Source organism: Anomaloglossus baeobatrachus, chromosome 9, assembly GCF_048569485.1.
Source record: "Anomaloglossus baeobatrachus isolate aAnoBae1 chromosome 9, aAnoBae1.hap1, whole genome shotgun sequence".
Lineage (NCBI taxonomy): Eukaryota > Metazoa > Chordata > Amphibia > Anura > Aromobatidae > Anomaloglossus > Anomaloglossus baeobatrachus.
The window spans coordinates 82,798,783-82,942,961 of record NC_134361.1 but is presented as its reverse complement, the minus strand read 5'-3'; the positions used below and the strand labels follow the sequence as shown (position 1 = coordinate 82,942,961).

General features: G+C 49.2%; 2 protein-coding genes across 2 annotated transcripts; one reads left to right on the top strand and one right to left on the bottom strand.

The window, feature by feature from the left end:
- Positions 1 to 44,653: 44,653 nt before the first annotated feature.
- Positions 44,654 to 78,009, bottom strand: LOC142251232 (protein EOLA1-like). Its single transcript, XM_075323844.1, has 2 exons — positions 77,587 to 78,009; positions 44,654 to 49,677 (listed from the first exon to the last, which is right to left on the bottom strand). The coding sequence occupies exons 1-2, from the start codon at positions 77,831 to 77,833 to the stop codon at positions 49,466 to 49,468; spliced, it is 459 nt and encodes a 152-aa protein (XP_075179959.1). The 5' UTR covers positions 77,834 to 78,009; the 3' UTR covers positions 44,654 to 49,465.
- A 9,914-nt stretch (positions 78,010 to 87,923) lies between these two features.
- On the top strand, positions 87,924 to 139,311 carry NKAP (NFKB activating protein). The gene is made up of 9 exons (XM_075322685.1): positions 87,924 to 88,259; positions 90,151 to 90,231; positions 91,713 to 91,783; positions 91,883 to 91,993; positions 99,606 to 99,654; positions 100,046 to 100,161; positions 130,762 to 130,840; positions 137,552 to 137,701; positions 138,882 to 139,311. Exons 1-9 carry the CDS (start codon positions 87,976 to 87,978, stop codon positions 139,054 to 139,056), a joined length of 1,116 nt encoding a protein of 371 aa, XP_075178800.1. The 5' UTR covers positions 87,924 to 87,975; the 3' UTR covers positions 139,057 to 139,311.
- Positions 139,312 to 144,179: the final 4,868 nt, after the last annotated feature.

The following is a 144,179-nucleotide window of genomic DNA, read 5'->3' as shown; positions in this document are numbered from 1 at the left end:
AACCTGCAACAAGCAGCCAGGAATCATACATCACTGGAATCAGGGTCTCTGCCCCTGCATAATGCTGCAGCAAAAAGTCTGATGCCAGATTCCCTTAAAAGGGCGTCTCTCACCAAAATGAAAATTAACCGCTTCAGGACCGCCGACAATAGATAAGATAGTCCGCTTCTGCTGGGCTTTGTGCAGATCCAACGTTTATCTACGGTCTGCAGTCAGGAGGGGATCGCGCCCCCTGCATGCCGCCATCACCGGGTTTCCAGTGCAGAACTGTATTTGATCTGATTGGATCAGGTCCTGGTGATGTTAACCCTTTGCGATCATCTATCTGCGGTGATCAATAGTGATCACGGCACATAGAGGTTTCAGAGGTACAGAGAGCGGCTTCTCTTACGGGACATACTAAAAAGAATGATGAAAAGGAATAAATAAAAAGAATGAAGATAACTTATTAGGTGTATATTATGTAGATGTATAAAAGGTTTCTTGGGCAAGTTAGACATGGAATGATCATGAAATATCTGTAGATAATAGGAGAATGAATGCATATGGCATATAACCAGGTGTATATTATGTTACCTGAGCATTATAGGTGTGGAATGATCAGGAAATATATGTAGATAATAGGAGAATGAATGCATATGGCATATAACCAGGTGTATATTACGTTACCTGAGCATTATAGGTGTGGAATGATTATTAAATATCTGTAGATAATAGGAGAATGAATGCATATGGCATATAACCAGGGGTATATTATGTTACCTGAGCATTATAGGTGTGGAATGATTATTAAATATCTGTAGATAATAGGAGAATGAGCGCATATGGCATATAACCAGGTGTATATTATGTTACCTGAGCATTATAGGTGTGGAATGATTATGAAATATCTGTAGATAATAGGAGAATGAACGCATATGGCATATAACCAGGTGTATATTATGTTACCTGAGCATTATAGGTGTGGAATGATTATTAAATATCTGTAGATAATAGGAGAATGAGCGCATATGGCATATAACCAGGTGTATATTATGTTACCTGAGCATTATAGGTGTGTAATGATTATGAAATATCTGTAGATAATAGGAGAATGAATGCATATGGCATATAACCAGGTGTATATTATGTTACCTGAGCATTATAGGTGTGGAATGATCATGAAATATCTGTAGATAATAGGAGAATGAATGCATATGGCATATAACCAGGGGTATATTATGTTACCTGAGCATTATAGGTGTGGAATGATCAGGAAATATCTGTAGATAATAGGAGAATGAATGCATATGGCATAAAACCAGGGGTATATTATGTTACCTGAGCATTATAGGTGTGGAATGATTATTAAATATCTGTAGATAATAGGAGAATGAGCGCATATGGCATATAACCAGGTGTATATTATGTTACCTGAGCATTATAGGTGTGGAATGATTATGAAATATCTGTAGATAATAGGAGAATGAACGCATATGGCATATAACCAGGTGTATATTATGTTACCTGAGCATTATAGGTGTGGAATGATTATTAAATATCTGTAGATAATAGGAGAATGAATGCATATGGCATATAACCAGGGGTATATTATGTTACCTGAGCATTATAGGTGTGTAATGATTATGAAATATCTGTAGATAATAGGAGAATGAATGCATATGGCATATAACCAGGTGTATATTATGTTACCTGAGCATTATAGGTGTGGAATGATCATGAAATATCTGTAGATAATAGGAGAATGAATGCATATGGCATATAACCAGGTGTATATTATGTTACCTGAGCATTATAGGTGTGGAATGATCATGAAATATCTGTAGATAATAAGAGAATGAATGCATATGCCATATAACCAGGTGTATATTATGTTACCTGAGCATTATAGGTGTGGAATGATTATGAAATATCTGTAGATAATAGGAGAATGAATGCATATGGCATATAACCAGGTGTATATTATGTTACCTGAGCATTATAGGTGTGGAATGATCATGAAATATATGTAGATAATAGGAGAATGAACGCATATGGCATATAACCAGGTGTATATTGTTACCTGAGCATTATAGGTGTGGAATGATTATGAAATATATGTAGATAATAGGAGAATGAAGGCATATGGCATATAACCAGGTGTATATTATGTTACCTGAGCATTATAGGTGTGGAATGATTATGAAATATATGTAGATAATAGGAAAATGAATGCATATGGCATATAACCAGGGGTATATTATGTTACCTGAGCATTATAGGTGTGGAATGATTATGAAATATCTGTAGATAATACGAAAATGAATGCATATGGCATATAACCAGGTGTATATTATGTTACCTGAGCATTATAGGTGTGGAATGATTATGAAATATCTGTAGATAATAGGAAAATGAATGCATCTGGCATATAACCAGGGGTATTTTACGTTACCTGAGCATTATAGGTGTGGAATGATCATGAAATACCTATAGATAATAGGAGAATGAACGCATATGCCATATAACCAGGTGTATATTACGTTACCTGAGCATTATATGTGTGGAATGATTATGAAATATCTGTAGATAATAGGAGAATTAATGCATATGGCATATAACCAGGTGTATATTATCTTACCTGAGCATAATAGGTGTGGAATGATCATGAAATATCTGTAGATAATAGGAGAATGAATGCATATGCCATATAACCAGGTGTATATTATGTTACCTGAGCATTATAGGTGTGGAATGAACATGAAATATCTGTAGATAATAGGAGAATGAATGCATATGCCATATAACCAGGGGTATATTACGTTACCTGAGCATTATAGGTGTGGAATGATCATGATTCATGATCATTCCACACCTATAATGCTCAGGTAATGTAATATACCCCTGGTTATATGCCATATGCATTCATTCTCCTATTATCTACAGATATTTCCTGATCATTCCACACCTATAATGCTCAGGTAACATAATATACACCTGGTTATATGGCATATGCATTCATTCTCCTATTATCTACAGATATTTCATGATCATTCCACACCTATAATGCTCAGGTAACATAATATACACCTGGTTATATGCCATATGTGTTCATTCTCCTATTATCTACAGATATTTCCTGATCATTCCACACCTATAATGCTCAGGTAACATAATATACACCTGGTTATATGCCATATGTGTTCATTCTCCTATTATCTACAGATATTTCATAATCATTCCACACCTATAATGCTCAGGTAACATAATATACACCTGGTTATATGCCATATGCATTCATTCTCCTATTATCTACAGATATTTCATAATCATTCCACACCTATAATGCTCAGGAAACATAATATACACCTGGTTATATGCCATATGTGTTCATTCTCCTATTATCTACAGATATTTCATGATCATTCCACACCTATAATGCTCAGGTAACATAATATACCCCTGGTTATATGCCATATGCATTCATTCTCCTATTATCTACATATATTTCATGATCATTCCACACCTATAATGCTCAGGTAACATAATATACACCTGGTTATATGCCATATGCATTCATTCTCCTATTATCTACAGATATTTCCTGATCATTCTACACCTATAATGCTCAGGTAACGTAATATACACCTGGTTATATGCCATATGCATTCATTCTATTATCTACATATATTTCATGATCATTCCACACCTATAATGCTCAGGTAACATAATATACACCTGGTTATATGCCATATGCATTCATTCTCCTATTATCTACAGATATTTCCTGATCATTCCACACCTATAATGCTCAGGTAACATAATATACACCTGGTTATATGCCATATGCATTCATTCTCCTATTATCTACATATATTTCATGATCATTTCACACCTATAATGCTCAGGTAACATAATATACACCTGGTTATATGCCATATGCATTCATTCTCCTATTATCTACAGATATTTCCTGATCATTCCACACCTATAATGCTCAGGTAACATAATATACACCTGGTTATATGCCACATGCATTCATTCTCCTATTATCTACAGATATTTCATGATCATTCCACACCTATAATGCTCAGGTAACGTAATATACACCTGGTTATATGCCATATGCATTCATTCTCCTATTATCTACAGATATTTCCTGATCATTCCACACCTATAATGCTCAGGTAACATAATATACACCTGGTTATATGCCACATGCATTCATTCTCCTATTATCTACAGATATTTCCTGATCATTCCACACCTATAATGCTCAGGTAACATAATATACACCTGGTTATATGCCATATGTGTTCATTCTCCTATTATCTACAGATATTTCATAATCATTCCACACATATAATGCTCAGGTAACATAATATACACCTGGTTATATGCCATATGCATGCATTCTCCTATTATCTACAGATATTTCATAATCATTCCACACCTATAATGCTCAGGAAACATAATATACACCTGGTTATATGCCATATGCATTCATTCTCCTATTATCTACAGATATTTCATGATCATTCCACACCTATAATGCTCAGGTAACATAATATACACCTGGTTATATGCCATATGTGTTCATTCTCCTATTATCTACAGATATTTCATGATCATTCCACACCTATAATGCTCAGGTAACATAATATACCCCTGGTTATATGCCATATGCATTCATTTTCCTATTATCTACATATATTTCATGATCATTCCACACCTATAATGCTCAGGTAACATAATATACACCTGGTTATATGGCATATGCATTCATTCTCCTATTATCTACAGATATTTCCTGATCATTCCACACCTATAATGCTCAGGTAACATAATATACACCTGGTTATATGCCATATGCATTCATTCTCCTATTATCTACAGATATTTCCTGATCATTCCTCACCTATAATGCTCAGGTAACATAATATACCCCTGGTTATATGCCATATGCATTCATTCTCCTATTATCTACATATATTTCATGATCATTCCACACCTATAATGCTCAGGTAACATAATATACACCTGGTTATATGCCATATGCATTCATTCTCCTATTATCTACATATATTTCATGATCATTCCACACCTATAATGCTCAGGTAACGTAATATACCCCTGGTTATATGCCATATGCATTCATTCTCCTATTATCTACATATATTTCATGATCATTCCACACCTATAATGCTCAGGTAACATAATATACCCCTGGTTATATGCCATATGCATTCATTCTCCTATTATCTACATATATTTCATGATCATTCCACACCTATAATGCTCAGGTAACGTAATATACACCTGGTTATATGCCATATGCATTCATTCTCCTATTATCTACAGATATTTCCTGATCATTCCACACCTATAATGCTCAGGTAACATAATATACACCTGGTTATATGCCACATGCATTCATTCTCCTATTATCTACAGATATTTCCTGATCATTCCACACCTATAATGCTCAGGTAACATAATATACACCTGGTTATATGCCATATGTGTTCATTCTCCTATTATCTACAGATATTTCATAATCATTCCACACCTATAATGCTCAGGTAACATAATATACACCTGGTTATATGCCATATGCATGCATTCTCCTATTATCTACAGATATTTCATAATCATTCGACACCTATAATGCTCAGGAAACATAATATACACCTGGTTATATGCCATATGCATTCATTCTCCTATTATCTACAGATATTTCATGATCATTCCACACCTATAATGCTCAGGTAACATAATATACACCTGGTTATATGCCATATGTGTTCATTCTCCTATTATCTACAGATATTTCATGATCATTCCACACCTATAATGCTCAGGTAACATAATATACCCCTGGTTATATGCCATATGCATTCATTCTCCAATTATCTACATATATTTCATGATCATTCCACACCTATAATGCTCAGGTAACATAATATACACCTGGTTATATGGCATATGCATTCATTCTCCTATTATCTACAGATATTTCCTGATCATTCCTCACCTATAATGCTCAGGTAACATAATATACCCCTGGTTATATGCCATATGCATTCATTCTCCTATTATCTACATATATTTCATGATCATTCCACATCTATAATGCTCAGGTAACATAATATACACCTGGTTATATGCCATATGCATTCATTCTCCTATTATCTACATATATTTCATGATCATTCCACACCTATAATGCTCAGGTAACGTAATATACCCCTGGTTATATGCCATATGCATTCATTCTCCTATTATCTACATATATTTCATGATCATTCCACACCTATAATGCTCAGGTAACATAATATACCCCTGGTTATATGCCATATGCATTCATTCTCCTATTATCTACATATATTTCATGATCATTCCACACCTATAATGCTCAGGTAACGTAATATACACCTGGTTATATGCCATATGTGTTCATTCTCCTATTATCTACAGATATTTTATGATCATTCCTCACCTATAATGCTCAGGTAACATAATATACACCTGGTTATATGCCATATGCATTCATTCTATTATCTACATATATTTCATGATCATTCCACACCTATAATGCTCAGGTAACATAATATACACCTGGTTATATGCCATATGCATTCATTCTCCTATTATCTACAGATATTTCCTGATCATTCCACACCTATAATGCTCAGGTAACATAATATACACCTGGTTATATGCCACATGCATTCATTCTCCTATTATCTACAGATATTTCATGATCATTCCACACCTATAATGCTCAGGTAACGTAATATACACCTGGTTATATGCCATATGCATTCATTCTCCTATTATCTACAGATATTTCCTGATCATTCCACACCTATAATGCTCAGGTAACATAATATACACCTGGTTATATGCCACATGCATTCATTCTCCTATTATCTACAGATATTTCATGATCATTCCACACCTATAATGCTCAGGTAACGTAATATACACCTGGTTATATGCCATATGCATTCATTCTCCTATTATCTACAGATATTTCCTGATCATTCCACACCTATAATGCTCAGGTAACATAATATACACCTGGTTATATGCCATATGCATTCATTCTCCTATTATCTACAGATATTTCATGATCATTCCACACCTATAATGCTCAGGTAACGTAATATACACCTGGTTATATGCCATATGCATTCATTCTCCTATTATCTACAGATATTTCCTGATCATTCCACACCTATAATGCTCAGGTAACATAATATACACCTGGTTATATGCCACATGCTGTCAGGGCCAGGTGGACGGGTAGACCCATGAGGTGGATCCACTGGGCCGAACTCCTAGATGGTGGTAAGGGGTCCGGTAGCTGGAGCACTATAGGCAGCAGAACAGTCCGTGCATACGAGTATAACGGAGAAGTCCCTGGGACCACGGAGTCACTGATGGTAGTCCGGGTGACGCAGCTCAGGTTCGGAAGCCGAGAAGATGTCAGGCGGGATCCGGAACCTTTGGAGCGAGATGACGGGTCACCGCAGGGATTCGAGATGGTACGGACTGTCAGGATGGCAGATGGACAGCGTTCGGGGGTTTCGGAATTCGGCAGGACCGGATGGCGAGGCAGGCACGGCTCTACAAGAGAGAGAGGTGAGTATATCATAGAGACACCAGGAGACCTGACTCCTAGCTTAAGAAACACGAAGATCAGGCCCCGCCCCCTTGGACATCAAACCCCTTTATACCCTGTACCTGTTTGCATCATTTCCTGTTAATGGACGCTGGCCCTTTAAGAAAGGGTCAATGACCGCGCGCGCGCCCTAATGCGCATGCGCGCGGCCCGAGTGCCAGAAGCCAGAGCAGGAAGCTGCGAGGAGGAAGCAGCAGGGCCGGGCTGGGGCTGAGAAGCCGACGGGCGCCGGGAGCGGGGACCAGGACGCCGGGGACGCGCCGGCAATGGATGCTGGAGAGCGGGGAGCGGCGGTGACCGGACCAAGGAACCGGGAAGCGAGGCAGGGGAGCCGGGGAGCGTGACAGGTGAGCCGGAGGGCAGCGCAGGGGACCCGGGGAGCGTGACAGTACCCCCCCCCCACGCCCCCCTCCCCGCAACCGGGACAGGAAGGCACGGATCAGCGGAGTACCCACATTCTCCCGGGGCTCCCAGGACCTATCCTCAGGACCATACCCTGCCCAGTCCACCAGGAAGAACTGTCGACCTTGTACGGTCTTCATGGCCACGATATCCCTTACCGCATAGATGTCGTCATCGGCTATAGGAGGAGGAGCCGAACTGGCAGCAGCGGAGAAGGGACCAAGGACAACCGGCTTGAGCAGGGAGACGTGGAAGGAGTTGGGTATCCTCATCGTGGCCGGGAGCTGGAGCTTGTAGGAGACCTCATTGATTTTGCTGAGGACCTTAAACGGCCCGATGTAGCGAGGACCCAGCTTGTAGGATGGTATCTTCAATCGGACGTACTTGGAAGCAAGCCAGACTAGATCACCAGGAGAGAAACACGGAGGGTCCAGACGTCTCTTGTCTGCATGTCTCTTCATCCGCAGGGTAGCACGCCCAAGGGACGCCTTGACAGAGTCCCAAATGGTTGCAAAGTCACGAGCTACAGCATCACCAGCAGGGACATCCGAAGAAGGAGATACAGGCAATGGAACGGAGGGCTGAAGTCCGTAAACGACATGAAAGGGAGAGCTGGAGGACGACTCACTGATGTGGTGGTTATGGGAGAATTCAGCCCAAGGAAGAAGCGTGGACCAGTCGTCGTGATGGGCGTTGACATAGTGACGTAAGAAGGAGGTCAATATCTGATTGACCCTTTCCACTTGGCCATTAGACTGAGGATGGTAGGCAGAAGAAAAGTCCAGAGTCACTCCCAGATGTTTGCAGAGCGCCCTCCAGAAGCGGGAGGTGAACTGAGTTCCTCTGTCGGACACAATGTGTGATGGAAAGCCATGCAAGCGGAAGATGTGATGTATATAGGCGTCCGCGAGTTCCTGGGCAGAGGGCAGTCCAGCCATAGGGACGAAATGAGCCATTTTAGAGAACCGATCCACCACGACCCATATGACTGTGTGTCCGGAGGACAATGGCAAGTCCGTAATAAAGTCCATCGCTATGTGTTGCCACGGAACTGAGGGTATCGGCAGAGGCAGAAGACGGCCATATGGCAGGTGTTTGGGCGTCTTGTTCCTGGCACAAGAGGAGCAGGCAGAGACAAAAGCAGCGACGTCCGTGCGAAGGGATGGCCACCAGTAATGGCGTACAATCGCACCCCATGTTCTCTTCTGGCCAGCATGACCGGCTGTTTTCGAGGCATGACCCCAGTGTAACACTTTTTGCCTGTCAGTATCAGGGACATAGGTCTTCCCGGGCGGTATCTGGGCCAGGGTGACCGGAGCCACCGGAATGATTTTGCTAGGACAGATGATGGGTTGGGTAGTCTCCTCCTCCTGCTCCATGGGCATGAAAGACCTGGACAAGGCATCAGCGCGTACGTTCTTGTCCGCGGGTCGGAAATGGAGCTGGAAATCAAACCTGGCAAAGAATAAGGACCACCTGGCTTGCCGTGGGTTCAGTCGCTGAGCAGACCGCAGGTATTCCAGGTTCTTGTGGTCCGTGTAAATTATCACGGGGTACACTGCTCCTTCCAGAAGGTAGCGCCATTCCTCCAGAGCCAGTTTGACTGCCAATAGCTCTCGGTCACCGATGGTGTAGTTGCGTTCAGGCGCTGTGAAGCTCTTGGAGAAGAATCCGCAAGTTACCATCTTCCCGGAGGAGGACTTCTGCATGAGCACTGCTCCAGCTCCCGAGGAGGAGGCATCCACCTCCAAGGTGAACTGTCGGTTTAACTCTGGACGGTGGAGTACAGGAGAGGAGGCAAACGCCCGCTTCAGAGAGCCAAACGCGGCGTCGGCCGCAGGTGACCAGTCCTTTGGATTAGCCTCCTTCTTGGTCAAAGCGGAGAGAGGAGCAGTCAGAGCAGAGAAGTGAGGGATAAACTGGCGGTAGTAGTTGGCGAATCCCAGGAAACGTTGGATTGCCTTCAGTCCAGAAGGAGGAGGCCAGTTGAGAATGGAGGAGACCTTCTTTGGATCCATCTGCAGTCCGGTATCAGAGATGATGTACCCCAGGAAGGGGAGAGAAGACTGCTCAAAGACACACTTCTCGTACTTGGCGTACAGACGATTCTCTCTCAGTCTTTGTAGAACCAGCTGTACGTTCTCTCTGTGGGTCTGGAGGTCCGGAGAGAAGACAAGGATGTCATCCAGATACACTACCACACAGACGTAGAGAAGGTCCCGGAAAACGTCGTTCACCAGTTCTTGAAAGACGGCTGGGGCGTTACACAGGCCGAAGGGCATCACGCAGTATTCATAGTGCCCATCGCGAGTGTTGAACGCGGTCTTCCATTCGTCCCCAGAGCGGATGCGTACCAGATTGTAAGCACCCCGAAGATCCAGCTTGGTGAACACACGAGCTCCTCTAAGCCGGTCAAACAATTCGGGGATGAGCGGCAGAGGGTACTTGTTTTTTACGGTGATTTGATTCAATCCCCGGTAATCTATGCATGGGCGTAAGTCGCCCTCTTTCTTCTTGACGAAGAAGAAGCCTGCTCCAGCAGGAGAGGAGGATCTCCGAATGAATCCCCTTGCCAGGCTCTCTGTGATGTAAGTAGACATGGCCCTTGTTTCGGCTGGAGACGATGGATATATCCGTCCTCGAGGTGGTGTAGTTCCTGGGAGCAGGTCGATGGCACAATCGTAAGGACGATGTGGCGGACGTACCTCAGATTCCTTTTTATCAAAGACGTCTGCGAAGGACCAATAGGCCGAGGGCAGTCCCGGTAGGTTCTCTGGAACCGGAGGTCGTCGGATGGGTTGTATGGTCTTCAGACACTTCTCATGGCACGAAGAGCCCCATCGGGTGATTTCGCCAGTACCCCAGCTGACTGATAGTTCGTGTGTCCGCAACCAGGGAAGTCCCAGCAGGATTTGATGGGACATGTGTGGAAGGACGTAGAGAGCGATGTTCTCGGTGTGCAGGGCACCGATACGCAGTTCGACCGGCCTGGTGATCCAGGAGATGGTGTCAGAGAGGGGTCTCCCATCCACAGAGGCAATCACTAGGGGCTTGTCGAGTGGAGTAACAGGCACCTGGTACTTGTCTACCGTGGCCTGCTGGATGAAATTGCCTGCTGCCCCGGAATCGAGGTATGCCTCAGCCGTGAACCGCGTCTCTCCCGTTGTCACTTGCACAGTCCACGTAACCGGGTCTGAGAGAGTCCCAGCACCTAGGGTGGCCTCTCCTACCAACCCTAGGCTTTGGAGTTTCCCGGCCTCTCTGGACAGGAGCGTAGCAGGTGTGTGCCCTCTCCGCAGTAAAAGCAGAGACCCTTGGCAAGCCGCTCTGCTCGACGTTGTTCAGACTGCCGCACTCGGTCGATCTGCATGGGCTCGTGGACGGGGGCCCCAGCTGTTGATGACTGAAGTACGGAGGGCTTCTGCGGAGGAGAGGAATACCGTACCGGACGTCTCTCACGGGACACTTCCTTGGATCGCTCCGGAAAGCGAATGTCTACTCGAGTCGCTAGGGCAATCAGGGCATCCAGGGTGGTCGGTACGTCACGACCCGCCAGCTCATCTTTAATTCGCCCCGAGAGTCCTTCCCAGAAGGCGGTGGTTAGGGCCTCGTTGTTCCAGCCGAGTTCCGCAGCCAGGGTGCGAAACCGGATTGCGTATTGACCCACCGTCAGAGTCCCCTGACGTAACCGGAGAAGAGACGAAGCAGACGCGGAGGCGCGTCCGGGCTCATCAAAGGTGCCACGGAATGCCTGCAGGAACTCTTGGATGTTCGTGGTCACAGGATCCCCCTTCTCCCACAAGGGGTTCATCCACGCCAGTGCCTCACCCTCTAGATGGGACATGATGAAGGCGACCTTGGCTTGGTCGGAGGCAAACAAATGCGGCAGCTGCGTGAAATGGAGGGAGCATTGGTTTAAGAATCCCCTGCAGGTCTTGGGGTCTCCGGCGTACCGGGGTGGTGAGGCCAAACGAAGTCTGGAAGCTTCTGAAGAAGTCGCCACGGGAGCTGGAGCCGTGGCTTGACTAGTGGAAGCCCGGGATATTGAAGACGTAACTGCTGCTTGTAGCGTGTTCAGGCGGGCGTCCACAGAAGACATGAATTGCAGCATGCGGGTCTGAGTCTCACGCTGGCGTTGGAGTTCCTCCTGTACGGCTGCTAGTGCTGCAGCGGGATCCATGGCCTGATCTTACTGTCAGGGCCAGGTGGACGGGTAGACCCAGGAGGTGGATCCACTGGGCCGAACTCCTAGATGGTGGTAAGGGGTCCGGTAGCTGGAGCACTATAGGCAGCAGAACAGTCCGTGCATACGAGTATAACGGAGAAGTCCCTGGGACCACGGAGTCACTGATGGTAGTCCGGGTGACGCAGCTCAGGTTCGGAAGCCGAGAAGATGTCAGGCGGGGTCCGGAACCTTTGGAGCGAGATGACGGGTCACCGCAGGGATTCGAGATGGTACGGACTGTCAGGATGGCAGATGGACAGCGTTCGGGGGTTTCGGAATTCGGCAGGACCGGATGGCGAGGCAGGCACGGCTCTACAAGAGAGAGAGGTGAGTATATCATAGAGACACCAGGAGACCTGACTCCTAGCTTAAGAAACACGAAGATCAGGCCCCGCCCCCTTGGACATCAAACCCCTTTATACCCTGTACCTGTTTGCATCATTTCCTGTTAATGGACGCTGGCCCTTTAAGAAAGGGTCAATGACCGCGCGCGCGCCCTAATGCGCATGCGCGCGGCCCGAGTGCCAGAAGCCAGAGCAGGAAGGTGCGAGGAGGAAGCAGCAGGGCCGGGCTGGGGCTGAGAAGCCGACGGGCGCCGGGAGCTGGGACCAGGACGCCGGGGACGCGTCGGCAATGGATGCTGGAGAGCGGGGAGCGGCGGTGACCGGACCAAGGAACCGGGAAGCGAGGCAGGGGAGCCGGCGAGTGTGACAGGTGAGCCGGAGGGCAGCGCAGGGGACCCGGGGAGCGTGACACATGCATTCATTCTCCTATTATCTACAGATATTTCATGATCATTCCACACCTATAATGCTCAGGTAACGTAACATACACCTGGTTATATGCCATATGCATTCATTCTCCTATTATCTACAGATATTTCCTGATCATTCCACACCTATAATGCTCAGGTAACATAATATACACCTGGTTATATGCCACATGCATTCATTCTCCTATTATCTACAGATATTTCCTGATCATTCCACACCTATAATGCTCAGGTAACATAATATACACCTGGTTATATGCTACATGCATTCATTCTCCTATTATCTACAGATATTTCCTGATCATTCCACACCTATAATGCTCAGGTAACATAATATACACCTGGTTATATGCCATATGCATTCATTCTCCTATTATCTACAGATATTTCATGATCATTCCACACCTATAATGCTCAGGTAACGTAATATACACCTGGTTATATGCTACATGCATTCATTCTCCTATTATCTACAGATATTTCATGATCATTCCACACCTATAATGCTCAGGTAACGTAATATACACCTGGTTATATGCCATATGCATTCATTCTCCTATTATCTACAGATATTTCATGATCATTCCACACCTATAATGCTCAGGTAACGTAATATACACCTGGTTATATGCCATATGCATTCATTCTCCTATTATCTACAGATATTTCCTGATCATTCCACACCTATAATGCTCAGGTAACGTAATATACACCTGGTTATATGCCATATGCATTCATTCTCCTATTATCTACAGATATTTCATGATCATTCCACACCTATAATGCTCATTCCATGTCTAACTTGCCAAAGAAACCTTTTACACATCTACATAATATACACCTAATAAGTTATTATCCTCATTCTTTTTATTTATTCCTTTTCATCATTCTTTTTAGTATGTCCCTTCTCTTACCTCTCCCGGGTCACCTGTGTCACCATCACGCAGGACCTAGAGTTGTCATGGCAACCGGAGGTCACATGACTCCAAGTTTGCCATCTATGGTGGCCTGTGAGATCTGATGGGTGATCTGCCCCCTGACACGGCCAGTATAACGCATTATACCCGCGATCAGACTAGGAAAAGTGAAAGTCCCATATAGGGACCAGGTAAGAAAGTAAAGACGAGTAAAAAAAAAAACTTGCACTAAGACAAAAAAAAACCAATACATTTATTTATATAAAAATAAACAAAAAAAGTGCACATATTTAGTATCACCACGTCCGGCCCAGCCTGATCTATAAAACTGTCACACTATTTAACCCATTCAGTGAATAGTTTTAAAAAAAACAAATAGCATCAAAAAATTATTTTTCATTATACTGCAGAAAAAAAGTGGAATAAAACGCAATAAAAAAATTAACATAAACAATAATGGCATTACTGAAAACTACATTTTGTCCCGCAAAAAACGAGGCGCCACCCAGCTCCATCAGCGGAAAAAGAAAAAAGTTACAGCTCTGAGAATTCAGCAATGCAAAAATATCCTATTTTATAAAAAAATGTTTTTATTGCGTAAAGGCAGCAAAACATAAAAAAATTATATAAATGTGGTATCGGTGTAACCGTACTGACCCAAAGAAAAAAGCTGTGCTGTTACTTTTACCAAACAGTGAACGGCATAAAAAAAAAAAAAAAAAAACACAAAAAAAACCAATTCCTGAATTACTGTTTCATGTTAATTCTACATACTAAAAATGAGAATAAAAAACAATCCAAAAATGTTATGTGGTCGAAAATGGAACCAATAGAAACGTCAACTAGTCCCGCAAAAAACAAGACCTCACATGGATGGCTCCTCTGTGGCGCCCCTGAGGCCTCACTCGCCATAGGGGACTACATCTGTGTTAAGGTGTGGTACTGATCCAGGTAAGAAGAGGTTAACCACTGGTGTTTGGAGCTCACACAATCCCCAGCCCATGAGTCAGCTACGGTAGATATACAACACAGGAAGTGAGACCGCCTGGGGAATTCCCGCCACTAAGGGCTCATGCGCACGTACATGCTGAATATTCTGCAGCGATTTGACAGCACATGTGCGCTTCAAATTGCTGCAGAAACACTGCATAATAGATGCAGTTTTTCTGTGGAAAAAAAGCCGAATTCATGCGCTATGGCTGCTGCCCCCACCATAGACAGAGCGGGAGCTGCATCCAGAACGCACAAATTAATTGCCATGCTGCTTTTATGAAAGCACGGATTTGGGTCAAAATTTTAGCACCTAAATCGCTGCGTTCATAAAAGCAACGTGCGCACGTATCATGCACAATCTTCATAGCTTGTGCAGGGGACGCAGGACGCATGCATTTACGCTGCAGTGATAAACGCAGCGTAAATGCATGTAATTACGCAACGTGCACACACAGCCTAAAGGTCCCGTCACACACAACGAGATCGCTAACGAGAGTCACAGTTTCTGTGATGCAGCAACGATCTCGCCAGCGATCTCGTTATGTGTGTCGTTGCCGAATGGTCCGGACCATTTTTTTCAAAGGTGATGTCCTGCTGGGCAGGACGCATCGCTGTGTTTGACACCTACCAACAACTCCTAACACGGTCCCAACGCCCACCGAGATCGTTATACAGGTCGCTGATCGCTACTGCGTCGTTGGTAAGGTCTGACTGTGTGACATCTCACCAGCGACCTCCCAACGACTTACCAGCGATCCTTATCAGGTCGTATCATTGTCGGGATCGCTGGTAAGTCGTTGTGTGTGACTGGGCATTAACAGTCATTCCAAGAGTGGGGGCGTCAGACTAAATGAGCAAACACAAACAGTTTCTAATCAGATCAGTCTGACACGGAGAAGGAACAACAGGTCCCTGCGGGGTGTGCTGATCCAGTGCTTTAGAGCTATTCCGGGGGAAGGAGAGAGAGTACCAGAACAATATGGACTCGTAGTACCATGGCCACGGAAAGGAGTGCTTCAGAGCGCCTTCCGTGATAACCGGGCAGACTAGAAGAGACCGGGAGAACATGGAGAAGTAGGAGAACAACCTGGTGATGCTGCTGAGACAGAGGAGACATGGTAGCTGAGGTTAAACCTCACCGTTCCCACAGTGACAGCGCAGTCGGGGTGCAGAGCCCTCGGTTAGGGAAACCTTCACAGACTCTATCAATACTGCAGGGGAAGGGGATTCCAAGTCCCATTGTCCACTACCCATTTACCCGGAGCACAGTGACATATAGGATCCAAGACCCGCGTCACCTGCATACGGGACAGGACACTTAACACAGTCGGCGGAGTCCCCAAATTGCTTCAGGCTACGGGGAACCCACATGGCAGCACAGAGGAGGAAGGTCTCACATGGTCCACAACAGCGGTGGTGACTTCTGGTTCATCCTGGGGACCAGTACGGCAGTGACCGCCGATACCCTGAGGGCAGCATCATGAGAACTGTGAGTAAAAAACCTAGACCCACAACTGTTGCCTCAGTCCCTTATTATCATCGCCGTCGCTCTGTTCTTCGGCGCCAACGGCCCTTCTCCTCCGGTCGCCACCATTTCCTCCTGTGGCTTGCTCTGCCTGTGGGGAGCTGGGCTACCTGAGCTGCATCAACATCAGCCCCGGGGAAGAGCCACATCTCGCAGCGGTGGCTGAATTCCTGGCCGTGCACCACGGGTGGTGCTGAAAAAGCATCCCCCATTCCCATCCAACACCGCTCCTGGAAGAGGAAAATTCGTAGGAAGAGACCACAGTGGAGAAGGCCAAGACCCCAGTCACCGTTGCAACCGGTGACGCTTTCCAGTGACCCTTCACCCTCCTTCCATCCCCCCTACACTGGACACCTTGCACTCGCCTGTTTGTCTTCATTATAGCCGACGGGGCCACGGAGCTGGGTCAGGCCAGTCACAGCAACCCCACATACCACTGGCCTGGTGACGAGTAACCCCTGAGGGCCGTGGGGCGTTGCACCCCAAACACAACATGGCGTCTGCTCTCTATTCTAGACAACTGTGCGCTCTGAAATTCAAATGGCGCTCCTTCCCTTCCGAGACCTGCTGTGTGCCCAAACAGTTGGTTTCCACCACATATGGGGTATTGACGTACTCAGGATAAATTGCACAATAAATTTTATTGTGCAATTTTTTCTGATACCCTTCTGAAAAAGAAAGCTACATGGTTAAAGTAACAATTTTGTGGTAAAAAATATTTTTTATATTTTCATAGTTTAATGTTCTAAACTTCTGTGAAGCCCCTGTGTGTTAAAGGGGCTCACCAAACATCAATATAAATCCCTTGAGGGGTCTAGTTTCCAAAATGGGGCTCAAGCGATCTCGTTGGAGTCACGGAATTTCTGACGCTCATCCGGCCGCTTTTGCGATGTCGTTGCGTGTGACACCTATGAGCGATTTTGAATCGTCACAAAAACGTTAAAAATCGCTCATCAGTGACATGCCCACGTATTCTCGATTATCGCTGCTGCTGCTTGTACGATGTAGTTAGTCACTCCTACGGCAGCACACATCGCTATGTGTGACACCGCAGGAACGAGGAACCTCACCTTACAAGCGTCCGCCCGCAATGAGGAAAGAAGGAGGTGGGCGGGATGTTACGTCTCGCACATCTCCGCCCCTCCACTTCTATTGGGCGGTCGCTTAGTGACGTCGCTGTGACGCCGAACGAACCGCCCCTTAATAGGGAGGAGGTTCGCCGGTAACAGCTACGTCGGTAGGCAGGTAAGTAGTGTGACGGGTCCGCGCGATGTTGTGCGCCACGGGCAGCGATTTGCCCGTGTAGCACAACCGATGGGGGCGGGTACGCACGCTAGCGATATCGGTACCGATATCGCAGCGTGTAAAGCGGCCTTTAGCCTCACAAAGTCACTTCAAATGGGATGTGGTCCTAAAAAAGATAGTTTTGTAAATTTTGTTGGAAAAATGAGAAATTGTTGATGACCTTTGACCCCTTCTAACAGAAAAAAAAAATATGTTTAAGAATATGCGCTGATGTAAAGTAGACATGTGGGAAATGTTATTTAGTAACTATTTTTTGTAGCATAACTTTCTGGTTTAATGTCATAAAAATTAAAAGTTTCAAATTTGCAAAATTTTCGCCAAATTTCCGATATTTTTTACAAATAAACGCAAAAGATATTATCTTAATTGTATGCCTATCCTAAAGTACAACATTAGATGCATATCGAGAAAAATACTTTTACTTTCCCACCATAATATTTGTGGTGTCTTAACTCAAGAAATTATAAAATAAAAAAAAAAACAGGAAACAGAGTATATTGTACCAATTATTTATTTTTTATTTTACAAAACTCAATAAAATTTATTTATTCAATACCCATTAAAAAGACCAAAAGAAAATCACTTGAAAAAACAAACAAACCAACCAACCAATAATGGAGGAATTTTGACCATTAACCTATTGATCAGACAGGTGAGGGGATACACTGCTCAAAATTATTAGATTTATAAAATATATTAAAATGTATAAATCGAGCAATACCCAAACACCCTCCCGTTGTGAATGTCCGTTATGCTTTTGCTGCCGTGAGGCTCCCTCTTGTGGCCAGGAATGATTTGGACAGAGACCAGGTGTGCTGGAGCAATGGGCGTTTCCATTGCTAACTCTCTGCCTATTTAAGCTTTTGCTTCATGGCTCTCTGGTCTGGTTATCATTTGTTCTGTAGTTCCCCAGCCTTTTTATCTTGCTCCAGACCACAGCTACCCCAGATAAATGCTTGGTTCTTTCTTAAGTTGTTTTGTTCTTTTGTTCTTATCTGGGTTGTCAATTATTGTGGTTATTGTCAGCTTATTTGTATGCAGGAATCTTTCTTCCCTCTCTGTTGCTTTGCTGGGTAGCTCCCTGCAGCTATGTTTGGAGTTTTTGCTCCTATGAGTCCATGTGTTTGTTGCTTCTCGAATTTTTAATTGTTCCTGTTTTCTGTTCATTGGTTTGACAAGGGCGCCCGATATAGGACGGAGTAAAGATCGTGCGATCTGAGGACCTTTTTGTACTATCAGGTATTTGGGTTTTTGTAGGGTTTTTCTCTGGCCACCATTAGCCTCTTTCCTATTTTTTCCTATTTAGTTAGTGGGGGCTCACCTTTGCTAATCCTATCATCCATCTGAGTATTGTATTTTCCTATATCACCGTAGTCTTTGAATGTGGGGGGCTTGCTATATCTTTTGCGGTCTATTTCTGAGGCAGAGAGTTATTCATCCTTCCTTCCTTCCTTCCTTTAGGATAGCTAGTTCTCCGGCTGGGTTTGCGGTGCATACGATGTTAGTTCATCCCTCAGCTACTTCTAGTGTTGATGGTTAGTAAGGGGATGGCGGCCAGATTAGTTGCCAATGCTCTTGTCACCTTTTTGCCAATGGTCTATTGTGATCTTCCATGGTTCCGGATCATAACACCCTCCCCAATAATTAAATAATTAAATAATTGAATCATAGGCCAGTCACAGTCCAAAGTGACTCCATCTGCCTAATTTCAGTGAATCTTCTATCAGTGGTAATGTCTGAATTACGTATTTACAGAGATTTTTACACTGGAACCCCAGTGTAAGTGCTCAGCATAGAGCGCAGGATAAATGTGAGCCGCACCTTACTGCAATCTTTGGAAGGCAGAATAGACAAACCAGCAGATCAAGAATTTATTTTTTACGCTGTTTATTTTTTGACACATTTTTTATATATATATATATATATATATATATACAAATATTTTCATAATGCACATTGTCCGTTAATTTAAAAGAGTACATTTTTTTATGGTGTTCACTGAAGGAGATAACTAGTGTGACATATCTATAGATCAGGTCATTTTGGAAGCGGCGATACCAAATATGTGATTTATATAAGCCTGGAACCCCTGAGGTCTATAATGCCAGGTAGAAAACTCGTATGACTGCATTGTCCTTGGACACGTTCTTCACATTTATAAAGTCCACATCGAGGTATAAAATAATTTATTGTATATTTTTCTTCTTCTCTGCAGCATCACTTCTCAGGAGCAGAATCGTGTATGAATGTGTCCCGGATTGTGGGGAGTTGATGACAGACATTGGTGGAGTTAAAATAACATCAATGAAATAAAAGTTTAAATCATCATCTGAGAAATGTTTTATTTTCCAGGGTTAAAAGTCGAGTTTCATGAACAATTTTATAGTTTCAAGGTTAAAAGAAGACAAAACATTTAACCTGTAAAATAAGGGTTTGATTTCGAGAGGCACAAATGTAGCGCCCCTGAACCCATCAGGAGCTACAAGGTACTGCATCCTGTCAAAGATGCAGGGCCTGCCCCCAGGAACCCAGAAGACCAGTGCTGGTAGCACCAAAACACATATATAATCCCTGTTTTTCCCTTCCCCAAGGACTGGTGACAGACTATAGTTGGACCCAATGGATGGCCATCTACTGATGGAGCCAATCCAGTCCAGTAGACGACAACCAGGGAGGAGGGGTCGGACAGTCAATAAGTGGAAGTGAGAGGAGAAGGACGTAACCGCACTGACAGGAGAGTGAAACGGTGACCTGAGGGCCCAGGCGTGTGGTTGCCGGTGGAGTACTCCCGGAACCATAGCACCAACGGGGTACAGAATCCTAGGCCAGGCAAACGCTCCAGGCAGACCTGATAAAATCTGCACAGTGAGGGGACCATCCAGGACCTCATTGACCGTAAAGTCTGGGGGCATCAGCAGTGACGGTAGAACCAGAGACCGGAACATAACACAGACAACCCTACAGGGTTCAAACTGCTGTCGTACAGACTAAAGACTGGGAGACTACCAGGAGGGGACCCCCAGACGCTCCAAGCCACGGGGACCCACCAACTAGGGAAAAGTGCAGGGGAAAGAAGCCACCAGGTTACCACACAAGCACTGGGACTAAGGGGACCAGTGGTTAGGACCAGTCTTCCTCGGCATAATAACGCGGTGAGTAAAGAAACCAGTTACACTGCAATCCCTTATGTGGCCTACCTTCTTTCCGCGCCTAACTCCATCACCTATCCCCTAAGTGTAAAGGCCGCTTTACACGCTGCGATATCGGGACCGATATCGCTAGTGTGGGTACCCGCCCCCATCTGTTGTGCGACACGGGCAAATCGCTGCCCGTGGCGCACAACATCGCCCAGACCTGTCACACTACTTACCTGCCCGGCGACGTCGCTGTGACCGGCGAACCGCCTCCTTTCTAAGGGGGCGGTTCGTTCAGTGTCACAGCGACGTCACAGCAGCGTCACTGAACCGCCGCCGAATAGAAGCGGAGGGGCGGAGATGAGCGGGACGTAACATCCCGCCCACCTCCTTCCTTCGCATTGTGGCCGGGAGGCAGGTAAGGAGAGGTTCCTCGTTCCTGCGGCGTCACACAGAGCGATGTGTGCTGCCGCAGGAACGAGGAACAACTTCATTACTGCTGCAGTAATGATATTTGAGAATGGACCCCCATGTCACCGATGAGCGATTTTGCACGTTTCTGCGACGATGTAAAATCGCTCATAGGTGTCACACGCAACGGCATCGCTAATGCGGCCGGATGTGCGTCACAAAATCCGTGACCCCAACGACTTCGCATTAACGATATCGTAGCGTGTAAAGTCCCCTTTAGCCTAAAGACTGCTTTACACGCAGCGACATCGCTAGCGAGGTCGCTCTTGAAAGCACCCGCTCTCGTCGTTTGTGCGTCACGGGCAAATTGCTGCCTGTGGGGCACAATATCGCTAACACCCATCACACGTACTTATCTTCCTAGCGATGTCGCTGTGGGCGGCGAACAACCTCTTTGTTAAGGGGGAGGTTCGTGCGCCGTCACAGCGACGGGTGACCAATAGAAACGGAGGGGCGGAGACCAGCTGCATTACGTCACACCCACCTCGTTGCCGGAGGACTCAGGTAAGCTGTTGTTCATCGTTCCCGGGGTGTCACACAAAGCGATGTGTGCTGCCTCAGGAACGACGAACAACCTGCGTCTACAACGACCTATGAGATTTTGAAAATGAACGACGTGTCAACGATCAACGATTAGGTGAGTATTTTTGATCGTTAACACTCGCTCGGAGCTGTTACACGCAATGACGTCGCTAACGACGCCAGATATGCGTCACGAATTCAGTGACCCCGACGACATATCGTTAGATATGTCATTGCGTGCAAAGCCCCCTTTACTTGCGGAGGGACTCGACACCCAGGCTGCCACTAACATCAGCCCCAGCGGTGAGAGACTGTGTAGCGGTGGTTCCATCTCCATAACCGCAATCCGCAAGTGGCGTCACAATACAAACTGTATAACTATTCAACTGTACATAACCCCCTTCAAGCGACCCCCAGGGTCACAGACCCAGGCAACGGCCACCCAGTGAACTGTCCCCGTAAATATATAGCCCGGGACATAGTACTCTATAGCCCTGGGGTGAGTCACAAACCTCATCAGGTAGATATTAAATGCCCCATACATTTCTCCCCAACTCCACATTTAGCAATCATTCTCGTTCCGCTCGATCAACGTCGTATCTCCAAAATCTAGTTCTCATAATCTATAATATTATATATATTTTTTTTTTTTTAAAAAAAAAAGACACCCAGTCCTCCGTCAACATTTTTAAGTCACTCGACCATTTCTACATCACGTGGCAGAGTCCCATAGTGTCACTGCTCATACAGCATAGAGCATGTACATAGATCTCTGTCCTCTGATATATTTGTACATTGTAATAATATCCCCCCTCAGCTGAATAACCCCCAAGTCTAATAACCTGTCTTGAATTGCAGCCCACCCATTCCCTTAATAACCCTGGTTGCTCTTCTCTGCACCCGCTCTAGTTCAGCTTTGTGCTTCTCATACACCAAAGCCAAAATCTATACCCAGTATTCTAAGGGGTACTTTACACGTTGCGACATCGCTACTGCGATCTCGTCGGGGTCAAATCGAAAGTGACACACATCCGGCGCCGGTAACGACATCGCAACGTGTAAAGTCTAGATGCACCGATAAACGATCGCAAAAGCGTCAGAAATCGGTGATCTGTGTAGTGTCGGTCATTTCCATAATTTAGCTGCAGCGACAGGTACGATGTTGTTCCTCGTTCCTGCGGTAGCAGACATCGCTGTGTATGAAGCCGCAGGAGCGAGGAACATCTCCTTACCTGCGTCCCGCCTGCAATGAGGAAGGAAGGAGGTAGGTGCGATGTTTACGTCCCGCTCATCTCCACCCCTCCGCTTGTACTGGCCACCTGCCGTGTGACGTCGCTGTGACGCCGCACGACTCGCTCCCTTACGAAGGAGGCGGGTGGCCAGCCAGAGCAACGTCGCAGGGCAGGTAAGTGCATGTAAAGCTGCCGTAGCGATAATGTTCGCTACGGTAGCTATCACAAGAGATCGCATGTGCGACGGGGGCGGGGACTATCGCGCTCGGCATCGCTATCATCGGCTAGCGATGTCGCAGCATGCAAAGTACCCCTAAGTGTAGTCACAGTAGTGACTGTATAGAGGCTAAATTATATTCTCGTTAGGAGCATCTATGCTTTTTTATACGTAGTTCAATGATTTTTACTAGCACTGGTCACTAAAGTTGAGTTTTCTGTCCACCCACACACCCAAGTCTTTTCCATCCAGTAATTTACAATTTACTACATAATTATATATTTTATTGGCTCTAGTGCAGGATCTTACATTTACGGTATCTATGTTAAACTTTGCCATTTCTTGACCCAATACACAAATTTTTAAAATCCATCTGTAGTATTAGATTATCCTCCTCTGTGCTGATTAGCTTGCAGAGCTTAGTATTGAATTTCTACTCTGCTTGCCTGAGGTTAATAAAAAATGTATTAAAAAAAGAGACCCCAGTACTGACCCCTGTGATATCATATCAATAAAAGGAATATGTCAGCAGGTTTTTGTTATCTAATCTGTAAGCAGCATGCTGTATGGGGAAGAGATCCTGATTCCAGCTATGTGTCACTTCCTAGGCTGCATGTTGTTGTTTCAATAAAACCACTGTTTAATCAGCAGGAGATTATCACTAGAGGACTAGTTGCCTTGTGCCATGTAGTCCTTCTGTTCTGTGTAACTATCCGATCACTGATTAGCAGCTTTCTGGCAAGTACAGTGTACAGAAAGCTGGTAGTCAGTGATGTGGGCGGGTTATACAGGGCTCAGCATACCGAAAACTGCTTGATCTACAGCAGACATAAAAACAGTGATTTAATCAAAACTTTAGCACAGTAAGGGACACATGGCTGAAATCTGATAAAACTGATAGCGTATTCTATAGAGGTCCAGCTCTCAGCAGCCCCTAATCAGATGTGTGAGGGGGCTATACGGCTCGGCCAGAGCTTCAGTCTCCACATCTTCATAAGCTGTCAGACTGGCAAACTCCATACTTTTCATGCATGTGACAATCTGTTATACCTTGTACCAAATCACTAATCAACCAAAGTGCCAAGAGATGGACCCTGATCTTATCCAGACGGCCTATCCTAAAAATAGGTTACCAGTTTTAAAAATCTGAATAATCCCCTTTTTACGCCACACGTTGTAACACTCTCTCACCACTATAAGTAATGAGTGATTACAGCCATCAGCCTGTAAATATAGGAAGCATTTATGGCCATCTCTAAAAGGAAATGTAGTAGTTTTAGTTTTACAATTACAAACTTTCCACAGAAAAATAATCCCCAGTTCTGATGCAGGAAAGCCTAAACTAATGACTGGCTATACCCCAGCCGACTGTCAAGGGGTTGCCCGGTCTAAATCTACAAGTCTACAGTGGCTCTATGCCACGTGGCTGTGAGCAGCGTCGGACTGGGGTGTCTGGGACCCACCAGAGGAATTGACTCCAGGGGCCCACCCTACAGCAATATGCAGATACCTGTTAGCCATTATCCCCGTTATTGTGGAGCGCTGACTGTAAAACACAGGCGGCTCCAGCAAATCTCCTGTGCACACAATAACTGATGTACTGTTAAGGTAGTTTGCAGTAAGGGGGATCTTTGTGAAAACAAGTGATCACCGATCCACAGGTTAGGTAGGTGATCACTTATTGAATGAATGGATCCGGGGACGAGTCGGACATCAGCTCCACTTTCAAGGGGCTAAAAGTTGCAGGATCAGTGCAGGTCTCAGCAATCGGTCCCCACAGATGAACATGACTCGCCCACCCCAGGGCTATGGGACACCCGGTGCCGGGCTGGACTAGTCCGGTGGTAGTCAGTGGTGGCCGGGCCCGGCTCCGTGGCCCTGGTGGGTGTCAGTAGAATATGTGGCTTGATGAATAAAGTTTGTGTTCGTGACGCCACCTGTGGTCTGCGGCTATTAAGCCGCCGCTGCTGTGTGAGGCCTCCGGGGTGATGTTATAGCAGCAATGGTGGTACTGCTCCCCACAGGTGGATCGGAGCTCCGGGGACACTGTTAGTGCTCGTGAAAGTCTATGGGGTTGTGTGGCTAACACGGTGCAGGGCCGACAGGCAATGAAAGAACCAGGCACAAACAATAGTCTCTTTACCTTTTCCTCTTTTACTTTGGAAACAGTCCAGTCCTGGGAGACCGTTACAGGTGGTGATGAGGATCCGGTCGGCCTGGAGGTACTCGGGGTGATCTTTCTGGCCAGCTGAGTATGAGGCCTACTCCTGTACTTTTCTTTGTTATGATAGGACCCTGCTTCTCTGAATCCAGCATTGGCCCTCTTTGCTGCTGGGACTGATGGTACGTCCCTTTCCCTCTGTAGCAGGCTGCGCAGGCCCTCTCTCTGGTGTTTCTCTGCTGGAGTCCACACCGGGCCTTGATGCTGCAGCTGTACCTTTGGGATGTTTTTGGGCCAGGTGCTTGCAGCTCTCCTGCCCTTCGGATTCGGCTACCAGGGAGTATGCTTAAGCCCTGGTGGCCACAGACTCCGATGTCCGAGTCTCTCTGCTGCCTCTCAGCTACTCCTGCTTCCCTGGGCCAAGCTACTCTAGCTCTAGGCCCCAGTTCTGCAGGACAGCTCACTCTGCGTCTGCTTCCTTCCACTTCTCCCTACAGACTGACCACTACTTCCTCCCCCAGGCCAGACTTGAGGAAGGCTCCCTGGAATTCCAGGTTCAGAGCTCCCCCTGCTGGCCGGAGGGAGAACTGCGTTGGGTGTTAAACTTGCTGGCCAATGGACCTCCCAATTACCTCCAGGCTCAGCATTAACCCTTTGGAAGGGCAATGCTGTTGTGGCGACCAGGTCCTGGGGCGCCACACTCCCCCTTAGTTAAATTCAGTACTCCCGGACTGTGAAAACAAACACAACATGTTACAACATCTCATCCCATTATGGGAGGCGCATTACTTAAACGTTACAAACTTAAACACTACTATAAGAGTCCAGTGTGGCTCCCTGCCGGGTGTCCATTACACTGCTCCATGGGGGACCCGCCGCGATCAAACCCCCAACGTAGGCTCTGGGCGTGCGTCAGAGCATTGATGACCCCACTCTATGCACGCTGGACGGGTTTTTCTTCAGGGGTGTTGAGCACACGGGTGCTAACTATGAACAATTTAGGTGTTGGCCACCCATAGTCCAGTGGCCCAATTGTCCATTTACGTAATCGCCTAAGACAAAAAAGCATTTTATACACAACATTACAGACATTTCACATAACTATTTACATTCTGTTAGGTATTTTACTTTCTATGTTCTATACCTTGGAGGGGGCTGTCCCCGAGTGCTACGTTGGGACCGGCGTAGCTCTGGGGTTTGTCCCTGACTACTTAGAGTGTCTGCCCCCCCCGTGTGATTGGTAGGCCTAACCCTGACAGGGATACATGTCGGTTGCCTACGGGATCTCAGATTCGCCAAGGGTACGGCAGGTTCACCACTGGCAGGGGGTTGAACCTCCTGTTCCACTGCTGGCGTGTCACCTCGTGTTGGAGCGGCCGGTTCTTTAGGTGGATCTGGAACCTCTTCTGTTTCTGGCTCGACCAACTGCGGGAACGTCAAGACTGGTACCACTATGGCATTGTTTATTCGGGTCCAAGTTTTGGGGAATTTTCCAAGGATTGTTTGGATCATCTCTTCCTCTTTTTCTTGACTTTGGGGACTTTCTTGTACTTCTTCTACTTCTTTTTGGGTTCTGCACCGTTCAGGGCACGCTTTCAGGCGGTCCCGAGAAACTGCTTGATAGGTCTTGCCTTCATCCTTGCTTATGAGGCATACCTTACTATTGTCAAAGTTGGAGGGGATAATGGTGTAGGGCTCGTTTTCCCACTGATCATCCAATTTATGCGTCCTCCGCTTCTTCTTGAGGACTTGTTCTCCAGGTGCTAAGGGAGTTGCTGGGGCTGTTTGATTGTAATGCTGCTCTTGTCTCGTTCTTGCTTGAGACAGGCTCCTCTCTACGCATTCCTGGACCTTACGGTACCGCTGCTGCCGCTCTGTATCCCAATCCTCTATTTCCTGAACCGCCTCAGGTGACACAGTCCCCATCTCAAAGTCTACAGGTAACTTGCCAGGTCTGGCTCGCATCAGGTAAGCAGGGCTGCAGTTGGTCGAATTTACCGGGATATGGTTGTACAAGTCTACCAGATCTGGTAATTTTTCTGGCCATTGGTTTCTTTCTTCCAAAGGTAGAGTCTTGAGCATGTCAATAACCACATGGTTCATCTTCTCGCACAATCCATTGGTTTGGGGGTGGTACAACCAGGCACAAACAACAGTCTCTTTACCTTTTCCTCTTTTACTTTGGAAACAGTCCAGTCCTGGGAGACCGTTACAGGTGGTGATGAGGATCCGGTCGGCCTGGAGGTACTCGGGGTGATCTTTCTGGCCAGCTGAGTATGAGGCCTACTCCTGTACTTTTCTTTGTTATGATAGGACCCTGCTTCTCTGAATCCAGCATTGGCCCTCTTTGCTGCTGGGACTGATGGTACGTCCCTTTCCCTCTGTAGCAGGCTGCGCAGGCCCTCTCTCTGGTGTTTCTCTGCTGGAGTCCACACCGGGCCTTGATGCTGCAGCTGTACCTTTGGGATGTTTTTGGGCCAGGTGCTTGCAGCTCTCCTGCCCTTCGGATTCGGCTACCAGGGAGTATGCTTAAGCCCGCATCAGGTAAGCAGGGCTGCAGTTGGTCGAATTTACCGGGATATGGTTGTACAAGTCTACCAGATCTGGTAATTTTTCTGGCCATTGGTTTCTTTCTTCCAAAGGTAGAGTCTTGAGCATGTCAATAACCACATGGTTCATCTTCTCGCACAATCCATTGGTTTGGGGGTGGTACGGTGTGGTTCTGATTTTCTTACAACCGTACATGTTACAGAACTCTTGGAACACTTCTGCCTCGAATGCAGGACCCTGATCAGTCAGTACCCTTTCAGGGTAACCGTGAGGTCGACAAAAGTAGGCCTGAAATGCTCTCGCTGCTGTTCTGGCTGTCTGGTCCTTCACTGGCACTACTACCAGGAAATGAGAGTAATGGTCCACAATGGTGAGGGCGTACACATAGCCTGACCGGCTTGGTGTTAACTTCACGTGGTCCAGGGCCACCAACTCCAGGGGCTGCTTCGTGACAATTGGCTGTAGGGGAGACCTCTGGCTGGCATCATCTTTCCGCCTCAGGTTACACGGACCACAGTCTCGGCACCACTTCTCGACTGTCTTCCTCATGTGCACCCAGTAGAACCGATCACGGAGTAGGGTCTCCAACTTCTTCCACCCGAAGTGTCCTGCATTATCATGATAAGCTGCTAGGACCATTGGAGCATCCCTCTGCGGAACCACTATCTGCCAGACGAGTTCATTCGTTCGCCAGTTGACATATCTCTTACAGAGCTTGCCTTGATAGGTGAACAGTCGTCCCCTCTCCTTCCACAACTGCTGGGCTTCTTCTGGAGCATCTGGGCCAAGATGAGTCTCAGCTTGTGCTAGCTTTTCTTTGACCAATCGCACGGCCGGGTCACCGTTCTGTGTCTCTTCCCAATTATGGTGGAGTAATGGGTTGACCGAGACCTCGTGCTGGCTCGAGCGCTTCACTCCTACAGCATGCTCACACTGGGAAACACCTTGGTGATGGAAAGCCGGTAACTCTATCTCTTCGAGTTCATCCAGGTCTTCTCCAGACTCGGGTAAGTGAGGCATTCTGGACAGCGCATCAGCATTGTTATTCTTCTTGCCAGCCCGGTACTTGATGGTAAAGTCAAAGTTAGACAGCCGGGCCATCCATCGCTGTTCCAACGCACCTAACTTGGCTGTTTCCAGGTGTGTCAACGGATTGTTGTCCGTGAAGATGGTGAACTTGGCCGATGCCAGATAGTGCTTGAAGCGTTCAGTCACTGCCCAAACAATAGCGAGGAACTCCAGCTTGAAGGAACTGTAGTTTTCTGGATTCCTTTCTGTGGGCCGAAGCTTCCTACTGGCGTACGCTATCACCCTCTCTCTGCCTCCCTGCACCTGGGACAGAACTGCTCCCAGTCCCACGTTGCTGGCGTCTGTATACAGTACAAACGGCTGGCTGTAGTCAGGGTAGGCCAGAATTTCTTCTCCCGTGAGAGCCCCTTTCAGCCGGACAAAGGATGTTTCTAGTTGGCTGCTCCATTCAAATGGAGGGCTCTGCTTCTTAGCCTGCTTTGGCTGGCCCGCCAGGAGATCTTGAAGGGGCGCTGCTATCTTGGTGAAACCATCAATGAACCTTCGGTAGTAGCCCACCAGCCCAAGGAACTGCCGCACCTCCTTTACCGTGGTGGGTCTTGGCCAGTCCTTGATTACGGTGACTTTCTCCGGATCAGGTGCCACACCCTCTGCGCTGACCACATGACCCAGGTACTGTACCTTTGGCTTCAAGAGGTGACATTTGGACGGCTTTATCTTCAGGCCATATTTCGACAAGGACTCAAACACTTCTGCTAAGTGCCTCAGGTGGTCTTCATAAGTCTTGGAGTAGACTATGACGTCATCCAGGTACAACAGCACGGTTTCAAAGTTGTGGTGGCCCAAGCAGCACTCCATCAACCTTTGGAATGTCCCTGGGGCGTTACAGAGCCCGAATGGCATACAGTTGAACTCACAGAGGCCCATTGGTGTCATGAATGCAGTCTTCTCCTTGTCCGCCTCTGCCACGGGAACCTGCCAATACCCACTGGTGAGATCCAAGGTGGAGAAATAGTTAGCTGACTTTAAGGCTGTTAGTGACTCCTCTATTCTGGGCAGTGGATAAACATCTTTATGTGTAATGCGGTTAATTTGCCTGTAATCTACACACATTCTCATTGTACCATCTTTTTTCTTTACGAGCACTAGTGGAGCTGCCCAGGGGCTACAACTATCTCTGATAACCCCAGCCTCCTTCATTTCCCGTAACATTTCTTTGGCACGCTGATACTGTGCGGGGGGTACAGGGCGGTATCTCTCTTTAATGGGATGATGATCACCAGTGGGGATTTGATGTTTAACCCCTTTCACCTGCCCAAAATCTAGGGGGTGTTTGCTGAAGACCCGCTCGTACTCCTGTACCACCCGGTAAACCCCATGCTTTTGGTGTGAGGGGGTGGAGTCGGTGCCCACATGTAATTTTTGGCACCAGTCTTCTAGCTGCCCCTTGGAGCCATTGTCTTCCGCCTGGTCGGACGGGATCAAGGGTTCCACTGCTTTGATGGTATTGTTGCTGACAGTGTACAGTTTTGCTACCGTGGCGTACCGGGGCAATTTGGCTTCCTCCTCCCCACAATTCAGGACACGGACGGGCACTCTCCCCTTGCGGACGTCTGCTACCCCTCTGGCTATCAGGACTCCAGGCCTACTGTCTGAATACACCGGTTCTACCAAGGCATGGTAGTCCTGACCCTTGAGGCCTATTGCTGCCCGACACCATATCAACATTTCACTTCTTGGGGGTATTGCAATGGGGAGGGGGTCACTTACCCTCACACTGCCAATTTCTCCTCCGGCCAGCTCTACCTGCTGCCTACTCATCAGGGCTCGGATCTCCCTCTGTAGGGCACGCTGCTGCCCGGAGCTGGCAGTTTCAGACGCCTGTTGCAACAAAATTATCACTTCGGCAATACAATTTTCTATCACATTTGTACCAATGGTTAGCAGTGGGTCAGATTCTTTGCGATCAATATCTACAATTATCATCCCCTGACATGGCAATTCTACCCGCCCCACTTTAATGGTTACTTCTTTATACCCAATTTGAGGTAAGGGCTGACCATTACTGGCCACAATTGTTAAATCATCATCTGGGCCATGGTCAATGTCTGAATCAGCCCAATATCTTTTGTACAGTTTATAGGGGATGGTTGTTACCTGGGACCCCGTATCCAGGAGAGCATTCAAAGGGATCCCATCCAGCACAATAGGAAGGACCGGTCGTCCTCCCACATACTTGCTGCGGCTGGGGGTTGAGCCGGGCTTCCTTACACCTGGGGGTCGGCTCCTGGCCCCAGGCTCGGCCCATTTAAAGGACAGTGTCGTGCAATGTGGCCCGCCTGGCTGCAGCGGCGGCAGATCGGTTGTCCCGTTGAATCATACCGGTCTGTGTCTCTGCCTCGGGTCGGCGGAATCCTCCTCTGTCGCATCCATGGGACGTCATCTGGGCTGGAGGCCAACTCGATTCTTGCAGGTGATGGGGTCACTTGTAGAGACTGCACGGTCTTGGCAAGGGCAGCTACAGTTTTGGTCAGCTCCCGGAACTGCTGTCTGAGCTCTGCAGTGGGATCCTTTTCCAGGGACTGCGCCTCGGCCCCTGCAGCAGCTGGTGTTGCAGGCACCACCCCAGGGTACGTGATAGCAAGAGGCCGGAGGGGTACTGGGTCATTCGGTGTAGATTCTCTCAGTACCCGGATGGCCTGGTCCTTAAACTTTGCAAAGTCCAGAGCAGGGTTCTGCAGGACCATGATACGCAGCTGGGTCCTGTGGGCATCTGACAGGAGCCCTTCTATGAACTGCTCAGTTAGGAGTTTGTCTTCTTCACGTACACTCTCTGGGTCCACCTGTTTAACTGCTTTCAGGGCCTCCTGCAAGTTTAAGGCATAGTCCCTTATGGTGTCTGTGGCCCGTTGTTTGCACCCAAAGAATCTCATCTTTATTTCTGCTGCAGTGCGGGTGTCAAAAGTACTCTTTAGCTTGGCCAGTATCTGGGTTACTGTCCCTTTATCTGTATCAGGCCAGGACTTCACTTCACGCTGGGCCGCGCCGGCTAGCTGCCCCATTAATATGCCCACCTTCTGGCTCTCAGTCAGCGAATACACCCGGAAGAAGCTGTGCAGGCTTTCTCTGAAGTCGCTCAAGGTATGGGACTCCCCGGAGTACTGCGGCAGCCATTCTGCTCCCGGGATGTACGGCATTGTGATCGGCATTACCAGCGCTACAGCGGGGGCTGGGGCGACGGCGACTGGGATTGCGTCGGCTGGTGCTGCGGCGTCTCGGGCTATGGCAGCCACCTGCCCTCCCTCTGAGTCGGACATCTTCCTCCCCCTTAGTGAACCTTACCAGGCTCCGTTCACTTTTCAAATTCCCTTCTGGGTCGCGCGAGGTTAACAGCGCTCTGCTCTGATGGCGCGCTCCCTTCGCGCTCTTTGTCAGGCACGCCCCCATTCTTCCTGCGCTCAGCGGGGCTAATGGCGGCGGCAGTTTTCAAACAGTGAAACACGCAGTAACACAGTCTTTTAAGCGCAATTCTTCAGGCGCACAGTACCCGGTGGGACCGGGCACGAAATCCTGTTCGTGACGCCAAAGTTGACTCGCCCACCCCAGGGCTATGGGACACCCGGTGCCGGGCTGGACTAGTCCGGTGGTAGTCAGTGGTGGCTGGGCCCGGCTCCGTGGCCCTGGTGGGTGTCAGTAGAATATGTGGCTTGATGAATAAAGTTTGTGTTCGTGACGCCACCTGTGGTCTGCGGCTATTAAGCCGCCACTGCTGTGTGAGGCCTCCGGGGTGATGTTATAGCAGCAATGGTGGTACTGCTCCCCACAGGTGGAGCGGAGCCCCGGGGACACTGTTAGTGCTCGTGAAAGTCTATGGGGTTGTGTGGCTAACACGGTGCAGGGCCGACAGGCAATGAAAGAACCAGGCACAAACAACAGTCTCTTTACCTTTTCCTCTTTTACTTTGGAAACAGTCCAGTCCTGGGAGACCGTTACAGGTGGTGATGAGGATCCGGTCGGCCTGGAGGTACTCGGGGTGATCTTTCTGGCCAGCTGAGTATGAGGCCTACTCCTGTACTTTTCTTTGTTATGATAGGACCCTGCTTCTCTGAATCCAGCAATGGCCCTCTTTGCTGCTGGGACTGATGGTACGTCCCTTTCCCTCTGTAGCAGGCTGCGCAGGCCCTCTCTCTGGTGTTTCTCTGCTGGAGTCCACACCTGGCCTTGATGCTGCAGCTGTACCTTTGGGATGTTTTTGGGCCAGGTGCTTGCAGCTCTCCTGCCCTTCGGATTCGGCTACCAAGGAGTATGCTTAAGCCCTGGTGGCCACAGACTCCGATGTCCGAGTCTCTCTGCTGCCTCTCAGCTACTCCTGCTTCCCTGGGCCAAGCTACTCTAGCTCTAGGCCCCAGTTCTGCAGGACAGCTCACTCTGCGTCTGCTTCCTTCCACTTCTCCCTACAGACTGACCACTACTTCCTCCCCCAGGCCAGACTTGAGGAAGGCTCCCTGGAATTCCAGGTTCAGAGCTCCCCCTGCTGGCCGGAGGGAGAACTGCGTTGGGTGTTAAACTTGCTGGCCAATGGACCTCTCAATTACCTCCAGGCTCAGCATTAACCCTTTGGAAGGGCAATGCTGTTGTGGCGACCAGGTCCTGGGGCGCCACAAACATCTTATCACTTATACTTAGGCCACGTTCACACGGTCAGTATTTGGTCAGTTTGTTACATCAGTATTTCTAAGCCAAAACTAGGAGTGGGATAAAAATGCAGAGGTGTTTCTATTATACTTTTCCTCTGATTTTACCACTCCTGGTTTTGGCTACAAATACTGAGGTAAAATACTGACCAAATACCCAACATGGGCACATGGCCTTAGAATAGGCGATTACTTAGCATATTTGCTACAGTGTAATAGTCACAGGACAGGGAGGGGTTAAACGTTCACGTATTTCATCTCTACTGGAAATAATCTTCCCTTTATTGATAGAGAAAAAAAAAATGTCCTCCAGACACAACAAAATCCACTCTACCAAGACTAATAGTACCACATACAAGGGAGAAATACCGCAACACCGTGACCAATAACATATTACCACCACATAGTAACCAAATACAACAACATCCAAGAGAGTAATACTGCCACACCATAATCAGAGCACAAAGTAAACGAAGATTATCACATACAAGGGAGAAATACCTCAACACTATGACCAGATCACTTAAATGACCAAATAATACCACATACAACAAAGAAATACCACCACACTGAGACCAGACCGCATATTACCACCACACAATGCCCAAATAATACTACAATAATGATCATGAAGAAAAACCACAATACTAATAACACCAATATTACCATCAGTGCCATTATACACAGGAACTCTGTATATAGTGTCAGTGTACAGGTAATACAGTGATCGCCAGTGACATAAATTAGTGACATTATACACAGGAGCTGTGTATACAGTATATAGTGTGTGTGAGCTGTGTATACAGTACAGTACAGTGTGTGTGTACATGTAATACACTGACTTACCAGTGATGTCTCTAGCTAAGGTTATTCATCTTCGCTTTTCCTCTTCATCCGGCAATGCCTGCCATCACTTTTTCCTGCCATGACGCGACTCTGCATAAACAGTCACCTATAGCTGATCACTCCCAGAGCACATTCCACACTTTTCCCCCAATTTCTACACCATGGGTGGCACAGCACTGGGTTGGTGGCACAAAGTACTAGGGGCGTACACAGCGGCAGGAGGCTCACAGCAGCGGGAGCCTAACAGCAGCGGGAGGCAGGAGGCTAACAGCAGCGGGAGGCAGGAGGCTCACAGCAGCGGGAGGCAGGAGGCTCACAGCAGCGGGAGGCAGGAGGCTCACAGCAGCGGGAGGCAGGAGGCTCACAGCAGCGGGAGGCAGGAGGCTCACAGCAGCGGGAGGCAGGAGGCTCACAGCAGCAGGAGGCTCACTGCAGGGGGAGTCAGGAGGCTCACAGCAGAGGAAAGCTCACTGAAAAGGGAGGGAGGAGGCTCACTGCAGGGGGGGTGCACTGAAGGGGGAGGCAGGAGGTTCACTGCAGGGGGAGGCTCACTGCAAGGGGAGGCAGGAGGCTCTCTGCAGTGGGAGGCTCCCTGCAGCAGGAGGTTCACAGCAGCGGGAGACAGTAGTCTCACAGCAGGGGGTGTCTCACTGCAGGGGAGGCTGACAGCAAAAGGAGGCCCTCAGCAAGATGAGGCTCACTGCAAGGGGAAGCAGAAGGCTCACAGTAGGGGGAGGCTCACTGCAGGGGGAGGCTCACTGCATAGGGAAGCTCACAGCAAGGGGAGGCTAACAGCAAGGGAAGGCTCACTGCGAGGGGAGGTTCACTGTGAGGGGAGGCTCACTGCGAGGGGAAGCTCACTGCGAGGGGAGGCAGGATCCTCACAGCAGGGGGAGGCTCATGGTAAGCGAAGGCTCACAGAAAGCAGAGGCTCACAAAAGCAGAGGCTCACTGCAAGGGAAGTCTCACTGCAAAGGGAGGCTCACAGCAGGGGGAGGCTCACACCAGGTGGAGGCTCACAGCAGGGGGAGGCAGAGCGCTTACCTGGTGCCTGCACGTCCTCTGTGATGACAGTATGTCGGTGCGGTGCTTGGGAACTCTTCTGCCTCAGTCCTGGCAACGCAGCATTCAAATGTACGCGCACCTGAAAGATGCACGTACATTTGAATATGAGAGGGGAACTCTGCAGGTCCTGCACGCACCTCATTTTCTGCAGGCCTGAGGACTCCCGCACTGCAAGAACTTTTGATGAGTCACATGACTGTGATGTAACCACAGGTCCTGCTACAACCGCGAAAACTCAGAGATCGCACAGATTATTCTGTGCGATCACTGCAGTTTATGATGGAAAGGCTGAGGGCCCATCAGAGCATGGGGGCCCAGTCTGCCCGCTAAACACCCCTGCCCAGCCCGCAGTAACAAGCCTGCGATACCCCGCACAATATAAAGCATGGGGGCCCACTGGGGCCCCGGGGTCCACCGGAGGATTCTCCGGTGCTCCACTTGCCAGTCCGACGCTGGCTGTGAGGATGCGATATATAGACTCCGGGCCAGAATCTGACTACAGGGGCCCGGCCTCACTCAATACACTTGCATTTATCAGGGCCGCACCCATCTAGTCAGATTATGGTTGGGAGTTTGCATATCGCTTATTCGCAGCTACGTGCCCACCATTCCCGCCTCTGAAACAAGCAAATCCTCAGCGCACGTAGCACGCGATGTGAGGAGTCATAAGTCTGCAGTCACATACAGTGACACAGAGGGACTGTAGACTTATGGATTTCTAACTAGACACAAGGTATCACTGCACCCCCAGAGGAAACCCCCGAGGAAATCCCAGAGGAAACCCAAGTGACAATGTAACTATTAGAGGTTAGCTGGAAATACAGAAGTACAGACACAACAATTTGGCTACAATTCATCACAGTGCTCTCACCAGAAATCTGATGTAAAAAACACTTTGAAAAGTCAAAAATATTTCTTTAACGGGAGAATTTAACAGGAAAATTACACAACACATATAAAAATTTGTTTCCCCACAAAAACATCACAGAAAGGGGAAAAACCTTTAGTCAGTAACAAAAACAGTACACAAGTTACATAGTAAACAATGCGCCTGTAGTCCACGCCTCACCTCAGAATGGGTCACAAAGTACATATTATTTCCCAATATAATACCCATAATATAATTTACCCAACATCTTTAGCGACCATATGTGTCCAGCAATACTCATTACACCCGATTCCAGTAGATTTATCAACCAGTTACAAGAAGAAGGACCTGGTCCCCGCACTGTCCTGCAGTAACGCCGAGGAGGGAAGGCCCGGGGTACCCAACCGCCCCCCAGATCGTATACAACTTCTTTTAGTTATACTACCCTCTTCAGTCGAAGTATAGAGTTAACTAACAACCCTGTTCTTTATAAATCAAGGCCTTTGAGTATTAGACAACGCTGCCCCTCACAAGGATTATCTCATTTCTGTTTTTTCTCAAACTGTCCACATTCCCATCAGTTTTATCTATAATTAAACCCCATTAGAGAAGGAATGAAATATGGGAACCACTGAAAATTCAGATATAAAAGCCATAAAATATCAACTTCCATCTTGGTTTTTGTTTTTTCTTAATATCACATCAACCAAAAACCCACCCATGAATTTCTATATGTATCTGCACCCTAGATGCCACTCATGATGTCTACAATACAGTGGGCACTTGCCAAGCTCCAACATGGCCGGTGCCTACTGAGAATTCCATCCTGAGGTCATGTGACTGGCATGCGCTCAACTGCCGCTCACTTTCTAACTGTCGATGGCCTTGTGCAGAAGATAGTTCGGATTGCTCTGCGAGAGATTTTCAAAATGACGTCCAATGGACAAGAAAGCGATGAGAAAATGAGAGAAGAAGAGAAGATGAGAGAAGAGGAGAGAGGACAAGAGAAGAGGAAGAGAGAAGACAGCCTGGATGAAAACATCAAGAAGAAGAAGAGGATTATTGGACCCAACGCCAGAGAGTTGGAGGATGAAGAGCCAAGAGCAGGTAGGGGACACATTCACGTCTCATCTACAATGTGGTGGTAGTTCTAGATTTATTAATAATATGAGGAGGATTAGACAAGTCCCATGTGTCAGATGTTACTACAAGTATATGTGACTATAGATATGAATGCATTGCCCGGGTCATACATTGCAGTGAGGGCGAGGATTTCCTAGTGCATTCCTTATATGTTTTATTGTGTTGTTAGTAACAGGATTGTACAAAGTGACAGTTTCCGGTCAGAACTTTAGGTAGAAGGTTAATGTCTGAAATGTGGGAAAAATGAATCAAAGTTTCTTGTTTTATTAATGAAGCTCGGACTCTATTCCATGGAATACTCCAATGTGGTTTTGATGTAAATTTGAAAAATGTTATAAAATGTGTCAGCGCTGTCTGATTATTTGGTAAAAGGGCAGGTCATAATATATCTGACTGTTACTTAGTATGGTGCATTACATGTACCAGTGTGACCTGCACCTTATAAGTCTTACCTGTATACAATTATGATACCACAATATTGTAACCTGCCCTTGTATCAGTGGGTCCAGCCTTTCTCCATGATATTATGTGTGTACAAGCCCTATGATAATATAGATGGAGCTAGAGGTGTAACATGTTCAGTGGTGCAACGAAACATGTGTCAGGGGGTTCCCAGTGGCAGACTAACTATAGCAATGTTTATTTACATGAATATTTGCCTGTGAATATTTATCCATTATTCACTATGGAGCAGCATTATATGGCACGGGGGATAGGGTTTTTGTACTTGTGACTTTTACCTTCCCCATTACTATTTAAGTATGGTTACACCCCTTCTTTCTATTGAGTGGCCCATTGAATGCTGTGGCCATGCGAGCAGTAGTTACTTTACATTGTTATCAAACAGTTGGTATTTTATATTGGCATTTATTAGTCTTGCGATATATATCTTTTGAATTGGTATGCACCTTGCTCTACTTTGCAGAATAGAATTTGGAGGTTTTCTTTTTTTACCACTGCTGTTTAGTGCATCTATCAAAGTGAAGTTGGGACTATTAAATTTAGTTCTCCTTAAGGCCCCTTTCACACGTCAGTGATTCTGGTACGTTTGTGCTTTTTTTAAAACGTACCAGAATCACTGACATACGCAGACCCATTATAATGAATGGGTCTGCTCACACGTCAGTGATTTTTCACTGCACGTGTCTCCGTGCGGCGTACCCGCGTGTGCGTGATTGCCGCACGGAGACATGTCCATTTTTTTCTGGCATCACTGATGTTCCACGGACCACGCAGTGGTGTGGTCCGTGAAACACGTGCCAGAAAAAAACGTGCTTTTAAAATAAAAATCATTTTTACTCACCCGGCGTCCAGCGATGTCCTCTGCAGCCCGTTCTCCCTGCTGCTTCTGAGCCGGCTCATTATTGTCGCGCATATTCATTATGCGCGACACAGCCGACCCGGAAGCAGCTGCTGCGGGGGTCACCGCCGGCCGGATGCTGCACCGCGGGAGCGATCAGCACCATGGACAGCGGGAGCGCGCACAGGTGAGTTGTTTTCTAAGTGCAATCACGGGCCACGGAGAACGGAGCCCGGATTGCACTTAGACAACCCACGTGTGCCGTGAATCACGGCACACGCAGGGACATGTGCGTGTTTTACACGCCAGTGAAAAACGTCACTGTTTTTCACTGACGTGTGAAACGGGCCTAATTCTGGAAAAAACATTGGTGTACTATTACCGGGTCCATAGGATCCTGATTTCTATAACTGCTCTCCTATGTGTAGTCACATATGTAAAAATTCTTGCAATATTCCTACTTGACATGCACATGTTTTGCATTATAAGCACTTGCACTTTAATTAAATATTTATACAGTGATTTATGAATTATTATTTTTTAAAATTTGCCTTTACAAATAATTTGATTTTATACGAGTTGGCGATTGTACATTTATATATATATATATATATATATATATATATATACTGTATATACAGATAATTAATATTGTTGAATTGAGCATCAAAAAGTCCTACATTTATAAATTTCAATTAAGTATTTCATTTTATTATTCTACATATACATAGTAAGTTTCATGACCTGATTTTCAGTGATATATGTGTAATACTTTTTTTCTTCTCAAATATTTGGTAAAAACCTCTGAAGTAAGATTATTCTACATATGTATTATATCACATTCATGCCATTGTCATATTGTTTTAATGGTTTTCTGGCAATTTTGTCACTTGCTCTGGTATTGTGTATCCTCATCCTTGTCTCAAAGCAATTTTATTGTCAATTTGTGTGTTTGTCATCTAAATAAAGCTATTATTTTATTCTCATTTTTGTGTGGAATCATACATTTTTGGATCGTGGTATTGGAATCCCTGAGAATTTTGTAGGTGTTTCTGAGAATTCAGTGCTGTTTCAAAGTTTGTGATCCCTTCATAATTTTCCATATTTCTGCATAAATGTGACCTAAAGTTACATCAGATTTTCACACAAGTCCTTAAAGTAAATAAAAAGAACCAAAATAATATTAAAAAAATAATAGTTTTTGTAATTTTTAAAAAGAGCAAAATGATCCAATTATTAAATATGTGAGAGACGGGTGTATAATCCTCTACAGGTTTATTGATGATCTACAGCTTTTCTTGTGAGGGTCTCACACATCCCCTAATTCCCGCCATGATAAACTCCCACAGACGTGTGTTGTGATGATTAGGTTTTATTAGATCTCTTCTCCTTACATAAAACAGGCGCCCACTCACACCCGATTGTCGTCCCATTGACTGAAAACACCAAACTAATTTCACCTTCACATTATTTGCTATTTCTGAAGGTTCACATACTTTTGCCTCTCACAGACAAGTGAATTACGTTATTAAAAATGACAATGTCCTATTATTTTTCACTCCTTTGTTTTTCTATCTAGTTTTAGAACTTTTCAGAAATCTGATGTAATTTTAGATCAAATTTATGTAGAAATACGGAAAATTCTGAATGGTTCACAAACATGCAAACACCACTGTATAATGGCCATGATATAAGGGGCTGCTGATAAGTCTTTGGCTCTGTGATTTTTTTCTTTCTATGGTAACGAATGTTACATCACATAAAAGCCTTATGTGTCTAATATGTTTTCAAAATTTTGTATTTGTTGCTTATGGCAACAGTGTTCTACGCTCGCGAGAAAACAAAATGCCAGAGTCTAATGCGATATTCACAGCAACTGAGAGCAGAGGAGTGATTGACGCATTTCAGCTAAAGTAATAGCAGACAACATGGGGATTTCCTCTGAACGTGTTTGTGTCATTATCCATGAACATTTGAATATGAAGAATCTATCCGCAAAGTGGGTCCCCAAATGTTTGACAACAGATCAGAGGAGCAAGTGAGTGACAACTTCCAGCTCCAGTTGTCAGCATTTCCGGACTAATAGGAACTTCTTGGATTGACTAGTCACTATGGATGAGACCTGGATTTATTTGTATGACCCTGAAAACAAGCAGCAGTCAAAAGAGTGGAGGCATAGTGATTCTCCTCGTCCAAAGAAGTTCAGGGTGCAAAAATCAGTCACTAAGGTGATGGCTTCTGTGTTCTGGAATAAGGAGGCCATGCTGTTAGTGGACTACCTTCAAAAGGGTTCCACCATCAATGCAAGGTATTACATTTTGGACCAAATGAAGACAGCTCTGAAGGCCAAAAGGCGCGGCAAGCTGTCCAAAGGAATCTTGTTCCTGCAAGACAACACCTCCGCTCACACTGCACAAGCAACCACGGCAAAACTGGCAGAGCTGGGCTTCCAGCTGGTTGACCAACCATCTTATTCACCAGATCAAGGTACCTCTGACTATCATTTGTTTTCAAACTTGAAGAAGCACCTCAAAGATACCAAATTTCACACCATTTCTGATGCCACTGCTGCTATTGATGTATGGTTTGAGGCACAACTGAAATCCTTTTTGCTAGGCTTACAGAACTTGGAATACCGATGTAAGAAATGTGTTGACATCAGTGGAGAGTATGTGGAATAAATGTAAAGTTTCATCATCCTATCTCGCTTGTTTTTGGGTAAAGCCAAAGACTCATCAGCAGCCCCTCATATACTTTTCATATACATTTATATGTGCTGCACTTCAGGTAAACATGAGTTCTGCAGCTTTCTATTCTCACAATCTCTACATGCTTCATTACAATTCTTCCAAACAAACTAATGTTATAGTCCTTATTTTATTCCTTTAGGACCCAGCACCGCTATAACACCAATATCTGACACCCAGCCTGACATCAATGATTACAAGTACCATCAGGTGCTGGGTGAAGGCAGCTTCGGCCAAGTAAGTATTACTCGAGGTAGATGCCAGCTATATTATAGCACCGGTATGATAGTGCGGGGTCAGCCAATGACAACTGACGCAGCCACGACTCTCTTCATGTGAGAGCCGACACACACAGGAGATATGCATTTCTGCTGATCAGAGCAATGCTGCTCTGATCAGTAGAAATGCACAGGCATAAAATCCCCTAGAGAAACTAGTAAAACAAATTAAAAAAAGAAAAAAAAAGTTTCAAAGAAATAAGAATAAAAACCCCTAAAAGTTCAAATTAGCCTCTTGTCGCCCCTTTGAAAAAAATAGTTACCGCATTTTTCGCTTTATAAGACGCACCTGATTATAAGACGCACCCCCAAATTTGGTGAAGGAAAAGAGAATTTTTTTTATTATTGTTAAATGGGGTCCATCTTATAATGCCAATGTCCGTCTAACAAATCATATAGGGTATATGTCCCTCAAAGCCCCCCATCCTAAAATTAGCCCCCTTAATCTGGATATGGCCCCCTTATGATGGCACACGTTCCCCTGTGCTGCCTATGGCCCCCTATGGATTGCATACGTTCCCCTGTGCGGCTTATGGCCCCCTATGGATTGCACACATCCCCCTGTGCTGCCTATGGCCCCCTATGGATTGCATACGTTCCCATGTGCTGCCTATGGCCTCCTATGGATTGCATACGTTCCCTGTGCTGCCTATGGCCTCCTATGGATTGCATACATTCCCTGTGCTGCCTATGGCCCCCTATGGATTGTATACGTATCCCTGTGCTGCCTATGGCCCCTCATGGATTGCATACGTATCCCTGTGCTGCCTTTGGCCCCCTATGGATTGCACACATTCCCCTCTGTTAGATATCGCCCCCATGCTGCTGCTCACAGTAAAATAAAACACTCTTTCCTTACCTCCTCCAGCGCTGATCTCCCTCCTGTCTCCCTCCCTGCTTCTGTTCCTCCACTTCCTGGTTCTTGGTGCCAGTCATGTGATCGGCACAGCAGAGTAAGATCATCGCTGCGTGCCTGCCTGATCACAGTGGAAGCAGGGACACCGGGAGACATGCTGGAGGGGGTAAGTAAAGCTTTTTTATTTTAGAATGAGCAGCAGCATGGGGGCCATATCTAACACAGGGGGGTCATGTGCGATCACAGGAGGGCGCAGGCTCATATAATATGCACCGCTGCCCCAGCCCCTCACTGCGGTGCTGTTTCAGGACCACCGTGTTGCTGGACAGCGTCAGTGCATATTATATGAGCGGGAGCAGGAGATCAAAGGCTGCAGCCGCAGCATTCACCTGCCCCCAGCAGCGCTCCAGAGCTGCTGCCCCCACCTCCCTCGGACCCTGCAGTGGATATATATATATATACACCCCCCCCGTATATTCGGCTTATAAGACGCACCCTCTACTTTCCCCCAAAATTTGGTGGAACAAAAGTGCGTCTTATAAAGTGAAAAATACAGTAATTTAAAAAAAAAAAATTCACATATTTGGTACCACCGCATTCAGAAATGCCCGATCTTGTAAAAAATATAATCAATTAATTTGATCAGTACAAGGCGTGGCGACAAAAGATTCCAAACTCCAAAATTATGATTTTTGCTCGCCACATTTCTTTCAAATGTAAAAACAGGCGCTCAAAAAGGAACATCTGCACAAAACTGAGAACGCTACGAGTCTTGGAAAATGGTGACAAAAATCACTATTTATTGGGGGGACAAATGTCTGAATTTTTTCTCACTACTTAGGTAAAAGTATACATGCTTGGCATCTACGAACCTGTACCGACATGAGGCATCATACAGACACATCAGTTTTACCATATAGTGAATGTGTTAAAGAAAATACCCCAAAAACAATCATGCAATTGCACTTTAGTTGCAATTTCACCACACTTGGAATTTTTTTTCTTATTTTCCAGTACACTATATGGTAACACTAATGCGTTAATTCAAAAGTAGAACTCGTCCCGCAAAAAATAAGCCACAAAAGGAAAGATAGAAAGAAAAATTAAAAAAAGGTTATGGCTCTCAGAAGAAGGGGGAGGAAAAAACGAAAATGAAAAATGGGAAAATCCCCTGAGGGTCAAGGAGCTACATCATCTAAGAGGTTTACAAAGGAGGTAAAAAAAAAAAAAATAAAATAAAAAAATTTTAAATAATTTTTAAAAATCCACACATCTGATGTTGCTGTGATTATATTCAAGTTAAACTAGGCACTCATCAGGGTTTATTTTGAATGAAATTTTATTTCCAAAAAAATTATTTGTTGTGAACATGTGACGTATCGGCCATGTGATGGCCTTCATTAGATAACTCACATAAATGTAAATACTGGAGCAAATACACAAGCAGCAACGTCTGAGACACTGCATAGCGGTGGATACCGCTGCTCTATACCGCCATTCCATGCTGACACTGGCTCCTGTTACAAGGTGCATCTCTTTTTTGGCATAATATTGTCTAAACTGCTGATATTGCTATCTTCCTACTGACCCTGGTTTTTATATAAGTTGCAGACGCTGCTTTGATTTACTGTACCATACACGTTGCTGCTTGTGTATTTGCTCCAGTATTTACATTTATGTGAGTTGTCTGATGAAGGCCATCACGTGGCCGAAACGTCACATGTTCACAACATATAATTGTTTCAGAAATACAGTTTTCATTGAAAATAAACCCTGAAGCGTGCCTTGTTTAACTTGAATGTATATGGTTTGGAAACCGACAAGTGCACCTCCGTTTCTAGTTTTGTGGCTGTGCCTTATCCTGCTACAACAGCTGTGATTCTATTGACCTGGAGACTTAGGTTTCCATACAACAAACACAGAACAAACAAATCCAAAAGAATCAAGGGCAGAATATTTTAATTTTCTTTTACGCAAACTTTACCCCATTTTAGAATTTATTTCCTTTTTTCAGTACATTGGATGGTAAAATGGATGGTGTCATTCAAAACTACAAATTATCCAGCAAAAAACAACTTCCTCGAACGGTCATGTCAATGGAGAAATAAGAAGTTATACCTCTTGGAAGAAGGGGAGGGAAAAAAATGTGACTTCTTTAATGACCTTTTTCCCTGTGTTTTCCTCAGGTGGTGCTGGCATCAGTCCGTGGCCAAAACATCTACAAGGCCATTAAGATCATTGACAAACAGGACAATGCCAAAGCCCTACGGCGAGAGGCGCGCATACTCCGGGCGGCCAGAGACTGCCCATTCGTGAGTCATCTGGATGCCGCTTTGCAGTCTCAGGTACAGAGGGGTCTCCGGGCTCCAGACATCTTTACCATGAAATCTATGTACTACATGCAGCTAGTGATAATATCTATATATTGTGCTTTATTTCCAGAGCGAAGCCTATTTCATCATGGAGTATTTGTCCGGTGGCAGCCTTGAGTCACTTATTGAAATGAGCGGCAAACTGAACATCGAGACCACACGGTGAGTATCTAACAATGAAAAATAGCAAAATATAGGGAAATATGGAAACATTTAGACAATGGCCGTCATTAGGGTACATTAGAGATTGTAATAAGTTTTATCCTCAGGATGATTTCATGTCATTGATACTAAACAGTCTATTCTCTCGTCAGGTTTATCACAGCAGAGTTAATCTGTGGCCTCCAGTTCCTCCACGGCCATGGCATCGCCCATCGGTAAGAGATGCATTTTTACCATTCTCTTGTATCACCTTTCAGATGTGTCCTGTGGTTATAAAGACAAAGTAATACATTTTCATTTTTCTTTGCAGAGACATCAAACCAGCCAACATCATGCTGGATAAAGATGGTCACGCCCGAATTATAGATCTTGGGGTGGCAAAAGACGGACTGACCGCGTCCAAAAAGATCTATGGACGGACGGGAACTTTCCGCTACATGGCCCCAGAAGTGCTCCTGGAGAAATCCTACACTGCAGCAGTAGACTGGTGGAGCCTGGGGATAGTGGTGTCCAAAATGTCATCTGGACGTTCCCCATTTTACAACGGCCTCCAGAAGCAAGCCGTCTACAAGTCAATTACCACCGAAAAGCCAAAATTTCCAACATGGCTAGACGTAGACGTGAAACATCTAATAAAGAAGCTGCTACGGAAGGATCCAGAGACGCGCCTGGGAGTGTCAGGGAACATCAGAGACCACCCATTTTTCGGCACCATCTGTTGGGAGGAACTGGAGCAGAGGAGAGCACGGCCCCCCTTTATACCTTTCCATGTAAGTAAAAGCTTATTACAAAAAGATTTTAGGATTTCCATGCTATGATGATCACAGCAGTTAGAAATGTGAGAATATTACCAGGAACTGCTGTTATTATATCTCTGTACATTTCTTTCTCTTGCAGCATGTTCTGGAGTGAACCATCTGGATTGGCCGGAAGATAAACCACCTCTTCACCCTGTGTCCGACTAGTCATTTTATCCACCAAGCTGGACACAGTAGGATGAACCCGAGCCACCTGCCCAGAACCCTGTGCCTCCTCCGCCCGCTGCTTGTGTGCCTGATCTTGGCTCGCTCCGGACAACGACCCTCTCTGCTGATTCAGTGCCGTGAATAACATCATATTTCCACCTGTGTCTCTTGGCTCTGAATCCTCTGACCTCTGGCCCGACCTCGACATCTCAAGACATCGATTCCTTTGGCTGTGAAGAACGGATTCTACCCAGGACCAGCAATTCCAGGATGAAGACCAGCATGTTGTCTTGGAGCCAGATTTACATCTTCATTTGGTGGGAATGAGGTGAGTATCCGTCTGGGCATTTGATCCAGGAAGGATTGTTTTTCCCCTTATATTAGGACAAATTGGCAGATGTCATAAAGGGGTTTTTTTCTCTCCTTCCTCTGGATCAACACCTCTGCCCCCACCATTCATCCACCTCCCGAATCAATAGTACAATTATTTAGTCATTGATTCAGGGACTAGTCTGACTGCCATACGTGGAGTCGGGAAGGAATTTTTCCTCAATTGAAGCTGAATTGGCCGATGGCTCAATGAGATTTTTTCGCCTTCCCCTGGATTAATAAAATGTGTTTAATCGTTAATCCAGGGAACTAGTCTGACTTTCCTAAGTGGAGTTGGGAATGAGTTTTTTCCGTTCCCCTGAATCAAATGAAGTCATTGGATCTAATATATCCTTGACATTTATCAAAATTACCTGCTCCCCCCGCCTCCTCCCATTAATAAAATTATTTTATTTTCACCCCTATATCTTTGTCTGCTGCTTTATTTCCATTGAGTCTTCATCCTCTGTTTTCTGGTCCCATAATAGAATTACATATTTGTTCTAGAAGTAAAAAGTCACAATGAGAATTAATCATTAACCCCTTACCGACATTCGATGTACAAGTCAGTAGCGGGTTCATGGAAAGGGATCACCGGGGTGACCTAGCCCCATACCAGGGAAGTGACGGCTGTGTGTTTCAGGCAGGAACAACCTCAGGTGGTGTGAAGCGCTGCCCCTGATTGTCAACATGTTACATGCCACTGTCGAACTCTGACAGCAGCATTAACAGCCGGACAATATGGGGACACATCAATGTATTAGACAATTGGCGCACCCCTGACGTGATTGTAGGTCGCTGATGGATTCTTATGACAGCTGGGGGTCTGTTAAAGACCCCCATGCTTTTAATTATGAAGATCCCTTGAAGCCCTGCCTGTGGCCGAGCATCAAAGCAGATTGTGATTTTTACTACATAGAGCAATGGTGTGTTATGGCTGTATATAGTACTAACGATCAGACAATCACAGGTCCAAGTCCTCAAAGGAGACTATTACAACAAAAAAAATAAAAAGGGTATTAAATCACCCCCCTTTTTCCCTATTAAAAATTAAAAATAAAGCATTTTTAAAAAATAAACATCTGGCATTGCGGCTTTCAGAAAAGTCTGACAGATCAAAGTATAAAAATAATTAACCGGATTTTTGAACATAGTAACAAATTAAAAAACACCATTTCATTTTTTTTTTTTGCTTCGCTGCCAGACTGTAATAAGCATTCAAAACAGTATATCTATCCCAAAATAGTATCAATACAAGCGTCACCTTGCAAAAAAAAATAAGCCATCACACGGCAACATTGACCAAAAAATTAAAATGTTACGAGTCTCAAAAAATGGCAACACCCCAATATTTTTTTCTTAAATTTTTTAAAACTGCAGAGTTTTTTCCAGAATAACAATAGTAATAATTAAAAAAAAAATGGCCATGTTTGCTGTTGTTGTAATAGCACGGAGCAGGAGAATCCTATTGGGAGGTCACTTTTAACCACAGAGTATGTTGTAAAAGTAATTCCCAAAAAACTAATTGTCAGCGTTGCAGGGTTTTTTTTGTTTTTAGGTTGTTTTTTTTCACAATTTTACAATACATGAAAATGGGGGGAAAAAAATAAGTACATTATGTGGTAAAATGATTGGTGTCATTAAAAAGTACAAATTGTCCCACAAAAAACAAGACCTCATATGTACAAGTGGACAGAAAAATGGAAGTGTTATGGCTCTGGGAAGAAGAGGAGGAAAATACAGCACAAAAATGGAAGTTGGCCCAGTCATGAAGAGAATAAGAAGATCAATATCCAATACTTCTCTGTATTCAGGAATATTATATCTGAGGACGCAGCTCGACTAGGGGATCAGTAATTACATCCCAGTTCCATGTCACTTATGATATTGTGATTAGTGATGAGCGGCACTGCCATGCTCGGGGGCTCGGTGCTCGTAACCAGCAGTTGGAAACTCAATGGGCGCAACTCGCATACCCAAGTATAATGGAAGTCAATAGAGAACTCGAACATTTTTCCAGAAGATTTTCCAGACAAATGCTTGAATCTCCATTGACTTCCATTACACTCGGTACATGAGTTGAGCCCATCCGAGCGTCCGACTGCTGGTTATGAGCACCCGAGCATGGCAGTGCCCGCTCATCACTAATTGTGGTGGCTGCAGTTCCCTGTATAGTGGGAGACACACACACTCCTGTGCAAGGAAAAACACTGAAGGAGACCAGATATTCAGGATCCATAGGAAAAACAAGCTTTAGCCCCAATAATCCCAGTGACAGCAGATTCCTGTGATATACAGTCATGTAATGAGATGGGGAAAACCCATTTGTACAGAAGAACCAATTCAGGATTTCTGGAAAAGAGGAGCCGCACATTGTATATTATAGTATTTGTGACCACACAGGGGCCACATTCATGGACAACGAAGACCTTATCATTTACCTACAATATCAATGTCTATTACACTCTTCATAATGGAGACGCAAAGTACAAACTGGAAGGGAATAAATCTGCTTCCGGTCCTGAGCTGATGGCACTGCTGGACACCTCCAATGTCAGAGGGAAGTGTGATGTGTCTCATCTGCTGCACTAATTTTCTCTGGCTAATATATTTGTCTATGGTTCTTCACTTTGTCCATTTCTTGGTGTCGGGTTCATGTCCTAATTTCCTGCTGTAAATTTAGTAGGGGATGAAGTCATCTGGTATGGTCACCTGCCAAATGTCTTTTCCTCCTCTTGCTGGAATTGGTGTTAATAGCCACCTGGCATTGGAAACAGTGGTGAGGTATTTGCCCTCCAATCCGTGTAGCAAGGCTTTATTCTCCAGGTCAGTGGTCTCCTCAGGGGGGACATCATCAGTATGCTGCCACGTGTCTCCAATGTCAATGAGTCCTGGTAAAATCATACAGAATGCCACACATTAACATATAGAAAACAAACCATAGTGCTCACCTAGACCCTGACATCTGAGACAGTATAGCAAGGATTAAAATATAACTTTTAATATCAATTGTCTAAAACCGACAGATCATAAAGAGCAGTGCATAAATAATAAATAAAGGATGGATCTCACCCGATACTTCTCCTGAGTAGATCAGACACCACCGGAAAACCAAAGGCGGAAGAGGGCAGAGTTGGAAAATGGGGGGGGACAAATTCAATAAATCCTTACCCCTGTCGTGCCCATGCAAAATACTTCCGCCCTTACAAGGGCAGCACCCAAGTCAGGATAAACTACCCCAATGGGAATACACCCTCCCAATGCGTTTCCCTCTCCACGTTATCAGAGTTCATCAGGAGCTGTATGCTGTCCCACTGGCCATTAGCACACGTGCAGAAAGTGAGCTGTGTGTGAACACATATGCCACAAGCGTGCTTTGTGTTGTATATACCTGCCATTGCAGGTTATACGTTCTAGTTATCCCCTGATGAACTCTCTGATAACGTGGAGAGGGAAACGCGTTGGGAGGGTGTATTCCCATTGGGGTAGTTAATCCTGACTTGGGTGCTGCTTGTAAGGGCGGAAGTATTTTGCATGGGCACGACAGAGGTAATTTTCCAACTCTGCCCTCTTCCGCATTTGGTTTTCCGGTGGTGTCTGATCTACTCGGGAGAAGTATCGGGTGAGATCCATCCTTTATTTATTATTTATGCACTGCACTTTATGATCTGTCGGTTTTAGACAATTGATATTAAAAGTTATATTTTAATCCTTGCTATACTGTTACTAACATTAGGATTTGGGCTGTACCTTTTTGCCTGTGAAGCAGGATTGCTTTTCTCCTGAAATCTGAGAGCAGCATAATGTAGGAGGAGAGACTCGGATTCCAGTGGTGTCAATTACTGGGCTGCTTCCTGTAGTTTTAATAAAATCACAGTTTTATCAGTAGGAGATTATCACTAGAGGACTAGTAAGGCTGTGTGCACACGTTGCGTTTTTTACCGCGGAAACGCTGCGTTTAGAACCGCAGCGTTTCAGTGGCAAATTGCATGCGTTCAGCTTTCCCAGCAAAGTGTATGAGAAAGCCGAAAAATCAGTGCACACGCTGCGTTTCTAAACGCAGCGTTTTGGATGCCAAAAATCGGTGCGGAAAGAAAAGCAGCATGTCACTTCTTTTGTGCGGTGTGGCTGCGTTCTCTCCCCCATTAAATCAATGATGTGGGTCAGAACGCAGCTACACCGCAGTGAGCTGCTTTTTTGTTGCGGTCCTCGGGCTTTGTCGGCATACAGAACGCAGGCATTTACCTGGAAGTGAGGTCAAGAGGTTTCCTGTTGACCTCACTTCCTGGCAAAGTCCTGGAAAGCCCCCGGTGTCGCCAAAGTGCCCGCCCCGACCCCCGACCCCCTTCCCGAAAATCTAAGATGGCCGCGCGCACAGTAGCGCACCGGCCGCAACCTACTCCTATGATTTCTGTCGCATGTGCCTTGAGACATGCGACAGAAAAATGCCCCCCAGGCCCTGCCAGGTCACCCCCTAATCCCCCCGGTATTCCCCCTTACCTGTCCGGTCGCAGCGCTGATCCCCCGCGGCCCCCTCCTCCTTCACAGCAGACGCCGGTCAGTGCAGTCACATGAGCAGAGCAGCTGACAGCCAGCACTGTGTTCAGAGAGCTGTGCTGGCTGCTCGCACTCTTCAGCTGTGACCCGGGGAGAGTGGGTGCAGATTTTTGGCACCCACTCTCCTCAAATGGAGGGTCTGCCCTCCTAGAAAATGGGGGATACGTTCCCTGAACGTGCCCCCATATTCTAGAAGGTCCAGAGCCAACGTGGGACGTCCAAATGGATTTCTGTGGACCCATTTTTTTGCAAATTTTTTTATTAAATTGGTGAACGAGGGAATGATTTGGGGAGTGGTTTTTCTAATAAAAATTTTTTTGTCTTTTTTTTGCTTTTGTTTACTGTCAATTAGTTATGTCTGGTATCTGACAGACGCCGTGACATCACTAATTGCTGGGCTTGATGCCAGGTGACATTACACATCTGGTATCAACCCCATTTATTACCCTGTTTGCAACGCACCAGGGCGCGGGATGAGTTGGGGCGAAGCGCCAGGATTGGCGCATCTAATGGATGCGCCACTTCTGGGGCGGTTGGGGATAAATACTAAGCTAGGCACCCTTTAGTGCCACATGAAAGGTACTAAAGGTGCCAGCTTAGAATATGCAGGCGGGAGTGGGACGTTATATATATTTGACATCCATTCATCCATTGACGCTTTTTTGGCTGTGTGCCCACAATCAGGTTTTGCAGTAGTTTGGGCGCTGAGTGTTTTCCCTGCGTCCATAACGCTGCGTTGTGCCAGTAGAAGCATTTTTGGAGATCCCATGCCCACTGTGCTTCTTTTCTCCGCAGCATAAACTGACCGGTGGCGTGGCTTCCCGAGCCTCAGCATGTCAATTTATGCTGCGGAGACAAGAGTGCTCTCTGCAGGTAGAATAGAGCGAAAGTCCACAGCAGCCTGAACCCAAATCGTGGGCATGGGCAGCTGCGTTCTCCCATGGACAACACTCACATCTCTGCAGGAAGGCTGACACTGTGTACTAGACGCCGTGTCGCTGGATCACGGCCACATAGCCTAACAGTGCCCAGGCAGTGCCGCGAACTGAAGGTGTTCGTCTTTTATGGCGAAGCGCAAGAAGCGCTGATGCTCTGGAGCAATTGGTACGTGGCGATAAGCATCCTTGATATCAATCGATGCTAGGAAATCTCCTTGGGACATTGAGGCGATGACGGAGCGGAGGGAATCCATCCGGAACCGCCTGGTCCTTACGTGTTTGTTGAGCAGTTTTAGGTCCAAAACAGGGCGGAAGGACCCGTCCTTCTTTGGAACCACAAACAGGTTGGAGTAGAAACCGTGACCCTGTTGCTGAAGAGGAACCGGGACCACCACTCCTTCTGCTTTCAGAATGCCCACCGCCTGCAGAAGAGCCTCGGCTCGCTCGGGAGGCGGAGATGTTCTGAAGAATCGAGTCGGAGGACGAGAGCTGAACTCTATCCTGTAACCGTGAGACAAAATGTCTCTCACCCAACGGTCTTTTACTTGTGGCAGCCAGGTGTCGCAAAAGCGGGAGAGCCTGCCACCGACCGAGGATGCGGTGTGAGGAGGCCGTAAGTCATGAGGAAGCCGCCTTAGTAGCGGCACCTCCGGCGGTCTTTTTAGGGCGTGATTTAGACCGCCATGTGTCGGAGTTCCTCTGATCCTTCTGAGGCCTTTTGGACGAGGAGAATTGGGACCTGCCCGTACCCCGAAAGGACCGAAACCCCGACTGTCCCCTCCTCTGTTGGGGTGTTTTTGGTTTGGCCTGGGGTAAGGATGTTTCCTTTCCCTTGGATTGTTTGATGATTTCATCCAATCTCTCACCAAACAAGCGGTCGCCAGCAAATGGCAAACCAGTTAAGCACTTTTTTGGAAGCCGAATCTGCCTTCCATTCCCGTAGCCACAAGGCCCTGCGTATTGCCACCGAATTGTCGGCTGCAACCGCCGTACGGCTCGCAGAGTCCAGGACAGCATTAATAGCGTAGGACGCAAATGCCGACGTTTGAGAGGTTATGGACGCCACCTGCGGCGCAGACGTACGTGTGAGTGCGTCAATTTGCGCCTGACCAGCTGAGATAGCTTGGAGTGCCCATACGACTGCGAATGCCGGAGCAAAGGACGCGCCGATAGCGTCATAGATGGATCTCATTAGGAGTTCTATCTGTCTGTCCGTGGCATTTTTGAGCGTGGACCCGTCAGCCACTGTTATAAGACGTTTAGAGCCACGTCCGGACAGAGTCCTGGGTTGCGACCTCGGCCCCATCCTCTAGAGGGTCCTCAAGCTGAAACCCTTGAAGAAGTCGGGGAAGATTCCAAGCAAGGCTGCTTAGCCGGACTGGGACTGCGTTCGTGCCGGAGTACCCCACGTCATAACTAGAGGCCACCCCAGGAACACGCTTCGTCGCAGACCGACAGAGGCCTGGGGCGATCTCGCAGTGCCCGGGGCCTGTTTAAGGGACCGGTCTGGACTGCAAACTCCTAGTCTCTTAGCCGACCACTTGTCCATAGCCTGAGACATGGATAGGGAAAATGACCCAGAGAGTTTCTTAGCAAGCTGTAACTCTGTCCCTGCCGCTTGGACCGGGAACGCCGGCGAAGCTGTTATCTGTGCAGTGCCTGTAATATAGGCGCACAAGAGGTTAAAATAAGCCAGTGTTTTGGCACCCTTACTCTTTAAGAGCAGACAACAGCCTGTCGTCCGCAGAGTAATCAGTGAGGGTATACAGCCAAAAACAATAATGCTGCCGAACAGTGAAGTCATATAGATAGACACATATATATATATATATATATATATATATATATATATATATATATATATATATATATATACACTGCGGCACCCAGGGGGTGACAACACCCTAGGAAGACCACCTTTGAAAAACTGCCCAGTGCTCAGTGAGGGGGAAGGAGGATAGCAACGTATGCTCCAGCCCTCCCTACGTTATGATGCAGGTGTCTGCAGGAATCCGGTGGTCTATAGGGATCAGTGCGGGGGGGCGGAGGACAGCGAGGTGTGCTCCAGCCCTCACTGTCGGCAACCCACGGACCCTCCCGCCCCTCTCCCTGACTGGCAGGCTCAGGGGCGGGAGTGTTAACCCACTAGGCCGCAAAAACCGGGGATTCAAGTAAAACCGCGGCCGGCAAACATGCATGGTCGGCGCGGTAGTCCCGGACAAAGAATGCCCACCGCAATCGCAGCTGCGTCTGAGGCCAAGGTGCTTCAGGCACCATGCCAACGGGGACACAGAGTACCTGTAGCTGCAGGGTGTCCCTGACGATACTCCGTCTCCGGCAGGGTAGCCCTCAGATTCTCTGACCCGGATCTCCCTCAGCTGCAGCCAGAATGTTGAAAAAAACATGGCTGACGGCGTTCTCTGAGGAGGAGGGAGGCATGGGCGTGTTCACACAAAAGTGCGGGAATCTGGTGCCTCAGCGTGGGTAGTGAGGGGGGCGGAGGACAGCTCAATGTACTACAGCCCTCACTGTCGGCGTCACACCGACCGTCCCGCCCTTTTTCCTGACTGGCAGGTCTGAGGGCGGGAGAATCCCATACTAGGCCGCAAAAAGCCGGGGATTAAAGTTGAAATCGCGGCCGACCGGCAGTGCACGGTCGGCGCGGTAGTCCCGGACCCACACGCACGCCGCAGTCGCTGCAGCGTCTGTGCCCAAGGTGCTTTATGCGCCGTCCCAACGGGGACACAGAGCACCCGGAATATGCGTTACTAGGCAGAAGCCGGAGACTAGAGTGTAAGCGCAGCCGGCCACAAGCGCGGTCCCGGCGCACTAACACGCCCAGCAGTGCTGCAGCGTGTACGACACAAGCGCGCCATGCGCCGTCCCCAAGGGGATACAGAGTACCTCGCAGTAGCAGGGCCATGTCCCTGACGATACTCAGCTCCTGTCCAGCAGATTCCCAGGGGCTGCGGAGGGAGCACGGTCCCAGTGTCTAGAGACCGATTATGGATCCCACTTCACCCAGAGCCCTACAGGGATGGGGAAGGAAAAACAGCATGTGGGCTCCAGCCTCCGTACCCGCAATGGGTAACTCAACCTTAACAACACCCGACCAGAGTGTGGTGAGAAGGGAGCATGCTGGGGGCCCTATATGGGCCCACTTTTCTTCCATCCGAAATAGTCAGCAGCTGCTGCTGACTAAGTTGTGGAGCTATGCTTGCATGTGTGCCTCCTTCGCACAAAGCTTAAAAACTGAGGAGCCCGTGATGCACGGGAGGGTGTATAGCAGAGGGGAGGGGCTTTACACTTTTAAGTGTAATACTTTGTGTGTCCTCCGGAGGCAGTAGCTATACACCCAATTGTCAATTGTCTGGGTCTCCCAATGGAGCGACAAAGAAAAAGCAACGTGTGCACATAGCCTAAACCTGCTGCCATGTAGTCCTCCATATTCATGACTTCTATGTAACCACCTCCTCCACTGATGGTCAGCTTTCTGCCTATGCACTGAAAGCTGCCAATCAGTAGTGCAGGCAGGGGTTATACAGAGTTCGGCATTCAAAGAACTGTTGGATTTGCAGCTGATAAAAAAGTGATTTTTATCAAAACTGCAACAAGCAGCCAGTATGGGATACATCAAAGGAATCGGGGTCTTTGCCCCTACATCACGCTGTAGGAAAAATTCGGGTGCCAGATTCCCTTTAAAATAAAAAAACAAAACAAAAAAAAAAAAAACAACTAAAAACGTATACTCTCCTTCCATGCCAGCGCTGTTCCAGCGGTGGCGGTGCTCACATGAGGTTGTGATGTCGCACTAGCCCCACGTGACATCACAAGCAGCTTCTCTCTCCGCCTTTACAAGTATGAGTATGTAACAGGAGGTGGGTGACCCTTCCTGTTGATTACTTATACGTGTGAAGCCGGAGAGAGAAGCCGCTGCTGATTGGGCGCGGGGCTCGTGTGACATCACAACCTCACGTGAGCACTGGCACCGCTGAAACAGCGCAGACACAACAGGTTTTTCTTCTTAATGGGGAATGAGAAGGGGTTGTCTTAGTAGTGGACGACCCCTTAAAGCTTCTCATAAGTCTGTTATAAACGGACAGCACACGGATGGAATCAGAGAACGGTCCAAATTTGTTCATGGAGCCACGGACTTGCGTTGGACTGTTTGTTCCGAGAATCAGATCAGAATCGAACAAGTCTCCGTGTTTTTCTGAGTACGACATGGTCAGAGGAAAAAATAAAGATCATGATAACTACCACAGGAACAAGAGCTGTCCATGAGCAACCCCGATAGCCTCGTATGGGAAGAACTGACGGTGAACCAGTTTATACCAGAACTATAAAAACATCAAATAACCTGTCACTAGTTACATTTCTCAGTCACACAAACTCTTCCTTTTGCTATGGCCGTAATCGTACTGACGGGCAGCATCAAAGTCACAGGTGACTTACTGCACATCAGAAAAAGCACAAGTTTCCTGTATGGGTGAATGCTGGAATATATATTACAGCTGGTCTTGTAATTAAGGCTAGGTTCACATTTCCGTCAATTTGTATCAGTCACAATCCGCGGCTCTGGTAAACAACGGAATCCGTTTGGCGGATTCGGTTGTTCCCATAGACTTGTATGAGCGGCAGATTGTGACTGATGACGCTGTGTTGCATCCTCCGCCCAACTAATCAGTCGTGGAACAACTGACCGTCGGGCGGCAGGAACGCAGCATGTAGTGTTTTTGGAGCAGCGGAATTCTTTTGATTCCACTGAGCATGCTCTCTCTCATCGGCCGAACGATCAGCTGATCACCTGGCGGCCGGCTAATGAGAGCGATCAGCTGATCACCCGGCTAATGAGAGCGATCAGCTGATCACCCGGCGGCCGGCTAATGAGAGCGATCAGCTGATCACCCGGCGGCCGGCTAATGAGAGCGATCAGCTGATCACTCGGCGGCCGGCTAATGAGAGCGATCAGCTGATCACTCGGCGGCCGGCTAATGAGAGCGATCAGCTGATCACTCGGCGGCCGGCTAATGAGAGCGATCAGCTGATCACTCGGCGGCCAACTAATGAGAGCGATCAGCTGATCACTCGGCGGCCAACTAATGAGAGCGATCAGCTGATCATTCGGCGGCCGGCTAATGAGAGCGATCAGCTGATCACTCGGCGGCCGGCTAATGAGAGCGATCAGCTGATCACTCGGCGGCCGGCTAATGAGAGCGATCAGCTGATCACTCGGCGGCCGGCTAATGAGAGCGATCAGCTGATCACTCGGCGGCCGGCTAATGAGAGCGATCAGCTGATCACTCGGCGGCCGGCTAATGAGAGCGATCAGCTGATCACTCGGCGGCCGGCTAATGAGAGCGATCAGCTGATCACTCGGCGGCCGGCTAATGAGAGCAATCAGCTGATCACCCGGCAGCCGGCTAATGAGAGCGATCAGCTGATCACTCGGCGGCCGGCTAATGAGAGTGATCAGCTGATCGCTCTCATTAGCCGTCCGCCGGGAGATCATCTGTTCTCTCTCAAAAACCGGCGACCAGCTATTGTGAACGATCAGCTGATCGCTCGCTCTCTCTCACGTTTTACAATGGAATCCGACAATGAATTCTATTATTGTCATCCGTTGTACAACGCATCAGTCACAAGCGTCAAGCAACGGATGTGACTGATGAAAAACAAAGGAAATGTGAACCTAGCCTAAGGCTAAGTTCACATTTCCGTTGTTTTGCATCAGTCACATGCGTTGCTTGACGCTTGTGACTGATGCGTTGTACAACGGATGACAACGGATGACAAAGAAAAGAATTTCATTGTCGGACTCCGTTGTGTGGGGGGGCGGAGTTCGGGGAGCGGAGCTGAGGACATCAGTGCCGCGGTCTGCATGACTGGGGACAGGTGAGTGAGTGTGTGTGTGTATGTCTACATGCGTGTGTACATGCGGAGTGCGGGAGGGGGCGGAGCGCGAGGGGGCGGAGCCGAGCGGGGCCGTGGAGCTGAGGACGTCAGTGCCGCGGGGACTGCAGGGCTGGGGACAAGTGACTGTGTGTTTGTGTGTGTGTGTGAGTACATGCGGAGTGCGGGAGGGGGCGGAGTCGAGTGGTGAAGTGTCGGCCTCCTTGCACACTGTATCCAGGGTAAATATCGGGTAAAAGCAAAGCACTTTTTGCTTGGTTACCCGATATTTATCTTGGTTACCAGCATACACCGCTTCGCGCGGGCTCCCTGCACCCGTAACTAGTGTAAATATCGGGTAACTAACCAAAGCGCATTGCTTGGTTACCCGATGTTTATCCTGGTTACGGGGGCAGGGAGCCAGAGAGAGCATGTGCAGCAAAATTCTACGGATCGCGCTGCTCAAAAAACGTTACAGGCTGCACTGCTGCCGCCCGGCGGTCAGTTAAAAAACGACTAACAAGACTGCCTGCACTCGGCCTCATCAACCTGACGTGTGAACAGGCGCATAACTGAACATGACATAAAATACAAAAAAAAGACAGTTTGCGCTCTGATAATGCTAAAGTATGGAAACCATGAATGTGTGAACATGGACCTGCATTACTGCTAAGGAAAATCTAAGAAAAATGAGACATTTAGCATATAGAAATGGCCATTTGTATATCTGCCCAGTTGCCCCTTCACGGCATATCTCGTAACTGGGTACCTAACGCTATTCTGAAGCCTCTCTCTGGGTTAAAAACCTCCTGGGTATGGGCACGTAGGAACCTGCTATATAGAATGAGATTACCTGTGGCTACTGGGGGAGGGGTGCACGGTCAGAAGGTATAACCCTCTTGATATAGACAAAAAAAGACTGCCTGCACTCAGCCTCATCAACCTGACGTGTGAACAGGCGCATAACTGAACATGACCTAAAATACAAAAAAAAAAAGAGAATTTTGTTTACTTACCGTAAATTATTTTTCTTATAGTTCCGTATTGGGAGACCCAGACATTGGGTGTATAGCTTCTGCCTCCGGAGGACACACAAAGTACTACACTAAAAAGTGTAGCTCCTCCCTCTGAGCCTATACACCCCCTGGAGAAGCAGATCTAGCCAGTTTAGTGCAAAAGCTGAAGGAGAATAGCCACCCACAAGTAAAGACAGAGCAAGAACCGGAACAACCGGAGACTCTGTCCACGACAACAGCCGGTGATAACACGCGGAACAAGAAACTGCCAACAGGCAACAGGGAGGGTGCTGGGTCTCCCAATACGGAACTATAAGAAAAAGAATTTACGGTAAGTAAACAAAGAAGGGAATTTTGTTACTTACCGTAAATTCCTTTTCTTCTAGCTCTTATTGGGAGACCCAGACGATTGGGGTATAGCTACTGCCTCCGGAGGCCACACAAAGCACTACACTAAAAAGTGCAAGGCCCCTCCCCTTCTGGCTATACCCCCCCGTGGTATCACGGGTTCTCCAGTTTTAGTGCCAAAGCAAGAAGGAGGAAGCCAATAACTGGTTTAAACAAATTAACTCCGAATAACGTCGGAGAACTGAAAAAACCGTTCAACATGAACAACATGTGTACCCGCAAACAACAAAAACATCCCGAAGGACAACAGGGCGGGTGCTGGGTCTCCCAATAAGAGCTAGAAGAAAAGGAATTTACGGTAAGTAACAAAATTCCCTTCTTCTTCAGCGCTCTATTGGGAGACCCAGACGATTGGGACGTCCAAAAGCTGTCCCTGGGTGGGTAAAGAAATACCTCATGTTAGGGCTGCAAAACAGCCCTCCCCTACGGGGATGTCACTGCCGCCTGCAGGACTCTTCTACCTAAGCTGGCATCCGCCGAAGCATAGGTATGCACCTGATAATGCTTGGTGAAAGTGTGCAGACTGGACCAGGTAGCTGCCTGGTACACTTGTTGAGCCGAAGCCTGGTGTCGTAATGCCCAGGACGCACCCACGGCTCTGGTTGAGTGGGCTTTTAGCCCTGAAGGAACCGGAAGCCCCGCAGAACGGTAGGCCTCTAGAATTGGTTCTTTGATCCATCGAGCCAGGGTGGCTTTAGAAGCCTGCAACCCCTTGCGCGGACCAGCGACAAGGACAAAAAGTGCATCGGAACGGCGCATGGGCGCCGTGCGGGAAATGTAGAGTCTGAGTGCTCTCACCAGATCTAACAAACGTAAGTCCTTTTCATACCGGTGAACCGGATGAGGACAAAAGGAAGGCAAGGATATATCCTGATTAAGATGAAATGAGGATACGACCTTAGGGAGAAACTCCGGAATGGGGCGCAGCACTACCTTGTCCTGGTGGAACACCAGGAAGGGAGCCTTGGATGACAGAGCTGCCAGCTCAGACACTCGCCGAAGCGATGTGATCGCAACGAGAAACGCCACCTTCTGTGACAGGCGAGAAAGGAAACTTCCTTCAGAGGCTCGAAAGGCGGCTTCTGGAGAGCAACTAATACCCTGTTGAGATCCCATGGATCTAACGGCCGCTTGTACGGGGGTACGATATGACAGACCCCCTGTAGGAACGTGCGCACCTTAGAAAGACGTGCTAGACGCTTCTGAAAAAACACGGATAGTGCCGAGACTTCCCCCTTAAGGAAGCCGAGCGACAAGCCCTTTTCTAACCCCGATTGCAGGAAGGAAAGAAAAGTAGGCAATGCAAATGGCCAGGGAGACACTCCCTGAGCCGAGCACCAGGTTAAGAAAATCTTCCACGTTCTGTGGTAGATCTTAGCAGAGGTGGACTTCCTAGCCTGTTTCATGGTGGCAACGACCCCTTGGGCTAATCCTGAAGACGCTAGGATCCAGGACTCAATGGCCACACAGTCAGGTTCAGGGCCGCAGAATTCCGATGGAAAAACGGCCCTTGGGACAGTAAGTCTGGCCAGCCTGGTAGTGACCACGGTCGGCCGACCGTGAGATGCCACAGATCCGGGTACCACGATCTCCTCGGCCAGTCTGGGGCGACGAGTATGACGCGGCTGCAATCGGATCTGATTTTTTGCGCAGTACTCTGGGCAAGAGTGCCAGAGGTGAAAACACATATGTGAGCCGGAACTGCGACCAATCTTGCACTAAGGCGTCTGCCGCCAGAGCTCTGTGATCGCGCGATCGTGCCATAAATGCCGGGACCTTGTTGTTGTGCCGAGACGCCATTAGGTCGACGTCCGGCACCCCCCAGCGGCGACAGATTTCCTGAAACACGTCCGGGTGAAGGGACCATTCCCCTGCGTCCATACCCTGGCGACTGAGGAAGTCTGCTTCCCAGTTTTCTACGCCCGGGATGTGAACTGCGGATATGGTGGATGCTGTGTCCTCCACCCACATGAGGATTCGCCGGACTTCCTGGAAGGCTTGCCGACTGCGCGTCCCTCCTTGGTGGTTGATGTATGCCACCGCTGTGGAGTTGTCCGACTGGATTCGGATCTGCTCTCTTTCTAGCCACTGCTGGAAAGCTAGTAGGGTAAGATACCCTGCCCCGATTTCCAGAACATTGATCTGAAGGGTGGACTCCTGCTGAGTCCACGTCCCCTGAGCCCTGTGGCGGAGACAAACTGCTCCCCACCCTGACAGACTCGTATCTGTCGTGACCACTGCCCAGGATGGGGGTAGGAAGGATCTTCACTGTGACAATGAGGTGGGAATAAGCCACCATTGCAGAGAGTCCTTGGCCGTCTGGGAAAGGGAGACTTTCCTGTCCAGGGAGGTTGACTGCCCGTCCCATTGGCGGAGAATGTCCCCTTGCAGTTGGCGCAGATGAAACTGCGCAAAGGGAACTGCCTCCATGGCTGCCACCATCTTCCCTAGGAAGTGCATGAGGCGCCTTAAGGGGTGCGACTGGCCTTGAAGGAGAGACTGCACCTCTGTTTGCAGTGAACGCTGCTTGTTCAGCGGAAGCTTCACTATCGCTGATAGAGTGTGAACTCCATGCCGAGATACGTTAGTGATTGAGTCGGTGACCGATTTGACCTTGCCAAATTGATGATCCACCCGAAAGTCTGGAGAGTCTCCAGCGTAACATTCAGGCTGCGTTGTCATGCCTCGAGGGAGGGTGCTTTGACGAGTAGATCGTCCAAGTAAGGGATCACCGGGTGTCCCTGAGAGTGCAAGACTGCTACCACTGCTGCCATGACCTTGGTGAACACCCGTGGGGCTGTCGCCAGACCGAATGGCAGAGCTACGAACTGAAGATGGTCGTCTCCTATCACAAAACGTAGAAAACGTTGGTGCTCCGTAGCAATTGGCACGTGGAGATAGGCATCTTTGATGTCTGTTGAGGCAAGGAAGTCTCCTCGAGACATTGAGGTAATGACGGATCGGAGGGATTCCATCCGGAACCGCCTGGCGTTCGCATGCTTATTGAGCAGTTTTAGGTCCAGAACAGGACGGAAGGAGCCGTCCTTTTTTGGAGCCACAAAGAGATTGGAGTACAAACCCTCGCCCTCGTTCCTGAGGGGGGACAGGGATCACCACTCCTTCTGCTCTTAGAGCGTCCACCGCCTGCAGCAGGGCATCTGCTCGGTGGGGAGGTGGGGCCGTTCTGAAGAATGGAGTCGGAGGACGAGAACAGAACACTGTCCTGTGCACGTGAGCACAATGTCCGTCACCCACCGGTCTGTGACCTGTGGCAGCTAAATGTCGCCAAAGGCGGGGGAGTCTGCCATCAACCGCGGATGCGGAGAGAGAGAGAGAGCTGAGAGTCATGAGGAGACCGCCTTGGTAGCGGTTCCTCCGGCTGCCTTCCTTGGGCGTGATTGAGCCCGGCCGGAATCTGAGCCCGTCTGAGGTTTTGTAGCCCTTTTGCACGAGGACAATTGGGACCTGCCCGAGCTTGGGAAGGACCGAAACCTCGACTGTACTTTTAGGACAGCATTAATAGGGTAAGTCGCAGTGCAGACATTGCGGAGTTACGGACGCCTCTGCGGTACAGATGTACATGTGCTCAAGGCCAGCTGCGCAAGAACAGCTGAAAAGGTTAGGTTGCCTATACGGCTGTGAATGCCGGAGCAACCGACACGCCGATAGCCTCCTAGACAGATTTCAACCAGAGTCCATCTGTCTGTGAATGGCATCTTTAAGTGAAGCCCCATCTCCAGTGCAACTATGGCTCTAGACGCAAGCCTGGAGATTGGAGAATCCACCTTTGGACCCTGGGTCCAGCGCTTGACCACGTCAGGGGAAAAGGGATAACGTGTATCTTAAAAACGTTTGGAGAAGACGCTTATCTGGTAAGCGTGGTGTTTCTGGACTGCTTCTCTGAAGTCAGCGTGGCCAGAAAAATACTCAATATCCGTTTGAGATACTGAAAAGGGACTTCTCCTGCTGTGAAGCTGACTCCTCCACTGGGGGAGCTGAGGGAGAAAGATCCAACCTTCCATTGATGGACGCTATAGGATCATTCCGTATGGCGTTACCATCCGGTGTATCCGGATTGATAGCGATGTCAGGATCAAAGTCCTGGAGAGCTGCCTTATCATACAGAGAGTCCTCCTGGGACCCCCCCGTTCCAAATGAGGTTGGTCAGGACGATTGCCCATGGCCTGTCTGGACTGCAAGTCTCTATCTTATGACAATATATCTGTCGAAACTGCAACTCCGTCCCTGTCCTTGGACAGGGATGACAGGTGGTTTCTTTGGCCACGACTAGTAGAGACCCCGGCAGACGAAGTGCTAGAGACCCCGGCAGACGAAGTGCTACAGGGGAGCATGCACACAATGGGACGGTGTCATGAACAGCATCCCATGTAGTAAAAACAGCACTGAAAATCTGTGTTGCTTTTTTGCCGCTGCCGACTAGCCATCTAGAAGTATATAGCCAAGATTGGTGACCGTACAGTGCAATGTATAGCATACAAGCATAAAGTACAAATGAACACTGCAGCACAAGCAATACAAGCAGCATAGAAGCCTGTGCCCTGGCACCTCTGCTCTTCTGCTGCTGTAGACTAGTCATCTAGGGGAATATAGCCCAGAAGAGTGACCATACAGTGCAATGTATAGCATACAAGCACAAGTACAAATGCACACTGCAGCCCATGCAATACAAGCAGCATAGAAAAAAACCTGTGCCCCAGCACCCTTGGTTTTCTGCTGCTGTAGTCTAGCCATTCCAGGAGAATATAGCTAAGACTAGCGACTGTACAGTGCAGTGTATAGCATACAAGCATAAACACAAATGAACACTTCAGTACGTGCAATACAAGCAGCCTAGAAAGCCTGTGCCTTAGCACACCTGCTTTCCTGCTGCTGATGTGTCGCTCTCCAAGCGGGCATATAGCGACCTATGCAGTTAAAATACACATGTACACACTGCAGTATATATTGGGGTCAGCACTATGTGTGCCGCTTACCGCCCGCCTATAAGCGGGTGTATGGTCGCCACCGTCCTGCCTGGTTGCCGAAAGTCCGAGCTCGGACTGCAGTAATGGCTGCCGGCGTCTTCCCCAGCTCGTGTGAGGAGGGGCGGGCCGTGGGCGTGCCCCAAGTCAGAGCGGGAATCCGGCGTCCGACAGTGTGCAGTGAGAGGGCTGGAGCATGTAAATAAGGCTCCAGCCCTCGGCGCTGCTGATTGCTCAGCGTCTGTCCCCTTCCCTGAGTGACAGGGAGGGGGCGGGAACGAAGCGGCACTAGGCCGCAGAAGCCGGGGACTGGATTTATAAGCGCCGCCGCCGTAAAAGCGCGGTCGGCGCCCAGTCCCCGGCGAACTACAAGTCCCAGCCGCGCCGCCGCTCCCGGAGCGTCCGGCGCGGTAGTTCCCAATACACAAAGTCACTCAGCAAAGCTGCAGTGACTGTAACCCTTTACTGTCCCCGGCGCACTAGCACACCCAGCAAGTCTGGAGTGTGCTGTGCCTGTGTGTACGGGGACACAGAGTACCTGTAATGGTGCAGGGCCATGTCCCTGAACGGTACTCCAGCTCCGTATCCAGCAGGTTCAAATGGGTCTGTGGATGGAGCCCGGCGTCAGAGCTTTGAGGCCGGCAGGATCCCACTTCCTCAGAGCCCCCCAGGGGGATGTGGAAGGAAAGCAGCATGTGGGCTCCAGCCTCCGTACCAGCAATAGGTACCTCAACCTTACAACACCATCAACGGGTGAGAAGGGAGCATGCTGGGGGCCCTATATGGGCCCTCTTTTCTTCCATCCGAAATAGTCAGCAGCTACTGCTGACTAAAATCTGTGGAGCTATGCATGGATGTCTGACCTCCTTCGCACAAAGCTTGAAAACTGGAGAACCCGTGATACCACGGGGGGGGTATAGCCAGAAGGGGAGGGGCCTTGCACTTTTTAGTGTAGTGCTTTGTGTGGCCTCCGGAGGCAGTAGCTATACCCCAATCGTCTGGGTCTCCCAATAGAGCGCTGAAGAAATTCTCTTTTTCTTTATCGTTCCTATGGGAGACCCAGACATTGGGACGTCTCAAAGCAGTCCACGGGTGGGAATAAACAGAAAAACTGAGAAGTAGGCAGAGCCTAACTTCACAAATGGGCGACAGCCGCCTGAAGGATGCGTCTGCCCAAGCTCGCATCTGCCGAAGCATGAGCATGCACTTGGTAGTGCTTTGAAAAGGTATGCAGGCTAGTCCAAGTGGCAGCCTGACAGACTTGCTGAGCCGTAGCCTGGTGCCTGAAAGCCCAAGAGGCACCGACAGCTCTGGTCGAGTGTGCCTTGATCCCCGGCGGGGGAGGCACCTGAGAACACTGGTAGGCATCGGAAATGGTCGACCTAATCCAACGAGCTAAGGTTGGCTTAGAAGCAGAGAGGCCCTTACGCCGACCTGTGGTTAGCACAAAAAGAGAGGTGCACCGCCTAAGAGCAGCGGTGCGAGACACATAGATCCGGAGCGCCCGCACCAGATCCAGAGTATGCAGCGCTTTTTCAAAGCGATAAACAGGAGCCGGACAAAAGGAAGGCAGGGAAATGTCCTGGTTAAGGTGGAAAGGAGAAACCACCTTAGGGAGAAAGTCCGGAGTCGGACGGAGAACCACCTTGTCTTGATGAAAAATCAAAAAAGGTGACTCCGAAGAGAGCGCAGCCAAATCAGAGACTCTCCTGAGGGAAGTTATAGCCACTAGAAAGACCACTTTCTGTGAAAGACGAAACAAAGAAACCTCCCTAAGAGGCTCAAATGGGGGTTTCTGCAAGGCCGTGAGGACCAAATTGAGGTCCCAGGGATCCAAGGGCCGCCGGTAAGGCGGAATGATGTGAGACGCGCCCTGCATGAAGGTGCGCACTTGAGCCAGCCGGGCGATACGCCGCTGGAACAGTACTGACAGAGCCGAGACTTGTCCCTTGAGGGAATTGAGGGATAGTCCTAGCTGTAGACCGGACTGTAGAAAGGACAGAAGGGTCGGCAAGGAAAAAGGCCAAGGAGCATGGCCGGTAGAGCGACACCAGGACAGGAAAATTCTCCAAGTCCTGTGATAGATTTTGGCCGAGGAAGACTTCCGGGCCCGAGTCATAGTGGAAATGACTTCAGGAGGAATACCAGAAGCCGTCAAGATCCAGGACTCAAGAGCCACGCCGTCAATCTGAGAGCCGCAGAATTCTGGCGGAAAAACTGACCTTGTGAGAGAAGGTCTGGACGGTCCGGAAGATGCCACGGCACCTCTACGGACAGATGGAGCAGGTCTGGGTACCAAGCTCGCCTGGGCCAGTCCAGAGCAATGAGGATGACCCGACAGCCCTCCATTCTGATCTTGCGCAGAACTCTGGGCAAGAGAGCTAGAGGGGGAAACACGTAGGACAGACGAAACTGGGACCAGTCTTGAACCAGAGCGTCCGCTGCAAAGGCCTGAGGATCGTGGGAGCGAGCCACGTAAACCGGAACCTTGTTGTTGTGACGGGATGCCATTAGGTTCACTTCCGGAGTGCCCCACTTGCGGCAGATTGACTGAAACACTGCCGGATGCAGGGACCACTCGCCACTGTCCACGGTTTGACGGCTGAGATAATCTGCTTCCAAGTTTTCCACGCCTGGGATGTGGACTGCGGATATGGTGGACTTGGAGTCCTCCGTCCATTGAAGGATGGGTTGAACCTCCAACATTGCCAGGCGGCTGCGTGTCCCGCCTTGGTGATTGATGTAGGCAACCGCTGTCGCGTTGTCTGACTGGACTCGGATGTGCTTGCCCGCCAACAGGTGGTGAAAGGCTAGGAGAGCTAGAAGCACAGCTCTGGTTTCCAGCACATTGATCGAGAGGGCTGATTCGGACGGAGTCCAAGTGCCCTGCGCTCGGTGGTGGAGACATACCGCTCCCCAGCCGGATAGACTGGCATCCGTGGTGAGGATCACCCAGGACGGGGCCAGGAAGGAGCGCCCCTGAGACAGAGAGGGGCCGAAGCCACCACTGAAGAGAGCTCCTGGTCTGTGGCGACAGAGCCACTAGCCTGTGCAAGGAGGAAGTCCGCTTGTCCCAACAGCGGAGAATGTCCAGCTGCAGAGGACGCAGATGGAACTGGGCAAAGGGAACAGCCTCCATTGACGCCACCATCTGACCCAGCACCTGCATTAGGTGCCTGATGGAATGACGGTGGGGCCTCAGCAGAGAGCGCACCGCCAGTTGGAGGGACTGCTGTTTGACTAAGGGCAGCTTCACAAGTGCCGGTAGAGTCTCGAACTGCATCCCTAGGTACGTGAGCCTCTGGGTTGGAGTCAGAGTGGATTTGGGCAGATTGACAAGCCACCCGAATTGGGCTAGAGTGGCAAGAGTGAGTGAGACACTCCGCTGACAGTCTGCGCTGGATGAAGCCTTGACTAGAAGGTCGTCCAGGTAAGGAATCACTGCCAACCCCTGGAGGTGCAGAACCGCAACCACTGCTGCCATGACCTTGGTGAATACCCGAGGGGCCGTGGCTAACCCGAAGGGGAGAGCCACGAATTGGAAATGTTCCTCTCCGATTGCAAAACGTAGCCAACGCTGGTGTGAAACTGCAATTGGCACATGCAGATAGGCATCTCTGATGTCGATGGATGCCAAGAAATCCCCTTGGGTCATTGAGGCAATGACTGATCGCAGAGACTCCATGCGAAAATGCCGCACCTGAACATGCTTGTTGAGAAGCTTGAGATCCAGGATGGGCCGGAAGGAACCGTCCTTTTTGGGGACTAGGAAGAGATTTGAGTAGAAACCTCTGAACCGTTCCCGAGCGGGAACCGGTACAATTACTCCGTTGGCCTGCAAGGATGCCACGGCCTGAGAGAAGGCGGTGGCCTTGGAGCAGGGGGGAGTTGACAGAAAAAATCTGTTTGGTGGGCTGGAAGAGAATTCTATCCTGTAGCCATGGGAGATGATATCCCACACCCACTGATCGGAGACGTGTTGAAACCACACGTCGCCAAAGTGGGAGAGCCTGCCACCGACTAAGGACGTTGCTGGCGCGGACAGATAGTCAAGAGGAGGCTGCCTTAGTGGCAGCAGCTCCTGCGGTCTTCTGTGGACGCGCTTTTGGGCGCCAGTTGGATTTCTGGTCCTTGGCTGAGTTAGTGGACGAGGCCGAGGGCTTAGAGGACGACCAGTTGGAGGAACGAAACCTCGACTGGTTCCTACCCTGGACAGGTTTCCTGGTTTTGGTTTGTGGCATGGAAGTACTCTTCCCGCCAGTAGCTTGCTTAATAATTTCATCCAGTTGTTCACCGAATAGCCTGGACCCAGCAAAAGGTAGCCAAGCAAGGTACTTCTTTGAAGAAGCATCGAAGCCACAAGATCCGGCGGATAGCGAGGGAATTAGCCGAAGCCACCGCAGTGCGGTGAGAAGCCTCCAGCATGGCAGACATGGCATAGGATGAAAAAGCGGAAGCTTGGGAAGTTAAGGCAACCATTTCGGGCATAGATTCCCTGGCGAGGGAATGCATCTCCTCTAGAGAAGCAGAGATGGCTTTGAGAGCCCACACTGCTGCAAAAGATGGGGAGAACGAGGCCCCTGCTGCCTCATATACAGATTTGGCCAGAAGGTCAACCTGGCGGTCAGTGGAATCCTTAAGAGAGGTGCCATCAGCCACTGATACAACGGTCCGGGCTGAGAGTCTAGACACCGGGGGGTCTACCTTTGGTGAATGAGCCCACTCCTTGACCACCTCAGGTGGAAAGGGAAAACGGTCATCAGAACCATGCTTTGGGAAGCGTTTGTCAGGACAGGCCCTAGGCTTGGTCACAGTGGCCTGAAAACTGGAGTGGTTAAAGTACACACTCTTTGTCCTCTTAGGCAAGGTAAACTGGTGCTTTTCTGCCAGAGAGGGTTGCTCCTCTGATACCGGCGGATTGAGGTCCAGTACAGAATTAATGGACGCAATCAAATCACTAACATCTGAGTCACTTTCGGACAGATCAATGGGGCACATGGAGGTAGCCTCCGAGCCCCCAGTAAAGGCATCCTCCTCGTCTGGTGAGTCAGCTTCTGAAACAGAGCCACGGGACGAGGAAGGAGAGGGAGCCCTGCGTCTCCTTTTAGGAGGACGGGGTCTGGGACCAGATGATGAATCCTCTGTGAGCTCCGCTGAGAGAGCCCTAGCAGCAGAGGCGCCCTGAGAAGGGGGCTGATGCATGTTCAGCAAAGTCCGGGACAGCTGTCCCATGGAGTCGGCAAAAGACTGGGAGATTGACCTAGAGAAGGATTCTACCCAAGCCGGGGGTTCAGCCACAGGAAGCGGAGCAGCCGGAGAGACCACAGTGGGTGCGATTCCAGGCTGAGACATTGGCAGGTTAGAGCAGGCATCACAATGTGGATATGTGCTCGGTTCAGGCAGCACGAGCTTACATGCAGTGCATACTGAATATAGCTTTGGAGCCTTGCTCCTCGTGTGAGACATGCTGCTGAAGTGGGGGCTCTGCCAGAGTGACCCCCAGAGAGTATATACAGAGGCCCACAACCGGAGGTTGTGGCTTACCAGACCGCTGGAGCGGTGTTGTGTGCCCTCCAGATCCCGAAGCCCGGACTCCCAAGCACCTCAGCAGGGATGCTGCAGCCAGTGCTGATTGCAGAGAAAACGCTGATAAAATGGCGCCGGAGCGAGGAGAGGGGGCGGGGCCAACCCTGAGAGTGGGATCTGGAGGGCCAAAGAGACTTACAGGGGAGGAGACATGTACTCAGTGAGGAGTGTCCCTCCCCTGTGTAGAACGGCCGCTGGGCGGAGCCGCGCTGTCCCTCTGCATGAATGACATGCGAGGGCAGTGAAACCGAAAGTAGGCCTCCGGCGAAGCCGGGGCCTAAATTTGAGCGGTGCGGCCGGCGCGCAGGCACCCTCGGCGCGGTTCTCAGGCGACAGCCAGAGAACCGGCCGGAAATGTCAGAAAACTCACTCAGCACACTCTCCCCACATAATAAAGTACAGGGACCCCCAGAATATAAACGTCTCAGGTACTTAGCTTGCTGAGACGCAGGGCCATGTCCCTGGGGATGAGTGCTTCGTCCAGCAGGGTCCTGAAGGGCTGCGGATGGAGACCGGTCTCCTGCAAAGCATGGAGAACCGTGCTGGCTCCCACTTCAAGCCAGAGCCCAGGAGGGATGGTGAAGGAGCGCGGCATGTAAGGCTCCAGCCTTGGAATCAACCTTAACAGCACCGCCGACACAGTGGGGTGAGAAGGGACATGCCGGGAGTCCAGGCTTGGACCCGCTTTTCTTCAAAATCTTTCCAAAAATGAAAAATCAGATGAGAATGCATGTGTGGATGTATGCCTCCTGAACACAAAGCGATAAACTGGCTAGATCTGGTTCTCCAGGGGGTGTATAAGCTCAGAGGGAGGAGCTACACTTTTTAGTGTAGTACTTTGTGTGTCCTCCGGAGGCAGAAGCTATACACCCAATGTCTGGGTCTCCCATAGGAACGATAAAGAAAAGACAGTTTGCGCTCTGATAATGCTAAAGTATGGAAACCATGAATGTGCGAACATGGACCTGCATTACTGCTCAGGAAAATCTAAGAAAAATTCATGGTTTCCATACTTTAGCATTATCAGAGCGCAAACTGTCTTTTTTTTTTGTAAGTTAAAAAACGACTGACCGCGACGCAGCGGATGCAACGCAGCATCATCAGTCGCAATCTGTCACTAATAGAAGTTTATGGGGAAAAGTAGGATTTTTGTGTACTCACCGTAAAATCTCTTTCTCTGAGTCTTCATTGGGGGACACAGGACCATGGGTTATGCTGCTGTCACTAGGAGGCTGACACTAAGTAAACATAAAAAAGTTAGCTCCTCCCTAGCAGCATACACCCCGAGCCGGAGGCGGGCTCAGATCAGTTGGTGCACAAGCAGTAGGAGGAGTACCAGAATCACCATACATAAAAACAAGTTGTAACTAAAAACAATGCAGCCGTGCAAACAAGAGGTCTATGAACATAAGACCGCTGAAAAATAGCAGGCAAATGCAATGGAACAACCAAAAAACCAAGCAGGGTGGGTGCTGTGTCCCCCAATGAAGACTCAGAGAAAGAGATTTTACGGTGAGTACACAAAAATCCTACTTTCTCTATCGTTTCATTGGGGGACACAGGACCATGGGACGTCCAAAAGCAGTCCCTGGGTGGGAATACCGAAAAACCCGCAGATAGGAAGAAAACAACAACCTACCTCGGCGGGCTTGCACTATAATTGAATGCTGCCACCCTATTACAGGTGTGCAACTGCTGCCTGCAAGACCATTCTCCCAAAACTAGCATCTGCCGATGCTTGGGTGTGAACCTGGTAGAACCTAGTAAAGGTGTGCAGGCTAGACCAGGTGGCGGCCTTGCAGACCTGGTCGGCCGACGCCTGATGCCTAATCGCCCAAGAGGCTCCCACTGCACGGGTAGAGTGCGCTCTTACCCCCCGTGGCGGAGACTTGTCCCGAATCCGATAGGCCTCTGATATGGCGGAACGGATCCATCTGGCAATTGTGGCATTGGATGCCGATTCACCCCTCTTGGGACCAGAAGGGAGGACAAACAGACCATCTGACTTACGGAACGGCGCGGTTCTGGAGACATAAATTCTAAGTGCACGCACTAGGTCCAGGGTGTGCAAGGACCTCTCCAAGCTGTGAGAGGGGCCAGGACAGAAGGATGGAAGAACGATTTCTTCGTTAAGATGGAACGGGGAGACCACCTTTGGGAGAAAAGCGGGATTTGGCCGGAGAACCGCTTTGTCCTGGTGAAAAATCAAAAAGGGGGAACGACAAGAGAGAGCTGCCAGCTCTGACGTCCTGCAAATAGAAGTGATGGCAACGAGAAACACCACCTTCCAAGACAGGTGAGAAAGGGAAGATTCTCGCAAGGGCTCGAATGGGGGGCCCTGAAGTAACCCTAGGACTAGATTAAGGTCCCACGGCTCTAGAGGCCGACGGTACGGCGGTGCCAGGTGGGTCACTCCCTGGATGAAGGTCTTAACCTGTGAACGAGCGGCCAGTGGCTTCTGAAACAGGATTGATAACGCCGATATCTGGCCCTTTAGTGTTGCGAGCGAGAGACCCGCATCTAGGCCTGACTGCAAGAATGCCAATAGGGAAGGAAGGGAGAAGGCGAGTGGAGAAGAAATATTATGTTCTTCACACCATCTGAAGAAAACCTTCCACGTGCGGTAGTAAATTTTTGATGAAGATGGCTTCCTGGCCCTAATCATTGTCTGAATCACTCTTGAGGAAAAACCAGCCTTAGCTAGAACCCAGGATTCAATGGCCAGGCCGTCAAATTTAGGACCTGTGAGTTCTGATGGAAAAGAGGTCCCTGCTGCAGGAGATCTGGACGGTCTGGAAGGCGCCACGGAGCGTCTGCGAGGAGCCGAGTTAGTTCCGCGAACCATGCTCGCCTGGGCCAGTCCGGAGCCACTAGGATGACCGGAATTCCTTCCGCCTTGATCTTCTTGAGGACCCTCGGAATTAGAGGGAGCGGAGGGAAGATGTACGGGAGACTGAACTGGCTCCATGACAGGGTGAGGGCGTCAACTCCTAAAGCCAAGCGGTCGCGGCACCGCGCTACAAACTGCGGAACCTGACGGTTGAACCGGGAGGCCATTAGGTCCACGTCCGGAACTCCCCATCTGTCGCAGATCTGGTTGAAGACTTCCCGGTTGAGGGACCATTCTCCGGAGGCGAGGCCCTCCCTGCTGAGGAAGTCCGCCGCCCAATTGTCCACGCCTGGGATGTGTACCGCTGAGATCAGGGAGTGATGACATTCGGCCCAGTGCAAAATCTTCTTGACTTCTCGCATTGCCCCGACACTTCTTGTGCCGCCTTGGTGGTTGATGTACGCCACCGCCGTCGCATTGTCCGACTGGATCCTGACCGGGCAACCCTGTACTAGGTGCCGAAACTGCTGCAAGGCTAGTCGGATGGCTCTTATCTCCAAAATGTTGATCTGGAGACAACTCTCCCTCGGTGACCATCGGCCCTGCGCTGTGTGATGCCGAAACACTGCTCCCCAGCCCTGGAGACTGGCGTCGGTGGTTACTATCTTCCAGTGGAGTGGGAGGAAAGACCTTCCTGATGCGAGGTTGCGTTGATTGAGCCACCAACGGAGGGAATGGCGGGTCTCCGGCGAAAGATGAAACCTGCGGTCCAGAGAAAAGGGAGATCTGTCCCACTTCTTCAGCAAGGCCAGCTGGAGGGGCCGGAGATGGAACTGTGCAAAGGGTACCGCTTCCATCGCCGCCACCATACGACCGAGGACCCGCATGCCGAACCTGATGGAGACTTGGCGCTGACGCCGGAGAGCGCGGAGGCCTCGTTGTAGGGAGGACATCTTCTCCTGTGTGAGGAAAACTCGCCCTTGGATGGTATCGAATACCATGCCTAAAAAGGTGATCCGACGGGCCGGGGTCAGAGAGGACTTCTTCCGATTTATCAGCCACCCTAACCGTGAAAGGGTGTCGATCGTGACCTGAACCCCAAGACGACAGTCCTCGAAGGAGGAGCCCTTTATCAACATATCGTCCAAGAAAGGGATGACCATGACACCCCTGGAATGCAGGACGGACATGGCAGCAGCCATGATCTTCGTAAAGACCCTGGGTGCGGATGCGAGGCCGAAGGGGAGAGCCGTGAACTGGAAGTGATCTTCCGCTATCGCAAAGCGGAGGAACTGTTGGTGAGAGGTGGCTATCGGGACGTGAAGATAGGCGTCTTGAATATCCAGCGATGCCAGGAATTCGCCTACCTCCATGACGGACCGGAGTGACTCCATTCGAAACGGCCGAGGCCTCACCGACCTGTTTAGAAGCTTTAGGTCGAGGACGGGACGGACAGAGCCGTCCTTTTTGGGGACCACGAAAAGGTTGGAATAGAACCCCTTGAAACGCTCTGCGGGAGGGACTGGTACCACGACTCCGGCTCGGAGGAGGGAGTCTATGGAGTGAAAGAACACGCGGGCCCGCGCGGGCGACTCGGGAGGGCGAGATAGGAAAAAACGTCTCGGTGGCTTTGCTTCGAATTCTATTTTGTAGCCTGATGTGATGATCTCTCTGACCCAGGCATCGGCGGTCAGGGGGATCCACACATGCTGAAAACGAGACAGACGCCCTCCCACAAGTCTGGCGCTGTTGCGCGCCGACCGCGAGTCACTTGGAGGAACGTCGGCGGTAACCAGAAGAGGATCTCGTGGGCTGGCGGGAGCGTGAACGCCAGGCGGGATTGGTCTTGAATGACGGGGTCTTCCTGTCTCTCGGAGGAGAGCGGCTTTTCCGCGGCTGGGGATTGGAGTTGAAGCTGCGAAAGGGCCGGAAACGAGCGGTGGGGCGCCGATTCTGGAAGCGCTTAGGGCGCAATTGGGGGAGAGATGTACTCTTTCCTCCCGTTGCATCGGAGATCAGCTGGTCCAGCCTATCTCCGAAGAGACGCTCCCCTAGGAAGGGCAGGGAAGTTAGTGACTTCTTAGAGGCCGCATCCGCATTCCAGGACCGGAGCCAGAGGGCTCGACGGATGGCCACATTGTTGCTGGCGGCCTGGGTCACGCAACTTGCAGACGCCAGGGCTGCATTGAGCAAGTACTCACCCGCGAGGGAAATCTGCGAGGCGATGGGAACCAGGTCCGGATTGGCAGGAATGGCGCGGAGACCGCAACGTAGCGTGTCCGCCCAGGACATCAGGGCCTTCGCAACCCAAACCGAGGCAAAGGCCGGAGAGAGGGATGTGCCCGCTGCCTCGAAGGCGGAACGGGCCAACCTGTCAATAGTACGGTCCGTAGGGTCCTTGAGAGACGTACCGTTAGTGAGTGGAAGGACTGTGTGAGAAGACAGGCGGGAGATTGGGGGGGTCGACCACCGGGGAGCCTGCCCAATCCTTTCGAAGACCCTCAGGAAAGGGATAATGCAAATCGATGGACTTACCGCTGGTAAATACCCTGTCCGGCTGTTGCCTGTGGCTGCGCAGTAACTCAGCGAATTCTGGATGTCCGCTGAATGTGTTCTGGGCCCGCTTCACCCGCTTAAACGAGACCTGGGTGCTCTGGGAGGAGACGGGGTCCACCTGTACCTTCAAGGTCTGGTTTACTGCTTCTATCAGGCTATTCACCATGCGCCGAATATCAGCCGCCTGCTCTGAGTCCTGCAGGGGTGCCGCATCGGAATCATCATCGGAGCAGTCAGAAGCCTCCCTGGAGGACTGACGGTCTGGACCTGGGGATGAAGGTGAAACCTGGGAAGAGTCTGAGGACGAGACCTGGCGGGTCCGTTTTTGAGCAGCAGAGGAGGACCCTGCAACGGGGCTCACCTGCTCCGGAGGCGATTGCGCCGGGTCTGCGGGAATGTGGGCGAGCGACGGCAGCAGGCGCAAAGCTTGCGCGATGGTCCGAGAAGCCTCAGAGAGGGAATCTACGGACTGGGACAGGGACGCTAGCCAGTCGGGGGGGGGCGGGACGCAGGGCCCTGCAGCATATGGCGCTGTGGCGTCTGCGGTATCAGAAGCGTCGGCCGCGGAGTCCTGCGGAGGCTGTGCGTCTGTAGAACAGACGGAGCATAGTGGGGCGTCCTGACCCTGGGAAAACTTGGACTTGCAGGAGGAGCATGCAAAAAATAGTGCAAAGGGAGCCTGCTTGGATTGGGTGGGCTTAGCCTTAGGCATGGTGAAAAACAGGTACTCTCCCTGGTAGCTGCCAGGAAGGAGACAGGAGAGGGTTAACTCGTCCCTAAACTCAGAGAATGCTGCCTAGTGAGGGCTACTCCTTAGGAGCAGAGCTTACCCAGGTCCTGCGTGCTGCCCACCAGTCCAGAAGAGGAGTCCAGGAGTGAGCTGGCCAGAAGAGTCAGAACGCCGCCGCGCTGCAGCCTCAGGGGACCAGAGGCAGGCTAAAATGGCGAGGGGACGCTGGAGGAGGCTGGGGGAGGAGCAGGATTCCGGCGCGAAAACCTGGAGGATTCACAGCCCCCACCATCAGCCAGGAGGCAGATCAGTGGGAGGATACAGAGGGAGACGACCGGCGGCCAATAGCGCTGCAGCGGGGGCGTGGCTAGGACGCAGGAGCGACTAGGCCGAGACCGGGGGCTAAATTTATGGAGAGGGCCGGGGAAAAGTGCAGGAAAGGTCGGTCCTACCTGCAATCGGCGGCGCCGGCCCAGCGATGGATGCGGTGCAGGCAGGGCTCACTGGCCATGCCTGTGTACAGCGCTGCTCGTCCAGGAAGGCTCCGGGGGAGAGCGTGCTGAGGCAGGGTAGTGGACATCATGATGGGGTAGATCAGCCCCCTATCAGGAGAAGGCAGCGTGACAGGGCCCCATCTATCACACACGCTGCGGAGGTTCCATCCCTGCTGTACTCCCCTGTACGCCCTTTGGGGTGATACCGCAGGGCGAATCAGGGGTGCCCACAAAACAACCTGCCCACACGCGCACCCCCGGGAGTGGTACCACAGGGACGGGCGGGGGAGAGGGCCCGAAGTCTCAAGCCCCCTGCGACCCTGGGGAGTGGTACCAACAGGGCTGCGGAGGATGAGTGAAGCGAATACCTGCAGAGAAAAAGACGACAGGTATGAGAGTGATGAGCGGCGCCGAAATAAAAGAAAAAAGCGCAAAAAAGCATACATGGCTGAGGGGGGCCGAGACGGCCCACATCAGCCTCCTACGACACTAAGCTAAAAACTGATCTGAGCCCGCCTCCGGCTCGGGGTGTATACTGCTAGGGAGGAGCTAACTTTTTTATGTTTACTTAGTGTCAGCCTCCTAGTGACAGCAGCATAACCCATGGTCCTGTGTCCCCCAATGAAACGATAGAGAAAACAGGATTCCTGCAAAATATTTTGCAGGATACCGTAAGTCCTCTAGGCGACAGATTGTGACTGATGCAAAACAACGGAAGTTTGAAATTAGCCTAAGAAGCGCTCAAATGCGCTGTCAACAGAATAACAACAATTTCTGGCCCTTGGAAGAACAGAAGGGGTTAAATAATAACCTGCAATGACTCCTCTGCCAAACTGCTCCCCCTGCTGTAGCAGCTCCTGCGCCTGCGCCAGCCCCAGTCTGTTGTACAGGACGTCCCTCCAGTCCTGCTGCTCCCAGTCTCTGACTGCAATATGCACCGCCAGGGTGCTGTTCCTGTGTTCGGCCAGCAGAGGGCGCCAGCGTGTCTCTATAGTCTTCACTCCGTTTAACAGCAGCCCAGCATACGGCTGCCGGAAGGAGAGACAGCCGAGCTCCATGTACTGCGTCCCGGGAGCAGACAGCGGAGCCGGGAGCACACAGACACCGGAGCCGGGCAGGAGGCGGCAGCCGCTCACGGAGGGCAGAGCGCAAAAACTCACAGACGCCAGCAGAGGAAGCGCCTCCGGCCTGCTCACTGCCCTGTACAAAACTTCAATACCCACAATTCCCCTCGTTCTCTTGTTCAACTTTATACAACTTTATTGAAAGTACAAAAGTAAGGGTAAAAAAAAGCCCTGTAATTCCTGAGCTGGACAGTAGGGCACATTTATTAGGCTATGTGCGCACTAGGGGTTTTTTACATCGTTTTTGCGTGTTTTTCGGGTGCATTTTTGTTCAGAAAATTGCATGGCTTTGCTTCACCAGCAAAGTCTATGAGTTTTCATTTTTGCTGTCTGCACACAGAGTTTTTTTTTTTTAGCTGCGTTTTTGTGGTGCCCACAAAAACGCAGCATGTCAATTATTCCTGCGTTTTTCACTCATTGAGTTCAATGAGATGTTAAAAAATGCAATGAAAAACACAAATTGAAAATATAGCTGTGTTTTAGTGCGTTTCTATGACTAAAAACGCAGCTATAAATGCAAGGGGTGGGTAGTACAGTGACGTGTACAGGAAGAGGATTGTACTCACCCAGCAGTCCTTGTATTTGTAAACACAGAAGTGTGAAGATGTTCACTCCTACCACCATCCCATCCTCCCGGTACCGCCACCCCTATTTCCACCTCCCGTCCGCCGCCATGTCTGCTCCCAGCTCCTCTCCCGGTACCGCCACCCCTGCTGCTCCAGCGCCATGTCTGCTCCCAGCTCCTCTCCCGGTACCGCCACCCCTGCTCCAGCGCCAAGTCCACTCCCAGCTCCTCTCCCGGTACCGCCACCCCTGCTCCAGCGCCATGTCTGCTCCCAGCTCCTCTCCTGGTACTGCCACCCCTGCTCCAACGCCATGTCCGCTCCCAGCTCCTCTCCCGATACCTCCACCCCTGCATTCACCTACCGCTCGGCACCATGTCCACTCCTAGCCCCTCTCCTGCTACCGCCACCCCTGCTTCCACCTCCCATCCAGCACAATGTCAACTCCTGCTGTCATGTTCTCTCCATACACAGGAGTGACGTCATTGGCCGAGTGCTGGTGTGAACTGAAGTGACCCAGCATGAGCATTGTTTTAGATGACGTCAACGCCAGAGAGCAGTGTGACCTCAATTGACCCGGCTTGAGCAAGAACAATCCTCATGCTGGGTCCTTTATTCACAAGTGTTTTGGGATGAACAAAGGACCCAGCATGAGGGTTGTTCTTGCTCAAGCCGGGTCAATTGAGGTCAAACTGCTCTCTGGAGTTGACATCATCTAAAACAATCCTCATGCTGGGTAGAGAGAAATATCTCTCTTCTGTCTCTCTCATACAGAATACCAGGATCGTGGAGGGGTGAGAGGGATTAATAAAGATGGAGTCTCTAAGTGTGTCTGTGTATTTATTTCCAATAAAGTATTTTTTCTGTGTGTCATGTTTTTTTTTAACCTTTTATTGGAGATTCTTAATGGCCGGGTCAAACTTGGCAAGACATTAAGAATCTCTGGCTTAATACCAGCTCGTAAAACAAAGCTGGTATTAACCTCTTATTACCTAGCGTGGAAGAGTTAGATACAGCGCAGAAGATGGCGCTTTTATGAGAGCGCCATTTTCTGGGGCGGCTGCAGACTGCAATTCGCAGCAGAGGGGCCCAGAAAGCTTGGGCCACCCTGTGCTGTGAATTCCAGTCCGCAGCTACCTAGTTGTACCCGGCTGGACACAAAAATTGGGCAAAGCCCATGTCTATTTTATTTTAATTATTTCATGAAATAAAAAAAGGGCTTCATTATACTTTTGGTTCCCAGCCGGGTACAAATAGATAGCTGGGGTTGGGAGCAGCCCGTACCTGCCTGTTGTACCTGGCTGGCATACAAAAATAGGGCAAAGCCCACGTCATTTTTTTTTGTTTGTTTTTTTTTGCCAGTGAAGGTAACACCAAGCAGTTGGGGTTAGCAGCCAGTAGCTACTTGGATTGCCCTTAGCAATAGAAAATGCAGCGGGAGCACTCACATTTTTTTTCTTAATTTTTTTTTTTTAAATAACTAATTAAAAAAAAGGGCTTCCTTGTATTTTGATTGCCAGCCAAGGTGAAGCCAGGCAGCCCCTAGCTGTCTCCTGTATGTGCGCTGAGAATCAAAAATACTGTGGTCTGATGGGCATCCTATTCTGTGCCTCCTGTCCCTCCTTTCACAGTCCTCCTGAGCTGATTGACATGGATGAGGCCTCGGATGCCATCCAAGTAGCTGATCGCTTCCAGAACACATTCCCCACTTTTTCCCCAATTTCTACACTACATCAGACTTTTGTTCCCCCCATTAAAGACAAGATCCTCAAAATTAAATTATTTTACATCAGTAATAATGTTCCCTAATTTGACCCTACAGTAATTATGTCCCCACCTGCCACCATAAACCAATAATGAATCTTCCTCATTCTGGCCCCCATACAGTAATTCCCCCTACCTGGCCCATTTATTTAATAATGACTCCCATCCTGCCCCCCTTTATTTAATAATGTCTCCCATTCTTACCCCTTTTATTTCCTAATGTCTCCCATCCTGGCCTCTGTTTTTAATAATGTCTCCCATCCTGGCCCCTTTTATTTCATAATATCTCCATACTGGCCCTCTGTATTTAATAATGTTTCCCATCCTGGCCCCCTCTATTTCAAAATATCTCCCATCCTGGCACCCTTAATAATGTCTCCCATCCTGGTCTCTTTTATTTAATAATGTCTTCCATCCTGGCCTCCTTTATTTAATAATTTTTCCCATCCTGGCCCCCTTTATTTAATAATGACTCCCATCCTCGGTCCCTATGTTCCCCCAAATTGTTCATTTGGTTTGAAGGCGGGGAGAAAGAGGCTGGCAGTGATTGGTCGTGGGGCTCCCATGACGTCACAATGTAATGTGAGCCTCCAACCATGATTACTTACAGTGCCGGAACCGCGCCAGCACCAGAGGTGAACACATGGTCTTTTATTTTAACTGGTGGAAACAAGTGGAATCAGAAGGGGTTGTTAATTGATTCCTGCACAAAATATCCCCCTCTCACACTAGTCCCGCAAAGTGCCCCTTTCCATAGTGTCCCCCCAAAACTTAATTTTCCTATAATATCTGCCCCATACTACATCTCTGCATAAATAACCTCCCCCCAGCTCTTCATTATACTATCCTGCCTTTCACAGTCTCCTGCATTGCCTTATATTGCCCCTCATTGCCCCATAATGTCCCCCACTGCGGTCGGTGCGGGGTTGAGAAGCGCTCCTCCGTCCTGTCGCTAGCCACACTGGTCTAATGTATGTGCGTCTGAAAGACCCAAAAACATTTGAATGTGAGAAGTTGGGTCTCCAGGTCCTGTGCACTGCATATTGTGCAGGCCTGGACTCCCGCAGTGCAACGTTAAGGACCTTTTGTGAGTTAACAACTGCATTGATAGACATGCCCTCGGTTGCGGGGTCGGTCTCCCCTGGGCAGTGAGATCAATGTTCTCCCCCCACCTCCATTCCTACCCCTGGGTTGGTCTCCGCTGCTGGCTCCGCCGCTGCTACACGGTGTGTCACTCACCCTGTCTGCAGTGCTGTACGTTCACCCACCTCCTTCTCTTCCCGGAACCTGCGTTCTCTATAGCAGGTCCTCTGAGAGCGCACTTAGGCGCCGCACTCTGCTGTAATTTAAAGGAACAGTACACCTGTTCCTTGTTATGCTTTGATTCTGATTGCAGGATTTCTCTATGTTCATAAGGCACCTTTTCCCTATGGGTGGTGCCTGGGCAACGTGCTCACTCCTTTGGAAAGTTGCTAGGGTTCAGGCCCTCTGCTGCAGTGCTCTGTGCTTTCTGACTGTGCTCTGTTCTGCTGTGCAAGATACTTACGTCTCTCTCTCTCCACAGAATCTCCTGCAGCCGGTCTGTCTGTCCTGGCTTCACTGTATGCCTCAGATTAGACTTCTGCTGTTTTAACCTCCGTGGTCATTTTGGAATCGTCAGGATTCCTTCAATGTCTGGATCCGCTTCGCCAGGACGGCACAGGGCATTCTGGATTCTCTCCTCTGATTGAGCCAGCATTCCACAGTCTAGTTAGAACTGCTACGGACTGTTTGAGTTGTCCCTTTCATTAGCAGCTTCCTGACCTTTCGCCGCTGTGCTGAGATAATCTCTGTATAGAGGTTCCCTTTCCGGTCGCTCCTCCGGCAGTGTTCAGCGTTGTGACCCTTATGGCCCTCTCTCCCTCAACTTTTGTTCACCGTCCTTTTACATAAAACATTTTCTGTTCTCTGCAATCTCTTGCTGTATTGGGTATTCTGCTACCACCGCTCACCCGGTGGTCCAGTGAGTCCACAGGACCATCTCCATGCCTCAGCGGCGTGACAGATAGTGCAGAACTTGTACTATCACTGCACTTTATGATTGAATGGCTGGGAGCCCCTCATAGTGTGGGGGCCCTGGTTTAGCTGCCCAGTCTACCTGCACATAACGCCAGCCCTGAGAAACAGGCTGCCCCCCTGCCCTTGGCGCAGCCAGCGGGTACAAGCCCGCAATTACCCCACACTGTATAAAGCACAGGGCCCACTGAGGACCCGGGACCCTCCGAGGGATTCCCCGGCCGGATGGCCAGTCCAACCCTGAAGGGAACAAATAATCAGAGAACAAGAGTATTTCCACAACACACCAAACAGCACACAGATGTTCAACAGCAACAGGATATCAAAACACTAGGACCAGGATCACATAAAGCTATCACCGGCATTGGAGAACAGGCTCCACCATCTTAAAAAGAGGTGACTGTGATAGGTCTCCTGCAACATGTGACTCAAGCAGTAATCCACAGGCTGTCAGAAATGAACTAACAAGTAAATACTAACAAGGGCACAGCTGGTCAACGTCCGATCCTGTCTGTGCAACTAATAAGCAGCATCGTGTGAAGTGTCTGACTCTGGTGTGTGAACAGCATCACAAATAGTCCTGATACTCTGCAAGTTTTGGGTTAGACACCGTGTGACAAAGGTGTTAGGCTACCCATCTGAAATGTAGAATACCTATACAGACCCTGTGGGATGTTCTATTTTGTATTATTTTTAAAAAATAAAGATGGGATCAATTTGTATAAACCTTTGTTGTGCAAATAGTTTCTCTGTTTAGTATAATAATCCTAAATCGGATGCAGCAGCCATTGGCTATCTCACCTATAGGTGCTTGTTTATAGGTTGCTTTGGACATGATCTGCAGTAGCCAGTGACCACGAAGCACTGTAGTGTGGACTTCTGCTCTGTACACTGGTTACATCTTCTTTCCAAATGTGATAACAGCTGATCGGTGGTGGTGCCAGGTGTCAGACCCCACTGGTCTTACATTGATGACCTATCCTAAGAATCATCTCCTAGCTGCACCACTTACTCCAGTAGGTTCTCCAGAGTAATGGTCTTCCAGTGATCCAGACTTCTGGTAAGACACAGGCCTAGATCAGCCTGCCAATCTGGACCACTGCAACAAGTTAACCGGCATATTGCCTTTCTTCATTGTGCCGCCTGTGGCAGACTGGAGACTGCAAGGGAGAAGAATGAGAGTGGCGCTGTACTATGTGGGGAACAATTACTTTGTGAAAGCACAGAGGAGAACTAATACAATGGGGGCACTGCTACATGGTGGGGAGACATATGGAAACTTATTACAGTGTAAGTTCACAGAGGGGGGTATTACGACTGCATGGATATATAAAGGTGGGCACTACTAATAGGTGAATACACATAGTGAGGGCATTATTACTACGTAGAGACACAGAGCAGGTATTATTAGTAAGCAGAAGCACAGATGTGGCTGCTTTTACTATATGGGCTTACATTATAGAATATTCAAGAACACAATAAAATAGGTTTAAAAAAATTGAATACAAGTTCCACACTATTACTGTATGAAGGCATAAGGGGGCACTATTACTGTATAGGGGCACTATTACTGCCTGGAGACATAGATGTAGCACTATTACTGTATGGAGGCGTAGAGGGGGCACTATTACTGTATAGGGGCACTATTGCTGCCTGGAGACATAGATGTAGCACTATTACTGTATGGAGGCGTAGAGGGGGCACTATTACTGTATAGGGGCACTATTGCTGCCTGGAGACATAGATGGAGCACTATTACTGTATGGAGGCGTAGAGGGGGCACTATTACTGTATAGGGGCACTATTACTGCCTAGAGACATAGATGGAGCACTATTACTGTATGGAGGCGTAGAGGGGGCACTATTACTGTATGAGCCATAGAGGGGGCATTATTACTGTATGGAGGTGTAGAGGGGCACTATTACTGTATTAGCCATAGAGGGAGCACTATTACTGTATGGAGGCGTAGAGGGGGCACTATTACTGTATGAGCCATAGAGGGGGCATTATTACTGTATGGAGGCATAGAGGGGGCACTATTACTGTATGGAGGTACAGTGGGAACACTATTACTGTATGGAGGCATAGAGGGGGCACTATTACTGTATAGGGGCACTATTACTGCCTGGAGACATAGATGTAGCACTATTACTGTATGGAGGCGTAGAGGGGGCACTATTACTGTATAGGGGCACTATTGCTGCCTGGAGACATAGATGTAGCACTATTACTGTATGGAGGCATAGAGGGGGCACTATTACTGTATAGGGGCACTATTGCTGCCTGGAGACATAGATGGAGCACTATTACTGTATGGAGGCGTAGAGGGGGCACTATTACTGTATAGGGGCACTATTACTGCCTGGAGACATAGATGGAGCACTATTACTGTATGGAGGCGTAGAGGGGGCACTATTACTGTATGAGCCATAGAGGGGGCATTATTACTGTATGGAGGTGTAGAGGGGCACTATTACTGTATTAGCCATAGAGGGAGCACTATTACTGTATGGAGGCGTAGAGGGGGCACTATTACTGTATGAGCCATAGAGGGGGCATTATTACTGTATGGAGGCATAGAGGGGGCACTATTACTGTATGGAGGTACAGTGGGAACACTATTACTGTATGGAGGCATAGAGGGGGCACTATTACTGTATAGAGTTACAGCGGAGGCACTATGACTGGGGGCATAGAGGGGGGCACTCTTATAATGTGAAGGTACAGAGATTATATTATTACTGTCTGAGACATTTGAATGGCTACAGCACTTTGTGGTTTGTGTGGAGGGAAGTTGTGTGTGTTATATTCTACAGAGCTGATTTGTGAATGGAAGAAGTCATCAATGCAGTCTGGGCCAAATAGATGAGAAAGAGGGAAATTAAACCCCTTTCACCACCGAGGACGTACTGGTACATCCTAAATCATGAAGGGGTAATCACTGCCGGTTGCTGCATTGAGTCAGTGGTGATCCCCGTACATGTCAAAATGTGACAGCGTGATTTAAATGGCCGTGGCAGGGAAATCACCTTTCTCTGATGCAATCACGGTGAGCCAATGGTTGCCATGGTAGTGACAGATCATATGATAACGCCTCTCACTATCATGATGTAGTTCCTGTTACAGCAGACAGCAGCAGCTCTTACAGGAATGCTACATTTCTGCTGAACAGAGCGATGCAGCTCTGATCAACAGAAATGAATGAGCGATCAGACTGCTGATCCTTATAGTCCCCTAGGGGGACGAATAAAATAAAATAAAAGAGTAAAAAAAAAAGTTTTAAAAAAATGACAAAAATAAAAACCCTAAAAGTTCAAATCACCCCCCCATTGAAAATTAAATGGTAAAAAAATAAAATATATACACATATTTGGTATTGTCACTTTCATAAATGCCCGATCTATCAAAATATAAAATAAATTAATCTGATCGGTAAACGGCATAGCGGCAAAAAATTCTAAACGTCAAAATTACGTTTTTTTAGTTGTTACAAATTTTGCGCAAAATACAATAACAGGTGAACAAAACGTCGCATCTGCGCAAAATTGGTACCATTAAAAATGTCAGCTCAAGACAAAAAAAATAAGCTGTCAATGAGGCCCAGATCCTGAAAAATGAGAAAGCTATGGGTCACTGAAAATGCCTCAAAAAGTGCACTTTTTTTGGACAAACTTCTGAATTTTTGTAACCCCTTAGGTAAAAGTAAACCCATACATGTTTGGTATCGGCATCACACTGACGCATCAGTTTGACCATATAGTGAACACGGTGAATAAAATACCCCCAAAACAATTGTTCAATCGCACTTTTTTTTGCAGTTTTTCTGCACTTGTAATTTTTTCACTATTTTCCAGTACACTATATGGTATAACTCATGCTTTCATTTAAAAGTACAACTCATCCTGCAAAAATCAAGCCCTCATATGGCAAGATTGACGGAAAAATAAAAAACGTTACGTCTCGCAGAAGATGGGGAGCAAAAAACAAAAACGGAAAATCGCCCGGGAGTGAAGGGGTTCATTGTTGAGTCACTAGATATATCTGTTCATTATACACATATGGTCTACAAAGCTCATGCGTATAACTGGTATCTTCCACTACATGATCATTATATGGTAGGAATATTAGTGAGACGTGAGGCTGCAGGCACTGGCGGACATAGACAGAAAAGGGCCCCCGTGCAAGAACAATATATGGGCTCTTTTCAGTCCAATAACTCATGACAATGCACAATTCCACTTGCTTTGGAGGAGGTAGTGGCCCCCCTTGTCCTTTGGGCTCTAGTGTGACTGCACAGGTTGCACCAATGATATGTCCGCTCCTTGCTGCAGGTAACGAGTACCAAATTACCTGTACCCATTTAACTATTATCTGTTATTCATAGTGTTACATAGGACTGCAGATCTCAGGCCTCCTTCACACATCTATGCAAAACACTAACTTTTGCACAGTCCATGGTGAAAATGCATGTGTGTGTGCATGTTTCCGTGTGTGTGCATATTTCCGTGTGTGTGCATGTGTCCGTGTTTGTGCATGTGTCCGTGTGTGTGCATGTTCTACGTGTGCTGTCCCTATGCTATTTGTATGACATACAGATAGCACACAGACAGCATGAGCTAGTATGCTTACCTGTCTCCGGCGCAGCTGTTACTTCCGGGTCCGTGCTGAATGCGATGAATATGCAATGAGCATAATGAGCGGGCCCGGAAGCATGAGCAGAGGGAGAGACAGCAGCGCAGGAGACAGGTAAGGATATAAATTAATTATTTATATATGACCTGTGTTTTCTCCGGTACGTGTCATACTGATGTCACACGGATCACATCAGTGTGCGGTCCGTGTGATACCCGTGTGCTGGCAAAAAATGGACATGTCACCGTGTGGAGCACATGGACACGTGTGTGCTCTATACGGACACATGATCCACGTCAAAACACGGACGTGTGCGCAGACCTATTGCTTTTAATAGGTCTATGTGTGTCCGTGTCTTCAGTACATGTGAAAACGAATGTCACAAATATCGGAGACATGGATGTGTGAAGGGGGTCTAATGTGAATTTGAAGAGGTTGTTCAATGTTGTTGCTGCAATTTTCAGCACTCATGTGAGTGTTGCAGTCACTCAGCAGTTGCTGATTGGCTGCAGTCATTATTTTTCCGTCTGACGGATGAGTGCTGCAACCGATCAGAGGGCGCTGGTTGGCTGTAGCGGTCACTTGACATCACATGACAGCTGGGAATTGTAGTGTTAATATATCGTGACACCGAGTCGGGGGGAGGGGATGGACAACCTCCCTAATTTTTATTACCATAGCTGTTAATTATGAAAGAGCAAATAACTGGTGAGGTGCAAACTGTGTGCTCTGTAGAGGCAGCTGGCTTCCCACAAGTCACTCCTGCCTCAATTTCCAGTGGAGGCGGTTATAAAAAATTACCAAGTACGCTTAGAAAATAGTTCAAAATGTTGACAATAGGCAGCCACTGAGACAAAATGTGCAAGAAACACGAGTGTGCCCCACACAAGCCAGCTACTGGTACCCAGAGGTGAGTGCATGCCCCGCCCCCCCGGGGCCTGGCCCTATCTTAAGAGACTCCCGTCAGGAGAACGCGTTTTATATTTGACACACGTCGGCTTCCGTAGAAACCATTTCCGGTTCCGTGTAAACAACGTAGTACGTAGGTGTGAATGTGAGCTATGCCGCCGGTACACCGGAGCCGCAGTCCGGCCTCCCAACGGAAACGGCGCCACAGCAGTACTACTAGTAGTAGTAGTAGCAGCAGCAGTAGCAGCGACCGGTCACCGGAGAAGAGGACGAAAAAGTCCAGATCCCGAGAACGGGTCAGCAATGGTCACCGCCGCAGCCGCTCCAGAGAGCGCGCTCCTTCCAGCCGGCCGTACCACGGCAAACAGTGGGGGGACTACTACGAGAAGGGGAAGGAGGAGATGATGAGACAGAGGCAGGAAGCGTTCATAGCCAGGTAAGAAAGAGACGCCTCCCCCCGTTCATAATGGTAAGACCCAAAGCTGCAGATATAGGGTGCATGTGCCCCCCAAACCCGCCCTTCCCTCCCCCCGTGTATAATGCTAGGGGGCTGTAGCGATGGGGTGAAGCGGTCCCCCCTCCCCGGTGTATGATTGTAGGGGGCTGTAGATTTAGGGTGCATGTGCCCCCCCTCCCCACCCCGGGGGTATAATGATAGGGCCCGGGGCTATAGCTATGTAGTGTTCTGTGTGCAGTCGTCTCCACCCCCCACGTGTATAATGGTAGGGCCTGGGACTGTGGATATATGGTGCATGTGCCCCCCCACCCCGGTGTATAATGGTAGGGCCAGGGGCTGTAGCTATATGGTGCATGTAGTGGTTTGTGCAGTCCCCCTGTGTATAATGTTAGGGCCAAGAGCTGTATATATGGTGCATGTAGTGTTCTGTGTAGAGCCTGGGGCTGCCCCACATATCTATAGCTCCAGGCTCTACCATTATACACCCGGGTCGGGCTATAGGCTGCATGTACCCCCACCCGGGTGTATGATGGTAGAGCCAGGGGCTATAGATATGTGGTGCAGTCTCCTGTATACGGCCGCAGTGCAGGATGTCGGTACAGATTACAGAGAAGCTGCTAAGTCTCTCCATAAATGTGACAGCTGGACTCTGGTTGGATCTGGCGAGTCTCCCCCAGAGATCCCATAGTGTGGACAGTTCTATGACAGGTATGTATAATATATGTGCAGCGGCTGGAACCTTTAAGTGCTGATTCGTTATTTGCTGTTTGTCACTTTTTTGGTCTTGTGTTCGTTGATGCTTTATTGAACCAGATTCTTCAATATTCCACACGCATTTCATGCATTTTGTCTCTAACCCTGTTTGCGGCTTTTTAGTGCAATAAAATAAAGCTGCATGTTTTGCTAAAATGCCACAAAAATTGGTCCAGATTTTAGGTGCACATAAAATCAGTCCAGGGAGGCACCGGAGGCGAGTCTTGGATTTGTCCATTAATGTGATGAGACGTGTGCACACATCAAGCCCTTAGGTTAAAGCACCGGAATAATAATAATCTCCATCTCCTCATTGTGGTGACAGAAGAGGTGTGACCTGTAGGAGCCTGGACGCCCCTGATCGTAGTCTGAGTCCTGCGGTAATGGCAGCAACATGTCCCTACAGGGTGGCCTCAGGCTTTGAATAATAAGTTCTGGGATTGGTGATCAGTAGGAGATCCATATCTGTTATGAGCTTAGGCCAGATGGAAACATTAAACGGAGCAGCAAAGTCCACCTCCACTCTGGCAGAACCTGGCAGCGGCCATTGCAGACAATCAGCAATCTGCAGCTCCCTATAAGTCTACATTTTATAACAGCAGATCGTGGGGGTGCTGGTGTCGAACCTCCACCCATCTCATATTGATGACCTACCCCATGAATACGTTACTCAAGTGGGTGTCCACTACTCAGTTCCCCCCCCCCCTTCTCAATCAGTATGTTTCCCCCTTGTAAAGAATAACACCTATATGCACCTTCAGTGTGGGCATTGTTCCAGCATTATCAGCACTGGTTTCCTCATGGCTTGTCTGACATGTCATGTGATCCCTGTGGGCTAATCAGTGGTCGCTTCATTGTCTCTTCATTCGGACACATCAGACATCCAGAGGAATTGAAGGAGCAGCCGCAGCTCTTGATTCCTCCAGATGTGAATTACGCAGAGAAATACTTGAAATTAGTGTGGCCCCAGTGATGGGACATCCCACAGATGCTCGATCTTATCCTACATATAGGTACAGGTACATTCATTATATTCCCATCATATATCTGACAACTGTAAGACCTAGAAATTCTTCTGTGCTATAAATTTGACATTACTTTACTTTGTTTTGTGCAGACGTCTAAATGAAAGGGAACGGATTGGAGAATTGGGAGCTCCAGAAGTTTGGGGTCTGTCACCAAAAGTTGCAGATCCAGAGTAAGTTACTACATTTTATCTAAGTGGCTTTTTCCCACTAATTTGAGTAATAACAAAATTATACCTAATTTATCGCATAATCACAGTGTGGGATACTAGATTAGTGGGGCCTCATCTTTGGGATCATCATAATTAGTATGTACCCCTGGACTAGTCAGCCTTTTTCCTTGCTAGCTTGGTGAGGAGTCATGTACTGCAGAAGTTGAGCCTTTTCATCGATGTTATGGGAAAACTCCCTTAGTTCTCCTTCACACGTCCGTGTCTCCGGTACGTGTTTGGTCCGTTTCCTCATGTGGCGGAGACACGGGCACACGTAGACCCTTTAAAATCAATGGGTCTGCGCACACGTGCGTGTTTTACCATGGAGCATACGTGTGCTCCACACATAGACATGTCCGTTTTTCTCTGGCATCACGGGTGTCACACAGACCGCACGGATATGATCCGTGTGACACGCACCGGAGAAAACACACGTGTCTGTGAATTTAAAGGAATTTCTATACTCTCCTTCTCCAGCGCTGCTGTCTCTGCTGCTGCTGGCACTTGCTTCCGACCCCTGTTCATTATGCTCATTGCATATTTACTCCACTGTGGGCCGGAAGCTGCAGCAGCGAGGATTCGGCAGGACCGGAGACCGAAGATCAGCACCACGCACAGCAACACCAGGGACAGGTGAGCAGAACGTTCCCGCTCTCCGTATGTTATCAAGGAGAACACACGTGTGTCATACACACGGCTCACCGAGGGCAAAACGCACCTTCATGGACGTGTGAAAGAGGCATTAAAGTGCTTTTCTACTTATTGATCATCAGGAGTTCTCCACTCCCTTGCCTCGAGGCTTGCTTCGTGTATGCTGGGAAGGGGGCATGGGGTCCAATTCCGATGATTGACAGCTTAGGCCACCAACATGGCTACTTCAGTTATCCAGACTGAGTGCTGTCTGTTGCAGAAGCACATTGGCGTAGAACCTCACTGGGTCCAGCAATCCGAGTAGCCTTGGAAATGAACATCAAACTGTAATTTGCAAGTTGCCCGTTTTTACAAACACATCTAATCATTTAATAGGCTGAGACGATCCCTTTTAAAGGGACATTTCCATTGTCACTAATTATGGCACACCTCCTACATTGCATCCAACTATGTTAGAATATTGTCCCCAACTAATGGAACGAGAGGTAGATCTGCACGTATCGGGCACTTGAAGTCACGTCGTGATTAGATTGGTTTGGCTTCTCTCAAAAAAAGTGAATAGAGGGAGGCTGGATGAGACTAGTCAGCAGATGACCGCGAGCAGGTAAATTGCCTACATGCGTCATGTGGCCGGCCATTCTCACCAGGGAATCATGATCACAGACCGCGCTCTCACCATTCTGCAGTCACATGGATTCTTGGCCCAAGCCTGCACAACCCCATTTATCTTGAAGTAATTAATCTAGAGTGATAATCGTTTTTCACTAAGCCTCTTCTGTATTTTCCTGCAGCTCAGATGAGCATACTCCTGTTGAAGAAGAGGAAAAAAACAAAAAGTCCAGCGGTACTGATACTTCAGGAGGTGGGTGAGCCTTGTCTTCTTCTTCGATGAGACCTGAGTTCCTGTTATTTGATTAGGTAACATTAGAATTGCTTTCTCATTTGTGTAACAACTTTGCAGAAGAAAAGAAGAAAAAAAAGAAAAAGAAACGAAAGAAAAAGTCCTCAAGAAAAAAGCATAGAAAACACTCTGAAGACAGTGATAGTGGCTCAGAAGACTCGGGGAGCAGTGGTAATTATCGCTTTACCCCTAGTTCAGGTCCAGATGGTGCTGTAGAGCCAAGAAATAAGTACGAAACACCAGTATTGTCTTATTTGTTGTCGCACAACAGTGAAAATACGCAGTAATAAGCACGGTAACAATATGTCTGTACATATCATTTTGCCACTCGGGCACTTGTTAAGGAATGTAATTAGATACCTTTGTTCCTTAATATGTAAATGTCAGTGATGTTCGGATCAGGAGCTTAAAAACTTTAACCTCTTCACACTATGGACAATTTTTAAATTTTGATCTTTCCTCCTCTTCTTCCAAGAGCCATAACTTTTTTTTTTTTTAATTATTTTACTGTTAATATAGCCATATCGGGGCTTGTTTTTTGCAGAATGAGTTTAACTTTTGAATGACCCCATTCATTTTACCTTATAGTGTTGCTGGAAAACGGGGAAAAAGTTCAGGTACTAGGAAATTACAAAAAAAGACCACAACACATTTTGGTTTTTTTATTTACTATGTTCACTATATTTTAAAACTGACCTGGTAATATGATTCTCCAGGCTAGTACGACATGTTTTTGTTTTTTTTGTTTTGTTTTTATTAAGTGGTGAGACTTGGATAAAAAAAACAAAAACACTTGTCGCTTTTTGTTTTTTTGTTTTTTTTTGTAAACTGTAACTTTTATTTTTCGGGATCTGGGATCATCCGACCGCTTGTGCTGTATATAGTGTATTATCAGCATCATCTCTTCTATGTACAACAGAAATCATCTCCTATGATATCCAGCTGGCGCTCACAGGAGAATCATTGTGACAGTTACTGAGGTCATCAGCTGACCCCTGGCTGTCATGACATCCCATCGGTGTTCTGTGATCGCGTCATGGGGCCACCGATGAGAGAAGGCAATGACATGCTCCCTACCAACACGGTTAAATCCCATTGACAGATATTGAAAGCAGTATATAACTGGTTAACGGCTGCGGGTGGCTCACTGATCCACCCATGGCTGTTAAAGGCACATGATAGGCTGATCAGATCAGCTGTCTGGTGTGAAGGAAGATGCAGGCTCAGCGTGCAAGTCCTCATCAAAGGCTAGGACACAACATATGACGTAAATATACTCGTACGTCATGTCATAATGGGGTTAACAGTTTCCCATTTTAGCATCAAATTTTCTTTTCCTTTTAATCCCTATTTCTTTGTCGCTCCATTGGGAGACCCAGACAATTGGGGTGTATAGCTTCTGCCTCCGGAGGCCACACAAAGTATTACACTTTAAAAAGTGTAACCCCTCCCCTCTGCCTATACACCCTCCCGTGGACCACGGGCTCCTCAGTTTTATGCTTTGTGTGGAAGGAGGTACACATCCACTCATGCATTCTCAGACTTGGTTATGTCGGTTGGAAGAAAAGAGGACCCCCACGGGGCCCCCGGCATGTTCCCTTCTCACCCCACTATGTTGGTGGTGTTGTTAAGGTTGAGGTACCCATTGCGGGTACGGAGGCTGGAGCCACATGCCATCTCCTTCACCATCCCTTATGCGGCTCTGGGAGAAGTGGGATCCTGAGCGGTCATCCATTTGCTGGAACCGTGCTCCATCCGCAGCCCCTGGTGGAACCTGCCGGACCGGAGCCTCTTCAACCCCAGGGACCGGGCCCTGCTACTTAAAGGTACTCTGTGTCCCCATCGGGGATCGTACAGAGAGCGCACCTTCTTCCCGGAAGCCGCGGTAGTTGTAAAACTGAGGAGGCCGGTGGACTTCCGCGCCGACCATGCCTGCTTGTCGGGCGCGGCCTCAAATTTAGTCCCCGGCTTCACCGCGGCCTAGTCGCGAAAATCCCGCCCCCGGGCCTGCCTGTCAGGGGTAAGGGCGGGATTACCGACATGACGTCGGATGTGAGGGCTGGAGCATCCTGCATGTCTTCCTCCCCCCTCACTGACCACTGTGGGGACCCCAGATTCCCGCTCTTTGCTGGCGCCGCCCTCGGCCCCACTCCTCCCCTGAGAGCTCCGGCGGCCATTTTCTGGCATTCTGCCGGTGGATGCTTCTCAGTGAACGCAGCTCAGCAGCTCCGGGGGATCCAAGACAGGGAATCTGGAGGACACACTTCGCTCGTTAGCGGTCGGTAAGCCACACCGGTCACCCGGTGCTGGCCCCCCTAGGGTGCCGGTATAGATAGATATCTATCTATCTATCTATCTATCTATCTATCTCTGTTCGGTCAGTCCGTATACCCTTTCCCCATATACTCTGTGGTCACTCTCCTAGGAGACAACAGCATGTCGTCCACAAGGAGCAAAGCTACTAAGGCACAGGTTTTTTTTGCTGCCTGTACCTCTTGTGGGGCTATGTTGCCTGCGGGATCCACGTACCCCCCACTGTGAGCAATGCTCTACTCCTGCCACGCTTGCTCAGCCGGAGCCTTGGGCACTGGTGGGCCCTTCGGCTCAGGTAGACCCCCCTGCTCCCCCTGAGCAGGCTGCAGGGACAGAGTCACCGGTGTTGGCCTCTTTCGCTGAGAAACTCTGTCTCTTTCTCAATCCATTGCACAGTCTATGGACAAATGGTCTTCTAAGCTCCTTGAGGCATTGCAGTCCAGACCGGACCTTTCACAGGCCCCCGGCCCCTGTTAGCTTGTCTCCTCCAGGCCCCTCTCGGTCCGCGCCGCAGCGCGCTCCCAGGTTGGCCCCTAGGTCTCAGGCGGAGGACTCCTGCCCGGACCGCAGCCCCCAACCGGCTAAGCGGTCTCGCTGGGACTCTTCCCCGACTTCCTCACACTGCTCGGGATCCCAGCTTGAGGACTCTCGGGAAGACGAGGCGGACGTGGGAGCTCAGGGCTCTGACCCTGACTTCGCCCTTAACCTTGATACACCTGAGGGGGACGCCTTAGTAAATGATCTTATCTCGTCCATCAACCAGGTGTTGGATCTCTCTCCCCCGCCTCCTCCCGTAGAGGAGTCGGCTTCTCAGCAGGAGAAACACCAGTTTCGGTACCCAAACGTACGCGCAATACGTTTTTTGTTCACTCTAACTTCAGGGATGCTGTCCAGAAGCCCAGAGCGGTCCCGGACAAGCGCTTTGCTGAACGGCATACTGACACGCGTTATCCCTTTCCATCTGAAGTCGTTAAGGGTTGGGCTCACTCTCCCAAGGTGAATCCTCCAGTCTCCAGATTGGCTGCTAGATCCGTTGTCTGTTGCAGATGGCTCATCCCTGAAGGATGCCACTGACAGACAGATAGAGCTCTTGGTGAAGTCCATCTATGAGGCCATGGGCGCGTCTTTCGCCCCGGCCTTTGCAGCCGTGTGGGCTCTCCAAGCAATCTCGGCTTGTCTGGCTGAGATTAATGCTGTCACACGGAATTCTGCTCCGCATGTTTCGTCTTTGACCTCTCAGGCATCAGCTTTTTCGTCCTACGCCATGAACGCCGTCCTGGACTCCACTAGCCATACGGCTGTAGCATCTGCTAACTCCGTGGCAGTCCGCAGGGCCATGTGGCTGCGCGAATGGAAAGCTGACTCGGCTTCCAAAAGGTTCTTAACTGGTTTGCCTTTTTCTGGCGACCGTTTATTTGGCGAACGATTGGATGAGATTATTAAGGAATCCAAGGGAAAGGAATCCTCCTTACCCCAGTCCAAACCTAAGAAACCTCAGCAACGAAAAATACAATCGAGGTTTCGGTCCTTTCGTCCCTCCGCCAAGCCACAGTCCTCTTCATCCAACAGGCCGGAGAAAGGCCAGAGGAACTCCTATGCGTGGCGGTCCAAGTCACGACCCCAAAAGGCCGCAGGAGGCACTGCCTCCAAGATGGCCTCCTCATGACTCTCGGCCTCCCCTAGCCGCATCCTCGGTCGGTGGCAGGCTCTCCCGCTTTGGCGACGCCTGGTGGCCACATGTTCAAGACCGATGGGTGAGAGACATTCTGTCTCATGGTTACAGGATAGAGTTCAGCTCTCGTCTTGCGGCTCGTTTCTTCAGAACCTCTCCGCCCCCCGCTCAGGCCGACGCACTTTTTCAGGCAGTGGACGCTCTAAAGATGGAAGGAGTTGTGATCCCCGTTCCCCTTCAGGAACGTGGTCGCGGCTTTTACTCCAACTTGTTCGTGGTGCCAAAAAAGGACGGATCATTCCGTCCCGTTCTGGACCTCAAGCTACTCAACAGACATGTGAGAACCAGACGGTTTCGGATGGAATCTCTCCGCTCGGTCATTGCCTCGATGTCACAAGGAGACTTCCTAGCATCGATCGACATCAAGGATGCTTATCTCCATGTGCCGATCGCACCCGAACATCAACGTTTCTTGCGTTTCGCCATCGGGGACGAACACCTTCAGTTCGTGGCATTGCCTTTCGGCCTGGCGACAGCCCCACGGGTTTTCACCAAAGTCATGGCATCCGTCGTGGCGGTCCTGCACTCTCAGGGCCACTCGGTGATCCCCTACTTAGACGATCTCCTAGTCAGGGCCCCTTCTCGGGTGGCGTGTCAACACAGCCTTACCGTCGCTCTGGCGACTCTCCAGCAGTTCGGGTGGATCATCAATTTCCCGAAATCCAAGTTGACACCGACCCAATCACTGACTTGCCTCGGGATGGAGTTTCATACACAGCCAGCGGTAGTCAAGCTACCGCGGGACAAACAGCTTTCTCTGCAGGCAGGGGTGCAATCACTTCTTCGGAGTCAGTCACACCCCTTAAGACGCCTCATGCACTTCCTGGGGAAGATGGTGGCAGCCATGGAGGCAGTGCCGTTCGAGCAATTTCATCTACGGCCACTCCAATGGGACATTCTCCGCAAATGGGACAAGAGTGCGGCTTCCCTCGACAAGAACGTCTCTCTCTCTTGCAACCAAAACATCACTTCAGTGGTGGCTCCTACCCACATCTCTGTCGCGGGGAAAATCCTTCCTACCCCCAACCTGGGCTGTGGTCACCCCGGACGCGAGCCTGTCAGGTTGGGGAGCGGTTTTTCTCCACCACAGGGCTCAAGGAACCTGGACGCCGATAGAATCGTCCCTTCAGATCAATATCCTGGAGATAAGGGCATTATATCTAGCCCTATTGGCTTTCCATCGGTGGCTGGAGGGCAGGCAGATCCGTATCCAGTCGGACAACGCCACTGCCGTCGCCTACATCAACCACCAAGGCGGCACTCGCAGTCGTCAAGCCTTCCAGGAAGTCCGGCGGATTCTGCAGTGGGTGGAAGACACAGGCTCCACCATCTCCGCAGTTCACATCCCGGGCGTAGAAAACTGGGAAGCAGATTTTCTCAGTCGTCAGGGCATGGACGTGGGGGAATGGTCTCTGCACCCAGACGTGTTTCGAGAGATCTGTCGCCGCTGGGGAACGTTGGACGTCGATCTCATGGCGTCACGGCACAACAACAAGGTCCCGGCCTTCATGGCACGGTCTCAGGATCACAGAGCTCTGGCGGCGGACGCGTTAGTCCAGGATTGGTCGCAGTTTCGACTGCCTTATGTGTTTCCCCCTCTGGCGAGGCTGCCCAGAGTACTACGCAAGATCAGGTCCGTCGCGCCATTCTCGTCGCTCCAGACTGGCCGAGGCGGTCGTGGTATCCGGATCTGTGGCATCTCACGGTGGGTCAACCGTGGGCACTTCCAGACCGCCCAGACTTGCTGTCACAAGGCCCGTTTTTCCATCTGAATTCTGTGGCCCTCAACCTGACTGTGTGGCCATTGAGTCCTGGATCCTAGCGTCTTCAGGGTTATCTCAGGATGTCATTGCCACCATGTGACAAGACAGGAAGCCAACGTCCGCCAAGATCTATTACAGGTCTTGGCAAATCTTCCTATCCTGGTGCACTGATAACGGTTTTCCTCCATGGCCGTTTGCCTTACCCACTTTTCTTTCATTCCTTCAATCTGGAATGGACAAGGGTTTGTCCCTCTGCTCTCTCAAGGGCCAAGTATCGGCGCTCTCCGTGTTTTTTCAAAAGCGTCTAGCCAGGCTTCCGCAGGTCCGCACGTTCCTGCAGGGGGTTTGCCACATGGTTCCACCTTGCAAACGTCCGTTGGAACCCTGGGACCTTAACAGAGTTCTGACGGCTCTTCAAAAGCCGCCTTTTGAGCCGCTGTGGGATGTCTCTCTCTCCCGTCTTTCTCAGAAGGTGGCCTTCCTAGTGGCAGTCACGTCACTTCGGAGAGTGTCTGAGCTAGCAGCGCTGTCATGCAAAGCTCCCTTCCTGGTTTTCCACCAGGATAAGGTGGTTCTGCGTCCTGTCCCGGAATTTCTCCCTAAAGTGGTATCCCCTTTTCATCTAACTCAGGATATCTCCTTGCCTTCCTTTTGCCCTAATCCAATTCACCAGTGTGAAAAGGATTTGCACTCTTTGGATCTAGTGAGAGCACTCCGGTTCTACGTGTCTCGCACGGCGCCCCTGCGCCGTTCAGATGCGCTCTTTGTCCTTGTCGCTGGCCAGCGTAAGGGCTCTCAGGCCTCCAAGTCAACCTTGGCTAGGTGGATCAAGGAACCGATTCTCGAGGCCTACCGTTCTTCGGGGCTTCCGCTCCCTTCAGGGCTGAAAGCCCACTCTACCAGAGCCGTAGGTGCGTCCTGGGCATTGCGGCACCGGGCTACGGCTCAGCAGGTGTGTCAGGCAGCTACGTGGTCTAGTCTGCACACTTTCACGAAACACTATCAGGTGCATACCTATGCTTCGGCAGACGCCAGTCTAGGTAGGCGAGTCCTTCAGGCGGCGGTTGCCCACCTGTAAGAGGGGGCCGTTTTCGGCTCTTTTTTTTTGAGGTATTCTGTTACCCACCCAGGGACTGCTCTTGGACGTCCCAATTATCTGGGTCTCCCAATGGAGCGACAAAGAAGGGAATTTTGTTTACTTACCGTAAATTCCTTTTCTTCTAGCTCCTATTGGGAGACCCAGCACCCGCCCCTGTGCCCTTTTGGGCTAGTTGTTCTTTTGTGTACACATGTTGTTCATGTTGAATTGTTCTTTTGGTTCATGGTCTTCAGTTCTCCGAACATCCTTCGGATTGCATTTACCCTAGACCAATTTATAAGTTCTCTCCTTCCTGCTTTTGCACCAAAACTGAGGAGCCCGTGATGCACGGGAGGGTGTATAGGCAGAGGGGAGGGGTTACACTTTTTAAAGTGTAATACTTTGTGTGGCCTCCGGAGGCAGAAGCTATACACCCCAATTGTCTGGGTCTCCCAATAGGAGCTAGAAGAAAAGGAATTTACGGTAAGTAAACAAAATTCCCTTCTTTCCAAGATAGTAAATTTTATTGGTACAGTTTTGGGATGGATAAGAACTGTTGAATATTTGTATTCAAGAAGACGGTGCCCATGTAATTGGGTTCTGGCCTGGGTTATGCATATCACAAACTCATGGCTGTTCCGGCTCTGACACAGGAGAATCCTGACAGTGCGTGTGATATGAGGATTCACAAGTCTGCAGTCACATAGAGTGACACATAGAGGACCTCCAGACTTCTGGATTTAGGCTGGACAACCCCTTTTTAAATTACGAAAGAAAAAGTTTGCTTGTTGCTCATAGCACTTAATTACAATGGCAGTCTTAAAAACCTGTTCAAGCAGCGTGCGCTTGTGAAGGACATGTAGTTTTATATGACTTTTATTTTTTTTCTTTTTATAGATGAAGAGGAAAAAAAGAAATCCAAGAAAAAGAAGAAAAAACACAAAAAGTAAGTTAAAAGTAAATGTAATTTTCAGGATTGAAATGTGACAAACAGCAATTGAGTGAAAAAGACGACAAAATGACAATACATCACTGAATAAGAGGCCATACTTATCAATATATGGTTAACATATCAGTTCATTCAGTGGTATATGGAGTTTGGCAAAGTAGTAGTTGTGTTTTCCTTATGATTTAGGGGTTTTGTGACTGTAAGAACCCTATGCACTTTTTAAAGGGGTTCTTGATTCACCCATTATTTTACTTAGAATGGTAATATGTACATAGTTTTTGGTTTTTTTTTTGTTTTTTGTTTTTTTCCCTCTAAAAAAAAAAAAAAAAAAAAAAAAAAAAAAGAGGTTGACATGAATATATCTTTACATACATCAATATTTTTCTAGAAAGAAATCAAAGAAAAAAAGAAGCAAGAAAGCTAGAAAGGAGTCCAGCGATTCTAGTAGTGAAGAATCAGATGACGACGAGATACAGGAAGAAGATGTGTGGGTGGAGAGAACAAGTAGGTGTATTCATCACATATTGCACCCTGACATCTTACAAAGTGAGGTCGGGAGGAAAAAAAAGCACAGAATTTTGTCTATATACTGCAGCACAGTAGTTGCAATATATACAACAAGTGGTCTGATGACTGACGTTCTAATTCTTTAAGGGGAACCGGGTGAGGCAGTGGTGGCGTGGAGTCACAGGAGGCAGGAGCAGGGTCACTGCTGCAGAAAGCTGACCGCGGCAGGAGCCATGAATATTAATTTCCACGTTAAAGTTTAATGAATATTCACTGCTCCCCACACTCAGTGACACGGGCAGCACGGTGGCTCAGTGGTTAGCACTGCAGTCTTGCAGCGCTGGGGTCCTGGGCTCAATTCCCACCAAGGACATCATTTGCAAGGAGTTTGTATGTTCTCTCTGTGTTTGCGTGGGTTTCCTCCGGGTTCTCCGGTTTCCTCCCACACTCCAAAAACCTACAGTTAGGGACCTTTAGATTGTGAGCCCCAATGGGGACAGTGTTGCCAATGTATGTAAAGTGCTATGGAATTAATAGCGCTATATAAATAAATTATTATTATAGTAAATGACTAAGATTTTTACAGTCACTGGCCTCGGTGTCAAGAGATCCGCGGGACTATGGTTGTGGTGAGAAGTCAATATTAATTTCCCTTTAGTGAGGAAATGAATATTCACTGCTCTTCCTGCAGCAGCGACCCTACTCCTACCTCCTGTGACTGAGGGCGCATGGCAGCGACATTATGCGCTGACTGTCAGTTGCCGGCATCAGAAGAGGACACCACACACCTCTGGGGAGTGGAATGGAGCAAAGGTAGGTAGGATTTTTTTTTTGTGTGTGTGGCATAACGTGAGGCATATATACTAGGATGGGCCCATGATGGGGGACCTATATGCCAGGGTGGGACACAGGCTGAGGGACACATACAGTCATGGCCGAAAGTGTTTACATTCTTGAAATTGGTCTAGAAAATAATATTGCAATTACACGTTTTATTATATACATGCTTATTTCCTTTTGTGTCTATTGGAATAACACAAAAAAATATATAAAAAAGGGCAAATTGTACATAATTTCACACGACTCCAAAAATGGGCCAGATAAAATTCTTGGCACCTTCAAAATTTGGTTGCACATCTTTTGGAATAAATATCTGTAATCAATCACTTCTTACACCTCTCAACTGGAATTTTGGACCACTCTTTTCTTGCAAACTACTCTAGGTCTCCCCATATTTGAAGGCGCCTCCTCCACAAGTGTTCAATGGGATTTAGATTCAGACTCATTGCTGCCACTTCAGAACTCTTCAGCGATTTGTTTCCATCCATTTCTGGGGGCTTCTTTAAGTATATTTGGGGTCATTGTCCTGCTGAGACCCATGTCCTAGGACCCAACTTTCTGACACTGGGCACTACATTGCAACCCAAAATCCTTTGGTAATCTTCAGATTTCATGGTACCTTGCACACAGTCAAGGCACCCAGCGCCAGAGGCAGCAAAAGACCCCCAAAACATCTTTCAGCCTTCACAATATGTGACTGAATACTGTATTCTTTCTTTGTCGCTCCATTGGGAGACCCAGACAATTGGGTGTATAGCTTCTGCCTCCGGAGGCCACACAAAGTATTACACTTTAAAAAGTGTAACCCCTCCCCTCTGCCTATACACCCTCCCGTGGATCACGGGCTCCTCAGTTTTATGCTTTGTGTGGAAGGAGGCACACATCCACTCATGCATTCTCATATTAGTTATGTCGGTTGGAAGAAAAGAGGGCCCCCACGGGGCCCCCGGCATGTTCCCTTCTCACCCCACTACGTCGGCGGTGTTGTTAAGGTTGAGGTACCCATTGCGGTTAAAAAGGCCGGAGCCTCATGCCGTCTCCTTCACCATCCCTTAGCGGCTCTGGGAGAAGTGGGATCCTGAGCGGTCATCCATTTGCTGGGACCGTGCTCCCTCCGCAGCCCCTGTGGGAATCTGCCGGACCGGAGTCTATTCAACCTCAGGGACCGGGCCCTGCAACTCTAAGGTACTCTGTGTCCCCATTGGGGACTGTGCAGGAGCGCACCTTCTTCCCGGACGCTGCGGCAGCTGCTGAATTGAGAAGGCCGGCGGACTTCCGCGCCGACCGTGCCTGCTTGTCGGGCGCGGTCTCAAATTTAGTCCCCGGCTTCATCGCGGCCTAGTCGCAAAAATCCCGCCCCCGGGCCTGCCTGTCAGGGGTAAGGGCGGGACTGCCGACCTGACGTCGGATGTGAGGGCTGGAGCATCCTGCATGTTTCCTCCCCCCTCACTGATCACTGTGGGGACCCCAGATTCCCGCACTTTCCTGGCGCCGCCCACGGCTCCACTCCTCCCCCGAGAGCTCCGGCAGCCATTTTTTGGGCATTCTGCCGGTGGAGGATTCTCAGGAACAGCTCTGCAGCTCCGGGGGACCTAAGGCAGGGAATCTGGAGGACACACACACTCCACTTGTTAGCGGTCGGTAAGCCACACCGGTCACCCGGTGCTGGTCCCCCCTAGGGTGCCGGAATAGATACGTATTTATATATATATTTCTGTTCGGTCGGGCTGTATACCCTTTTTTGCCCATATACCCTCAGTGATCATTCTCCTAGGAGACAACAGCATGTCGTCCACAAGGAGCAAAGCTGTTAAGGCACAGGTTTGTTTTGCGGCCTGTACCTCTTGTGGGGCTATGTTACCTGCGGATTCCACCTACCCTCACTGTGAGCAATGCTCGACCCCTGTTTCGCTTGCTCAGCCGGAGCCTCGGTCACTAGTGGGCCCCTCGGCTCATGTAGACCCCCCTGCTTCCCCTGTCCAGGCGGCAGGGACAGAGTTCGCCTCTTTTTTTGCTGAGAAACTCTGAGTCACGTTCACAATCAATGGCTCAGTCTATGGACAAATGGTCTGCCAAGCTGCTAGAAGCTTTGCAGTCCAGACCGGTCCTTACACAGGCCCCGGCCCCTGTTGGATCGTCGCCTCCAGGCCCCTCTCGGTCCGCGCCGCAGCGCGCTCCCAGGTTGGGCCCTAGGTCCCACGCGGAGGACTCCTGCCCGGACCACAGTCCTAGACAGGCTAAGCGGGCTCGCTGGGAATCTTCCCCGACTTCTTCACGCTGCTCGGGTTCCCAGCTTGAGGACTCGCTGGAGGACGAGGCGGACGTCGCAGCTCAGGGCTCTGACCCTGACGTCGCCCTTAACCTTGATACACCTGAGGGGGACGCATTAGTGAATGATCTTATCTCGTCCATCAACCAGGTGTTGGATCTCTCTCCCCCGCCTCCTACTGTAGAGGAGTCGGCGTCTCAGCAGGAGAAACACCAGTTTCGGTTCCCCAAACGTACACGTAGTGCGTTTTTCGATCACTCTAACTTCAGAGATGCTGTCCAGAAGCCCAGAGCGGTTCCGGACAAGCGCTTTACTAAGCGCCTCACTGACACGCGTTACCCCTTCCCCTCTGAAGTCGTTAAGGGTTGGGCTCAATGTCCCAAGGTGGATCCTCCAGTCTCTAGATTGGCGGCTAGATCTGTGGTATCGGTTGCAGATGGCTCATCGCTAAAGGATGCCACTGACAGGCAGATAGAGCTCCTGGTGAAATCCATCTATGAGGCCACGGGCGCGTCTTTTGCCCCGGCCTTTGCAGCCGTGTGGGCACTCCAAGCTATCTCAGCTTGTCTGGCTGAGATTAATGCTGTCACACGTAATTCTGCTCCGCAGGTTGCATCTTTGACTTCTCAAGCGTCAGCTTTTTCTTCCTACGCCATGAACGCAGTCCTAGACTCTGCTAGCCGTACAGCTGTGGCGTCCGCTAACTCTGTGGCAGTCCACAGGGCCATGTGGCTGCGCGAATGGAAGGCAGACTCGGCCTCCAAGAGGTTCTTAACCGGTTTGCCGTTTTCTGGCGAACGCTTGTTTGGCGAACGATTGGATGAGATTATTAAGGAATCCAAGGGAAAGGACTCCTCCTTACCCCAGTCCAAACCTAAGAGACCTCAGCAACGGAAAATACAATCGAGGTTTCGGTCCTTTCGTCCCTCTGCCAAGCCCCAATCCTCTTCGTCCAGCAGGCCGGAGAAAGGCCAGAGGAACTCCTATGCGTGGCGGTCCAAGTCACGTCCCCAAAAGGCCGCAGGAGGCACTGCCTCCAAGGCGGCCTCCTCATGACTCTCGGCATCCCCTAGCTGCATCCTCGGTCGGTGGCAGGCTCTCCCGCTTTGGCGACGCCTGGTGGCCACATGTTCAAGACCGATGGGTGAGAGACATTCTGTCTCACGGTTACAGGATAGAGTTCAGCTCTCGTCCTGCGGCTCGTTTCTTCAGAACCTCTCCGCCCCCTGCTCAGTTCATGGCGTTGCCTTTCGGCCTGGCGACAGCCCCACGGGTTTTCACCAAAGTCATGGCATCCGTCGTGGCGGTCCTACACTCTCAGGGCCACTCGGTGATTCCCTACTTAGACGATCTCCTAGTCAGGGCCCCTTCTCGGGTGGCGTGTCAACAAAGCCTTACCGTCGCTCTGGCGACTCTCCAGCAGTTCGGGTGGATCATCAACTTCCCGAAATCCAAGTTGACACCGACCCAATCACTGACTTACCTCGGGATGGAGTTTCATACACAGCCAGCGGTAGTCAAGCTACCGCGGGACAAACCGCTTTCTCTGCAGGCAGTGGTGCAATCTCTTCTTCGGGGTCAGTCACACCCCTTGAGGCGCCTCATGCACTTCCTGGGGAAGATGGTGGCAGCGATGGAGGCAGTGCCGTTCGCAATTCCATCTACGGCCACTCCAATGGGACATTCTCCGCAAATGGGACAGGAGGTCGGCTTCCCTCGACAGGAACGTCTCTTTCCCTTGCAACCAAGACGTCACTTCAGTGGTGGCTCCTTCCCAATTCTCTATCGCAGGGAAAATCCTTCCTACCCCCAACCTGGGCTGTGGTCACCACGGACGCGAGCCTGTCAGGGTGGGGAGCGGTTTTTCTCCACCACAGGGCTCAGGGAACCTGGACTCCGATAGTCTTCCCTTCAGATCAATGTTCTGGAGATAAGGGCAGTGTATCTAGCCCTATTGGCTTTCCATCGGTGGCTGGAGGGCAGGCAGATCCGTATCCAGTCGGACAACGCCACTGCCGTCGCATACATCAACCACCAAGGCGGCACTCGCAGTCGTCAAGCCTTCCAGGAAGTCCGGCGGATTCTGCAGTGGGTGGAAGCCACAGCCTCCACCATCTCCGCAGTTCACATCCCGGGCGTAGAAAACTGGGAAGCAGATTTTCTCAGTCGTCAGGGCATGGATGCGGGGGAATGGTCTCTGCACCCAGAAGTGTTTCGAGAGATCTGTCGCCGCTGGGGAACGCCGGACGTTGATCTCATGGCGTCACGGCACAACAACAAAGTCCCGGCATTCATGGCACAGTCTCAGGATCACAGAGCTCTGGCGGCGGACGCGTTAGTTCAGGATTGGTCGCAGTTTCGACTGCCTTATGTGTTTCCTCCTCTGGCGATGCTGCCCAGAGTGTTACGCAAGATCAGGTCCGACTGCCGTCGCGCCATTCTCGTCGCTCCGGACTGGCCGAGGCAGTCGTGGTACCCGGATCTGTGGCATCTCACGGTGGGTCAACCGTGGGCGCTTCCAGACCGCCCAGACTTGCTGTCACAAGGGCCATTTTTCCATCTGAATTCTGTGGCCCTCAACCTGACTGTGTGGCCATTGAGTCCTGGCTTCTAGCGTCTTCAGGGTTATCTCAGGATGTCATTGCCACCATGAGACAGGCCAGGAAGCCAACGTCCGCCAAGATCTATTACAGATCTTGGCAAATCTTCTTATCCTGGTGCTCTGATAACTGTTTTCCCCCATGGCCGTTTGCCTTACCCACTTTTCTTTCATTCCTTCAATCCGGAATGGACAAGGGTTTGTCACTCGGCTCTCTCAAGGGCCAAGTATCGGCGCTCTCCGTATTTTTTCAAAAGCGCCTAGCCAGGCTTCCGCAGGTCCGCACGTTCCTGCAGGGAGTTTGCCACATAGTCCCACCTTACAAGCGTCCGCTGGAACCCTGGGATCTTAACAGGGTGCTAACGGCTCTTCAGAAACCACCTTTCGAGCCGCTGCGGGATGTCTCTTTATCACGTCTTTCGCAAAAGGTGGCCTTTCTAGTGGCAGTTACATCACTCCGGAGAGTGTATGAGCTTGCAGCGCTGTCATGCAAAGCCCCCTTCCTGGTGTTTCACCAGGATAAGGTGGTTCTGCGTCCGGTCCCGGAATTTCTCCCTAAGGTGATATCTCCTTTTCATCTCAATCAGGATATTTCCTTGCCTTCATTTTGCCCTAATCCAATTCACCAATGTGAAAAGGATTTGCACTCTTTGGATCTGGTGAGAGCACTCCGGCTCTACGTGTCTCGCACGGCGCCCCTGCGTCGTTCAGATGCGCTCTTTGTCCTTGTCGCTGGCAGCGGAAGGGTTCGCAGGTTTCCAAGTCAACCTTGGCTCGGTGGATCAAGGAACCGATTCTCGAAGCCTACCGTTCTTCTGGGCTTCCGCTTCCTACAGGGCTGAAAGCCCATTCTACCAGAGCGGTGGGTGCGTCCTGGGCATTGCGGCACCGGGCTACGGCTCAGCAGGTGTGTCAGGCAGCTACGTGGTCTAGTCTGCACACTTTCACGAAACACTATCAAGTGCATACCTATGCTTCGGCAGACGCCAGTCTAGGTAGGCGAGTCCTTCAGGCGGCGGTTGCCCACCTGTAAGAGGGGGCCGTTTTTGGCTCTTTTTATTGAGGTATTCTTTTACCCACCCAGGGACTGCTCTTGGACGTCCCAATTGTCTGGGTCTCCCAATGGAGCGACAAAGAAGGGAATTTTGTTACTTACCGTAAATTCCTTTTCTTCTAGCTCCTATTGGGAGACCCAGCACCCGCCCCTGTGCCCTTTGGGCTGGTTGTTCTTTTGTGTACACATGTTGTTCATGTTGAATTGTTCTTTTGGTTCATGGTCTTCAGTTCTCCGAACATCCTTCGGATTGAATTTACCCTAGACCAATTTATAAGTTTTCTCCTTCCTGCTTTTGCACCAAAACTGATGGGCCCGTGATCCACGGGAGGGTGTATAGGCAGAGGGGAGGGGTTACACTTTTTAAAGTATAATACTTTGTGTGGCCTCCGGAGGCAGAAGCTATACACCCAATTGTCTGGGTCTCCCAATAGGAGCTAGAAGAAAAGGAATTTACGGTAAGTAAACAAAATTCCCTTCTTTCTTTAAAGAGGGGAGCCAGCACTGCTAATGAATGGCATGCAACAATGAAAAAATAAAGTGTAAAATTCACATTCATTCCTACTGTAACAATTCAATGAGATTTTCTTTGTCGCTCCATTGGGAGACCCAGACAATTGACAATTGGGTGTATAGCTTCTGCCTCCGGAGGCCACACAAAGTATTACACTTAAAAGTGTAATGCCCCTCCCCTTCTGCCTATACACCCCCCCCCGTGCATCACGGGCTCCTCAGTTTTTATGCTTTGTGCGAAGGAGGCACACATGCACGCATAGCTCACAATTTAGTCAGCAGCAGCTGCTGACTATGTCGGATGGAAGAAAAGAGGGCCCATATAGGGCCCCCAGCATGCTCCCTTCTCACCCCACTCTGGTCGGCGGTGCTGTTAAGGTTGAGGTACCCATTGCGGGTACACAGGCAGGAGCCACATGCTGTTTTCCTTCCCCATCCCTTAATGGGCTCTGGGCGAAGTGGGATCCTATTCGGTCTCCAGGCACTGAGGCCGTGCTCCCTCCGCAGCCCCTGGGGAATCTGCTGGACAGGAGCCGAGTATCGTCAGGGACAAGGCCCTGCTACTGTAAGGTACTCTGTGTCCCCCTGGGGGACCGCGCATGGAGCGCTTGTGCCATTTACACTGCAGCACTGCTGGGTGTATTAGTGCGACGGGGACGACCGCGCAAGGCCGCGCTGTGAGGTACTCTGTGTCCCCGTGGGGACCGCGCATGAAGCGCTGGTACCATATACACTTCAGCACGGCTGGGTGTGTTAGTGCGCCGGGGACTACCGCGCCGGCCGCGCTTATACGCCGGCCGCGCTTATAACTTTAGTCCCCGGCTTTTGCGGCCTAGTAGCGCAGATTCCCGCCCCCAGGCCTGTCAGTCAGGGGAAGGGCGGGACGCTCCACAGAACGTCAGCGCTGAGGGCTGGAGCATACTCTGTATCCTCCTCCCCCCTCATTCAGCTCAGTGGGACTCCAGCTTCCCGCACTTTCTAGGGCACGCCCACGGCCCCCTCCTCCCCACAGAACGCCGGCAGCCATTCCTGTCAGCTCTTCTGACGCTGGAGAGGAGAGAAAGCTCTGGGAGACCCAGGCAGGGAAGCTGGTGATCACACAACCGCTTTGAGCGGTCGGTAAGCAGCACCTGAGGTGCTGGCCCCACTGAGTGCCGGAGTGTTCATATAGATATATATATATACTTATATGCTATACATCTACACTGTACGGTCGCACTGTTGATTTTTGGCTATATACCCTCCTGGATTGTACTCAGAGGAGACAACAGCATGTCGTTCGCAAATAGCAAGGGTGCCAAGGCACAGGCTTACTTTGCAACCTGTACCTCATGTGCGGCTATACTACCGGCAGGTTCCACTGACCCTCATTGTGTGCAATGCTCGGCCCCTGTGGCACTTACTCAGCCGGAGCCTCTGCTACTGGTGGCCCAGGTGGAACCACCTGCTTCCACTGTCCAGGTGACAGGGACGGAGTTTGCAGTATTTGCTGACAAACTGTCTGAGACTATGGATAAATGGTCTGCTAGGATACTAGAAGCCTTACAGTCCAGACCGGTAACTCAGGCCCAGGGCACTGTTCAATCATTGACCCCAGGTCCCCCGCATTTGGACCTGCAAAGTGCTCCTGGGGTGAACCATGGGTCCCAGGGTGAGGTCTCTGACGTGGACCGCAGTCCCAGGCCACCTAAGCGGGGGCGCTGGGAATTTCCCTCGACTTCTTCACATTGTTCAGGGTCTCAGCAGGAGGACTCTCTGGATGATGATGCGGAGGTAGCAGATCAGGATTCTGACCCTGAGACCGCGCTCAACCTGGATACACCTGATGGTGACGCCATAGTGAATGACCTTATAGCAACCATCAATCAGGTGTTGGATATTTCTCCACCAGCTCCTACAATTGAGGAGTCAGCTTCTCAGCAGGAGAAATTCCGTTTCAGGTCTCCCAAGCGTCCATTGAGTATGTTTCTGGATCACTCTGACTTCAGAGAGGCAGTCCAGAAACACAGAGCTTGTCCAGATAAGCGTTTTTCCAAGCGCCTTAAGGATACACGTTATCCCTTCCCCCTGACGTTGTCAAGGGCTGGGCGCAGTGTCCTAAGGTGGATCCTCCTGTCTCCAGACTGGCGGCTAGATCCATAGTTGCAGTGGAAGATGGGGCTTCACTCAAGGATGCCACTGACAGACAGATGGAGCTCTGGTTGAAATCCATCTATGAAGCTATCGGCGCGTCCTTTGCTCCAGCATTCGCAGCCGTATGGGCACTCCAAGCTATCTCAGCTTGTCATGCGCAGATTAATGCAGTCACACGTACATCTGCTCCGCAAGTGGTGTCCTTAACCTCTCAGGCGTCGGCGTTTGCGTCCTACGCCATTAATGCTGTCCTGGACTCTACGAGCCGTACGGCGGTAGCATCCGCCAATTCGGTGGCAGTCCGCAGGGCCATGTGGTTACGTGAATGGAAGGCAGACTCCGCTTCCAAAAAGTTCTTAACCGGTTTGCCATTTTCTGGCGACCGCCTGTTTGGTGAACGATTGGACGAAATCATTAAACAATCCAAGGGAAAGGACTCATCCTTACCCCAGTCCAAACCAAACAGACCTCAACCACGGAAGGCACAATCGAGGTTTCGGTCCTTTCGGCCCACGGGAAGGTCTCAGTTCTCCTCGTCCAAAAGGCCTCAAAAGGATGAGAGGAATTCCGATTCATGGTGGTCTAAGTCACGTCCTAAAAAGACCGCCGGAGGAACCGCTCCCAAGGCGGCCTCCTCATGACTTTCGGCCTCCTCACACCGCATCCTCGGTCGGTGGCAGGCTTTCCCGCTTTTGCGACACCTGGCTGCCACAGGTCAAAGACCGTTGGGTGAGAGACATTTTGTCTCACGGTTACAGGATAGAGTTCAGCTCTCGTCCTCCGACTCGATTTTTCAGAACATTTCCGCCCCCCGAGAGAGCCGATGCTCTTCTTCAGGCGGTGTGCACTCTGAAGGCGGAAGGAGTGGTGATCCCTGTTCCTCTTCAGCAACAGGGTCACGGTTTTTACTCCAACCTGTTTGTGGTACCGAAAAAGGACGGATCCTTCCGGCCTGTTCTGGACCTAAAACTGCTCAACAAACACGTAAAAACCAGGCGGTTCCGGATGGAATCCCTCCGCTCCGTCATCGCCTCAATGTCCCAAGGAGACTTTCTGGCATCAATCGACATCAAAGATGCTTATCTCCACGTACCGATTGCACCAGAGCATCAGCGCTTCCTGCGTTTCGCCATAGGGGACGAACACCTTCAGTTCGTGGCACTGCCTTTCGGCCTGGCGACAGCACCACGGGTCTTCACCAAGGTCATGGCAGCAGTGGTGGCAGTCCTTCACTCTCAGGGACACTCGGTGATCCCTTACTTAGACGATCTGCTGGTCAAGGCACCCTCTCAAGTGGCATGCCAACGCAGCCTGGACATCGCTCTGGAGACTCTCCAGAGTTTCGGGTGGATCATCAATTTTTCAAAGTCAAATCTGACACCGGCCCAATCACTGACATATCTTGGCATGGAGTTTCATACTCTCTCAGCGATAGTGAAGCTTCCACTGGACAAGCAGCGTTCACTACAAACAGGGGTGCAATCTCTCCTTCAAGGCCAGTCACACCCCCTGAGGCGCCTCATGCACTTCCTAGGGAAGATGGTAGCAGCAATGGAGGCAGTTCCTTTTGCGCAGTTTCACCTGCGTCCACTTCAATGGGACATTCTCCGCAAATGGGACAGGAAGTCGACGTCCCTCGACAGGAACGTCTCCCTTTCACGGGCAGCCAAGGCTTCCCTTCAGTGGTGGCTTCTCCCCACTTCTCTGTCGAAGGGGAAATCCTTCCTTCCCCCATCATGGGCTGTGGTCACGACGGACGCGAGCCTGTCAGGGTGGGGAGCGGTCTTTCTCCACCACAGGGCTCAGGGGACCTGGACTCCGACAGAGTCCTCTCTTCAGATCAATGTTCTGGAGATAAGGGCAGTGTATCTTGCCCTAAAGGCGTTCCAGCCGTGGCTGGAAGGCAAGCAGATCCGAATTCAGTCGGACAACTCCACAGCGGTGGCATACATCAACCCCCAAGGGGGAACACGCAGTCGGCAAGCCTTCCAGGAAGTCCGGCAGATTCTGATGTGGGTGGAAGCCACGGCCTCCACCATATCCGCAGTTCACATCCCGGGCGTAGAAAACTGGGAAGCAGACTTTCTCAGTCGCCAGGGCATGGACGCAGGGGAATGGTCCCTTCACCCGGACGTGTTTCAGGAGATCTGTTGCCGCTGGGGGATGCCGGACGTCGACCTAATGGCGTCCCAGCACAACAACATGGTCCCAACATTCATGTCTCTAGATCACAGAGCTTTGGCGGCAGACGCCTTAGTTCAGGATTGGTCGCAGTTTCAACTTCCTTATGTGTTTCCTCCTCTGGCACTGTTGCCCAGAGTGTTACGCAAGATCAGGTCCGACTGCCGCCGCGCCATCCTCGTCGCGCCAGACTGGCCGAGGAGGTCGTGGTACCCGGATCTGTGGCATCTCACGGTGGGCCAACCGTGGGCACTACCAGACCGACCAGACTTGCTGTCTCAAGGGCCGTTTTTCCATCTGAATTCTGCGGCCCTCAACCTGACTGTGTGGCCATTGAGTCCTGGATCCTAGCGTCTTCAGGATTATCTCAAGAGGTCATTGCCACTATGAGACAGGCTAGGAAACCAACGTCCGCCAAGATCTACCACAGGACGTGGAGGATATTCCTATCTTGGTGCTCTGATCAGGGTGTTTCTCCCTGGCCATTTGCCCTGCCCACTTTTCTTTCCTTCCTTCAATCCGGATTGGAAAAAGGGTTGTCGCTCGGCTCTCTTAAGGGACAAGTCTCAGCGCTCTCTGTGTTTTTTCAGAAGCGCCTAGCCAGACTTCCACAGGTACGCACGTTCCTGCAGGGGGTTTGTCACATAGTCCCTCCTTACAAGCGGCCGTTAGAACCCTGGGATCTGAACAGGGTGCTGATGGCTCTTCAGAAGCCACCTTTCGAGCCAATGAGGGATATTTCTCTCTCACGCCTTTCGCAGAAAGTGACCTTCCTAGTGGCAGTCACTTCACTTCGGAGAGTGTCTGAGCTAGCAGCGCTGTCATGCAAAGCCCCTTTCCTGGTGTTTCACCAGGACAAGGTGGTTCTGCGTCCGGTACCGGAATTTCTCCCTAAGGTGGTATCCCCCTTTCATCTCAATCAGGATATCTCCTTACCCTCTTTTTGTCCTCATCCAGTTCATCAGTGTGAAAAGGATTTGCACTCGTTAGATCTGGTGAGAGCACTCAGACTCTACATTTCTCGTACGGCGCCCCTGCGCCGCTCGGATGCACTCTTTGTCCTTGTCGCTGGCCAGCGTAAAGGGTCACAGGCTTCCAAATCAACCCTGGCTCGGTGGATCAAGGAACCTATTCTTGAAGCTTACCGATCTTCTGGGCTTCCGGTTCCCTCAGGGCTGAAAGCCCATTCTACCAGAGCCGTGGGTGCGTCCTGGGCTTTGCGGCACCAGGCTACGGCTCAGCAGGTGTGTCAGGCGGCTACCTGGTCGAGCCTGCACACTTTCACGAAACACTATCAGGTGCATACCTATGCTTCGGCGGATGCCAGCCTAGGTAGGCAAGTCCTTCAGGCGGCGGTTGCCCACCTGTAGGAACGGGCCGTTTTACGGCTGTATTACGAGGTATTATTTTACCCACCCAGGGACTGCTTTTGGACATCCCAATTGTCTGGGTCTCCCAATGGAGCGACAAAGAAGGGAATTTTGTTTACTTACCGTAAATTCCTTTTCTTCTAGCTCCAATTGGGAGACCCAGCACCCGCCCCTGTTCTCTTCGGGCTGTTGTTTTTTGTGTACACATGTTGTTCATGTTGAATGGTTTCAGTTCTCCGAAAATTCCTTCGGATTGAATTTACTTTAAACCAATTTATAACTTTTCCTCCTTCTTGCTTTTGCACCAAAACTGAGGAGCCCGTGATGCACGGGGGGTGTATAGGCAGAAGGGGAGGGGTTACACTTTTTAAAGTGTAATACTTTGTGTGGCCTCCGGAGGCAGAAGCTATACACCCAATTGTCAATTGTCTGGGTCTCCCAATTGGAGCTAGAAGAAAAGGAATTTACGGTAAGTAAACAAAATTCCCTTCTTTTGCAAATTATTGATCAGTGATTTGAGCCCCCCTTCCCCGTCACGGCAAATCTCTATAGGGGGGTCCCTACACTATGTTATAAATTAATATCGTACCATAAGGTCTCATATAATGATTTGAACAGGACCATATAAGAACACCACTTACCGGGGGAATGTCAGAACCACTCCCATGCTGCAAGGACTGACAACTGCGAATAAAGGCAGCCCAGGTGCCAGTGTGTGTGGTAGAACCACACACACCAGCACAATGTCAGAACTGGCCCTCACAGTGCCAGACCAGCAAGCATGGATGAAGGGCGGAACAGCCTCAGGCAGGTGGTGCTTAAATGCCATTCATGAGCAGTGCTGGCTCCCCTCTTCTTTGCGTTTACTGGTCGGTGGTTGACCGCCACCTTGCCGTGCACGCCCAGTGTGGTTTGCAAATTCCTTCTGTTGCCATCAAAATTCATGTTGGTGCCTGTTCACACACAGCCACCGCCCCCTGGCCCATAGGCATCATTATTTAAGCGCCACCTGCCTGAGGCTGTTCCGCCCTTCATCCATGTTTGCTGGTCTGGCACTGTGAGGGCCAGTTCTGACATTGTGCTGGTGTGTGTGGTTCTACCACACACACTGGCACCTGGGCTGCCATTATTCGCAGTTGTCAGTCCTTGCAGCATGGGAGCGGTTCTGACATTCCCCCGGTAAGTGGTGTTCTTATATGGTCCTGTTCAAATCATTATATGAGACCTTATGGTACGATATTAATTTATAACATAGTGTAGGGACCCCCCTATAGAGATTTGCCGTGACTGGGCAGGGGGGCTCAAATCATTGATCAATAATTTGCAAAAAATCTCATTGAATTGTTACAGTAGGAATGAATTTGTGAATTTTACACTTTTTATTTTTTCATTGTTGCATGCCACTCATGAGCAGTGCTGGCTCCCCTCTTCTTTGTATTCTTTTCTTTGTAGGCCTTATTCCATTTTCAGGAAACAATAGAGCTTTTTGATAAAGCACATAATTCTATCTTAGTCCCATCTTTCCACAAGACTCTTTCCCGGAAGGATTGTGGCTTACTCGTGTGCATTTTGGCAAAGTTCAGTCTAGCTTTTTATGTTTCTGTTTCAGCAGTGTTTTTAATATAAAATTTAAAAAGACAATCACATAAATACGGTAAAGGGGATACAAAACAAACACTTAAGATGGATGATCCCCACAAGTATAAAGAGGGGAACAGGTTTACACATGGCAACTACCGGCTCCACTTACTGTGTCCAGATTGACCTCTATATAGGGGATATATTTACACAGGGGGAGTGCATATAAACAGAACCACACTAATTACAGTAAAATAAGATTTTGGTTACTCATCGTAAAATCTATTTCTTTGTCGCTCCGTTGGGAGACCCAGACAATTGGGTGTATAGCTTCTGCCTCCGGAGGCCACACAAAGTATTACACTTTAAAAAGTGTAACCCCTCCCCTCTGCCTATACACCCTCCCGTGCATGACGGGCCCATCAGTTTTATGCTTTGTGTTGAAGGAGGCACACATTCACGCAAGCTCCACATTTTAGTCAGCAGCAGCTGCTGATTGTATCGGATGGAAGAAAAGAGGGCCCCCACGGGGCCCCCGGCATGCTCCCTTCTCACCCCACTAAGTCGGCGGTGCTGTCAAGGTTGAGGTACCCATTGCGGGTACAAAGGCTGGAGCCACATGCCGTTTTCCTTCCCCATCCCTTAGAGGCTCTGGGAGAAGTGGGATCCTAACCGGTCACCTTTCACTAGGACCGGGCTCCCTCCGCAGCCCCTGGGGGAATCTGACGGACAGGAGACTGGGTATCATCAGGGACAGGCCCTGCATCTAAAAGGTACTCTGTGTCCCCTTGGGGACGGCGCATGGAGCGCCTGTGTTACAGACGCTGCAGCGGCTGCTGTTTTTTCTGTGACGACCGGGACTACCGCGCCGACCGCGCCTGTTCGTCGGCCGCGTTATTAAATTTAGTCCCCGGCTTCTGCGGCCTAGTACCATAACTCCCGCCCCCGGGCCTGCCAGTCAGGGGTAAGGGCGGGACGGTCGACTGGACGTCGGCAGTGAGGGCTGGAGCATACTTAGGTGTTCTCCTCCCCCCTCACTGAGCACTGTGGGGCACCAGATTCCCGCACTTTATTAGTCACCGCCCACGGCTCCCTCCTCCCCTGAGAACTCTGGCAGCCATTGTTACAATCACTTCTGCAGGTGGAGGATTTCAGAACGAGCTCCACAGCTCTGGGAGGCCCAGGCGGGGAATCTGGTGGACACACAACCGCTTTGGGCGGTCGGTAAGCCACACCGGTTACCAGGTGCTGGCCCCCCTAGGGTGCCGAAGTGTGTGTGTGTGTGTGTGTGTGTGTGTGTGTGTATGTATGTATGTATGTATGTATGTATGTATGTATGTATGTATGTATGTATGTATGTATATACATACATACGTATATATATACATACACACATATATATATATATATATATATATATATATATATATATATATATATATATATATATATATATATATATATATATATATATATATATATATATATATAATATATTTATTTCTTTATCGTTCCTATGGGAGACCCAGACCATGGTGTATAGCTACTGCCTCCGGAGGACACACAAAGTTACTACACTCAAAACGTGTAGCTCCTCCCTCCTAGCATATACACCCCCTGCTAGCCAGTTTCAAGCTTTGTGTCAGGAGGATCACACACACACATGCATCCTTTTTTCATTTTTCATTTTTTCTAAAGATTTGGAAGAAAAGCGGGTCCACTGGACCCCCGGCATGTCCCTTCACACTCCCCTGGCGGCAGTGCTGTTAAGGTTGACTTCAGACAAGAAATCTGTGGAGAGAAAAGCGCATATAGGGTCTTACCCCAGTATATAAGGGGTGGGAGGAGGGTGAAACTACTCACCAGATGTCGTTGTGAGTCACAACAACTGTATTCGCATGTAGAAACTGATCCAAGGCTGCAGCCACCCAATTGGCAGATAACAGAGAGCAAAAGAGAAGGGTGTTTGATACTGCGCCAAAGGATCACAGGAACAGATGTTTAGATTAATGCATCTTTATTTCATCCAGGTCTACGCGTTTCCGGAGCCACTGCCCCCTTCCTCAGGACCGTCAGGAAAGACAAAACATCAAATCTGTCCTGGTGGACACCAGCATGCAGATAAATAGACAAGATAACATCATGACACCACCCCTTCTTAAAAAAAAAAAAGGGCGGGAGGAAACAGTAAAACAAAAAAAAACCAAAAAAAATTGTCCATGCTGATGTACTAAATGTATCTTTACAAATAAAATTAAACCATGACTGGTATCACATAATCGCAAATGTCAGTCAGGATACACATATTGGGTCAAGAAAAATAATAAATTATGAAAAACCAAAAAACCTGTGTTTGTTCAGTGAAATGTACAAAAATATATATGAATTTATATATTCCATAGTGTATATATGTCAACATGTGTGTTTTATACATATGAATCTGCAATCAACAGAAGAGAGTCAAGAACCCACTCCTGTCGGGCGTTCAAATGATCACCATACATAAGAGAGTGGAGGCATAAACCAGTGCAGCCACCCCTGTGTGACACATTAAACAGGAAACGAAAAGACAAAATCACTTAAATAGTGACAGTGAAGGATCAAGTGAAAGACAAGGATAACATAGAATTTAGAAATGAAAAAAACCTCCAGATGGGCTCCAGACTATGAGAATCTACAGGCAGTTCACCAAAGTTCATAAACGTGGGAAAATGAGTGACTGCGCCTGCGTGCAAGCTCTTGATACAGGACTTGCACGCAGGCGCAGTCACTCATTTTCCCACGTTTATGAACTTTGGTGAACTGCCTGTAGATTCTCATAGTCTGGAGCCCATCTGGAGGTTTTTTTCATTTCTAAATTCTATGTTATCCTTGTCTTTCACTTGATCCTTCACTGTCACTATTTAAGTGATTTTGTCTTTTCGTTTCCTGTTTAATGTGTCACACAGGGGTGGCTGCACTGGTTTATGCCTCCACTCTCTTATGTATGGTGATCATTTGAACGCCCGACAGGAGTGGGTTCTTGACTCTCTTCTGTTGATTGCAGATTCATATGTATAAAACACACATGTTGACATATATACACTATGGAATATATAAATTCATATATATTTTTGTACATTTCACTGAACAAACACAGGTTTTTTGGTTTTTCATAATTTATTATTTTTCTTGACCCAATATGTGTATCCTGACTGACATTTGCGATTATGTGATACCAGTCATGGTTTAATTTTATTTGTAAAGATACATTTAGTACATCAGCATGGACAATTTTTTTTGTTTTTTTTTTTGTTTTACTGTTTCCTCCCGCCCTTTTTTTTTTAAGAAGGGGTGGTGTCATGATGTTATCTTGTCTATTTATCTGCATGCTGGTGTCCACCAGGACAGATTTGATGTTTTGTCTTTCCTGACGGTCCTGAGGAAGGGGGCAGTGGCTCCGGAAACGCGTAGACCTGGATGAAATAAAGATGCATTAATCTAAACATCTGTTCCTGTGATCCTTTGGCGCAGTATCAAACACCCTTCTCTTTTGCTCTCTGTAAGGTTGACTTCAGGGCAGAAATCCCTTCATGCCGCGCTCCTTCACCATCCCTTATGGGCTCTGGCTTGAAGTTAGAGCCAACACGGTTCTCACTGCCTTGCAGGAGACCGGCCTCCATCCGCAGCCCTTTGGCAGGACCCTGCTGGACGGAGCACTGGACCCCCACCCCACCAGGGATTGGACCCTGCGTCTCAAAGCTAAGTATAGAGACGTTGTTCAAGGGTCCTTCTACAAGGTGGATTTATTGAGGGGACAGTGATTTATGTTGATATTGCTGCTTTTTACAGTTTTTCCGGCCGGTTTCTCAGTTTTTACTGAGTACCGCGCCGATGATGCCTGATTTTCGGCCGCATGTATAACTCTAGGCCCCGGCTTCAGCCGCGGCCTAGTTTCGTTTTGTTCCCCTGCATGTTACTCATGCAAGGGGACACTGCAGCGCCGCCCGCCGGCCGCTCTGCACAGGGGACGACACTCCGTTTTAGGAGATGATTCCCTCCCCTGTACATGCCTTAGCCCTCCGATTCCCACTCCTAGGTTAACCCCCGCCCCCCCCCCTCTCACTCTGGCGCCATTTTCTCAGCGTTCTTAGTACGCTGATCGGCGCTGGCTGCTCTGCAGCAGAGGGAGTGGATATATGGCTGGGGGTCCAGGCTTGGAACCTGAGGGGGCACTCACAATAGCGGCCTGATAAGTCACAACCTCTGGCTGTGCACTTTTATACACTATCAGAGCATTCTGAAGGAGCTAATTCTTTATTATAGAACCTCCTCCTCAGCAGCATGTCTCACACTAGGAGCAAAGCTCCAAGGCTGTATACTACATGTTCTGCATGTAAACTCATATTGCCTGAACCGGCACGGACCCACACTGTAATGGTCCTTATGTGGTGCCTCTGCCTGGAGTCTCCCCAGGCTGACCCCTGTCTTGGGTATTCTAGACATTCTAGACATAGCCCCCCACCTCTGCAGCATGTCTCACAGAGCGAGGCTGCAGGCTGTTTTTAGTATCCACTGCTGGTAGTCTCGTACGGCTGTACCGAGCTCATAACCACTGTGGCCCCTCAGCTTGGAGGCTCATTCAGGGTCCCTCCAGCTGCTCCGGTCGATGGCTGACCCCTGGGGGAATCTTTTTTCCAGGGGTCGGCCTGTTCCGGCATCTGCTGAGCATGCAGCCCCCTTCTCAGGGCGTTTTCTGCTCGCTCAGCAAAGCTCTCAGACCCCGTCCTCCTGACAGGGAGACGCAGGGTCCCCTGTCCTCCCCGTCCCGCAGCTCCGATTACGAGCTGACTCATTGGACGAGGAGGATGTCACGGACGCTACTTTAGGTACTTTGATCCGTCCGTAGGTGACGCGGATGCGACTGATTGGATTGCGTCCATTATACTTGTATTGGACCTCCATCCGCCTGTATCAGGGGAGTATTCCCCGCTGGCAGTAAGGCATCAGTATACCTTTAACAAGACGAGGAGTGTGTTCCTTAACCACTCCAGTTTTCAGGCGTCCAAGCCCACAGCCTGTCCTGCAGATCCCACAACGGGGTTCTGCTGCCTGTCTCCCCCTCCCATCAGAGGTGGTCAAGCAGTGTACTCATTCGCCAAGGGTGGCCACTCCGGTGTCTAGACTTTCAGCCCGGATAGTTGTATTAGTGGCTGACTGCACCTCTATAAGGATCCCACGGTACATTAATTTTGTACTGGACCTCAATCCGCCGGAGTTACCTTATCTAGGTGAACACAACGTGTGTTCCTTAACCACTCCGGTTTTCAGGTCCCTGTGACCAGCCCAGGGTCCGCTCTGACAGTCGCTTCCCATGAAGCGTGATTCTGAGGACTGTGTTTCCCCTGTCCACCAATAGTGGTCAAGAAGTGGGCTCATTCACCTCAGGTGGCTCTGCCCGGACCGTTATGTCAGTGGCTGATGGCTCCTCAGAGGAGATGCATTCCCTCACAGGGACCCTATGCCCAAAACGGTTGCCTGAACTTCCAGACTTCAGTCTTTTCATCCTCTGCCTAGGTCTGCCATGCTGGACACCGCACGGCGGTGGTCTTGGCTACTTTCCTCGCTGTCCGCAGGCTCCTGTGGCTTCGGAAATGGAGGGCAGATGCCTCTATAGAGGTTCCTTGCTGGGCTCCTCTTTGGTGGGACCAGTCTCTTCGGAACCGACTGGATGAAATTTAGGAAGCTCTTGGCGGGGAGAGTTCTTCCTTGCCACAAACCTAAACCAGGGAACCTGTCCAGGGCAGGAATCAGTTGAGGTTTCGGTGGTTTCCGTTCCTCCATCTGATCGTCCTCTAGCTCGGCCTAGGTTCATAGAACCAATTGGCTTGAAGCTGCGTCTTCAGAAGACCGCAGGAGATGCTGCCACTTAGTCAGCTTCCTCCGAGCTATCTAGCCACGCCAACCTCCTCCTAGTCGGTGGCAGGCTCTCTCCACTTGGCGACGTATGGTTCTAACACGTCTCCGTTCAGTGGGGGCGGGATTATATCTCCCATGGCTACAAGATGGAGTTCTGTCCACCCGCCAAACAGATTTTTTTCTGTTACCTCCTCCCGGCTCCAAGGCCGCCGCCTTCTCATAAGCCGTGGCATTTCTTGCAGGCCAATGGAGTAATTGTACCGAATCCCGACTGGGAACGGTTCTGAGATTTTTGTTTAAATCTATTTCTAGGCCCCGAAGAGGGCGGTGCCTTCCGACCTGGATCTTTAGCTTTTCAAGCATGGTCAGGTGTGGCGTTTTCACATGGAGTCTCGGTCTTGTTCCGTGTGTTTTTTCTTTTTCACCGGATCAATCAAGAACCCAAGGAGATTCCCTCGCAGCCTTCGGCATCAGAGATGCTTTTCTGCAACGGTCAATCGCAGTTTCACACCAGCGTTGACTGCGTTTTGCCATCAGAGTGGTCCAATTCGTGGCTCTTCCCTTGGGGTTGGCCACGGCCCCTCGAGTATTCTCATTGGGGCTGCTGTGATTAGGGTCCTGCACCCCTAGGGATTGACAGTGATCGTTTGCCCTAGACAGGCCTTCTTTCAGTGCTGACTCTTAGCAGAGTACTTCGCTTACTCTCGCCACTCTAACCTATTCGGGTGGCTTGTCATTCTGTTCAAGTCCACTCTGACTTCGAACCAGAGGTTCTCAGGGACGCAATTCGAGACTGTCGGCTCTTGTGAAGCCACTCTTAGTCGATAAGTAGTCCCTCCGCTGGCGGTCGACGTCGTTCTATCAGACACCAAATACAGGTGCTGGTCAGACGGTGGCGTCAATGGAAGCGATTCCTTGCCCAGTTTCTCCTGTGCCCTCTGAGACTGGATGTTGTCCGCTGTACACGCGAACTCCCTCCTTCCACGGGGTGGTGGCTTTGCCACTGACCTGGGGCTCGTTTTCAGGGGTGGTTTCGACCACTCTGTCTCAGGGACGCTCCTTCCTGGCCCCGTCCCAGGTGATTCTCACCAGGGTGCTGGTCCTTCCGCCTTGGGAGCATTATATCTCCACCGCGGAGCGCAGGGCGCTTGGACTCTGTCCGAATCAGCCCTCTAGATCAATGGGCTAGAAATCAGAGCTGTATTCTAGCTCTCTAAGCCTTCTCCATTTGTTGGCGGCTAGGCACATTCGAGTTCAGTCGGATAACGTTACAGCGTTTTCCTACATCAATTTCCAGATCGGGACACTCAGCCGCCTGGCAATCTTGGCGCCTCAACATTCTTCACTGGACAAGGGACTCCTAGTCCACCGTATCCGCAGCCCACATCCTAGATGTCAAAACTGCGGGCAGATTATTTCAGCTGTCCAACCGTGGTCCACAATCCTCAGGTTTTGCGGTAGACACACTGGTTCATGTTTGATCCCAGCTTCGTCTCTACCTCTTGCCCAGAGCCCTGCACAAGATCAGGGAAGGGGGCCGTCGGGTCATTCTCTTACAGACTGACCCAGGCAGGCTTCGTATCCTGACCTGCTCTTTCTGTCCGTTGGATTGCCATGGCATCTTCCGGTCCGTCCAGACCTTTTCTCAGAAGGTCCGTTTTTTCCGTCAGAATTCTGGATTCTCGGATTGACGGCGTAGCTATTGAGTCCTGGATCTTGGCGACTTCTGGTATCCTTCCTGAAGTCATCTCCGCTATGACTCGAGCTCCAAGGTGTCCTTGGACCTTTTTAGCCTTGCCGACCCTCCTGTCCCTTCCACAGTCCGGTCTACAGCTAGCACTATCCCTCATTAAGGGACAGGTCTCCGTTCTGTCGTAATGTGCCAGCGGCGTATCGTCCGGCTGGCTCCGGTGCGCTCCTTTAAGGGCGCGTCTCACATCATTCCGCCTTTCCGGCGGTCTATGGAGCCCTGGGACCTTAATCCGGTCCTCCCGGTTCCCGGAAACCCCCCTTTGCGCTTCTTAGGGAGGTTTCTTTGTTTCATCTTTCACAGAAAGTAGTCTTTCTAGTGGCTATAATTTCCTGCCAGGGAGTTCTGGCGGCACTCTCTCTGAGTCACCCCCTTTTTTGGTCTTTTGCATCAAGACAAGGTGGTCTCCGTCCGACTCCGGACTTTTTTCCCTAAGGTGGTTACTGCTTCCACCTTATCCGGGGCAATTTTCCTGCCTTCCTTTTGTCCGGCTCCTCTTCATCGCTTGAGAAAGCGTTGCATATCCTGGATCTGGTGCGGGCGCTCCGGATCTGTGTGTCTCGCACCGCCGTTATTAGGCGGTGCACCTCTCTCTAGTACTGACTGCTAGTCAGCATAGCGGTCTCTCTGCATCTAAGCCGACCCTTGTTCGTTAGCTTAGGTCGGCCATTTCCGAGGCCTACAAGTGTACTCAAGTGCCTTCCCCGCTGGGGATCAGAGCACATTTGATCAGACCTGTCGGTGCCTTTTCGGCTTTCAGGCTACGGCTCAGTAGGTCTGTCAGACGGCAGCTCGAATTAGTCTGCATACTTTTTCGAAGCTCTATCCAAGGCATGCTCTTGCTTTGGCAGACGCGGGCTTCAGCAGACGCATCTTTCAGGTGTCTGTCGCCCATTTGTGAAGTTGGGTTTTCCTGCTTCTCAGTTGTCTGTTTATTCCCACCCATGGACTGCTTTGGGACGTCCCATGGTCTGGGTCTCCCATAGGAACGATAAAGAAAAAGAGAATTTTGTTTACTTACCGTAAATTCGTTTTCTTATAGTTCCGTCATGGGAGACCCAGCACCCTCCCTATTGCCTGTTGGCAAGTTTCTTGTTCCGTGTGTCTTCACCGGCTGTTGTTGTAGACAGAGGCTCCGGTTATTCCGGGTTTTACTCTATCTCTACTTGTGGGTGGATGTCCTCCTTCAGCTTTTGCACTAAACTGGCTAGGACTGGCTAGCAGGGGGTGTATATGCTAGGAGGGAGGAGCTACATGTTTTGAGTGTAGTAACTTTGTGTGTCCTCCGGAGGCAGTAGCTATACACCATGGTCTGGGTCTCCCATGACGGAACTATAAGAAAAAGAATTTACGGTAAGTAAACAAAATTCTCTTTATATTATACATTATACATTTTCTCTGTTAGGCCGCATTATTTTGCTTTTGGCTATATACCCTCACTGATCACTCTCAGAGGAGACCACAGCATGTCGTCCGCAAAGAGCAAGGGTGCCAAGGCACAGGCTTATTTTGCAACCTGTACCTCATGTGCGGCTATGTTACCTGCAGGTTCCACCTACCCTCACTGTGTGCAATGCTCGGCCCCTGTGGCACTCACTCAGCCGGAGCCTCGGGCACTGGTGGGACCCTCGGCTCAGGTAGAACCGCCGGCTTCCACTGTCCAGGGGGCAGGGACAGAGTTTGCAGTTTTGGCTGAGAAACTCTGAGTCGCTTTCACAGTCCATGGCTCAGTCTATGGACAAATGGTCTGCTAAGATCCTAGAAGCCTTGCAGTCCAGATCGGTAACACAGGCCCAGGGCACTGTGAGTTCATCGCCCCCAGGCCCCTCTCGGTCGGCGCAGCAAAGTGCTCCTGGGGTGACACCTAGGTCCCACGGTGAGGACTCCGACACGGACCGCAGTCCCAGACCGGCTAAGCGGGCTCGCTGGGAACCTTCCCCGACTTCATCACGCTGTTCGGGGTCTCAGCATGAGGACTCTCTGGAGGATGAAGCGGAGGTCGCAGCTCAGGGCTCTGATCCTGACGTTGCTCTCAATCTAGATACACCTGAAGGGGACGCCATAGTAAATGACCTTATAGCGTCCATTAACCAGGTGCTAGATCTTTCTCCCCCAACTCCACCTATAGAGGAGTCGACTTCGCAGCAGGAGAAGCACCAGTTTAGGTTTCCCAAACGTACACGGAGTGCGTTTTTCGATCACTCTAACTTCAGAGATGCTGTCCAGAAGCACAGAGCATTTCCGGACAAGCGCTTTACTAAGCGCCTTAATGACACACGTTACCCCTTCCCCTCTGACGTAGTTAAGGGTTGGGCTCAGTGTCCCAAGGTGGATCCTCCAGTCTCTAGACTGGCGGCTAGATCCGTAGTATCAGTGGCAGATGGTTCATCGCTCAAGGATGCCACTGACAGGCAAATAGAGCTCCTGATGAAATCCATCTATGAAGCCATAGGCGCGTCTTTTGCTCCGGCCTTTGCAGCCGTGTGGGCACTCCAAGCTATCTCAGCTTGTCTGTCTGAGATTAATGCGGTCACACGTACCTCTGCTCCGCAAGTTGTGTCTTTGACTTCTCAGGCGTCGGCCTTTTCGTCCTACGCCATGAACGCCGTCCTGGACTCTGCGAGCCGTACAGCGGTAGCATCCGCCAATTCGGTGGCTGTCCGCAGGGCCATGTGGCTACGCGAATGGAAGGCAGACTCTGCTTCCAAGAAGTTCTTAACCGGTTTGCCATTTTCTGGCGACCGTTTGTTTGGCGAGCAATTGGACGAAATTATTAAACAATTCAAGGGAAAGGACTCGTCCTTACCCCAGTCCAAACCAAACAGACCTCAGCAACGAAAAATACAACCGAGGTTTCGGTCCTTTCGGCCCTCAGCCAGGTCCCATTCCTCCACGTCCAACAGGTCAGAGAAGGGCCAGAGGAACTCTTCTGCATGGCGGTCTAAGTCACGTCCTACAAAGACCGCCGGAGGAACCGCCTCCAAGGCGGCCTCCTCATGACTTTCGGCCTCCCCAAACCGCATCCTCGGTCGGTGGCAGGCTCTCCCGCTTTTGCGACGCCTGGTGGCCACATGTCCAAGACCGATGGGTGAGAGACATTCTGTCTCACGGTTACAGGATAGAGCTCAGTTCTCGTCCTCCGACTCGTTTCTTCAGAACATCTCCGCCCCCCGAGCGAGCCGATGCACTTTTTCAGGCGGTGAACACTCTGAAGGCAGAAGGAGTTGTGATCCCCGTTCCCCTTCAAGAACGTGGTTGCGGTTTTTACTCCAACTTGTTCGTGGTGCCAAAAAAAAAGGACGGATCATTCCGTCCCGTTCTGGACCTCAAACTGCTCAACAGACACGTGAGAACCAGACGGTTCCGGATGGAATCTCTCCGCTCTGTCATCGCCTCGATGTCCCAAGGAGACTTCCTAGCATCAATCGACATCAGGGATGCTTATCTCCATGTGCCGATTGCACCAGAGCATCAACGCTTCCTGCGTTTCGCCATCGGGGACGGACACCTTCAGTTCGTGGCACTGCCTTTCGGCCTGGCGACAGCCCCACGGGTCTTCACCAAGGTCATGGCAGCAGTGGTGGCGGTCCTACACTCTCAGGGCCACTCGGTGATCCCTTACTTAGACGATCTTCTAGTCAAGGCACCCTCCCGGGTGGCATGTCAACACAGCCTGACCATTGCTCTGGAGACTCTCCAGAGGTTCGGGTGGATCATCAATTTCCCAAAGTCAAAATTGACACCGACCCAATCACTGACTTACCTCGGGATGGAGTTTCATACTCTCTCAGCGATAGTGAAGCTTCCGCTGGACAAACAGCGTTCACTGCAGACAGGGGTGCAATCTCTCCTTCGGGCCCAGTCACACCCCTTGAGGCGCCTCATGCACTTCCTAGGGAAGATGGTGGCAGCAATGGAGGCAGTTCCCTTTGCGCAGTTTCATCTGCGTCCACTTCAATGGGACATTCTCCGCAAATGGGACAGGAGGTCGACGTCCCTAGACAGGAACGTCTCTCTTTCACTGGCAGCCAAAACCTCTCTTCAGTGGTGGCTTCTTCCCACTTCTTTGTCGAAGGGAAAATCCTTCCTGCCCCCATCCTGGGCTGTGGTCACGACGGACGCGAGTCTGTCAGGGTGGGGAGCGGTCTTCCTCCACCACAGGGCTCAGGGAACCTGGACTCCGACAGAGTCCTCCCTTCAGATCAATGTTCTGGAGATAAGGGCAGTGTATCTAGCCCTAAAGGCGTTCCAGCGGTGGCTGGAGGGCAGGCAGATCCGAATACAGTCGGACAACGCCACTGCGGTCGCGTACATCAACCACCAGGGCGGCACACGCAGTCGTCAAGCCTTCCAAGAAGTTCGGCGGATTCTGCTGTGGGCGGAAGCCACAGCCTCCACCATCTCCGCAGTTCACATCCCGGGCGTAGAAAACTGGGAAGCAGACTTTCTCAGTCGCCAGGGCATGGACGCAGGGGAATGGTCTCTTCACCCGGACGTGTTTCAAGAGATCTGTTGCCGCTGGGGAACGCCGGACGTCGACCTCATGGCGTCTCGGCACAACAACAAAGTCCCGGTCAAGGGACAAGTATCGGCGCTTTCCGTGTTTTTTCAAAAGCGTCTAGCCAGGCTTCCGCAGGTCCGCACGTTCCTGCAGGGAGTTTGCCACATAGTCCCACCTTACAAGCGTCCGCTGGAACCCTGGGATCTTAACAGAGTGCTAACGGCTCTTCAGAAACCACCTTTCGAGCCGATGCGAGATGTCTCTCTATCACGCCTTTCGCAGAAGGTGGCCTTCCTAGTGGCAGTCACATCACTTCGGAGAGTGTCTGAGCTAGCAGCGCTGTCATGCAAAGCCCCCTTCCTGGTGTTTCACCAGGATAAGGTGGTTCTGCGTCCGGTCCCGGAATTTCTCCCTAAGGTGGTATCCCCTTTTCATCTCAATCAGGATATCTTCTTACCTTCATTTTGCCCTCATCCAGTTCACCAATGTGAAAAGGATTTGCACTTGTTAGATCTGGTGAGAGCACTCCGGCTCTACATTTCTCGCACGGCGCCCCTGCGCCGTTCTGATGCGCTCTTTGTCCTTGTCGCTGGCCAGTGTAAGGGGTCGCAGGCTTCCAAGTCAACCTTGGCTCGGTGGATCAAGGAACCGATTCTTGAAGCCTACCGTTCTTCTGGGCTTCCGATTCCTTCAGGGCTGAAAGCCCATTCTACCAGAGCCGTAGGTGCATCCTGGGCATTGCGGCACCAGGCTACGGCTCAGCAGGTGTGTCAGGCGGCTACCTGGTCGAGTCTGCACACTTTCACGAAACACTATCAGGTGCATACCTATGCTTCGGCAGATGCCAGCCTAGGTAGGCGAGTCCTTCAGGCGGCGGTTGCCCACCTGTAAGAGGGGGCCGTTTTCGGCTCTTTTTATCGAGGTATTCTTTTACCCACCCAGGGACTGCTTTTGGACGTCCCAATTGTCTGGGTCTCCCAATGGAGCGACAAAGAAGGGAATTTTGTTTACTTACCGTAAATTCCTTTTCTTCTAGCTCCTATTGGGAGACCCAGCACCCGCCCCTGTTCCCTTCGGGCTGTTGTTCTTTTGTGTACACATGTTGTTCATGTTGAATTGTTCTTTTGGTTCATGGTTTCAGTTCTCCGAACATCCTTCGGATTGAATTTACCTTAGACCAATTTATAAGTTTCCTCCTTCCTGCTTTGGCACCAAAACTGATGGGCCCGTGATGCACGGGAGGGTGTATAGGCAGAGGGGAGGGGTTACACTTTTTAAAGTGTAATACTTTGTGTGGCCTCCGGAGGCAGAAGCTATACACCCAATTGTCTGGGTCTCCCAATAGGAGCTAGAAGAAAAGGAATTTACGGAAAGTAAACAAAATTCCCTTCTTCTCGGAGTCTTCATTGGGGACACAGGAAACCATCGATTTATTCTAGAATCTTCTTTAAGCCCAATTTCCCTGCACTCTCTTTGGCAGTTGGTTTCCTTTTTAGTTACTCTGTGTCAGTAATGCTGCTGGCTCTAGGAGGCTGACGCTATGCAAATCAAAACATTGGCTCTTCCCCAGTAGTATACACCCACCGACCGGAGCTGAGGAGATCAGTTAGTGTAAAAGCAGTACGAGGAGAAGCTTGAATCTAACAGACCGGATCCACTGAAGTCTGAAGAAAAAGGGCAGGTGCTGTGTCCCCCAATGAAGACTGCAAGAAAGAGATTTTACAGTGAGTACCCAAAATCTTATTTTTCTCTGTCGCTTCATTGGGGGACACAGGAAACCATGGGACGTCCTAAACCAGTCCCCAAGGGTGGGAAAAGAAGGACTTGAAAATAGGATTAGCAGGGACGAGGTCCCGAGAGCGGAACTGTAAAGAACCGCTTCCTGGCTAGGAGTGGACTGCCGGTGAATAAGAAAAGAAGATGGGCACCATAAATGCCCTCAAAGAGAAGCTGTTAAGTAAAAAATAGCTGAGTAACTGAACAGGGGACCCTAATGTAGGGGGGGAGAGAGTCGGGGTAGTAGAGAAACTACTGAACCACTATTGAGACATGCGTCCGAAGACGATAAATCCCAACAGGAGGGGGTGGGAGGACGAGAGATAATGCATTATCTCCTGGGGATTATGTGTCCACGAAGCTGAGAATCTAAGGAGACTGTCGTCAACAGGTCGAGGTCAAGAGAAGAAGACTAACTGGACATAGTGTCTCTTCTGAGAGTGTGTAAGAATAAACGAAGGGCTAGTGTACCAGGCAGATGTGGATGTCGGGACAAACTGAGGCCAATATAGCCGTGGCTATTTACTGCCACAGAGTGACTAAAATGGAAACCAACTGCCAAAGCCAACTGCCAAAGAGAGTGCAGGGGAATTGGGCTGAGAGAAGATTCTAGAATAATTCGATGGTTTCCTGTGTCCCCCAATGAAGTGACAGAGAAATTTGTTATAAGAACCACCAATTCCACCCCTGTGTTATTGTTAGACCTCATAGTAATCGATCAAGGCGACCTCATGTTCATTATAACCGTACATGTAATGCATAGAGTATCGCCCAGTTAACAATGCATGGCATCAGAATAATAAGGAACAGTCTCACGGGATGTAGATACTGTACAATTCCCGGCGAGGTCCTGCAAGGAAAGGATCTGCAGGGGGGAGCTAAAATACAGCTACACAGTACCCCTCAAAGAATCCTGGTAAACGTGCTCCCGACCTCCCTACGCGTTTCGTTGGCAGACTCATCAGGGTAGCTTGAACACAGGGAGAGCACAAGCTGAACCTCCGAACAGGCAGACGCTTCAGCAGTAGGTCCCTCCTGGTTCCCTGCCATAGCGTTTCATTTTGTTCAAATGTCGACGGATAGTTCGCGCTGACACTGATGCACGCTAAACCTGTTCACATTAGAAAGGTAGGATGAGCTATCAGCCTTATTCTTAGGGGTCATGCCTTCTCATTGAGCACGCCTGCTCTTCAGTCTTAGGCAATTTTAATTCTCCATTTGCCCATTCCTGTTCTCCCATAAATTGGGATTTTTTTTTTAACCCAAAGGGAGGCATTAGATTGATAGGGACCCAACAAAAAATGGTATGGGTGTCAAAAAAAAATGGCTCCTCCTCCCCCCCCCCCTCCCCCCTATAAATTATATTATTCCAGGCAATGAACACTGTAGAAAAAATAAAAATAAATAACAGAATAAAATCACCCCCCCCCCCAGTGCATTATATGGTAAATAAATGGCGTTATTCAGAGCTGCAACTCTGCAAAAAAAAAAAGCCCTCATACGGCTGTCTTGGCGAAAAAATGAAACCACTTTTGGTACTTAAGAGGGGAGAAAAGATCTGAAGCGCTAAACTGTAAATTGCCTTGGTGGGGAATAGGTTAATGTGTATTGTTGTTCCAGGCTTTGCATGTATCAAGCCTAAATCCACAAACTTAATTTTCGTAAGGTTTTTTTTGTTTTGTTTTAAACAAAACAATACATTTTGTTGCTTACTGTCATGTGTGTCCGGGGACCATTTTACGAGGCTCCAACAGTTTCATTTTAGAAAATAAAAGGTTATGAAGGTATAATTAGATTTTATTTTATCAAAGCACTAGAAGTGTAAAAAAAAAAAAATACATTTTTCAATATTCATTGCAAAGTGTAAAGTCTAATTTAAAGAAATTTTAGATTTTTTTTTTTTTTTTTTTTTTTATTAGATTTGTCTTTTATGAAGTGTTAAAACTTTTCAGCAAAAGGGTTATTCTGCCTGTGATTTCTAGAGGGTACTGTTTTTCAACAGAATAATTTATGTGCACTTTAGAAGTTAATGAATGTGAATAGTTTGTTACATGTCGCCAGATGTGAGGCAACGTTTTTCCTACTTCTCTTTATATAAAGCAAATGTTAAAATGTTTTAATGTATTTTTGTACAGAGATCAATATGGATGACGTGGATTTTGTTGGGCCTGAAGCTCCAATAACACATTTATCTCAAGATGATAAACCATTGAAGTAAGTCAGCATTTTATTTCTTAGCGCAAAGTATTTTCATGATTATTGTTAATGTTCAGTAAACAAAATTAGGTTTTTCTTGTACCTTGTGTTGGTTTTCTTATTTCTTCATTTTCTGCTCCTCTGCACATCCAGCTTCAGCTAGTTGGCTGAAGCCCAATTCTTTCTGCTAAAACTACATTTTCCAGCTGCACACTGCTTCTCTTCAGTCCTGCAGGTCCCTCACTCTGCTCTCCTTTGTGCTTGTTAATAGAGATGGGTAGATTTCAACATGGGCTACTTTTTATTTACATGGATGATGTGACCATTGATAGTTGTTAATGTAAATTGAAGCTGTCAGCAGCACTCTTCCATCACCTAGACTCTATGTTCGAAAACCTAGGAATCCCACTTGCTAATAGATCCACACTTGCATAAGGGTAGATGGCATCCATATGGGTGGTAGTTTAAAAAAAAAAAAAACACAACTTTTTTTTATTTTGCCAAATGCACCACAACTAGGTTATGACCGGTCAAAGAGGTCTTATGGAAATTTGTTTTTCATGAATTAGATGGGGTCATTGAGTGCACATATAGCTGCTATCAGATGGATCTTACACATAGCTGAGGGGTGCTACAATTCAGCAGTCAGATATTTTATTACAAAGGGTTAACAAGTTTAACTAGAACTACTAAAAGATGGATCCTGTGGCTACAGAGGGTACAGAGCTTAAGGGTCATCATTAGGGGGGTAATTGCTACAATTCAGATTTAAAATGGGTTGTATTGGCACACGTGATTCATTCTGTATGTTCAGGAAACTCAGACCACATTATGATTTTAGGAATAAACCTTTAAGGCTATGTGAACACTGCATTATTTTTTTTTACTTTTTTTTATTTTTTTTTTTTCTTTATGTATTTTTGGGTGCAGTTTTGTCACAAAACTGCATGCTTATCCTTATGCCAGAAAAGTCCATGAGAATCCTGAAGTTTTGTGCACATGTTGCTAAATTTTCACTTGCCGATTTGGTGCAGAAATATGCTGCATGTCAATTATTTCTTCATTTTTGCCAGCGCTTTTCTAGCCCAAATGCATAAAAAAATTCACTGAAAACATGTCAAACTTTTTTTTTTTTTTTCTGTAGATTTGGTGCACAAAGCTCTGCAACCAAATACTCAGTTGTGTGCATATAGCCTATAGGTGTGTGCACACAATGCCTTTTTCAGGTGGGTTCCACTCCGAAACCCTTAAAAGATTGGACTTCTACTTTTCGATGTAAAAACAATCTGAGTCTTTTCAGCACTTCAGGTTTCCAAATACACCAAGTGGCGAAAAGAAATTCTTCAGTCGTTTTCCGCTCTACATACACAATATACTTTGCAGTACAAGGCTGTGGGAATGTTTGGGCACCTTGGCGTTTCACCAGTGGTTTTTGGTTGAAAAACTTTTTTCTTTGTCGCTCCATTGGGAGACCCAGACAATTGGGTGTATAGCTATGCCTCCGGAGGCCACACAAAGCACTACACTAAAAGTGTAAAGCCCCTCCCCTTCTGCCTATACACCCCCCGTGCTCACGGGCTCCTCAGTTTTTATGCTTTGTGCGAAGGAGGCAGACATCCACGCATAGCTCCACAGCTTGGTCGGCAGCAGCTGCTGACCAGGTCGGATGGAAGAAAAGAGGGCCCATAACAGGGCCCCCAGCATGCTCCCTTCTCACCCCACTTTGTCGGCGGTGTTGTTAAGGTTGAGGTACCCATTGCGGGTACACAGGCAGGAGCCACATGCTGTTTTCCTTCCCCATCCCTTAGGGCTCTGGGTGAAGTGGGATCCAGGATCGGTCTCTAGGCACTGGGACCGTGCTCCCTCCGCAGCCCCTGGGAATCTGCAGGATAGGAGCTGAGTATCGTCAGGGACAAGGCCCTGCTACTATGAGGTACTCTGTGTCCCCGTGGAGACCGCGCATGGAGCGCTGGTGCCAGACACATTACAGCACTGCTGGGTGTGTTAGTGCGCCGGACATGGAGCGCTTGTGCCAGACACTTTCCAGCACGGCTGGGTGTGTTAGTGCGCCGGACATGCAGCGCCTGTGCCAGACACTTTCCAGCACTGCTGGGTGTGTTAGTGCGCCGGACACTGGCGGCTAGATCCATAGTTGCAGTGGAAGATGGGGCTTCACTCAAAGATGCCACTGACAGACAGATGGAACTATGGTTGAAATCCATCTATGAAGCTATAGGCGCGTCTTTTGCCCCAGCATTCGCTGCCGTATGGGCACTCCAAGCTATCTCAGCTTGTCAGGCGCAGATTAATGCAGTAACACGTACATCTGCCCCGCAAGTGGTGTCCTTAACCAATCAGGCGTCGGCGTTTGCGTCCTACGCCATTAATGCTATCCTGGACTCTGCGAGCCGTACGGCGGTGGCATCCGCCAACTCGGTGGTACTCCGCAGGGCCATGTGGCTACGTGAATGGAAGGCAGACTCTGCTTCCAAAAAGTTCTTAACCGGTTTGCCATTGGCTGGCGACCGCTTGTTTGGTGAGCGATTGGATGAAATCATTAAACAATCCAAGGGAAAGGATTCATCCTTACCCCAGTCCAAACCAAACAGACCTCAACCATGGAAGGTACAATCGAGGTTTCGGTCCTTTCGGACCGCGGGCAGATCTCAATTTTCCTCGTCCAAAAGGCCTCATAAAGATCAGAGGAACTCCGATGCATGGCGGTCTAAGTCACGTCCTAAGAAGACCGCCGGAGGAACCGCTCCCAAAGCGGCCTCCTCATGACTTTCGGCCTCCTCAAACCGCATCCTCGGTCGGTGGCAGGCTCTCCCGCTTTTGCGACGCCTGGCGGCCACAAGTAAAAGACCGATGGGTGAGAGACATTCTATCTCACGGTTACAGGATAGAGTTCAACTCTCGTCCTCCGACTCGTTTCTTCAGAACATCTCCACCCCCCGACAGAGCCGAGGCTCTTATGCAGGCGGTGGGCACCCTGAAGGAGGAAGGATTGGTGATCCCGGTTCCTCTTCAGCAACGGGGTCACGGTTTTTACTCCAACTTGTTCGTGGTGCCAAAAAAGGACGGATCCTTCCGTCCCGTTCTGGACCTAAAGCTGCTCAACAAGCATGTGAAAACCAGGCGGTTCCGGATGGAATCGCTCCGCTCCGTCATCGCCTCAATGTCCCAAGGAGATTTCCTGGCATCAATAGACATCAAAGATGCTTATCTCCACGTACCGATTGCACCAGAGCATCAGCGCTTCCTGCGCTTCGCCATAGGGGACGAACACCTTCAGTTCGTGGCACTACCTTTTGGCCTGGCAACAGCCCCACGGGTCTTCACCAAGGTCATGGCAACAGTGGTGGCAATCCTACACTCTCAGGGACACTCGGTGATCCCTTACTTAGACGATCTACTTGTCAAGGCACCCTCTCAAGGGGCATGCCAACACAGCCTGAACATTGCTCTGGAAACTCTCCAGAGTTTCGGGTGGATCATCAATTTCACAAAGTCAAATCTGACACCGGCCCAATCACTGACATATCTTGGCATGGAGTTTCATACTCTCTCAGCGATAGTGAAGCTTCCGCTGAACAAACAGCATTCACTACAGACAGGGGTGCAATCTCTCCTTCATGGTCAGTCACACTCCCTGAGGCGCCTCATGCACTTCCTAGGAAAGATGGTGGCAGCAATGGAGGCAGTTCCTTTTGCGCAGTTTCATCTGTGCCCACTTCAATGGGACATTCTCCGCAAATGGGACAGGAAGTCGACGTCCCTCGACAGGAACGTCTCCCTTTCTCGGGCAGCCAAAGCTTCCCTTCAGTGGTGGCTTCTTCCCACTTCTCTGTCGGAGGGGAAATCCTTCCTGCCCCCATCCTGGGCTGTGGTCACGACGGACGCGAGCCTGTCAGGGTGGGGAGCGGTCTTTCTCCACCACAGGGCTCAGGGGACTTGGACTCAGACAGAGTCCTCCCTTCAGATCAATGTTCTGGAGATAAGGGCAGTGTAAAAGCGTTCCAGCCGTGGCTGGAAGGCAAACAGATCCGAATTCAGTCGGACAACTCCACAGCGGTGGCATACATCAACCACCAAGGCGGGACACGCAGTCGGCAAGCCTTCCAGGAAGTTCGGCGGATTCTGCTGTGGGTGGAAGCCACAGCCTCGACCATATCCGCAGTTCACATCCCGGGCGTAGAAAACTGGGAAGCAGACTTTCTCAGTCGCCAGGGCATGGATGCAGGGGAATGGTCCCTTCACCCGGACGTGTTTCAGGAGATCTGTTGCCGCTGGGGCATGCCGGATGTCGACCTAATGGCGTCTCGGCACAACAACAAGGTCCCGACGTTCATGGCACGGTCTCAAGATCACAGAGCTCTGGCGGCAGACGCCTTAGTTCAGGATTGGTCGCAGTTTCAACTCCCTTATGTGTTTCCTCCTCTGGCACTGTTGCCCAGAGTGTTACGCAAGATCAGGGCTGACTGCCGCCGCGCCATCCTCGTCGCTCCAGACTGGCCGAGGAGGTCGTGGTACCCGGATCTGTGGCATCTCACGGTCGGCCAACCGTGGGTACTACCAGACCGACCAGACTTGCTGTCTCAAGGGTCGTTTTTCCATCTGAATTCTGCGGCCCTGAACCTGACTGTGTGGCCATTGAGTCCTGGATCCTAGCGTCTTCAGGATTATCTCAAGAGGTCATTGCCACCATGAGACAGGCTAGGAAACCAACGTCCGCTAAGATCTACCACAGGACGTGGAAAATATTCCTGTCGTGGTGCTCTGCTCAGGGTTTCTCTCCCTGGCCGTTTACCTTGCCCACTTTTCTGTCCTTCCTTCAATCCGGATTAGAAAAGGGTTTGTCACTAGGCTCCCTTAAGGGACAAGTCTCTGCGCTCTCTGTCTTTTTTCAGAAGCGCCTAGCCAGACTTCCACAGGTTCGCACGTTCCTGCAGGGGGTTTGTCACATCGTACCTCCTTACAAGCGTCCGTTAGAACCCTGGGATCTGAACAGGGTGCTGATGGTTCTTCAGAAACCACCGTTCGAGCCAATGAGGGATATCTCTCTCTCACGCCTTTCGCAGAAAGTGGTTTTCCTAGTAGCAGTCACTTCGCTTCGGAGAGTGTCTGAGCTAGCAGCGCTGTCATGCAAAGCCCCCTTCCTGGTGTTTCACCAGGACAAGGTGGTGCTGCGTCCGGTTCCGGAATTTCTCCCTAAGGTGGTATCCCCCTTTCATCTCAATCAGGATATCTCCTTACCCTCTTTTTGTCCTCATCCAGTTCACCAATGTGAAAAGGATTTGCACTTGTTAGATCTGGTGAGAGCACTCAGATTCTACATTTCTCGTACGGCGCCCCTGCGCCGCTCGGATGCACTCTTTGTCCTTGTCGCTGGCCAGCGTAAAGGGTCACAGGCTTCCAAATCAACCCTGGCTCGGTGGATCAAGGAACCTATTCTTGAAGCTTACCGATCTTCTGGGCTTCCGGTTCCCTCAGGGCTGAAAGCCCATTCTACCAGAGCCGTGGGTGCGTCCTGGGCTTTGCGGCACCAGGCTACGGCTCAGCAGGTGTGTCAGGCGGCTACCTGGTCGAGCCTGCACACTTTCACGAAACACTATCAGGTGCATACCTATGCTTCGGCAGATGCCAGCCTAGGTAGGCGAGTCCTTCAGGCGGCGGTTGCCCACCTGTAGGACGGAGCCGGTTACGGCTCTATTAGGAGGTATTATTTACCCACCCAGGGACTGCTTTTGGACGTCCCAATTGTCTGGGTCTCCCAATGGAGCGACAAAGAAGGGAATTTTGTTTACTTACCGTAAATTCCTTTTCTTCTAGCTCCAATTCGGAGACCCAGCACCCGCCCCTGTTTTTTGTGTACACATGTTGTTCATGTTGAATGGTTTCAGTTCTCCGATATTCCTTCGGATTGAAGTTACTTTAAACCAATTATAATTTTTTCCTCCTTCTTGCTTTTGCACCAAAACTGAGGAGCCAGTGAGCACGGGGGGTGTATAGGCAGAAGGGGAGGGGCTTTACACTTTTAGTGTAGTGCTTTGTGTGGCCTCCGGAGGCATAGCTATACACCCAATTGTCTGGGTCTCCCAATTGGAGCTAGAAGAAAAGGAATTTACGGTAAGTAAACAAAATTCCCTTCTTTTCATTGTTGAATGGAGTTAAAAAACAGAGGTCAGAAAAGCGCTGAGAGAACTACAATAAGAATGTAGAAAATATGCTTTGCGGGAAACAAAATGCTAGTGTTTCCTGAAGTGTCGTCGTCTTCTTGAAAATCTCAGCAGGCATACCCTCAGTTGAAGTTTGAATAACTTTTTTTGTTATGGTTGTTACATGAAAGACTAGTAAAAATAATTTCCTTCTTTTTGCTTATGCATGTCTAAATGTGTGTTTTGGTGTATTTTTGTGGGGGTTTTTTTGTATTTTTTTTAACCTACTTTCTGGAACTGTCTGACACCCTGCTGAGTGATTACGAGGTGGGAGCCCAAGATTTACTGACATTATTTCCGTATAGATTTCTGTCCGCCTCTGAAACACAAGTTCTGCATATCCCAATGCTGCTAGATCTTCTCATGCTAAACATACAAAAAAAAAAAGCTAACTATTATTAATGTGAAAATAGTCATGCTCGATTTGGTCTCCAGTGTATTCATATTATTATTATTATTATTATTATTATTATTATTATTATTATTATATTTTTTTATTTTTTTTTAACAGTTATGGTCACGCTTTGCTACCCGGTGAAGGTGCAGCCATGGCAGAATATGTGAAGGCCGGTAAGCGTATCCCCAGGAGAGGTGAAATTGGCCTAACAAGTGATGAAATTGCCTCTTTTGAGAAGTCAGGCTATGTAATGAGTGGTAGCAGGTATGTATTTCTATTGACCCTGTAAAGTTTGGGAGAAGTTTGACTATTGATGATTTTACTGTGACATTATAGGCATCTAGTTTTGTGTTTTAACTATTAGGTGTTAATTTTATGTCAAATGCCATAAGCATTGACCCTATTTTTTACATGCCAGGAAATCTAGCAGTATATCAGTGTGTGATTATACTGCTGCTATTATCAATGTCACTTACCTCTTGTTCAGGGCATTGCAGGACCTTAAATATCCATGATTACGACCACACATATATTCACAATTCGTTAATCGTGGTCATTAAACTTGTATACCTAAGGTTCTGCAATGCCCTGATGATGAGGTAACCAACACGACTATATCAGTAGAACTATACTAAATTTCTAACTAGAGGTATTTACGTAGGCATATTAATAATATTATTATTACGCCTACTACATATTGGGATAGGATCTTGGAGATGGGAATACCCCTTTATGCTGAGTAGCTCCTCCATCTGGTGCTGATTCTTGAATAGTTTTTCCTTTTTTTTTTTTTTTTTTTTTTTAAAGCACCAGGCCAGCATTTTCCATGGCTCAGGATCTGCTCCGAGCGTGAGCCGAGTGTCATGCGACTGACCCAATCTTGCAATCGGGTCACAGCTGTAAAGCTGAGGGCGGGCGCAGCTAAGGAGAGGGAGGTGTTAATCCCCCCCCCCCCTTCCCCATCTCCTCCATTGTCAGTCTATGCGTATATCGCACTGCACTGGGATACCATCCGGTTGCAGTCTGATGTTTCTCTCGCACCCATTCACTTGAATGGGTGCGAGTGATGCGGCTCTCGCAGAAAATGGCAGCATGTTGCGACTTTTCTCGCATCCAGAATCTGGTTGTGAGAAAAGGTGACCAACTGCTCTGCCTCATTGACTAGCATTGGTCAGAGTGCAATGCCAGATTTTCTCGCATTGCACTCGTCCGTTTTTTCACGCTTGTGTGAGCGTTCCCTTAAAAGATGGCGCATCAGGATTGGGGCAGCATCAGTAAAAGGGGAAGCCGCTGGAATGTAAGTGTATGAAAGGGGGCAGAGGGCTTAGATTTAAAGCACTACTCCTAGTGCTTTAAGAAAACTTTAGAACTGTAATTTTTTTTTTATTTTTTGTTTACATTTTTAATTGTTCTGAACTGATTCATCACTGCATTTCTTTTTAAGGCATCGCCGTATGGAGGCTGTCCGTCTGCGTAAGGAGAACCAGATTTACAGTGCAGATGAGAAGAGGGCCCTGGCTTCCTTCAACCAAGAAGAGAGACGCAAGAGAGAAAACAAGATCTTGTCAAGTTTCAGGGAGATGGTTTACAGGAAAACCAAGGGAAAGGAGGACAAATAAGACCAGTGCGCACAACTTATACAGGATATTATTTTACCTGGAGTCTATTTCTGAACTTATTGAAAAAATCCGGTGGAGCTTTTGTTTTGTTTTCCAATAAGAACTTCTTAAATCCTTTTGTATATACAAGATTGACAGTCATACATTCTTCTTTCTACTAGCTTTTTGTTCAGGTTTAATATGGGAACCCAGTCTGTTATGTTTTTCAATAACTTATTAAAAAAAAAACTGCAAAAAAATTTCATGAGCCAATATTTGAGATTGTGAAAGATCTTTTAGAAAAAAAATAAATTGAGAACCTTTAATACTTATTCATTAGGAAGTGCCACGAATAGAGTTGAGCGGATAGTGAAAAATCCGGGTCCGGCGGGTTGAGAAAGAAGTCAGGATCCGATCCGGAGTTCGGCCCCATATATGTCAATGGGGAGTGGAATCCGGGGACGAGAGGGGGGGGGGGGGGGACGGGACGGATCCGGATCGTGCACCCGGAATCCCGCGTCAGGGTCGGACTCGGATCTGCCGCTCAAACCGTGCGGATCCGGATTTTGCCGATCCGGGTCCGCTCAACAGTAGCCACAAATCATGTCCCAACAACTGTTATAGTGCACATAAAGTGGACAACCCCCTTCAATTGAAATTACCTTCTGATTAATAATTACTTGCTGCACAGTTATGGCTCTGTCCATATTTCACCCGTTGTAGCTAAGGTGTAGTAAGTATTAAACATGTCACCAATTTTAGAAGTAAATATACAGTGTTTCTGAAGGTGCTATTGACATGAATTTCTTAACAAATGTCTGTAACAAACCATCCAATAAACACAGGCAAGGAAATCAAACCATAGATATCCATAAATTAAATTTATGTATAATAATGAGAAATCACGCAGGGAAAAAGTAATTAACACCTGAAGAAAAAGAGGTGCAAAAAGCCATGGAAAGTCATGAAACCAGCGGAAATCTACCAGTAATAAGAAAACAATCCTGACGCTTAGTGAAAAATATCAGCTGGTTCAACCGATGGCCTTTTAAAAGGTGCCACACAAGAAACCTCTCATGATTGGTAAAACCAGTGATCTGTCTCAAGACCTTCGCAACCTTATTGTTGCAAAACATATTGATGGCTTTGGTAATAGAAAAATTCCCAAACTACTGACTGTTCCAGTGAGCACTGTTGGAGCCATAAACTGAAAGTGGATAGAATATAATTTCACCATAAACTGGCAACAACCAGGTGTTTCCCTCAAAAGTTCAGACAGGTGAGTGAAAAAAATTATTAGAAGAGTCGTCCAAGAGCCACCTGTGGAGAGCTACAGAAACATCTGGAATCAGCAGGTACAATTGTTTCACAGAAAACAATAAGTAATGCACTCAATCTCCAAGACCTCTATGCACACTCACCACACAAGACTCCATTGCTGAACAAAAAAATGTTCAAGCGCATTTCAAATTTGGTCAATAAAAGGAGCTGTGTGGCCTGGCCTGGTATGTAACGGGATGCACGCAGTTACAGCTCCTCCGGTATTAGTTATTCTGCTTACTGCAGACACAGAGCATTGTGAGAACCCTGGTATCGCAGCGCGCCTGGAGCTAGGGTTAAGAGAATTGTGCTCCCTGCCTAGTGCTTGTGGGTCACAGACTGGGACTGATGAAGTGGTGCTGCAGGATGATATGCCTAAGATGGATGATGCAATGTCTGGTGTCACCATTACTATGTGCCCTGAGGCAGATAATGCTGCTATGTACAAGTGCATCTCAATAAATTAGAATATCATCAAAAAGTTAATTTATTTCAGTAATTCAATACTAAAAGGGAAACATACAGTATATTATATAGAGTAATTACACACAGTGATCTCTTTCAAGTGTTTATTTCTTTATCGTTCCTTATGGGAGACCCAAACCATGGGTGTATAGCTTCTGCCTCCGGAGGACACACAAAGTACTACACTCAAACGTGTAGCTCCTCCCTCCGGGCTATATACACCCCCTGGATGACAATCTACCCAGTTCAATGCTTTGTGTTTCAGGAGGATCACACACTTGCATTCTCTGATATTTTTTTATTTTAATTTTAAAGATTTGGAAGAAAAGCGGGTCCAGTCTGGACTCCCGGCATGTCCCTTCACATCCCACTCTGTCGGGAGCTGTTAAGGTTGACTTTATAAGGCTGGAGCCTTCACATGCCGCGCTCCTTCGCATCCTCTGTCGAGGCTCTGTTTGAAGTGGGAGCCTCCACGGTCCTCTCTGCTTGCAGAAGGCCGGTCTCCATCCGCAGCCCTGTCTGTTCCCTGCTGGAAGGAGAGTTAACCCCCACTCGGGGACATGGCCCTGCGTCTCAAAAGCGAAGTATTGAGACGTTTTTTCAGGGTTCCCTGGTACTTTTATTTGGGGGACAGTATGTGCTTTAGCGTTACTGTTAATTCCGGCCGGTTCTGGGGGTTTTCCCTGAGAACCGCGCCGAAGGTGCCTGCTCGTCGGCCGCATTTTAAAATCTAGGCCCCGGCTTCAGTTTGGGCCTAGTTTCGGTTTCGGCTTCTCTGCATGTTTTGCATACAGCGCCGCCCACCGCCCGACCAGCAGAGGGGAGGGCACTCCTCTCTGGGGAGATGTTCCCTCCCCTGTTTCTCTCCCTGTATCTCTCTGCCCTCCGTTTTTCCCGCTCTTGGGCTTATACACGCCCCCCCTCCTTCTCCCAGCGCCATTTTCTCAGCGTTCTTGCACTGGAAGGCGCTGGATGCTGCAGCTGCATACTGTCAGGAAGTCTGACGCTTCACAGGGTCTTTGAGCGGTGGAATCCGGAGGGCACACAGAGAGAGCGGGCTGGTAAGCCACAACCTTCGGTTGTGGACTTTTATTACACTCTCAGGCATTCTACAGGAGTGTATTCTGGCTGCAGAGCTTCCACCTCAGCAGCATGTCTGTCACTAGGAGCAAGGCTGCAAACATGTACGCTATATGCACTGCGTGTAAGCTCATTCTGCCAGAGCCAAGCACATACCCACATTGTGATGCCTGTGCTAACATGTTTGTGTCTCAGCCTGGAGCCTTCTCAGGGGTTCCTCCGGCTGCTCCGGCCCCGGTGGCTGAAATCCCGGCTTGGGTAGCTTCCTTTTCACAAGCTATTTCCAAGTCTTTTGCCGACTCCATGGGGCAGCTGTCCCGGACACTGCTGTCTATGCATCAGCCCCCCTCTCAGGGTGTCTCTGCGGCTCCGAGCTCTGCAGAGCCCTCAGAGCATGTCCTAGGACCCCGTCCCCCTAAACGGAGACGCAGGGAACCTTCTCCTTCCTCGTCCCACGGCTCTGATTCACAAGCCGAGGTGCAAGGCGAGGAGGATTCGTTTACTGTGGGCTCAGACGCTGCCTCTATGTACCCCATTGACTTGTCTGAGGGTGATGCGGATGTTAGTGACTTGATTGCGTCCATTAACTCCGTACTGAACCTCAACCCACAAGAGTCAGAGGAACAACCCTCTCTGATAGAGGTACACCAGTTTACCTCTCCTAAGAAACCTAGGAGTATGTTTTTTAACCACTCCAGCTTTCACACCACTGTTAACAAGCCCAGAGCCTGTCCTGACAAACGTTTTCCGAAGCGTAGTTCAGATGACCGTTTTCCTTTTCCACCGGAGGTGGTTAAGGACTGGGCCCAGTCCCCAAAGGTAGACCCTCCGGTGTCCAGGATCTCAGCCCGCACAGTCGTAGCTGTGGCTGATGGCACTTCTCTTAAGGATCCCACTGACCGCCAGGTTGACCTTCTGGCCAAGTCTGTATATGAGGCGGCAGGAGCCTCGTTCTCTCCGTCTTTTGCGGCAGTGTGGGCTCTTAAGGCAATCTCTGCCTCTCTGGCGGAGATTCATTCCCTCTCCAGGGACTCTATTCCTGAGACGGATGCCTTAACTTCTCAAGCTTCGGCTTTTGCATCCTACGCCATGTCTGCCATCCTGGAGGCTTCTCACCGCACGGCGGTGGCCTCCGCTAACTCCCTCGCGATCCGAAGGATCTTGTGGCTTCGAGAGTGGAAAGCAGACGCTTCCTCTAAGAAGTACCTTGCGAGTCTCCCTTTTACTGGGTCCCAGCTGTTTGGGGAACAGCTGGATGACATAATTAAGGAAGCTACTGGCGGGAAGAGTACTTCCTTGCCACAAGCTAAAGCCAAGAAACCTGTCCAGGGCAGGAACCAATCGAGGTTTCGTTCCTTTCGTTCCTCTAACTGGTCATCCTCTAAGCCCTCGGCCTCGTCCACTACCGCAGCCAAGGATCGTAAATCCAACTGGCGCGCGAAGCCGCGTCCTCAAAAGACCGGAGGAGCCGCTGCCACTAAGGCGGCCTTCTCGTGACTATCCGGCCGCGCCAGCAACGTCCTTGGTCGATGGCAGGCTCTCCCACTTTGGCGACGTGTGGTTGCAATACGTCTCCGATCAGTGGGTGCGGGATATCATCTCCCACGGCTACAGGATAGAATTTGCTTCCAGCCCGCCAAACAGATTTTTTTCTGTCCACCCCCCCCCTGCTCCAAAGCCGCCGCCTTTTCTCAGGCCGTGGCATCCCTGCAGGCCAACGGTGTAATTGTTCCGGTTCCCGCCCGGGAACGGTTCAGCGGTTTCTACTCAAACCTCTTTCTAGTCCCCAAAAAGGACGGTTCCTTCCGACCCATCCTGGATCTCAAGCTTCTCAACAAGCATGTTCAGGTGCGGCACTTTCGCATGGAATCTCTGAGATCGGTCATTGCCTCAATGACCCAAGGAGATTTTCTGGCATCCATCGACATCAGAGATGCCTATCTGCATGTGCCTATTGCGGTTTCACACCAGCGTTGGCTACGCTTTGCGATCGGAGAGGAACATTTCCAATTCGTGGCTCTCCCCTTCGGCTTAGCCACGGCTCCTCGAGTATTTACCAAGGTCATGGCAGCAGTGGTTGCGGTTCTGCACCTCCAGGGGTTGGCAGTGATTCCTTACCTGGACGACCTTCTAGTCAAGGCCTCATCCAGTGCAGACTGCCAGCGGAGTGTCTCTCTCACTCTCGCCACGCTAGTTCAGTTCGGGTGGCTTGTCAACCTGCCCAAGTCCACTCTGACCCCGACCCAGGTGCTTTTGTACCTAGGGATGCAATTCGAGAC

Excerpts from the sequence above, each read along its gene's own strand:
- NKAP (XM_075322685.1), top strand. The coding sequence starts at position 87,976 with ATGCCGCCGGTACACCGGAGCCGCAGTCCGGCCTCCCAACGGAAACGG. Across the intron at positions 88,260-90,150 it reads CAGGAAGCGTTCATAGCCAG|ACGTCTAAATGAAAGGGAAC; the intron begins GTAAGAAAGAGA and ends TGTTTTGTGCAG. Across the intron at positions 90,232-91,712 it reads CCAAAAGTTGCAGATCCAGA|CTCAGATGAGCATACTCCTG; the intron begins GTAAGTTACTAC and ends ATTTTCCTGCAG.
- LOC142251232 (XM_075323844.1), bottom strand. The coding sequence starts at position 77,833 with ATGGAGCTCGGCTGTCTCTCCTTCCGGCAGCCGTATGCTGGGCTGCTG. Across the intron at positions 49,678-77,586 it reads TGGCAGAGGAGTCATTGCAG|GACTCATTGACATTGGAGAC; the intron begins GTTATTATTTAA and ends TGATTTTACCAG.